The sequence below is a fragment of the Mytilus californianus genome, unplaced genomic scaffold, assembly GCF_021869535.1.
Source record: "Mytilus californianus isolate M0D057914Y unplaced genomic scaffold, xbMytCali1.0.p SCAF_6, whole genome shotgun sequence".
NCBI lineage: Eukaryota > Metazoa > Mollusca > Bivalvia > Mytilida > Mytilidae > Mytilus > Mytilus californianus.
The window spans coordinates 55185556-55321845 of NW_026262712.1; the positions used below are offsets into that span (position 1 = coordinate 55185556).

Below are 136290 nucleotides of genomic sequence, written 5' to 3' on the forward strand. Positions count from 1 at the left end.
GTTTATTTATTTGTTAATTTAAAGTTCATAGTAAAAGTTTAAGATTTGTATGTAACATACATAATGTTATTGTTAAGAGTGAACTTAGTTTAAAAATGTTTTTTTGTGTTTCATACGGGAAGAGGGTGGGTTTTTCCCCCTTTTTCTCGGTTTCCTGTACACTTTGTACATCTAAAATATGGATATGTTTTTATCATGTTTATATAAACTTTAAACATACTTTTGTACAAGAAAATATAGTAACGATACTGGTGCCAAGTCATTAAAGATGGATTTTTCATAATTAGTATTGATTCATCCTTAGGGTTTTTTCATTGAACATATATTCTAAAACCTGGTATTGGCATGAAACGGGCTATGTTCTTCTCGTATATTCATGATGGCATGATACTAAACCCCCGACGGGGGTAATAACGGTTGATTTTTATATGCTGAAAACATAATATTTTGATCATTTTGATAGGGGTTCGATCTGGCATGTCAGTTACTCCTAGCAGTCATTCATAATTGATGTTGATCATGGTCATTAGGCTTAGTTTCTTCTGCTACTGTTTCTAACACCATACTCGGACTTTCTTTTAAGCGTTACTGTGCGTATTGGTGTGTGTTTGCTTATTATTCTTAATATAATGAAAATAAAACTGTCAATATCGTGCGTCTAACACACTTTACTGGATTTACCTCCAGCAGGAAAATTACAAGTGAATCCTTTAAGTTCAACTTCAGATATGTTGGGATCAGTGAATAGACGGTTTTCTATAAAGATTTGTAACACTGCGGTCAATGAACGTTACATAAACCATGTAAACGACGAAAAGAAAATGTGTTGTACATGTTTGAATTTTTGTACTGCATGCAAAAACAATCAATTGCTACATGTTAGCCCCCATTTTTAAAACCTATCAGTGAAATATGACATGTAATATCAACAAAATTTAAAGACATCCAATAACCCATTTATTATATGTTATTTTATTTTAAAAATCATTAAATGCAAAATACTTGCTTTATAGAATACACACTCTCTTATAGTTCGATTTAAAGGGCTTGACAGTTCAATGACATTATCCGAACTCTCTTAACGCGTTAGTCGTAGATCACATCATCATGCATGTCTTGATTACTTGCTTTTACATGTTCAATAAGCAGATAATTCAATGTTGCCAAAAGCCATTTGGAAATACGTCTATAAATGAAGGTTTAAACATTGTTAAAAGAGGAAACCGTTATCAGCACCCATATCCTGTTATTTGAGTTATAATGATAATGCTAGAAGAAACAACACTTTGTAAACATCTAAAAAGTATGAGTAGTTTTGAAAGATAGTGTTGATGAGTTCTGTAGATGGGAATAAATACGAAAGAGATAAAATAGATAAGCCATCGTTTTAATTTTAGGTATCAATTCTTGCCCCCACAATATGTGAAGTGTGTTTTCAAAGTTTTTAAAGTGGTTTTTTTTTTTTTTTTACTTTTTGGTCGGGTTGTTGTCTCTTTGACACATTCTCCATTTCCATTCTCAATTTTATTTAAAAAATGACGTATTTAAATTTAACAATTTAAAATGAAATAATGGTCTCTCTTAGTTACCTGTTTTAGAGCTGATAATTGCAGTAGTTTTTCTATTAATTCATTTTTAAATCAATTAAATGTAAAACAGGCGTTTTCTATGTTGCGTCTTGTGTACTATTATTTGTCTCTTTGTCTTTTACTTTAATAGCCATTGCGTTGTCAGTTTATATTCGATCTATGAGTTTGAATGTCCCTCTGGTATTTTTCGCCCCTCTTTTAATCAGCCAAACAAAAAATGTAATATGTTCCCAAAAAGTCCGTCTGTACTGTCTGACTTAGAGCATTACGATTCTGTGAATAATACGTCAACCCTTAGAAAAATGTAAATGTTAAATGATCGGTTAGAGGTAGTGCCCCGAAAGATAATTGATCCTAAATAGCTTACTGATCACTTACTCAGCAGGCATATATAAATAAATTATCCTGGCCGGGATGAAATTAATGTTAGTTTGAATTACTTAACAAAGTTAAATGCCAAATTGTAGCATTAAAGAAACTATATTAGGAAAGGCTGTTTTAATACAATATGCAAAACTGCATATTTACAAGCAACATTTTTTAACTTTAACTCAATGGGACAACTCGGGAGGAAATAATCTAGAACATTTATGACATATATGTTTTAGTTAAATTTAGAATTAAAGGGAGAAATAATATATTAATTATCAATTTCCTTTCTCCATCTCGTATATAAAAAGCTCATCAAAGCAAATCGGTTTATAATTTGGTTTGGTGATACACGTTTTGTATTGATGAAACTCATTAGTGGCGTTCAAACCAAACCATGCAATGCCATTTCCTACTCGATTTTTATTAGCACTTAAGCTAAATACTTGCCAAATGCAATCTTTTGTGCCGATAAAATTTAAGTGATTTTAATAATTCAACCTTTAATAAACAATAAATTTGTCAAAATTAACATATCAATAATACTTAATGTCGAAACAAATATGCTGACTACTGAACAGGTGAAACATCATAGTCATGTCATTTAATTGTAGTTAGAGTATTGGTGTTTATATACATATTAACCATGTTACGCCCATATTGGTCAACTTGAAATTCTACATCCTGGAAGAAATATATAAACTTTAGTATATGAGTTCAAAATTCGAGACTCGGTTTCAATATCTGAATCAGACTTTCCGATGAGAGTTTTTCGTTATTAAACTATCAAAGCCGTTTGATGTATTTTAAAAATAGAGAAATACGACAGTGGAATTACCAAGGGGATAATCGAGATAGAATAGCTAACTAATTTCGAGCATATCATATTAAAAAAATACAATTGATGCATTTTTAGCGCTTTTCTATTTAGATTTATACTGAAAGGCTTATAGCTAAAAGTGTGAAAGCTGAAGAATTAAAGGAACATGTACACTAGGTTAATTGGCAGACGATGATTGATATAATAAAAAAAAAACATCGTAGTTTATCATACTCGATAAATGATGTTATATACATTGCCGTCTTAGCAATATATGTAATCTTGCATTCCTGGATTCCTAAAGTGTACATGTATGTTGTGCATAAACTTTATGCCAATTTGTCATCAACTTGTATTTTACTTGTGTATAGGTTCATTGGGCATTGATTCTTTTAACGATCCTTTTTGTGTAACATTTTTCTGTATTTAAAGTCTGACTTTTTCTGAACTGATAGACGAGCAATTGCGGAACTGCGCTCTTTTTCTGCTTTTGTTTGTAAATACGTGCATGGATTTGTTTCCCGAATTTACACAACAAGTTTGTTTTCCTTATATGTTTAATGGTTGTAAACGTTTAATTGCAATAACAAAAATTGTAGGAATTAGCATCTGCATTGTTAGTTCAAATTTCAGGACAAAGCAATTTGTTCTTCATTACTGTTCTGGTTTATAATAATTTCTTGTTTGATACCATATTTGAAAATGCATTTCCCTTCAACTTTCACATAAGCTGTTCCATCGATGTCTTCTACAAATATTTCTCCTTTTGCATCCGTGAACTTATCTTTCTTTTCAACTAAAATTGTTCTTATTCGTGCTCTGTATTGCATCAGATATCTGTTGTTTTTTCTTTCATAGAACTTTACTATAAGTTCTCCTTTTACTGCAACCTTAGTTGTAAAAGTATAAGAACTTTGCTTTTCTGTTATTTGAAGTTTTGCAGTAAGCATAGATTGCTTTTCAACTAACAACACACCTTCTGCTGACCAAGTCCTTGTTCTTTGATCTTTATTAACCAACGTATTTTTAACTGAGAAACCTTTAGAAAACCCACATGTCGTCCCTGCTATATCGGCAGGAACAGATAGTGTCAGGCCAACATTGAAGCCAGTCATATAACCTTTTGTTACTGAGCTCGTGCAAGTTCCTGTAGTCTGTTGTTCAGTTTTCAAGGAATGGTGTTGCTCTTTGTTGCTATTATTTTCGAATACTGATTCAAATAAAATATTTGATTCATATTGAACTGTTCTGGGATCTGAATATTTAAGTTTCGTTGGAATGAACTTTACACCTGTCCAATCAAAATCTAATCGAACCTTGTTTATTGCCGTTGGAAAATCCTTTTGTCTACGATCGCTGTACCATTTCCAAGCCGACTCTTTAACAACGTATTGTATTAAATTAAAGATTACTTATAGTGTGGGAATTTTGAAGTTAACAGTTTATCTCGATAAATAGACACATTTCACATGTCAACACTTTGTAAATGGGGTTTTCCTACCACAAAGATCTCAATGTAGAATTTCTAGCGTAATCTGAAGTGTTACCCAGTTGAACAACTTATAGAATTATGAGATAGAATAAATTAATGAAGTTTGATTAACCGTCCAAGATGGATTTGGTTGTACATGTACTCTTATATAAAATGTATTTATTACGGAGTGTCTATTCGTGCGGCATTCCTCCTTGGTTCCTGTTAACTGTCATGGCCTCGTGTTCTAGTCATATATGTACTTAGGACATGGCACAGTGTGTCTTTTTTTTCTACATGTCTTTTGATATTTATAAATGATCAAGTCACTTTGTCCTTTTCAAATTAGTACATATATTCCTCTTAAACTACACTTTTTTTCTGAATGATTTTTCTTGTTCTAATCTTTTCTGGTTCAAAAGTGTCATTTAGATATTTTTTACAGAGTATATAATTAAAAACATTTGCTATACTCCATAGGATCCAAACTTGATGATTTACACTTTTTATCTATTAATAGTATTATATTATTAATATAATACTTATTTTTATAATGCACTTGAATGATAACTTTAAACTCACTGCATGATGACAAATGCTCAGTATATAAGATAACTTGTTTAACCAGTGGAACATATTTCACCAGGTGAGGAACAAATCTCACAAACTCAGAACTTATTTCACCAGGTAAGGAACAAATCTCATAAACCCGGATCTTATTTCACTAGGTAAGGAACAAATTTCACCAACCCGGTACTTATTTCACCAGGTAAAGTGTGGAACTTATTTTATAGAGATGGAACAAATTATATAGAAATTACCTGTGAAAAAAGTTCTCTCAGAAAATATTTCCTGTAATATAAGTTCCACTGGAACTTTGTTCACAGGAACAAATTTTGGCTCACATATACAAGTAGGCAAAACACATAAAAATTGTTCCTCGGGAAAAAACCAAACCAAAGGTAATTAAAAGGCTTTTTTAAAGAATGGTTTAATGGTTTTAAATTCCTACTTATAATTTAAACCAAGATATCATGTTATCGGATTAAAAAACAAGCCTGAATATAGTTCGAATGTCTGAAATGACCAGACATAATATTTTCCCCGATATAAATGTACGGAACAGTACTTGTTTGCATCCGTAGATGATCGAAGATTTTAAGAAACTAACGATATCCGCCAGCAAAATGATGTTATTTAGATATTTTATATATATTATTTTAATCTGTACATAATTAAATGTTTCCTTATGTTTTAAGGTGTATATAGTTGCTACAATTATACCCTATGGGTAGTGCTCCACAATTAATGGAGGAATATACAAGAAACTGAACTAAACTGATTATTCTGAGAAATGCAGAGGCGTATTTAGGAGGTGACCCAGGAGACGAGCCCCTTTATGGAGCTATATCTTATCTTATCTTGTGTGAAGATCCTGCCTTTCAAAGGCACACCTCTGGTTACAGAGTAGAATATGGTGTATGTAACACCCACTAAATGTTTAATTTATATCAATGGTTATGCATGGACTTTTAACATGTCCCATACCAAACGAAAGGGGGGGGGGGGGAGGGGGGGTCCCCAACTGGAAAACGTTTGGTATCTGACATTTTAATATGAGAATTAAATGCATATTCATCATTTGAGAAGATAATTATAAAAATATTGATAAGTATAGATATCCTGAAAATACGGGTCTGTGTGTGGCAGTTCCTGGCGTAACTATATATAGATACCTGATGTTAACCCTGTACAGTTGTTGCAAACATCACATAATTTTATTTGTTTTTGTTCCTGTAAATACACAATAGTTTTTGTTTATTTTTAACTTGACGTGTACTGGTTGACACACACGCACAGTATATCTGCGTTATGAAAATTTCGACTGCAGATTAACCACATAGAAATACTTAAAAGTAGAATATTGTAAAACACATCTTTAAACTTTGTCCTAGTCATGAACAATGATGGTTAAAATGCTATAACAGTTTGGGATATAAGAAAAACTTCTAGGCAAGCCTTTACCTCCTGTACAAAATGCTAGTCCTAATTTCTATGACGTCTTGAAAGGCTATTTTACTTTACTGCGAAGGCGTGAAACCAAAAAAAAAATTGCCTTTCTAGATATCATTATTATAAGGACTAGGAAAATGCAACATACAGCTTTTTTTTTTTTTTTTTGAAACCGATTATTTAAACATTAAGGTTCTATACATAAAGGCAGACATCTTTGATTCGAAAAGGGGGATATGCAATGTTCATGCATTAAATTCTTAAAAAGTCTATAGTTATAAATGTATGTACTTCATTATATACATGTACATCGGTATGTAAAAAAATACATCCAGGTAAGGAATTACAAATATGAATGTGCATGTTTCTGTGCAAAAACTTTGCACAGTGTTGCTGGGCTTCTCATCTGCATGTTTATTTGTTTAATTTCAAATTAGTATTTTCCAAGATCAGATCCTTAAACCTTTACCGCTTATCATTTCAGGACATTTAGGCAGCATTGCCAATCTAGTATCAGTTTCCTGTTGTCATGTGATTGACACTACCTGGAGTTGAAGTCTATTAACAATGAACATAATCATGACACTTTTGAGGTAAATGTTATAAATGTTTACGGTCTAATGTTAATCCACTTCATTTGAACTTACAATGTACATGCCAATCTTAATTGACTAGGTTTATATTAAAGAGAAGATGTGGTTTGATTGCCAATGAGACAACTCTCCACAAGAGACCAAATGACACAGAAATGAACCACTATTGGTCACTGTACGTCCTTCAACAATGAACAAAGCTCATACCGCATAGTCAATAATAAAAGACCCTGAACTCGCAGTTACTGACAGTTTCTTTTCATTCTGAAGGTCTGTGGTTCTCTCTGCACTCCTTCTTTCTCCACCATTTAAAACTGACGACATAAAATATCACTATAGTGTTGAGAGTGGCCTTAAACACCAATCAATCAATATAATGCACATGGAAAGTTGTCTCATTAGCCATCATACCCCATCTCCTCATTTTATTCATAAATGCCACGCTAAGATATATCCAGTCAACAGGTTTAGTTTGAAGAGAAGAAATATATTTTAGTTCACTAAAATAGTTCAACAAAGGATTGTATTTGGTTTCCCACATTTACTCATGTCATGCGATATATGATGCAGCAATAGCTTGAAAATGTGGTGGTAAAAATATATGGTGTAATTTTATTTATTTCTGGCTCTGTTTAAACAACTGCCTCGAGAAAGACGACTTTCAAAGGAAATGACTGAGGAGGCAGAGTCCTTGATTTCTCTCAAAGTAAACAAGAAGCTGTTGAGAGACCATCTTGAACAGAAGACTGGGAAAAAAAGTATCACTCAAAGATATTACCAATTTGCAAACAGTTATCAAAAACAGGTCAAAATGTCATGATGTTGCTTGCTTGTTAAAGAAACTCCTCATTGACCATGGTAACTATTTAAAAGTGACATTCATTGAATTATCATGATCCATTTTATTGTTCAAAATCAAAATTTCATACCATCCAAAATTAAATCATAAAATGTAGATCATTAGAGGACTCAACCATAAATGAATGCTTTGTTAATTTAATATAGGTGAAGAATTGAAATTACATGTACATTGTATGAATAAAAGTATCTCTGACAGTTGTATTTGACATCAGCCTAATTGTCATAGTTAGCTGATTGATTAGGTCTGTTACCTATTTGCTTATCAAGGAAGACAACATGAAAAAGTAAACATGTATGATGACTGTGCAAACTTTTCAGTTTTATTAACTTAGTCAATTTTACAGTTACCAGCATAATATAACTTCTTGACTGTTTTATATCTGGTTTTTTTTATTTCAGGAACAATAGTTGAATTGTTTGCATCAGAGGATAATGTTTTGCAAGGTTTCTTTTACCAGGACAAGGAAATGCTGCAAAACTTTGAAAATTACCAAGAAATTATTTTCATTGATTCTACATTTAAGGTGAATAATCTGAGAATGCCTTTATATGTTTTCCTTGTTGAAGACAGTATGGGTCAGTCAGAAGTTGCTGGACTTTGTTTCTAAGCAGTCGAAGAACAACAGCTTGTTGGTCACATGGGGAACCTATTAAAAAAATTTAATCCATCATATCAGAAAATGAAAATGATAATGGCCGATAAAGACTTTATTGAAAGAGAGACATTCAGATCAGTTTTTCCTCATAGTTCTCATAGGAGGTGTACAAGGAAATAGAAGAGATGTGTCCTTCAGCAGTCATTGGATATATTAAAAGCAACTGGCATGGAATTAGAAAAGAATGGGTGTCAGGTATGGAATTGGATGAAGGAACATTTTAAAATGCTACCAATAACAGACTAGAAAGCTTTAACCAGAAGTTAAAATCTGTTGTTTGTACCAATGCGATCCTACAGTACTACCTGTAACATTATCTTATTAATTGTGGCCATAAAAAAGGGTCACTATGATGGCCCTAAATGTCCATCATTATACCTCCTGTTGATTAATTAATACACAATGTATTAATCAAAAACTGGTCAACGATGAAGGGAAATAATGACTGCATTGAAGTGTTATAATTATATAAAAGAGGGACGAAAGATACCAGAGGGACAGTCAAACTCATAGATCGAAAACAAACTGACAACTTCATGGCCAAAAATAAAAAGACAAACAGACAAATAATAGTACAGATGACACAACATAGAAAACTAAAGACTAAGCAACACGAACCCCGCCAAAAACTGGGGGTGATCTCAGGTGCTCCGGAAGGGTAAGCAGATCCTGCTCCACATGTGGCACCCGTCGTGTTGCTTATGTTATTACAAATCCGGTAAATAGTCTAATTCGGTAAGTCACATTCGTGAAAAGGGAAGGGTATTGTAGTTACGACATAAGGAACATATCCGATATCATCTGTGAAACGGTTATTCCGTAACGGTCAACCAATCGTGATGGCGTCCGTAAAATTTACGAAGGGATGATTATAACTTGCAGGTAAAGTGTCTCAGGTAAAATATATGTGTTTGTCAAATTTTATAACTGTGATTATGACAAGAAATTCTAAAATAAAATGAAATAATAAAACTAGTTGAACATATAGCTTCCTAACTTTTTTTTTGTAAAAATTTTCTGATGACTATTTGTTTTGATGTTACACCTTTTAAATTATTCTTTCAATGTTAAGTTATTTTTTACATGTATTTTTTGGCAAGTGAATAATAGATGAATATCATCTTCTAATATAATGCAAACTTTCACAACGCCTGCCTTTTTCAATTGAAAAGGTATTTCTCAAATTAATTTTCTAAAATCAAAATTGTTTATACTTAGGGGCACTACTTCATTAAGTAACAATTAAAATTACCTATACAAGTAATGTTGAAAACGAGGCTATTTTGAATATTACTTATATAAGTAACTTTTCTGAATATTATTTTTATAGGTGTCCAATAATACAGATTTTACTAGCTTTAACAACTTTCACAGTCATCTGGTTATTTTTCTCATGAAATATAAAATCTAATTCATCCGAAACACTAATTAACTTTCTGACGCACTTATCTTTCATACCGAAGCCTCTGGGTCAAAGATTGGTCTCTTAGGACTATTTAATTATCATTTTCCTCCAAAATCTTGAAGGTAGACTGATATAAATAGATGGATACTTGTGTATTAATTAAGACTTGAAGTTATTTATAATTTGCAACCCAAATCAATTACATGTGTTCCTTAAAAAAGTTTAATTACTATTTTTTTTTTTCACAACTGTATAAAATAACTTTTTCAAGTAATATTTTTGCCATAAATATTTAAGTAACCCTTTATCTCTATACTCCTCTCAGATCAAATGAATTCTTTATTTTATGAATTAAAATGATGTACAAATTCACGAAAACTACATTTAGTCTATGTTTCTATTGAAAATTGAAATAACTCTATAAGGTAATTTTATTATTTTTAAAAACAAAAATTATTTATATAAGTAACTTAAAAAAAATAACTTGTTTAAGTAACGCCCCTGCATTTAACATTTTTTGAGATTTGAAAAATTTAAAAGATAAACAAAAATAAGTTTAACAGATAAAAGTACACCAATTTCTGCGGATGTTTTGCATAAACAAGGTTTTTACTTTTTTAAACTGTTTTTGGTATATGTCAATAATCATAAAGGAGTGTTTACTACATTTTTTATTGCTAACAAATGTAATCAGATCAGTTTCTACTGCAGAATAGTTTTTATACATTGTATTTCATACGTCTATACTTCTATAATTGGTACAAATTTCTCATCCTGAATGTTCATAATTGCCACTGAACATTAAGCAAGCAACAATAAATATACATGGTCTAAAATAGCAACAATCAACATTCAGTCTATCTTGGCATGGATCAATTTGAAAATTAAATTCATATATTTATATATATGAATATATATGCATATATGCATGCTATTATTTTCAAATAATCACGAGGCAGATCCAATTTATAGCAGGAAAGATGGACAATATGTAGGTAAAGTACAAACTCTACAACAGTTATACTACAAGGACAAACAGATCCAATATGTCAGCCTTCAACAAGTAGGATTAATAATGAAAGGGATTCAGATGCACCTGATGCAACCGTCATTCAAGGTAATGATATGAATAATGAAAATTAATTCATGTTAAATATGATACATATTTACTTAATTATTTGCCTCTGATGATTAAGATATTATTGTAAATACGCTTTCACTGGATATACTGTTCCTTTTAGTCATTAAAAATGATTCTTGATAATTACTGTAATTCAAAACAAATAAAAAACAATCAAAAATAAAAATCCAATGAAATATTACTTTCATGTTGATCTTAATGTCTTAATTCTTCTTTGTTTTTTTTTAAATAAATGCATTCTTCATATCTTTATTGTTTGTGTATAAATGAACGATTTTGATATTTTCAGAGTTTTTATTCAAAATAGCAGACAACGCTGCAGTTATAAGAGCAGAAAGAGGTTCATCAAAGATTGATGAAGATGAGGTTCAAGTTATATGGCAAGACCTAATACCATATGCAGAATTAATTTTAAACCTGACTACTCAAGCCGATGCTTAACAATATTTCACATATGAGGGTTGGTTAACAGTTGAAAGCACCATAAGAATCTTTGAAGGTAGGAAACATACATGTATATGAATAGATTTTGTTAAAAGTAAACAAATTATAGACCAGTTTAACTTTTATTTTATTTTTTACAATAGTGTGCACTATTTTTTTCTGAGCCTTTCCTAATATTGTTTCTTCTTTTACCATCTATGGATGAGTCGTTTGAAATTTACCATCAATTAGTTAGTACAACTACTTATATTGGTTATTTTGATTTATCGATTGGTGGTCTTTATCTTCACTTTGAACACCCTTCAGTCTTGGCTATATCATATATCATAGCAGTGACTTTTTATCTAGTAACAGAATGCTTCTTTGTTATAAAATGAGATTATTTTTCTGTGTAGATCAGCAATTAAAGCGTATAAAAGGTTTGTTTTATAGTTGCATTTTCAGATTTTAAACATTTCACTATTACTGTATCAGTGCATTTATACCTAATTTTTTCATGAAAAGATTTGTTCCAGAAACAATGTGTTTACAAATAAATTGTATCATTTGAAGATTTTTCATGGGGTTCTAATATTAATTAATGATAACTTATAAAATTAATTGCAAGGGACATATAAATGTGAAAAACCTACAAAGTAAACAATTTGTTAGTTCAAGCTTCCATAATTTAATGACTTTAACTTTTTAGGCAAAACATCAAAGAACAATCAAGACATTTCAAATTTGAAGAGAAAGAATAGTGATACCTCAAATCCTAACAGTGTGAAAAATAAACAAACAAAGAAACCTAGAATAGATGTAATTTCCAATCATGGCACAAATCTTATTGAAAAAAATTGTGAAGATTTGTTGAAGTTTACAGAAGAAGAATTTGAGAAAATATTAATCAATACACAAAATATGGATAAAGAAATTAAAGACTTCATTATCAGAGGTGGACATACAAAATCTTTACCAAAAATTGGAAACCCAGTTTCAGCTGTGGAAGATTATAGAGATAAAACAAGAAAGTTGACTGAAGAACAACGTACAATATTGGCTACATTTACATATGCAACTCGTACAAAGAAATAAGTTATAGAACACCTGATGTAGCTAGCTTTATACACAATATAATAACATTTGTTCTGGAATTCAATGAAACTGATATTGCAGAAGGTTTGTACTTAAGCTCTTTTTCATATTTTTGGAGAGTCTATTACAAGCAAATGCTTAAAAAAAAGAATAAACTTATTTTTGATATACATAAAGTTCTTATGTATGCAGTTAAAACATTGATGTTGCCAAATACAGATTACGACAATGAACTCTTTTTAATTTAAAAATCAATGTGTGGGGAAAATTCAGCTCAGTTTTTATCTATTTCAAATTATTTTAAACATGCCTTTATTTAAAAGAAAGAGACATTCATATAATATACTGTATTATTTTTTTTTTAGAGAGAATACATCTTGAAGTAGATACAGAGAACATAATAAAAACATGTTCATCTGATGATGGTACAGAAAACTTAGAACCTATTGGTAAGTACTGTAAGAATGCAGAAATAAGTATGTGTCTTGTAAGTAATAATTTTAAGGCGTAAGAATTTTGCAAGAGCCAACAAAAATTAATGTTTAGCTTTTCCTTCTCTAACTAGATATTAATTTATTTTTCTTCTCATTAATAAATCATAGACTGTAGCTACAGCGTATTAGGTTAAGATGTTTCTAAATACTGTTTTATATACATAACAAATCTGAAACTGTTGATGAAGATTTTAACCAAGATGAGAAAATACAATTAAGTTTTTAATGTGCTACAATATTTTATAAATATAAAAAAATCTGCCCCCATATTCAATATACCAAACTAATTCTGAAGTGGCCTTTTGACTGAAAATAAGATAATTGGTTGATACATTTATTGGTGACATTTAATTTATAGATAGTTGTCTCATTGGCATCATACCGCACTCCTTATTATGGCTAAGCATTTGTAAGTCAAATTGTCACACATAATAGTATTTGTTGCACAATATTTCAGTACCCAGTGACATAAAGTATCCACCAAAGTTATCCAGGAAAGGACGACCAAAAGGCAGTGAGAAAACTGTTATTGGTATAACAAAGAAATCAAAAGACATCAACTTCAGCCTGTCTTCAAGAAAAGTAGTGTGGCAAAAGAATTAGGTAATCACAATTGTTTTTTAAATGTTTGCTCTACTTCAAATTTAGAAAGGGTAATTTCAAAATAAAATATTTGGACTTATTTTTTGAAATGTACTTATATGTCTATCCAATATGAGATTAGAGTTTGGTTTAAGGTAGTTTGACAGGTTATAGTTCTGGTTAAAGCTAGCCTCATAAAATAGATGTGTGCTCACATCAACAAGTAAATAAAAAAAAAAACATTTTCATTATGATGTAAGCTTTTTAAAATATATTCCTAATAAGGGTTTTTTATCTAAAGTTTTGGAGTTCACTGACAAATGAAAATGTGAGCTGGTCACAGTTTTCTATGGAAGCATTTCTTGTTGGTGTGGAAAAGCAATATTTTGTTTTAGATAAAAGTAAAGAGTATGTCTTATGTATAAGGAATATTGGCTTTGATATTTTATGACATTTAAAAAAAAATGTTACATGGTTTTTATTCTCCTACAGCAATATTACAGTGGATTCTTGGAGATGAAAAAGGAAGAACAGTTTTTGATGATAAAGAAAAAGTATTTCAAAATGAAGTCCAGGACTTTGCTTTTTCAAGTGCTCTTGATGACCGTGTAGACCTTTTAATTGTTGAAATTTTTTTTACAAAAGAAGCAATGATTGATGTGATGAGTGTAGTTATGAGAAATAAAAAAAAACTCATTTCACAAATGTAGTTCATGCACTATGGATTTGAATTTGAAAACTAATGTTGTTAAGTGCTCGTCCTGTCTAGGATGGAACCACTTGCTATGTGTTTTTTTGAAAACTGTTCCTAAAGCTAAACATTGGTATTGTAAAAGATGTAAGCAAATCAATAAGTAAAGAGTTTGTCATCAAAGTTTGAAAGATGATACCTCCTACAACATTCCCTTCCAACATTATGTCCAATAGTATTTATCATATTGTTCCTCATTATTTTTGCCATTTTTTGCTTAAAGGTTATCAGTTCTGTTAAGACAAAAGTATTTGTATTTGATAAAGCAAAGAACAAGGAATACTACTTGAAAATGTCATTTGTAATTCAGGGTTAGTAAAGCCTGTCTTATATATTATGATGCATATTTTGTCTTTTTAAAACCAAATATTTTTGCTGACACTTGTCATGAAAATGGATCTTTGTATTTTTTCCCAATTAAGTATGTATCGCCATAATTGTATAGCTTCTTTTTCAATAAAATTGATAAGTTTTTTCTCAATGATTTAAAACATTGTGGCCCCTTAGAGCTTTCCAGTTGTTTATGTATTTGTATTTAGATCAATTCTTATTATTATGTGTTCTTATATACATGTATATACTATATATATTGCTATTTATAAAATATGATTGTTTAATATGATATTTGATGTTAATGTTGTTGATAGTATTTTGATTTTCTTTGAATTTAACTACTATATATAACATAAATTTACATGTCTTGAAATAAATTGTTATGATTGCTCCCTACAAGTAAAGCTTGTGGATGGTATTATAGGAATCACTCTGTCCATCTATATAAAAATAAGGAGATATGGTATAATTGTCAATGAGACAACATCCATCTGTCTGTCCATGATCCTCATTTTTTGCTAGTTTGCACATTATCAACACCAAAAACAAAGCTTTATATGGTCAGTGACTGTATAAAGCACAATTAATAGGTATTGTGCATTGTGAATGTACACTGAGCCAATCTGGACCAAACTGTCAAAATCCTTCTTTTGGATGTTTGTATTGCCTTGCATGTGAAGAGTCACATAATGTGAGACAAATTGATGCCCATCTAGTGGCAACAGCTTAAACTGTTTGTTTTAAGCTGTATATTTCAGAAGGTATAAGACTTTAATACCTCATTTCATATCCTGCATACAGATGCCTTATGTTGGTAAATTTCTGTCCATTGTCCTTGACCTCATTTTAAAATTTTCAGACACCCACCTCCTGTTGGCCATTTAATAGATTTTCATATATACATGTATGTTTAATATAATATGTTGAAAACTTGTTATTACACTTTTCTAAGAAAAAATACTGAACAGAATGACTCCATATTTGGTTAGCAATTTGACCCTTGTCAGATGAATTGGTAGGCATTTTAGACCTGCTTCCATTTTTCTGATACTGTGTACGAAAATATGGGGTTTACTAACAATTTGTTATATTAGGGGTGAACATGACCCTAATACACAAACCCAAAGTTGCATAAAAAAGTTTGTCTAGCAAGAATATGGTTTCGGAGTAGACATAAAGTCAATTATTTAAACTTGAAGGTCAAGTTCAGAGGTAATCTTAAATGCTATGGAACACATTGTGTTGAGTTGTAGCACCCATGTGACAAATATCAAAAGCCTACACCAAGAATCTGTAACGTCTGAATATACAAATCCTTACCTACACAAATCAAATATTTTGAGCTTGCGGTCTTTGGTCGAGATAAGTATGATATGTCATACATGGTTACTGGTATACATCATCTTGTCAAATATAATAAGTCTGTCTAAAGATAAAACACAAATTTGGCCCAGGCACTGAAGGTTTCATGAGAACAACTATGAGAAGAATTGATTAAAAATGTCTAGAAACGTAACCATATAAAAGTAAAAAGATGGCATTGCTGAAAAAGCACCAACCAGAAATCTTTGTTTATGAGGAAAAGTTTCGAAAATAAAGCAGTAAATGGTTATGAACAGGAAGGGGTTACACTGCCAAAAAATTCATGACTTGTTTATATTCTCTATAGCCTATAGTCAGACAGTGTCCCATGTTGTCATGTTCCACTTGCTTTCAATTCTTTTCAAGCTTTATAGAAAAATAAGGAGATGTGGTATGATTGCCAATTGGACAACTATCCACCAAAGTTCTGAAGTAAATGTCAGCAATTATTGGCAACCGTTCAGCCTTCAATAGAGAAAACAAACGAGACATTATGGTTGGCTATATGAGGCATCGACTTGAAAAATATGAAGCAGACCTGAACTAACAACAACCACTGAACAACAGGCTCCTGACTTAGGACAGGCACATGAAGAATGTGGCGAAGTTAAACATGTTCGTGAGCGCTCAATGTTTATCCATATCTTCATTTGCATAAAATACACAAGCGGATATAATGGGAGAGGTATTTGATGTCCCCATTCCCCTAAAAGACATAGATTTTATAACAATTAAGCTGTATACTTTGAAGAAAATGCATTTTCTATGGTCGGGTTGTTGTCTCTTTGACACATTCCCCATTTCCATTCTAAATATTATTTGCACTCAATGGTTTGTATCTTGTAATTGCGACAATAATGCATATGCATGCATAACCCATATTTTGTGAGATAAACGAATAAACGAGCAACCGAGATTTAGATATATACAAAACGTTATTCTCTTTTCCTGCCATACTGACACATTTTTAGATTCCGTTGATCTGTGTAATTTTATTTTGACACTAAGCTACCGCTATTGCAAAGACCAGTTTTTGACAGTAAGGCCGTCCAATTTCGATAGAGTATGTCATGTTTAATTCCATTGTTAACTTTTACATGCATATTTAGAAGTTTAGCATGATATGTTATGAGCATGAACTAAAACTTCGAGCTAAATATCAATATAAAAGTCCGATCGGTGATCAAATCAATCACCTAGGTTTTTCAATGAAATCTTTTTCATAAAACAATGTTGGACAATATTTCTCAGAACTACTCAGCCTTTACTTTTCTCCTTAAAAACACGATGTTATATCTTCATCTTTATATATTTTGGCCGGACAAATAGCAAAATACCGTAAAAATGCTAGACATGTTTGCCTATTTGTCCGGCTAGCCGGACGAATCTAGCCGGACGAATTGACATTTTTGACTATTTGTCCGGCTAGAGCCAAACGAATAGCCACTATTACTATCACTTTTGTTAGTGGATCACCATTGAAATTAATGTTGATTATACTAGTAACTTTAACTGAGTAAAGCAATCGTTCGAGGTGGAAAAAAAACACACATGTATACGAAACTGATCTTCAATATGAATAAAAGGAAATGTGAGGTATATGTCATCGAAACAGCAATCAAACGACAAAAAAACAGCTAAGAGACCATACTGTCTTCAGTAATTGATATAAGTCCTCTATCTATAAAGTTGTGAATAAATATTAAACGGAAACAATCAAAACTTTATAGTAAACCAAAAGAGGTTCCGAAGTTGAGACATAAACAATATTTGTGGCGAGGTTAAACTAATTTTTGGTATACTTATATCTAAAGCTAGATTCACACTGCCGATCAGATCGACTCGATAATCCCGATTGACCAAATTCCCACGACCAAGCGCAACCAAATTCGTGATCGGGCCTGTTAACGACTTCTACCCGACAGCTATTCGACAGTACGACATCTACAAGATCTTTACTCGACTAGCCTGCCCAGATCGACTATGCTCAATCTCAGCCCGATCTCAACCAGACAGGATCGACCTCATCGTAGTGATAGTTGGGAATTGATCGGGTATGTACAATTTCAATACAAAAACGTGTGAATGTTTTAAACCTCGCCGCAGCGAAGGGGACATAAAGTATTACCCATGTCCGTCCGTACGTACGTACACCGGAACAATTATTTTCCGTTCTCTCTCTTTAGTTTGCCTCAACCGAATATTATGAAACTTGTACACAATGCTTATCTAAACCTATATCATGTTCTAATTTGGTTAGGACTTCCAGGAAGACAGGTCAATATCTTGAAGAGAGCGTAGAAGACGAACAAGAAGGCGTAGATATCAACGGACGACCATAAATCTAAAGAAGGCAGCGGCTGATTTACCTTGTGACCACTAGATAAGCAGGCATGAACGACTGTTGCAAGATCTCAACAGAGATGACCACGATGGCTATAAATTCTTCCTTAGAGATATGTAGACCACCCCTAACATTCTTGTCGAATGAGTCAGACAAGTCTCCCGATAGCTTAATATGTCTTGATCGGGCTTGTTCGAGTTGATCTGATCGGCAGTGTGAACATAGCTTAAGTGTCTATCAGTAGATTAAAACGCATACAATAAAAGAACAGACAATACATGCACATACAGGAAAATACCTTAGATATACTTTATAAGAATCACAATCATGTATGTTGTTACTGCAATCGAGAAAAAAAGGTTTATTGAAACATGACGAAAATGAATACTAGTATATAGAATGGTGAAATTGGATAACCAACTGATAAATTGGCACAATTACAAATAGAAAGAAAGAATAATAATAGACAGAAAAGTAATGATTCTAGAGGAAGCGGGATAATTACCTATACCGTTGGTCACTAAATAAGCCTACAGTAACTTATACATGTTATAGAAAAGATCTGAAAAAATGCATTTTAGTCCACTCATACAGTTTTTTTGTGTTTCTTTTAATGCTTTTAGTCTCTATCGCATGTACATGAGGGTACAGCATAGAACATGCGGTATGTGGTTTAAAAGAGATACAAAAAAATGAATTAATTTATCTAAATGTTATAATTTGTGTGTGTATATGTGTGGTGGGCTACATGTCTTTATTTCTCTATATTTTTGTGTTGTCCATATTCTCTCTTCTGAATACCAATATATATATATATAAGCACATCTGTATTCTCTTTTCTTTTGAAATATTAAGCTCTACCCTTTATTTTTGTACGCCCTTTATCCACTATTTGCCCTATATTCTCTTTTTTGCCAATATTATTCTGAATTCTGTAAACCCCATCAAGGCTCTTTTCTGTGTAGTCACATACACATATATTTTTCTGTGTAGTCACATACACATATATTTTATAGACTTGAACAAATGTAATGAAGAAAAATGCACTTTTCAATTTGTTTGGTCGTAACAAAAATGAAACAACGTTAAATAGTACCTCAACTACATTATATAACGAAACTAGATTTATATAAAAAAAAAAATGAAAGATATGAAAGATTTTGAAAGAGCTTCCATGAATATCAAAATTTGAAATATGCTACAATTTCATTACAGTTGCATATATTAACGCCTATAAGGTTGTAGAAGTGAATGACTTGAAATGACTATATATATGTCTCTCATTGAAAACCGTTTACTTTAGATGGTTTTTGGCTTGTGTGTTGTTGTTTTTTTTTCTTTGCCTTTTGATTATTGGGCTGTTTTAATATTACATATAATCCATCTTCTTCAAATCTTATTTCTGTCATACTCTGAAATCTACAGATTTTAGACACCAAAGATCACTTTTGCAACTCTGTGATTGATTGATAGATTGTTGGTGATTAACGCCACATTCATCACTATTGGCTATTTATATTGGTGCAGGAGGCAGGTGTGCCCGGAGAGAACAACCGACCTTCGGCAAGACAACTGACAATTCTAGTCAATTAAGATAAGAGTCAAACGCAAATGCCTCGTGGGGGGTTTGAACTCACAATCTCAAATTGACAGGACAGCCGAGTCCAACCAAAGACTTGACATTGTTATTTGATGCGTCTTAATTGAGCACGTGTCATTTAGGAGTAGGAGCAAACACTATAGTCGGATCGGAGTCAGAATAATGTGTTAATGTTTGCTGTCTTCAAATCGATTTATTTGTGTCCATATTTGTAATGAACTACTCTGTTATAGCTGGAAAATGTTCTTACAAAAGTAGAGTTCCGTTTAAGAGTGTGTATAAGGGGATACATAATCTCATCATAAATACCAGTATTATAAAAATGTCACCAGCCGCTCGTTTTGTCTTCATAAGACTGATTAGTGACTTTCGAATTAAAAAAGTTAAATTTTACACCTGTGTTGAAAATGCATACACCCTTCGGCTGCGCCTCAGAGTGTATGAATGTCGGCTGCGCCTCAGGGTGTATGAATTTTCCACACCAGTGTTAAATTCTGTACACCCCTGATTACACCAAGATAACTAATAGTATCGTACGTTGGGCTCGTGTTTGTGATGCCTTTTATACATTAGATTGTATACAATTCAGATAAATATATTTTAGAACTGACTAGTAGTATATACGTTCTCGTTAATTAATGTTATTTCACACAAAATATCATTAATCTATCACAAGTAGTTCTTAGTAAACTAGCATAAGCAGAAAACTTAAGATGGAAAATTGCTAATCAATTCAAAGTCACTGGACCATGACCTAGGGGGGAAAGGCTTTGAAATAGCCACCAAACTGATATGTGCTGATAGTAATGCAACTGTGTATTAAATATCAATTAATTATTTGAAATTAATGTTATTTCACACAAAATATCATTAATCTATCACAAGTAGTTCTTAGTAAACTAGCATAAGCAGAAAACTTAAGATGGAAAATTGCTAATCAATTCAAAGTCACTGGACCATGACCTAGGGGGGAAAGGCTTTGAAATAGCCACCAAACTGATATGTGCTGATAGTAATGCAACTGTGTATTAAATATCAATTAATTATTTGAAATTAATGTTATTTCACACAAAATATCATTAATCTATCAGAAGTAGTTCTTAGTAAACTAGCATAAGCAGAAAACTTAAGATGGAAAATTGATAATCAATTCAAAGTCACTGGACCATGACCTAGGGGGGGAAAGGCTTTGAAATAGCCACCAAACTGATATGTGCTGATAGTAATGCAACTGTGTATTAAATATCAATAAATATTTGAAATTAATGTTATTTCACACAAAATGTCATTAATCTATCACAAGTAGTTCTTAGTAAACTAGCATAAGCAGAAAACTTAAGATGGAAAATTGCTAATCAATTCAAAGTCACTTGACCATGACCTTGGGGGGAAAGGCTTTGAAATAGCCACCAAACTGATATGTGCTGATAGTAATGCAACTGTGTATTAAATATCAATTAATATTTGAAATTAATGTTATTTCACACAAAATATCATTAATCTATCACAAGTAGTTCTTAGTAAACTAGCATAAGCAGAAAACTTAAGATGGAAAATTTCTTATCAATTCAAAGTCACTGGACCATGACATTGGGGGGAAAGGCTTTGAAATAGCCACCAAACTGATATGTGCTGATAGTAATGCAACTGTGTATTAAATATCAATAAGCTATTACAAATACTTCTATCAAACTATCTGAAGCAGAAAACTTAACAATTATTCCGCAGCTGGAAAAGCAATCCCTGTACGTTGCTTTACGCAACTTTTGTTGCAAGCGAGATAAAAAAAACAAACACATTTGATAGTCTGCAAGTGATCCGATGATTGGGATATCTTTCAATCTGAAAGTCGTCGTTTCCTGAAAATCAGAAAGCAGTCGTTTTACAGAACGAAGCTGATATTGAAAGGGAAGTCATTAAGTGACTAGAAAACTGGCCTAATTTAAAATGTTTTTACAGTTTCATTCAAAAGAAAAGCATTCTTGTTATCAATCGTTTGCAACGTTACGTTTGGGGTACGGTTTCCGACCTGGTTCAACTCTTTTGTAATGACCCGCATTACATGTTTATCAAGTCTATATCTCGAGTATTTCGTGTGATACATGTGAGAACACTAAATACTATACTAAATTTAGTTACCGGCGACTGCATCGGAAAGCAAGCTTTCTTAATATACACTTTGTCTTGGTAAAACATATTTCATTTTTTCTGTCTACAAACATTTGGTATTTTTTATCTTTGAAATGAAACGATTATAAAATTAGTGTTACACATATTTTGGGGAAGGAAATTGTATAAGATATTAACTGAAAAACACAGGTGTTCCATAATAGACACCAAGAGGTCTCTTAACTGTATTCAACAATGCGCATTTGGCAGGCCAGATATTCCGACATCTTTATACTGTGAAATCCATTTGGTCCAACACCAAAACGGTCGAACACTGAAATATTCCGTCTCTCCATTCGTCTGATACCCTAATAGTCTAACGTCGTCATTAGTCCGACACCTAGACTTTCAATTGCATATGATTGGATGCTTTTCTGATTTTTATTTATCGTTGGGTTGCTCTCTCATTGGCGCGTACACCACATCACGTTTGATTCATGTCGATATCTTGTTATATTAGAAATTTGCATAATTCTTATGCCGAGAGGAAGCATGTTGAAAACAGGAGGCCCTTTAATCAGAACATATGTACAACTTTATAGCGGGATAATATTTAAATGTCGACATATAAAGAGTTAATGCATGACCTGAATCGAAAGGAAATGTCATGAATCCTCCAAACCAAGACCCTGGAATGGTGTAATTCATAATCAACACCATTGTCCTATATTAATTACTGAATTCTTTGATTCGTCATATTTACATCATATGACGGCTTACAAATTGGACTTCGTTATTTTAGTATTATAGATTTCGCGGCAGTACGTGGACTGAGCATGCGCGAAAGCATGTAAAACACGGATCGATAACGAATTTGGATATTTTCTCCAAAAATGGAGCTTTCTGATTCTTTTCTGTGGAAAAAAATATTGTTTCAAAGACAAATTTAGCAAGTACAAAACACTACATTTAAATATGTTATATCAAAAGTATTCCCAACTTTGTATGGTTTCAGAGGAGTTGCGGCTCAATGCAATCGGTCTCTTCCTTTAGTAGTATAGATATCTATATACACAAGTCTAATTTGAAAACAACGTTCAAACCTATGATTACGTTGGATAAAAACCGCAATTTCTATACGCGTGCATGCAAAACAAATTTCTTGGTAGAGGGGTATAAATACAGCACAAACAACCTTTTTCCAAAAAAACAAATGAGTGAAAAAGTATATTTTAACAAAATGCATTTGACTAGCAGGTCGAACAACTGATGTTCTTAAACCCTGCTGACTGCCATTGGCGATTGCCAAATAAACGGATCACAAGATGTAACAAAATAGATCTTATTATTAATTTATTAGATATCTATATACATACATATATAAACAAAGAAAAACTGGATGTTATTGTTTGTTTTCTTTGTTTACAAATACAATAATTATTATAATTATTTTGAAGCCACAATCATAGGGTTGAGATCTCACAAAACTTGTTTAACCCCGCCTCATTTTTGCACCTGTCACAAATCAGGAGCCTCTGGCCTTTGTTAGTCTTGTATTTTTTTTTTCAATTTTAGTTCATTTATATGTTTTTGAGTTGAGTGTGACGTCCATTTTCACTGAACTAGTACACAATTTTATTTAGGGGTCAGCTGAGGACCACCTCCGGTTGCGGGATTTTCTCGCTGCGTTGAAGACCCATTGGTGGCCTTTGTCTGCTCTTTGGTAGGGTTGTTGTCTCTTTGACATATTCCCCATGTCCATTCTCAATTTTATCAAAAAAGTATTTGAAAATCATAAACGTTAAATCCATGCAGATTAAATTTGTCTTTTTTTATCGAAAAGATAAAACAAAATTAATGTAATAAATGTACATGTAAGAGGAAAAAAAAGATTTATAATAATTGATTATTCATTTATTCAATAATAGATTGTGTTGGTCTTGATTATTTCTTATCAACTATTGGTCTAATCGATTTATTTGCTATAACCGTGCGTTCACAGATAATTTTGTTTTAAATTAGAAACATTTACTGAAATAAAAAATGGAAATTATTGTTGCATATCATATTTTGAGCTACCCCGGCTTAGCTTCTTACTCTACTGGAGATTTATTTTTGTGTGTTCATATGAGATATACAACCTATACAAAAATAGTTGCAGTTGGTATGTTAAGTGTTAATCCTCACTGCAATATTATAATATCTAAAATTTGATTAAGCTTAGTTTCCCCTTATGTTAGAATAGCAAAGAATGATCATGATGATTGGCTCGTTGTCATAATCATGTGTCCGATTGATACTGATATTTTGTAGCACGAAAACAAGTCAGCTTACATTTACTTAGTCGAATATGTACATGTATGGTCCTACCCACATGCTTTTATCGTCGTATCACTTTAACATGTTCTCATCGTAAGTACGCATGTAATAGTAGTCACTGGCATCCACCTATCAAATAAACTATTATATGTTTATAATTATAAAGAATATTTGAAGGAATGCAACTTTTATAGATTGGAATAAATAAACCTTTTTTACACGAATATGATCATAAATACATTTAGATTGGTAAACATGGTCACTGTATTGCAGCTATCTTTATTACATCAATTGTCAAATTATGGTTTTTTTTGTTGTGAATATGCCTTATAATGTAAAGCAAAAATTAATACAACCTTTGGTTCAACGTAAATGAAATATCAAATTTATCTCTGTAATGGGTACTGCCCCGGAATTTTGTATTCTTTAATTTTTAGACTATTTCAATTCAAAACAATATATTAGTAGTTGAAAATCTATGATGTGATGGATTAATATCATACCAAACGACGCAATTCCAAGATCATTGAGTTATAATATCTCTTTTCCATTCTGTGTTTTAGGTACATGAAATTGACCATTTGTGATATTTCTGAATATGCTTTTTAAGCAATAGCAATAGGGTAAAAGGTCCGACAAAAAAAATATGTTTATTTTCGTGACAGCTCATACATGTTCATTTGTTACATATGTTTTTTTCCTAAATTTATGACATAAGAATGCTCTAACAAATCCTTTGAACATATTATAATGAACCTTTATTTAACTTTTGACGATTTAAAGTTAGGCAAATAGACACGTGTTTTTTAAGACTTATTTTTTGCCTGGGCCCTGTATAGCCTCCAAATGGTATGGGTTTAGCTAAATGTTGAAGGCCGGACGATGGACAATGGCATGTACATGTGATTTCTTACATCTTCGTCCTATGGGTTCTGTTGGATAGTTGATTCAGTTTTTATACTTGTGTTGTATTTTGTTCAACATCTTTAAAAACTCTTAAATATTTACTCTTTGATTTCTCTTTGAATCTTTTTAAAATATCGTTAAGGTGTGAACTTTTGCATTTAACAACATGTTATACTACTTTATTTGTCTTTTTTGGCTGCTGTCTAATTACTGTTTCCTCTGTATACATTTCAATTTATTCAAATACCAATGTATTTACTTACCCAAAGGTATGTTTTACTCTTACCAATTCATAAAATTATGACCAGGTATAAACTTTTCGTGTGAAGGTGTGGTGATACATATATATTTTTGTTTGCATGTAAAAGATTGCCATTTTTTTTTCTGAAATCATTTCATATTTTTTGCGATTCTAATCCAAATTACTTGACAAATCACTCACAATTTATCTCAGAGCAGTTTATAGAAATTATTAAATAATAGGGATTAGCGTTTCACTTGATCTCATTAGGTGACTTCTGAAAAATTCAACAACACACACAGATGTGTTTCTACAAGGGTTATTGAGTAAACTTGATTACAAGATGTATCTACATTTTACGTAACCACGGTAACACATATTCAACTTAAATCAAAAAGTTATTTTTAACCGGATTTTCGAAGGAAATATCGGTTATTAAAATGGTGATGCACGGCGGGCGGCTGGGCGGATCTGCGGACATGAAAACGCTTTAACAATTTTTTTTTCAAATTTGAATATGTTGTTTCCTGGGACTTAATTAAGGTCTAGTTCAATTTTCAAGATTTTAGTATATCTCCTTTGTGAGTTATCGCCATTTTTAATATCCAAAAGTGGAATTTTTAAATATTTTACTCTTGTTATCTTTCTTATGACTAAGAATAATGTCTTATCTCACAATAAAAATTGAAGTGACAGATTTATTTGAAAATTATCTATTTCCTAAGCGGTAATGATTATAAGCTATATTATTAGACATTTTGAAGTTAATTACATTATTAATTATTAATTAGATCTGGGTTATATCTTAGCATATAATATCATTGGAGTGACAGATTTATTTGAAAATTTTCTGTATCCTGATAAGATCTGTAGGACTGTATATATGAAGTTTGAAATTTACTAGAAGGACTGTATAAATGAAATTTGAAATTTACTGTTCATTATTAGACATTTTGTAGATAATTAAGTCTCCCTAAACCATATATATTCTTAAGCCCACCCCCTTTAATTTGAGAATGTGCTTTTATCTTGCAAATGGTTGAGATCCCCACCCCTAAACCATATATATTCTTGTATGGGACAAAACAAAAACAAATCAAATGAAATATTTGGGGAGTCCCCGGGTTCACCCCAACCCCCTTCTTTTTGAAAACTTGTAAACGGTCAAAATCCCCACCCCGAAACCATATATATTGTTGTATGGGACAATAAAACAACTCAAATGAAATGAAAGGCGAGTCCCCTGGGGTCACCCCACCCCATCCTGTTTAAGAACTTGTAAACGGTCGAGATCCCCACCCCTAAACCATATATATTCTTGAATAAGACAATAAAACAAATCAAATGAAATATAGGGGAAGTCCATGGGGGTCACCCCCACGCCCCTTCTTTTTGAAAACTTGTAAACAGTCGAGATCCCCACCCCTAAACCATATATATTCTTGAATAGGACAATAAAACAAATCAAATGAAATTGAGGGGGAGTCCCCTGGGGTCACCCCAATCCCCCCTTTTTTTTAAACTTGTAAACGGTCAAGATCCCCATCCCGAAACCATATATATTCTTGTATGGACAATAAAACAAATCAAATGAAATATAAGGCGAGTCCCCTGGGGTCACCCCACCCCCTCCTGTTTAAGAACTTGTAAACGGTCCAGATCCCCACCCCTAAACCATATATATTCTTGTATGGGACAATAACACAAATCAAATGAAATATAGGGGAAGTCCATAGGGGTCACCCAACCCCCCTTCTTTTTGAAAACTTGTAAACGGTCAAGATCCCCACCCTGAAACCATATATATTGTTGTATGGGACAACAAAACAAATCAAATGAAATAAAAGGCGAGTCCCCTGGGGTCACCCCCACTCCCTCCTGTTTAAGAACTTGTGAACGGTCGAGATCCCCACCCCTAAACCATATATATTCTTGTACGGGACAATAACACAAATCAAATGAAATATAGGGGAAGTCCACGGGGGTCACCTGCACCCCCCTTCTTTTTGAAAACTTTTAAACGGTCAAAATCCCCACCCCGAAACCATATATATTGTTGTATTGGACAATAAAACAAATCAAATGAAATAAAAGGCGGGTCCCCTGGGGTCACCCCATCCCATCCTGTTTAAGAACTTGTAAACGGTTGAGATCACCACCCCTAAACCATATATATTCTTGAATGGGACAATAAAACAAATCAAATGAAATATAGGGGAAGTCCATGTAAATTCCTGTTCGTAATTTCAAGACGATTTGAATGACATATAGGGTCAATCCATAGGCGTTACTAATGCATATCATAAACCAATTTGTACTGGACATTGCCCAATGTCAAGCGACAATGGGAATGACAAATCATTGGAGCTTTGTTTGGGAGACTTCGTAACAGCATTCTGTTACAATTATTTCTTGTTACTGATAAGTTTTATAGATTTTGAAATGACATTGTATTAATGATAAATAAAATTTTGGATTTTTTTCTTCTTTTCTTTGGTAAATTGTTTGTAGAATTTTGTGGCAAGTTCGTTTGTTATTCTGTAAAAACTAATTTTCTGAATGCTATATATATTTTTTTTTTATGTAGTAAACTCCTTTAAAAACTAAGCTTATATTGTCTATTAATAAACATATATTTAGATTTCTGATTTTGGGCCCAGTTTTCAAGTTGGGCCAAATTGGGGTCCAAAATAAACTGTGTTTGATTTCAACATAAATTGAATATATATAGGGTTCTTTGAAATGCTTAATCTAAACCGGTATTTCTTTTCATTATTAATAAAATAATACCACATTGAGGTCCAAAGGGTCCTAAATTACACTTTTGATTAATTTCATCAAAAATTGAATTCTTTGGTTCTTTGATATGCTGATTCTAACAATGTTTGAGTGTTAAATCATATCTAATTTTAGAGAACTTAGTCATCACTGGTTGTTGTTATTATAATTATTATTGATTATAATTTGAAAAATTGCATCATATCTTATTTTAGAGAACTATTTATCCAGTTTGAGTTTTTTCCCTTTGCACAGAAAATATTATGGATAAAATTAACCTGTGTTTCATTTCAACATAAATTAAATATACATAGGGTTCTTTCAAATGCTGAATCTAAAACTGTATTTAAATATTAGATTTTTGGGCCCAGTTTTCAAGTTGGCCCAAATCAGGGTCCAAAATTAAACTTTGTTTGATTTAACAAAAAAATAATTTATGGGGTTCTTTGAAATGCTGAATCCAACCATGTATTGAGAGATTTTGGATTGTGGGCTCCTTTATCAAATTGGTCCACATTGAGGTCCAAAGGGTCTTAAATTAAACTTTTGTCTCATTTCATCAAAATTTGAATTCTTGGGGTTCCTTGATATGCTGATTCTAATATGTACTTTGATTTTGGATATTGGACCATAATAGGTATTTAAATGTCCAATTTCAAGTATTTCAGTTCTTAAACCACATTCATTTTGTGTCACAAACCTATGCTGTGTCAAATATTCAATCACAATCCAAATTCAGAGCTGTTTTAAGCTTAAATGTAGTGTCCATACTTGCTCAACTATTCAGGGTTCGACCTCTGCAGAAAAATCCGGTTTGCTGTCACTCTGACAGCCTCTTGTTAGAATTACATTCAAATGTAAATTGTATATATTGTGTTGGCCAACAACGAAAATATATACTCTTCTGTCTGTCGACTTGCATCGTTAACATCCGTCTTCTTGGGAAACCTTTTAGTTTTTTCTTATAGTAAATAAAGAAGCGATGCATTGTATAAAATGTCTTAGAGTGATGAAATATATATATATCCGCAAATTAAAACGTATAATGGAGATCACAAGTAAACAGAACAATATTATCATTATTCATTATTCGCTGTCCATCCACTTGTCAACGTCATCTGTTTTGTAAGAGATTAGCAAACGGCTTTTGAGTGTATTTAAAATATTGTGTGTGTCATCTTCTGTACACTTTTTGGCCTATTGTTTGTTTTCATAGAATATGATTTTTAATTAAAGCTTTATACAAACCAGAATTGACCGTGGTGTAGACTGATGAAATATTACTGAGAGAAAATAAGGTGAAATAGCAAAGAATGTTTACCAAAAAAACATTAAAAACAACCAATATTTAGAAAAAAAAGGGGGCCATCCCCCAAGTGGCTATGGGTTTTCACATATATATACAAACTATGTTCGTTGTCGGAACGTATAAAATGTATTTAATCAAAATTTAGAATCAAGGAAAAAACAGAGTAAGCCGATCTATTTTTTTTTTTCCTAACAAGTACAAATAAATTTGGTATCTTCCAACAATGAACATATAATGGCTTTAATTTAGCAATTTAACCTTGACGCTTTACATTTAGATTTGGATATAATCAACCGTTGTCTTAGATGTTTGAGAATCTACATGGATTAACCTTACACACGGACTGCAAAGAAGACCACACATTAACGCTTATTTAAGAATTTAAGAATGACCGTTCGCATCCTAGGAGGATGACAACAATACAATTTATTTTGTACAAGTACAAATAATTATAAAAAGTATATGTGAACCTGTTTTTCGTTAAATAGTTGGTTTGTTTTTGCCATAAATGTCTTGCAAAGGTTAAATGAGCATTGTTACCGAACAGATGCGGATCCAATATTTTCAATTAAAAGGAGTTGACCGAGCCCCAAAGTAGGCCCAGTTTGAAGTTTATTCATTAACCAAATGTTTAGCTCCATAAGGGTGCCGGGCATCCTGCCCCCATGATCCGCCTCTGCCAAAGAAATATCACACAAAGGATTAACTCGACTAAATATTGGAATAAACGAACTGTCAGGTTTGTATAAACTGGAATATTCAAATGCATTGTAGCTATTCCATTTTAAATCCCACATGATGTTTGATTAACGCGCAGTGAACAATATAATGAGTTAAATTCGAATGTATTCCACTTTTTCATTATTTTCTTTCGGGGAAAGCGGGGGGGGGGGGGGGGGGGGGGGCATCTTACAAACATGGGATTGCAATATCTACACATTAATATCTCTTTAGAGTTACTAATACTCTATGCAATGGAGACTATTTATTTTTATTTGTTTATTTTTTTGTCGAAAAGTTATATAATGTTAATGATTTAATTTCAAATTAATAAATCAAGTGAATATCTGTCATTGTCATTTCAGTTTGAATCCTGACAGTTGTTTTTCAAACATTCACATTCACAAGAAATTACTTTATATGTGTAGAATATGTGGTTCTCATGATCTACAACATGATACAAAAGATAAAGGTGCTTTTCGAATGGAAATATTTGAATTATTCAAAATCAATGTTGATTTAGACGACACAAGTATCCACCCGAAATCATTATGCAGGAATCATGAAATACTCCTACTTCGATATGCTCAATCAAAGACTGATAAGAAAGATTTTTATACAAGCGTAGAACCGGTTGTATTTTCTCCACATGATCGATATGCTCAATCAAAGACTGATAAGAAAGATTTTTATACAAGCGTAGAACCGGTTGTATTTTCTCCACATGATGACTCTGACACGTGTTCAGTCTGCAATCCTATTTCTAGGCGAAAACGTAAATATAAAGGAACCCCGAAAGCTTCTATTCGTAAATATACACACGCTGATACAACAGACACAGTCGTTTTTCCGGTAGCAGAAAAGCAACACGAGCCCACAGAACAAGATGATATAAACTTAAATTCTGTCTCTGTAAGCCAAAAGAAGTATGATGATGGTATGTCTGCATTTGATATTCTAAAGCTATATTCCAACGCTATATATGAACGCAACAGAGAAAGATTCGTTTATGAAATTGTACATTAAAAAAGTTTCAGAAGAAGAACAGGCACAAATTACTTATCTAATTGCAAAACAACAAAAAGACATTTTACAAACAGACAGCGAAGAAATATCAAGACAGTATGCATCTAGAGAAACTTTGCTTAGCCTAGATCCCAATGTTTGGTTGAACGAACAAAACATAACTATAGTCTCTTTTTTTGCTGGAATAGCTGGGGAAGACTTTGTACAAGTTAAAAGTCTTGATACACAACTCGCCCTGATGTATTGTCGTGTAGTCGAATACATGTACAGTTTAAGATACAAAAATATTGTCACTCCGTTTGCTTTTCTTGTTTCACTAGACATTTATACGCAAACTAGTAGCCGAGTAGCGATTGACTCGCTTGGTAAGAGCTGTCCAAGTGGAACATATACTACTTTGAAAAAATGGCTCTCCTCAACTGAATATACTGCACCACGTTGTCCTTCTGGTTCAGTGATAACTGCATTTGACAATGAACAAGTCATTGGATATAAACGAAATATAGGTACTTGCTCAAAGAAAGTCTGTGTCTTCAGTCATAACTACAATCGTCAATGCAAGCATGCATTCCGATAATTAAAGGGCAATTCAACACGATGAGTCTCTCAAACCTAAAAACTGGTTTTCAGTAAAGCACTTTGACGAAAAGTTAAAACATATCGAAATGTCTGGTACTATTAATGAGGAAGCTGTCAAAGTCCGTGAGGAAAAAGAGTACTTTATCAATGAAGTGCATAAAATTAGAGACAGTAAGCTTCCTGAGTACGATCAATTAGAGAAAACTCATTATGAACAGCTATATTTCTTCCTGTCAAAAGCAATTAAAGACGTTGTCGAAGAACAAGAACTAAACCAAAACTGTATTATAGATTTTATTGACAAAGAAATTGACAAAAAGACAAGAAAAAAGGAAATTCTGGTATGCACAATCTGCGGACAAGAAAATGCCCGACGAAAACTTATTTGTGACAACTGTAAGCAGAAGTAGGGCATAAAGCAAGCAAGAGCAAAGAAACAACAAATTGATGAAGTTAAAAGACATCCAGGATCTCAAGAGATTTTTGCATTGGGAAAAGAGAAGTGGGACAAAAGTGAACATATCCGGTTCGAACATGTCAAAACAAACCATAAAGAGAAAACTGACTTAGTAATGGGGTAAACCGGTCTTTGTAAATCCTAACAGCAATGATTCGGTAGCACTTGTACTTCGTCAAATTGGTATAAATAGTGTAATTATGAAATAGAACGGCCAAGACCGTCACTGGAGCATGTGCAAATTACTCGACTTCACAACCGATAATGCAAAGACATTTGCAAAAGCATGTAAAGATCATCACGTGGCGTGGCAACTTGTACTAGTTTTCCACACAACGGCAATAAAAGAAATGGTTCTTCCATTCGTTAGAAAAATGATTCTTTCTAAGGAAAGCCCAACACCAGAAACGTATCTTACATTTTACAAAGAAGTTTTATCCAACAATCCTAGGTGGGAAAACCTCCATCTCCAAGTATTTAGATTTTCACAGGCTATCATTAACCTCAGAATGGGTGTCAGGAGAAACAACAGCGACCTTGTACACAGTGCAATATTCCACCTGAAGGAACTGTTTTATTGTAGATCTCATCCCCATTATCAAAACATCGAACTGTTTGACACACTTCAATATCATTTTATGCCAGATGACGTGCGGAATATACGTGGGACACTAATATATCATTTAACGTCAGTGGTCATCCATCAAAAGGTCAAGACATGGATTTTCTTTTGGAAGAAAAAAATAGAGCCATGAAGCAATTTATTCCCAGTGGAAGTATTCCTTCTGATGATACATGGTACTCCGTCTGCTGTTACCTTGATTACATAGAGAGTCTTCAGGCAAAATTTTCCTCATGGCTTTGTCCAAGAAAGAGTAATGAGCATTCTTCAAAACAGTTATGCATAGAAAACGCTGTAAACGGATTTCGACAGTCTCTACGAACATACCTCGATCTCTCAAAAGATGATTTTGTTTCAATGAGCGGCGAAAAATTACATTCAGATTTAAATATTTTTTTAGAAACGTCAACGTCTAAGCGCTCGAATTGGATTAATACCACTGTTTTAGAACATGAACCAAGTCCCCAAATTAATCAGTGTGAGCCAGTTTGTATTACAGAAGAAGAACAAGCTGGTCACCTTATTAAAATTCCAAAGTCAGAGATTGTCAAAAAAATTAAGAAAAAAATCATTAATGAAATTTCAGATGAAGCTCTGCAAACTCATTATACAAGAGTACTTGATAGTCTTGATGAGGACAAAATGAAGAAAGACATTTTTTTTACCCTGTTACTTGAAATCCAAGATGTCGTGCTGTGCACTGATACAGTTGTCTCTGACGATGATTTATAGACCAATTATAGTTGTATGGAAGACAGTTTTACACTATATGATAGCATATTTATTTTTACATTTTTATTTTTGTCTTTTAAAACCTTTTTAAGTTTAACGTATATTGGTATTTTGATAATTTATTGGAAATGAACAAATGTCATAAATAAGTTACACTTGCACAACATATTTTCCGATGAACCATTCCTTTTCTCCTAAAATTACTTTAAATTCTAAAACGAGATGTCGAACGCAGTCTTGATATGTTTGGCTGGGAGTACTTTTTTAAATTGAACTATCTGAACTAATTTTAACTCTGTATTGTGATCAATCTACCGATACAAATGTCAACAATGCAGGGGTGGTAGAGTAATTGATTAAGCAGATTTATGGTGAAAATAAAATTCACAGTAAAACTAATAATAAAAAAAATAATTTATTAGATGCACATGTATTATACACCCTAGTTAAAACGTTTCATATTAAATTATAAAATAGGAAAATGTTGCCACAATACAACGACCCTTTTTCTGACAAGTCTAAAGTACCAATTTCGTCTGCTGAAACAACACAAAACAAAACAAACAAACAAAGGCTACTAACAAAGATTATGCTTTTGAAGAACAATCAAACAGATATTGTTTACTTCAATTCGGGGGAAATTCACCAAACGAAAATTTAAGTCAAACTCATGATGATGCACCTTTGGAATCAGAAGATAATTCTGACACAAATGAACTCCTAAGTAAAATGGATAGCCCTTGTTGCAATTACTGGGACTTTTCAAAACCAAGATCTAGCGACCGGTATAAAAATCTCCCAATAAACTTCATATCCAATCAACTACTAGTACCAACTACATGTACACAAAAACCACAAGATAACAAACATGTAGACAATCAAGCTGAAGATATGGTAATAAATCTAACTAAAAACTAAAAAAAACAAAACAAACATAAACAGACCATGAAAGATTCAGAGATGTGAAAGACGCTGAATTAGAATTATTCATAAAGGAACAAGAAAACAAAAACACCTCAATAAAAACCAAATCTGATCTAAATATCTTCAAATCATATATGAAAACAAAACACAATGAAACAAGAAATATTGATGAAATCCCTCCTCAGCAGCTAGACCGTAATTCATGTTTCTTTTTCATAAATGTTACAATGGAGTATGAACCAAGATCACTTAAATCTATATAACAAAGTATCAGTCGGTACCTGAAATATAACAATTACCAATTCAACATCATGTCTGATCATGAATTTTACAAAAGCTGGCAAACATTGAGTGCAAAATTAAAAAATCTAAAGTCTCTTAGATTAGGAAACAAACCAAATGCTGCTGCCTCATTAACAGATGATGATATAAAATGGTTCTACACTAAAAATGTAATGGATTCAACTAGTCCGCGCTCTCTAATCAATACTATATATATAAATAACAATTACCATTTTGGTCTACGAGGAGTTACAGAACATTACAATTCATTTTGGGGGATATCACATTGCAAGTGGACACAAATGGAGATGAATATCTCCAGTATTGCCGTGAATGACAAACAAAAACAAGGCAGGGTGACAATCTCTCCAATTTACAGAGAGCATGACCTATTGATATGGAGAACTAGAACGATCATACGCGTTGTCCAGTACTTGCGTACACACTTTTTAGACTTAAAAGACCAGAAATAATGAAAAAAGACGATTCCCCTTTTTACATATAAGCATTAACATTTCAAGATGACAAATATGGATCAAAGTTATTGTGGTACAAAGGTCAAAGACTTCATGGACACAATCTATAATTATATCTATATCTAAAAAAATTAAAAGTATTGCAACTGAAGCACTGCCTAATAACGACAAGAGGCTCAAAGGTCACAGTGCACGGAAAGGGTCAATAAAAAAACAGAAAGATGCAGGAGTTCAGGACACTAAAATTGTTCAACGAACCGGACATAAAAATGTGAACAGTCTCTTATCATATTCAAAAACTAGCTTAGAGCAGCAGAAAAAAAGACTTCATTAATGCTATCAACAACAAGTTACCCATTAAATCATCCTACAATATCAAACTGTAAAATGATACTAAACATGTAGAAACAATAACTTCAACACAGTCTCAATCAACATACACTATTCGTAACAATAACAGTAATCAGTCTATTTATCATTTGAATTTTAATTTTCCTAACTTGCATCCTGCAATGAGTGGTCTTTTTACGAATGCAACCTTCCATGGTGAAAATTTTAACTTTACTTTCAACAATGGAACATCATCTGATCAGCAACCCTCCGATAACAACAACTTAAGTGAACCAACGAAAACGTCCTTGCATTATTGACAGTATTAGTGATAACTAAAACCTGAACTTTCCATGACCATCGGATTTTCCTATATTTTTCATTTCATTTGTGCATCAATACATAAAATAAAATTAAAATGCTATGTTTATACCAACTTCAATTGAACTGATATCAAGACAGATATTTAATGTTTACTTGACTTGGTTTCTCTGATTTTCAATTTGCATGTATAAATCATCGTGCTTTCTACACACTGATATCATAACATATCAGCTGTGAGCCACAATGTGAACATTTTTTGGCGAGTGAGCGCTGCAAACGAGCAAAAATGGTTCACATTGTGTAGGGCGGCTAATATTTTAAGATATCTATACGTCGTCTAGATATATTCCCCAACAGTGACAATTTTAAGTTATTGTGGTGAAAAATGGTAGAAATGACAGATATTGGCTACGTGTGCAATGATAATTAACATGGGGTAGACAGATGTGGGCCAAATATTGAAATATTAAATGATTACAAATGCACGTCACAAGTTCATTTATTGTATTTAACTTTGCAGTGTTACTAGGTTAGGATTTGAACCTGCTCTGACCCTTGAGTTACTTAGTTGAATACACTGAAAGCATATATATATCACTAGTGTTAAATTATTTGATCCTGACTTACATGTACCAAGTCTTCTCCAGTTGCTTGTAAAATAAAGAAAAACAATTGTTTAATAAAAAAGAGAACACATACGACAATTTAGTAATCATCTTCACTACATATTGACTTCGTGTCATGAGATATTCCCCAAAGAGTCGCTATATAAAGTTTTTGTGGTGAAAATTGGTAGAAATCATAAATGCTGGCTATATATGCACATTGATAATTCACATGAGGTAGACAGATGTGGGCAAAATATTGAAATATTAAATGATTACATGTAAAACATGTCACAAGTTCATTTATTGTATTTATTTTTTTCAGTGTAACTAGGTTAGGATTTGAACCTAATAAAGAGCTGCTCTGACCCCTGCATGAGCTACCTATACATAGCTAGTTGAATACGCTGAAAGCATATACATTTTTTTACAAGAATCACATAGGACTAATGTATACATGTACCTTGCCATTGTAACTCCAGTCATAAAAAGTAAGATATATCAATGTACATGAAACACCAGTATGCAGCGAAGCAATGACTCTTGTATTATATTTTAAAAGTTATGGTGAGCTGTTTCTGTTTATTGTTCATGCAATTATTATTCATTAGAGTTTGAACCAAATATTGTTTCCTCAACGGGTCTCTTAATTTAGTAACTTACCTACTGAAAATAGTATTACCTAGTTGAAATAGGATAAGACAACCATTCTGAGATTTTACATCCCAAATGAGATATAAACTTAGCAAAACAATTAAAATTGTTGATTTTTAGGAAAATATTTAAAATACATGTTTATACAAGATATGGCGAAGGTAACACACGAATAAAGGAAATGATACTAAGTACCATCCATGGATATATTTCCCCATACATCATAGTGGGGTAATCGTTACAAATATGTAGTTTTATGTACACCTACCTTCAATGTATTCCCACGTAATAATGACGGGTAAAACGTGCGAGATGTCGAGGTATGTACATACAAATAGAACAATTTACTAATCTATGTATTTCTTATATGAACTTCTCCTTTATGATTTATGACTACTAACGTATATGTATATATATTTGGTCTTGAAAACAAACCGAATACAAAGAAATGACGCCAAAACCAAACCCCTCATACGAGGAATCCAACAAACTATGTTCTGGATAAATAAATAAATAATTAAATTAACAAATTATGCACAACACAAACCTGGAGCTTTCGACGATATGTCTACTAGGCAGCTTTATAGAGTTACATCACCTTGGTTTCGGAAACCAGATATAATCATCTATACAGACGCAAGCGATCATGCAGTTGCCGGAGTCGTCATAAATTCACGTAACCAGATATTTCATTGTATTTGGGACGAGGTAACCATTACTCAAAGTTCAACATTCACAGAACTCAAAGCTGTAGATTTATTTCTGAAAACGTTTGGAGATAAATTAGAGAATAAGCTTGTTAATAACATAAACAGTACCATTTTTTCTGCACCAGATGCGCATTTCGAGAAACAATGACTTTTCAGTGATGCTCGAGGCCAAAATATTTGAAAATCCGAACCTTATTAAAAAGTTGAAGAGCTATAAACCAAAAAGGACAATTAAATTATACTCAGATAACTCAGTTCTTATATCACAAATTGGAAGTATGAAACCAAATTTACAATCACTTGCATTTTCTTTTTTAAGACAAGTTTAAAACTTAACATAGATATATCTGTATCTAGGGTATTAAGAGAACTATACGAGGAAGCCGACTTTTTCAGCAAAATCTTTGATTTTTTTATGACTGGAGTGTCAGGTATAACATTTTAAAATTCTTTAATGAAATCTGGGGACCTATTACGTGTGATGTTTTTGCAAGTAGTATTAACTACAAGGTCAACATATATTATTCGCCTTTCTGGACCCCTTGTACAGCAGTCGTCGTCGCTTTTGCATTTGCTTGGTCATTTGAATAAGTTTTTACCACCAGTACATCTTATTAACAAAATTATTAACCATATTATTCATTGCAAAGCGAAATGTACGTAGTAAGTACCGAAGTGGAAGTTTGCTTCCTCTTGGCCTATTTTAGTAGATATACATGGTAATTATTTACTATTTATTGTCAATCATATCGAATACAAGAACACTACAAACTTGTTTACTACTGGATCTCATAAAAATAGCATCTTTGTTTTATGGACATTTCAGATTAATGTAATAGTTTTCAGAATAGACGCTACAATATATTGATTTATTTTACGAAGCTGTTAGGTACTGATATCGACATTTTAAGGAGAACTGCACTCTTTAAGAGAGGACTGTACTCTCTAGTTAATGGATAGTGTATATGAAGGTGTAAAGTTACATATACATATTTTGTACGGATGAGATTGTGTATATAAGTTATATCTCGAATATTGAGTATGGCAACCAAAGTTAGTTTTGATTTTTATGGATATCTGATCGTATTAGGATTATATAAGTATATTTAATATAGATACAGACTTAATCATACTCTCTTCCTTTATTCGAACCCTATAATTTATTATTTTGATATATTTGAAAGATACTACAACAGATCGATGCTTCTAGAACGATTTGGAAAATTCAAGAATCACAGTGACTTTTCGAGGATTGTTCAGTTCTTACCAGATATCATGAATATAGTAAAAAATTCGAAAGCTGCTGCTACAAACAAGAAATATGACAATTAATTTTTTGAATTTGAGCACTGGTGTTTAAAATATATTTGTTGTCATTCAGTCTCCACAGTTACCCTTTTCCCGGGTAGTCATATTCAACAAAAAGTATAATCAGTTCTTGAAGCCTATTTATACAGTATAAATTGGCATCACAAACTTTCTCTGAAACTTAACCCATGTGACTCTTATGTTAGGAGGAAAACGTATATTATCTCGTCATTTCAATAAAAAAAAAAAACATCACTAAAACAATACTGTTGAAGCTGGTTAATTTTTATACTAACGATGCGAATAACCTTTAACACCTACGAACTTGCGTTCTATGTTTTCTGGGCTTTTCAGGCTTCCTTATGTTTAGCAATTTGTCGCACATACGTTTGCCCGACCTTAATAGGCACGATACATATCTGTAAGTAAAACTCCTCCAGAGTAAAACAAAATATTTATCGCAGAGGTAATTCCGTAATCATCGGAAAACTGGAAATGAATTATGTCATTTGTGCTGGCTCCATAAGTACATTTCCCTTGCCGGGTTGACGTCAGGTTCAGATGAGATTTTGTTCACAGCAATTAACTTCTATAAAAAGAATAGATATATTTCTACCGACACATTGAAACCCTTGTCGTATGCTAGAGCAAGAGAAATTCTTTTGTCTGCTCTCAACAAAATTGGTCTGGATAGTTCTAAGTATGCATTGTATAGTTTAAGGAGCCGGCCGCTAATATGAAGGGACCGGATAGACTTCTAAAAGAACACGGAAGATGGGCTACTGATAAAGCCAAAGATGGTTATATTGAGGCCAGTATTGAACAAAAAAATTCTCGTCTCTTTAGATTTAGGACTTTGAATTAGTATTAAGATATTTACATAACCCCTTTGTCATGCGATGTTGTAGCCAACGCACAACCCTATACTGTGTTTTTTCTACGATATCTAGTTAAGGCCCTTTAAATTCAATGAATGAAGTTTGAGCTTGTTTCACTACTCTTGTATATATTCAGGTAAACAATTGATAGATGTTACTATTAATATGGTTTCAATCTTAAATTCTGTAATGATAGATAGATAGGCTAACGAGTTGTCAATTTTATCATAAAACCTTAATGTTGAGAAACGATAGCATCTACAATTCTTTTCAATAATGTGTGTTAATAAACCTTTTAACTGATAATGTGTCGAAAGGCATAACAAATAAATTCTATGCACATTTTTTTTACATTTGTTGATACATTTAGCAAGTTTAGGCAAAGATAATAACAAATTAACTTAATACATAAATTGACAAAAATAATTATGTCGATGAAAAAGCTATAAATCTGTTTTAAGTACAACAATGAAGCTTTTATGAGAAGCTATTATTTGCATCTTAGTTGATTTAAATAAAACTATTGTACCCAATATTTATTTGCCTTTGAAACATAAGTATTACCAAGGTTGACAACATGTCTACGCAATATAATGTTGTGTTCTTTAACGTCATTTATTTAACATTTGTTTCATATAGTTCATTTGTCGTAAGTGAACAAAGTAAAATGTTTAAAATTATTTGAAAAATGCATATCGACATCCTATGAAACGTATGTGAAAATGATGTATTTCAAACAAATTATTACAATGTTTTAAATTACAATTGGCATTTACATTTTTTTAACATGTACAAAATGTAGTAAGTTAATCCTTAAGGTTCATGTGGACCCTTTGGCTAAAATGGCTGCGTTTTCACCTTAAAATTTACTTTGAGTACAGAAAAACCTGTGCATCTGGAAAAGTTTTAAGGCATAGCATGCCTTAGATTAATAAAATTCAAATGAATTGTATGTTTTAGAAAATTTAAAACTTAACTGGATTTTGCAGTGCACTTTTTTTCGTCCCTGCAGAAGATGATAAAATTAACAAACAGTTGAGTTTCATTTGATATGGTCCACTCAGGTACACAGTTTAAATCACCAGTTATTGTCAGGTATTTATTGTCCATCTATTGTCCATGTCGATCAATACAGTTCACTCCAATTATTACCTATGGGAAAGTTCTCAAACCTCTTTCCCAACTTAGTTTATTTTGGCACCTTCTGGAAGAATGAAAAAAGTGCACTGTAAAATCCTGTTAAGTTTTTAATTTTCTAAAACCTAAAATATATTTGAAATTTATTTATCTAGGGCATGCTATGCCTTAAAACTTTTCCAGATACACAGGTTTGTCTCTACTCAGAGTAAATTTTGAGGTGAAAATGCAGCCATTTTAGCCAAAGGGTCCATATGAACCTTAATCGATATTGCAAGCGTTTGGAATCTTTGTGATAGATATGGTCAACATTATTTTTCTTTTATTCAACCAAACAGTTTTTTTTAGTTATATAATCATATAAGCGGGTGTTTTCCGGTTTTAGTATACCGTTACTTTTTACTTTTAAAATTGACAAGACCGAACAATAACAGACCAAAGACAGTAAACAGGCAACGAAATGACATGTACAGAAGTGTGACATGTACAGAAGTGTGTCATGTGTGTAGAAGTTACTGTCCAACAGGAAAATAGTTCACCATGCAATAGAATAATAAAAAATGAAAAAGATCGTATATTAAAAGAATTCATTAATAAACTGTCATTCTAGGACTTATAAATACACATAGTAAGTCCAAATTTTACTTTTGACCATAAAAGGTAATAATTTTACATTTTGTTATGAAATAAACCCCAAATGGTAGCTTGGGTACACAAGTATGGTCACAGGGATCGGTAGTAAAACCTTTGCCAATTTGGAGTGTCCGTTTAGCTGTGCGGATGTATCATTTCCTCATGTTTATGACTAAAGATGAACTTATGGTGTTTCATCACTACACTTTCAACAATAATATTGTTATGAACTAAACCCAAAGGGATAACGTGGTTATCGAAGTATTGTCACCGTGGTCTTCTTCCGACCGATAGTAAAACTCTGGAAATTGGGGCGTTCGTTCGGGATGTATAAATGTACAGCGACTTTCGATCGAGCGACCGAAACGAAGAAGTCTTAAATCCTATGCTGCAGTGTAGAAAGAGTGCCACGCTCTTGGTACGTAGAAACCCCTTGCGACAACTCTTTGATGGGTTCGAAGGGGGCCTATTGAAAGGCTTAAGTTGTGTCTCTTTCAAATTAATCTACATTTTCCAGTGGCATTCCAAATTTCTTGTCTAATGTTAAAGTTGATCCCAAATACAGGACCTACTTACTGAAGTTATTGTTTTCTTTTTCTCGTCTTAAACATGCATGAAATAGTTGACTTTAAACGTTAAGTAATCAACAATCAATAATGTTATAAACGACAGGATCAATTTGAAATCAAGTAAGTTTCACGAAATGTACATAACCCTATAAATCGAAAGTTGGTCTATTACAAGGCTGATACTGCCCTCCACTATAGGGAAATTGCAAAGAAAGCAGATATTTATAAGCCCTTGTATCAGCTCTCTGGCCTGTGAAGTGTTGTTCCAATCAAGCCATATCAGCAATGCAAACGATAAAGGTTTAACTTTATAACAAGAACAACATATCAACTGAAAGCGTTAAATTAGGTTGACGAATAACTTTTGTATACATTTTTAAAACTTTTTGCTGACCTCCGTACAAATAGAAATGTATGTGCTTAGTGTTTTATTGTTGTTGTTGATGTTATCCCGTTCACATATACATGGCATCTGGGTTTTTTCATACATGTAGTTGTAGAGGAGAGTTAAATTGTGAGAAGTGATTTTTATTAGAAATGTAAAGAGGAATTGACTTTTTTGTGAATTATATCAAATTTATATAGAAGAATCACATATCCGCTTATTACATGAAATATGCAGTACAACGCAATTCGTAGATATCACTTTGATAACTTTTATGTTATTCAATAATTATGAAGGTTGATATTGTGAATCGGAGTTCAAACAACCTCGTATAATATAGAACAATTAATACATGCCTCTACATCAAATCAGAAACCAACGATTTTAACATGAGTGAACGGTAGTCTTGCATACGGATTAAAAACTGCTTAGGTTTTTGGGTTGTTTGTTGCGTTTCTATCTGTTTGATGGCGTTTTAATTTCGGTCATGCCTTTCCTTCACTGCTTAGAAGTTGACACCAGATTATTCTCATGCCACTTTGTTTTGTTTTTAGTCTATTCTCAGAATATATAGAGATGTGACGGAGAACGAAATCAATATCAATAAATAATAATTCCTTTTTATTAATACATGTTTTAATCAATAGAGAGAAAATTAATAATTTAATAAAAATCATCAAAACGTGGTCTTAAATAGAATTTTACATATGTAGTGTTGCATCTGTGCAGCCTCAATCTTCTTCCATTTGCAGCTATTTTTTTACTAAAGTGATGTTAACGTAGGGTTTTTTGCCGAAGGCTGGTTCCTTAAATATAAAAATTCAAAAAAATAAAATCGACAATTCATATCCGAACATAGTATTTTTGTAAGTAGATTGATCCTGATACTTTGAATTCACACTGGATATCGTCTGGACACTAGCAAATATGTATTAATTATCCGTTTTTCTACAAATTGGTTTCGTAAAATATCAGCCTATGTGAACATTTTTAGCAAGAGAGCAACGAACGAGCTTAATGCTTCACATTGTATCGAGCGGTCAATATTTTACGACATGTACTCCAAAAAAAAAAAAAACCCGCTATCTGATAATCGTGCTATTTATGGTTGTTTGTTCCCTTTCTTAAACAGTTTACGCCAGGCACAAGTAAAGCTTGATAACATTTCCCCGGACTTGTGACATCGCTGATAACTTAACCTCCCACAATATTACGCGAGTGATAAGTTTTGCCAACGTCTCAAATCCATAATGGAGGTTTCGAAATTTGCTACGTAACTTAACTGTAATTGTTGTTTTGAAGGTATCATTTAAAACAGGAGATCATTTTATTAATCATGATAAAATTAAAAAAAAAACGAATTGCATATCAGCAAGTATAGCTTAATTTTATTATTTGAATGTGATTTCACCGTTTCTTGAACACTCTGTTTGAAATTTTATATAAGATTATATAGTTAGTGCACAAGTGTATGAATCAAACATACCTTACAACGAACTGAGTTTAGACGGCCTTTTCGTTCTAAATTTAAATGTGCGTTTATGTTTGTTTAATGCAGTGTTTTTGTTTTGTTTATATATAATACAGAATATAATTATTACAAATTAGTGTAAAACTATTCATACGGGAAAACCAATTTAAGTTGGTCATGGTTTAGTTAGGTTACTTCCGAGAACGATTGCCTCAGTTTTTTTCAAATGAGCAAATAAAAAGCAAAAAAGATGTTTGAGTATATATTGTAAGTCAACGATCTACATAGGAATTGTAATTTTTAAGAAATTAACGCAGGGTAACCAAAATATCGAAATTGATATGGTTTGGTTAAGCGATTGACATGGTTCAGTTAAGTTTCTAGAAATTCGTCATGGTTTTGATCAAATTTGTCATGGTTTAGATCCAATTAAAACATATGTGTTTCAGCTTTATATTGTTAGTTTATTTGAAGCCGCTTGTGAAAAAACAAATATACACAATTTATTAATAGACTAAAAAGAAAAAAAAAAAGCTTTTTTAACCAAATTTGGTGGGCGTAATGTGCAAACCGTACATTAGACATTTTTACTTTTCTTGGTTTTTATAAGATTGAATTTATATATGTACAGCTCTTTTGAATTGGCATTCGGTAAAATAAATTACAAAAACAGAAAGTGTCCCTGCTTCACCTAGAACCTTTCTACGTATGTCAATGATGACTCTGTCGGGGAGTTGCAGATATCGTGAGCGGCATCACTAGTCAAATGGTTAAAGACTTTTATTTAAAGCTGCAAAACTTAGCAGCTAATAAATTGCTTTAATATTTTGATTCTATTGAAATTATACATCTGTTGTTTTTATTTTGAGGGCCTCAATGAAAATTAGACTAGTTCTAATTGAGTTACCCTCTTTAAATAACGAATTTATTATTGTTATTATTATAACCAGATTATCTCTATGATGAATAAAAAGAGATGTTGGGGTAATACGCCAATGATACGGTAACTCAACAACAACTAACCAAACGATATCGAGATGGCACCATACAGTCTTCAACAAAAGACAGTTGTCTACCCAACATGTCAATCTCTTAATCGCCCCAAGTCTAGAATAAATCAAACACATACAATCAAAATGAACGACATACATTTGCGCGAATTTGGATATGACAAACATTACGTTTGCGCAAAAAAATGGTATTACGTTTGCTGATTAGTTTTGTAATTCACCTGAGTTTTTACCTGTAAATTTTAATTCTGAGAATAACCTGATTTGCAAGTGTTTTTTTTATTAGGAAAATGAGTTATCTCGTTGGTTGATGTCTATCATATTTGTTTTTCGTTTATTGTTTTAACCGTAAATTGACAATCTTAACACACATTCTTATGCCTTATTGTTAATTATATATTAGAGGCGAAGTCTTTATTCGTTTATATATACTAAATAATGTAAAAAAAAAAAAATTTGAATAAAATACAGTGAATTGGAAAGGAACATTCAAAGTATACAAAATATACCTTGCCTGGTACTTGTACCCTAGCGATTTCAGATAACATTGGCAGGGAATTTCCCTAGTTTGAAATTTCAAAAAAATGTTAAAGGTTAAACTGAATTTTCTCATTGTCTGTGCGCTTTACACATTTACAAGAGCTTGTTGATCACTACCGCGAATTTTAATGTTTACTAAGTAGTCGCCTGAACTTGCAGTATAATTTCAATGAAAATGGTTTAGGACAAAGATAAGACTAAGGTGAAGTATCCCTGAAAATACTTATTCCGTGAATACCTAGACTAAAATTGAAGTATTTTTGTGACTCGTCTGTGGTGCCGGCATCCAAACATTTGGAAGTCTAAAGAAGGATAAAGATGAGAGCAATGAAAACCAAATATTCAATAAAGTTGTGCATGGGGGCAGAACATTTCTTTTAACGATAAATGTACAGAACATGAATGATATTTAATGTCAGTGCAGGAGTGTTGACTACTAGGTTAGTACTACCGCGTGACGAAATTCCAAGATACACGTTTTATAAAGATAGCCTGTAATGTTTGAGTGGCTATCATTTGTTACTGTATATTATGTTTGTTTTTCGTGTTTTGTTTTGTTCATAAATCAGGTATTTGGTTTTCGCATTTGAATGGGTTTACACTTAATTTTGTTAAACCCTTTTATAGCTTGCTTTGGGGTATTGGTTTTCCTCATTCTTGAAAGCCATACTACTACATATAGTTGCTTACATCTGCGTCATTTCGTCTCGGCTGGATAGTTGTCTCATTGGAAATCATACTGTATCTACCGGAGCATAAAAGTTCTCTTACAGTTCTGTTGAGGTTCGTGTTGCTCGATTCTTATTGCCTATGTGCGTCTTTTTTCCTTTTCTCATTGTGAAGTGGTAGAATCTAGCTTTTGATTCTATTTTTTAATTTGTTTTTCCCAAAGCACATGCCATATTTGTCACCACCATGAACATGGCATAGACTAGTATATATGTCTTTAAAGCCTTAAAAACGAAGATTATACTGTTTTTCTGTCGTTCTTAACTCGATTTAAGCTCTTAAAAAACCATAAATATAATAAAATTATTTGATTATTCATAATAAATTTGAAATCCTTTAACATGACACAAACCTTCATTGTATAATCAGTATCTTTAAATTCAGCGTTGTCATATTTGTAAAATTTTCCATTTCCTCCTTTAAAAAGTGCCATATGAAGTCTGAAACAATTATCAAAATGGTACTAGTAATTAACGATTATTTATGTTTCATTAATCTCTTTTAAGCATTAGTGTCGCCAATAATTCTTCGCTTGCACAGATACACTTTTTAAGCTACTTAAACAATACACAACTGATCAGAATAGAGTTTATTTTGTCTATTGCTTTTTTTGTCTTTTCATTGACGGCTGTAGATCAAATACTAGCTTAAAGGCATACGATACAGTTTTGATCCCACTGTGATTTTTCACGTAAATTTGCATACAAGCTATTCTTCACATGGGCATTTCAAATATGTAATAGAAATATAACTTCATGTGCTAAATTTAGAGATCAATGGGACCGAAATTTCGGTTTCTTCGCTATTTGGAAAGGCATACTTAAGTTTTTTCAAAAGATACACGCAAGCGGATTTGTGTAAAAGCATCTTGAATATATTCTCAATAGATAGACACATTTTTAAATCCAAAGGAAAGTAACACATGTAGGGTTTATAAATAAAACATTGTTAATAACAAACAGTAAAAGGAGAAAACAGATATCCGACAAATAAATGTAAAAATTCAAATATAAATTACTCTAACAATGAAGAATATAAAATTTCGTCAAGTCAATCCCCTGGTTCATTAGACGATTAACACACAGGGATAAACCTACATGTGTATATAATTGTAATATATAGAGCAGTTGTAAACAACTAGATACTAGTGCAATAAAGAATTTGTTCATGTTTCATGTTAAAAAAAAGAATATCTTCTCTACATACATGTACGTGTCTTTTAAATTTGTGTAACAATTCTTTGGAAATTATTCATTTATTATCAAATTTTCATGATTTTAGTCAAAGAACGGCATTGTTTGCTGTATATTTATATATTCATAAAAAAATCTTCGGTGATTTCTTCGTAAAAATTTGCACAAATAATCTTCATACATGATCAAGCCAAATTTCATTTAGAGGGTCCATGTACTCGTTTTTAAGTTAAATCAGTCTGAATGATAAAAATCAGTCGAAAATGCATCTTTTCCCGTTGTGTCACAGTTTGACGTCGTGAAAAATAACATTTTACGTTAACAACGTCATCATCTACCATGTAAATGTATCGTATGCCCTTAAGCTGGTTGAGAATAAAAATATACAAGATATAATTTCAATTTTCCAACTTATCTTTATTTATGTAGCATCATTCAAATAACATCTGCATATGGAATATACATATACATATATCTTCTTTGATACGATGTTCCAGGACTTGCATCACCCATTAGGAATTTCATTTTGCTATTTGAAGGAAGCTTCTGGATCAAAGATTTTGAATGGTAAAGTTGAAATTAACTCTTTCTAAGATCCAATTGTTAACCTTTTAACACTTACGGAATGTGTGTGTCACAGAAGGAAAATTACAGGTTCTAATTGTCGTATTTAACATCGCGTTATCGTATCCGCCTTCATGATTACCTATCAAATACTTCCTCTTAATTGATTGTTGCTTGATCTTTAATTATCTTTGTGCTGTTTTGTGTACTGTTTTTTGTATGATCCCTTTTTTGTTATCTTTGTGTAATATAAAAACAAGGAGATGTGGTATGATTGCCCAATGAGACAAATATACACTAAAGTTCAAATGAAGTGGATGTAAGTCATTATAGGCAACCGTATGGCCTTCAACAACGTGAAAAACCCAAACCGTATGGTTGGCATTAAAGCCCATGACATGAAAAATAAGAAAAAGAAACGGCCTACATGTAATTTATAACAAAACAATTTACGAAAAACATAAATGACAGAAATGAACCAACGTCAACCACTGATTACAGGCTCCTGACTTGGGAAAGGCACATACAGAATGTGGCGGGGTTAAACATGTGTCTAAGCGCTCAACCCTCTCTAACCCGGGACAGTGGTGTAACTGCACACCATAAGAACAAACTATCAAAATCAATTGAAAAAGACTTAACTCATCAGCTCGATACAAAGAAAAACATCAAGCAACAACACAGACAGAACGTACATGTAGCAGGTTATATATCCATCCCTCATCCCTAAGAACAAAAAAGACAATAAGAATAGATCTGAGACTATTCGCTTTTACTGAAAGCTAGTTCAAAGCCAATAATAACTAATAAAAACTGTTTCTAAAACTAAAATGTCCATTTCTTTCCAATTATTCCTTACCAAAATCTGTGAGATCATAAATAATACTTAATTTACATATTAGGCCAGGATACAGTAAATGAGTCGTATTACAGGTTTTTGTCACATTTTGCATATAGCTATAATATGTTTAACTTGAACAGAAAATCGAAGAATTAAAGAATGCGTTTTATTCTCTCAAATATTTTTTTCTCTCAAAATTGTGATCATTTGCATAGAAAGCATATCAAATCGACGAAAAACATTCCTTAATATGTTTTAGAAACATAAATTTTACAAATATTAGTGCAAAGATTTTCCTTAATAGATATGTTGTTGATTCATAAACTTTCGTTTGATTGATATCATTTCAATCTTGATGTATTAACAGACCTGTTTCCTTGTTTGGTAGTGAGAATCATCAAACATCGACGTTTACGTCTTTCAAAGCGATTATGTTACGATTATTTCGACATTTTTGGATTTTTTTAACCTATAACATCTTTTACTCATATGTACCGAAAACAAAGTCGGTGACCCAGTTATCATGTAACATCATTAAAACGGAAATTTATATATCAACAACATAACACTGTTTGAGAAAAAAAAAAATCCATTTGTTATTGCATCTTCGCTAGCAAAGGTTACGGCTCAATTCCCTCCCCAGCTACCTATGAAAATCATAAAATCGTGGATGCGAAATTCTATCTAAATCCGCCAAGGAGAGGAAGGGACTGGATCTTAATCCTGTGCAAGCGAATATGTTGTTATTGACCATTTTATGATACTAAAAAAAATTAAGAATGCTGTTCGCCAATTTAATGTTCTTTCTATACAAATGTACATCTAATTTGAAAGAAATTCTTTTCAGTAATATTTGATAAAACAGATGAGATTAATACATTATTTTTTCCCGATTTTTAGTTATAGTTCAACTTGCCAAAGTTGTAAATAAAATCTACATAGCCCATTAACTGTAACTTGACCTTACATAAAAAGAAAACACAATTGGTAGATGTTCACACCACACAGCATATTAAAAACAAATTCTAAAATATATATATATATATGATAGTCTTTTTGTCTTTGTTTTATTTTAAATACATGTGTGCTAAAAGACAAGCTTCATGCTGAGACTTCTTTCGATGCCCCTAAACCAGAAAATATTTAGCACATTTTGAAAATGAAACTTAATAACAGAACAATAACAACATAGAAAGTCTGTCTCGTTAACACGGTATGACCACCATGTTATTGCGTGGTAGTGAACTAGCCTCGAATTATAATGGTTTCAGGTTCGGTCTTCTACCAAACGCATTTAAAAAAGATAAATAAGCCCCTAAACACTAAACACTTAAGGTAGCATAACAAATGACACTCATATTTTTTAACCACCCTCTTTCCACTAGCTTTCTAAAAAAGAAAACTTAATTTTTGTTTTATGTATGGAAACAAAACCTTCCTTAGATTTATTTTCCAATAGTTGATATGGTGAAGTATAATCTCTTTTTGGTGTAACCATGGCAACAATCTGAATTGATACGAACTATTGCAAATAGAGTGGTGAAAATTTCACAAAAGTCACCAAAATTCGGTCCAAAGTAGAATTTCAATTCATTAGAGTGAAACCTTTTCTGAAACCATTGACACTTATTTATCAGGAGGTCAAATAAACAGCTTATGCATTTTACCTCATTTTTCCAAGAAACTGAATTGAAAAGTTCGAGCGTCAAATATTTGTTGGAAAACACTACAATAATGTATGGATGTATGGGCGATAGGGATGTGAAAATACGGACTGTCAAACAGAAAATGGCCTATAAAACAAGCAAACAATAATCTTGGTGTTCATATTAATCCACTTTGAAGGCAACACTATTCTTCAGCTATCTTCAAATCAATTTTATTTTATTGCACAATAACTTTCATGTTTGAAAAATTCACCGGATCCAAAATGCAAAACCAATCTCCTAACTATGTATTGCTACCTAAAGTCGACAAAAGAGAAACAACACCATTGCGAAAAAAAAACAAGAACAATTGAGCAACACGAACCATATAAAAAATGGAATTCAACAAGGATATACCGACCAGGAATCATTTATTTATCCTCCAACGTTTCAAATTATAATGCGATTAAGTTGTCGACATTATGCTCCCATAATATAGAATCTCTAGAGTACCTGATACATTTTTTTTGTTATATGTTTTCATCAGGTGGCAATATACTAAATAGTTCCAAGCAATTAAGGTCATGAATATTTGAATACTTCATTATCCTCTTGCATTTTCTTTTGTTTTGTCTTGCTTTTAAATAAACAGTAGTCCTTTTTCGTTCTAATGGTATTACTGAATACCCTGAAGTATTCATTTTGCTTATTGAAAAAAAGAAGAAAAGTATCTTTATAAACTAATAGAGACATATTAAAAAAGTTTACCCTTGTGCGTCTATAGTCACAACAGGATTCGCCCCGTTCCATGCCGTATCGCCAATTTTTAAAGACATTACACCTTTTACCAAACCGGTTTCTAAAATTATAAAACGCATTATGTTATCATTTGTATTCTATTTCTACTGTTTAAACTGCTATTTGCATGTGTTCCGTATACGATTAGATGGAGAACATTTACAACAGCAAGCAAATAAAGGGCTGTGTTTATAGTCATTACTAGAGAACAGATATTGCTATCTGCGAATCTCCTTTCCGGTCGAATTTAGAATATGTTACTATCCCTGAAGATCTTTTGTAGTTGTACATGTAACTTTGATAACAAAAGAGAATGGTGAGATATATAACACTAATGACACAACAGTTCAACATATGCAACCAACTTTAAAAAATAAATAAACGATTTAAAGTAATAGAGAGTATCTATATACAATGTGTAAAACGACCAAATTCGAGACATTTTGTTAATATATTTTACACAATAAATAAGGCATTATTGCAAGCCGATTACTATTTATTCCAACATCAATATATCTAATAAACTTTATAAGATATCTCATATAGTTTATAAGATATCTTATATAGTTTATAAGATATCTCTTATAATTTTCTTTGTAAGACATCTTATAAATTATATGAGATATCTTATTAACTAAATGAGATATCTTATAAACTATATGAGATATCTTATAAAATATATGAGATATCTTATGAAATATATAAGATATGTTATATACAAATTATTTATAAGATATCTTACGTACTTTATAAGTATATATACTTTTTAAGATATCTTATAAACTTTAGAAGATAGTTTATAAACTGTAAGATATGTAAAATAATTTTTTTTTATACGATATCTTATATACTATATATCAGATATATATCTATACTACTAAAGGAAGAGACCGGTTTCATTGAGCCTCAACTCCTCTGAAACCATACAAAGTCGGAAATATTTGGGATATGACGTATAAGTGTAGTGTTTTGTACTTCCTAAATTTGTCTTTGAAACAATCAATTTTCCACAGAAAACGCCAATTCTTAAGAAAATATCCAAATTCGGAGACCGTTATCGATCCGTGTCTTATACGCTTTCGCGCATGCTTAGTCGACGTACTGCCCGCGAAATTTAAAAACTCTTTGTTTCAACACTTGCACAATTGTACTGCGATTTCACGGGAATCTTCTAGTATATACAATTTATAAGATATCTTAAGATATCTTATAAGGTTTATAAGATATCTTATAAAAACTAGATTATATAAGATATCGAATATATTATATAATTATAAATACAACAACCAAGAGTGCCTGTCCTGGGTTCTTTAATTCAAAATGGCATTTTCTTTAATATAAAGTTTTTTTTTTTTAAAACGTGTATAGATGAGGTACATGATATTGTGAAAAACTTCTTACCTTCAAATTAATCTATGACCAGAAGCCTTCCTATGAAGTTCTTTTGCCGCTTGTGAATAAGAGCTAACATGTAGCAAATCTTACTTAGTCTACATTACGGCATACGACTGTCTTAATTAGTTCATTTTAATCCTTACATCAATAATGTCGTAAGTAAAAAAATAATTACTAAAGGTTTTAAATATGTATCGGTCGGAAAACAGTTCGTACAGGAGTTTTAGAAACAATAAGATATGTTTAGTAGTACTCGTTTTCAAAGTCTGCTAAAAAGGTCATGGCTATACCTTTTTTACATAAAGTTATCCATCCATTCATTTCGTTCATTATTTTGTTGGTTGTAGAACGTTTTAGGAAAATTTACAAAATTACATTACATATGAAAAATTGCAATAACAAGTCATTGAGTAAATAATTTAGTTGAAAGTTATATTTTTTTTCTATTTTAGAATATTCTCCATTCAAAAGAGTGATGCATATTTAACTTGTGATGCAATGCCACAAATGAATTAAATTTATAAGACATTTGAAAGATAAAAAGCAATATCAAAAACATCGACAAAATTGAGAAATATTTGTTCTTGTAATTACAACTCTCATTCAAAACGCCTTTTTGAGGTAATATTCTCAAGATTTATAATAAATTTTAATTTTATTATAAAAAAAAAAAAAAAAGAAAAATGGAAGACAAATATCTCTTCCGTTTTCTAATCGTTTATAATTTCATTTTTTGAATTGTTGTTTGCCCCAAAATTAAAGGCGCTTTAGAACTGGAATAATTTACTAAACAGTACATACAATATACGTACCCGTAGGCCTCAGTGGATGATCTTCACTCATTTTAATAAAAACGTACTTTCGTTTAGACGCTTATTAAGAATAATTTGTATAAGGAAAACATTTAGTAACTATATATTGGTATCAGAAAGAGACCGCCTACAAATTATCTTATTTCATTGGACCAATAAAAAATTTATGTCACAAAATTATCATCCAATGAAAAAATTAGACGCTTAAAATTCAAGTTAAGAATTTTAAATAACAACAGTATACTGTTTGTCGTTTGACGAGCACTTGAAATTTTGGAAACTAAAAACTATGGAATTTTTGTGGAAGAGTATTTAATATTGTTTTTCTTCAAGAACTCTTCAAGTGTTGATATGAACAGTGTTACCTATGTTTATTGATAATATGAACTTGTAGTATAAAAGAACAAGTGGAGATAATAATATCAATGTTTACAGATGTTAGCGGTAAGTTACTTTCTGTTCTTTCATGAGATATTCTATAAAATTAAACACGTTATGGTATAAGTCGTGGGTAAGCGAAAACGGTATCGCAGACTTCGAAGCAGAATAGTAAGGTTTTAATCAGAATGGTGGATATAGTTAGCAAAAAATAAAAAAGCACGTCTTTTGTGAAAAATACCAATATTTTTTAATACATATGTACAAGCGTTTGACTTCAAAATGACAAAATGATACAATCGCTGACTATTGTTAGTCCTTAAAATTTCACGAAAACAGACAACATGTATAATAGACGCTGATTATTTTCTTTTCAAGTTAGTTCATTGAAAAGAGCGATGGAAAAACAGTATTTTCTATGATACATATGAACATTTGTTTAGGGAAATAAGGAAAATATGTGTCATAATTATGTGCTAAACAATCTGATGAACGTTGAGTGTTCTTTCATAGAATGTTATAACAAAATTGCAAAATTTATTTCCTTCTATAATGGTTCAGATTTCCTTTTAGTTTAGCTTTACATTTGTACTTTAGTCCCTTATCAGTTTTTCAGATGTTTGACTACTTTCGCATTGCTCATCATTCAAGAGACATTAAATGTCAAAACGGCGCATCGATAAATAATAAACCAAAGGTTGAATTCAGAGAAAAAAACTGTTTGGCTGTATCGAAGAATGTTTGAAGAGTCATAACTTAGAATATGTCTTGAACATGGCAGTTTACTGGTGTGTTTGAAGCTAGATATTTCTAACATGTGAATTGATACTAACGTAATGAAACGAGTTTATGGTGCACGACACGTAATCTTGGAACTTTTCTAAACAAATTCTTTGGAAAACCAAATGACCCCCTCCCCCCCAAAAAAAAAAATGAAAACTTCAGAAGTATGACAATCAAATATGCCCAACTGAACAGTGTATTGATAATTACTATATATAATTCGTCTCCAATTGAGCCAAGCCTATTTAGATCTGCAAAAATGCATAAGCAATGTTTTGTTCTTCCCTTAGTCGGATTCGAACCCCTGCTTCTGTGACATCGTGACAGTACCGCCTGCACTGTGCCAATCGCCCTAGACCACTCAAACAACTATGCCATATAAAATATAGCTTTCGTTAGTCGACTAAACGAAACCATAGCTGATCTATTTTGAGGAGGGGATAAGGCGTCTACGCAATGCTAGGCGGTGTTGTCGAACAACGAGAAGTGAAAAGTACAGGTTCCAGCCCCGCTCTTGGACGAAGTAGAAATTCATATCTACTCTAACATTGTTAGGTTGATTTTCTAGGCACTTTATAAACATATATTTATTTATAAGATGATATTATCTAAACACATTTCTGAGTACACACATACAATAAACACATGTCTTGAATATAAACACTTTTAAATGTGTTTTAGAATTAAAAGTTTTTAGGACTTTAACACTAATGTCTAAGTTAAACATGATACTAAACGCTTTCTTTAATCTAAACATGTTACAAAATTAACCATGTTAAAAAATTGTGCAAACAATATACATGTATTTAGAATTGTGTTTCGGATTTAAACACGATTTATACAGTTTACGTGTAGTAAAGATTCGGAATGCATTTTTGGACGTATTCATATAGAAATTTAATAGATATTATGTCGATGCCACCAATTGGAACGAACGTTCGATTCGGTATATACAACATAACTTGATTTTATCCTTCACATATAAAAAAGTATAACAAAAAATACCAAACTACATGGCGAATTAAAAAAGGGAAGTCCTTAAAAACTAGCAAAAAAATATCGAAAGATGTCTCAAAAGTTCATTTTGACATTAAGCGGTGGGCTAAGACTGCTACCTCACATAACATGAAACGTACAGTTTCAATACAAACATATCGCATCTACAATTAAATAAATAACATTTAATTAATTATTCATTTACAAAAAAAAACAAAAAAAACGTAGCAGCATAAATTTTACAAGGACATACACGTTTTCTTTTATTTTGATATTGAGAATATTTCAAGACTTAATTTTCGTTTATTTTTAAATGATAAGTTAACAGTTTATACGTCCATTCAATCTTTTTACTCGTTTAACTGGTCCATTTGCCTGTTTTCCTTTAAAATTACATACATTATTAAAAAGTTTAACATAACTCTTACAAAATTCTTTAAGAACCCCCTGTTTGCATGCAAGGTATTCCAAAACTCAATCGCATTGCTATTTTTTAATGTGTTTATTTTCTTTTTGATTTCTTTTCTATATAAGTTCGTTCTGATTTGTTCATGTGTTCATGCTAGTATATTACATTTCACATGTTCGAGATGGTTTTACCAAAAAAGTAGATATCGGCGTGTCTGTGATAAGTTTGTGTAATACTAGTATATACTAAAATATATAAAAAAAAAACCTGCATGTTGGTAACATTTTTGTGAAGCGAATTAGTGAATTGAACGAATTTAAACCAGATTGCAAATATGTCATACATGTGTCGGAATCCGAACTACAAATGCTCAGACAATCGTTAAGATAACGTTTTCAGATTTTGACGATTTAAGGCTAAAATATTATATATTTTCAGACAAATGTGATAGTGTACGCCCTCTTCGCCCCCTCTCTCTGAATCTGCCACTGACCTGGCAATTACGACATAATTGATCATTTTACAACTCTTTACTAACTTCCTAAGATCTGTTCAACTATTTCTCTATGCAAAGTCCACGAAGTCTGCAACTGTTTTAAAATTGAGCTGATGTAAGAACCCTACTAAGACTACTAAACAGACCAAAAATTATCATTTATTTCGTATTTGAATGTTCTAAAATCAATCAAAGTCTTATACATGTACATGTAGTTGTTCACTTACATCAGGTTGATTTCTGTCTGACGCAGCTCATATTTTGTGTACAATATATATTTCAAATCAGTCTTTCAAAGTTAATAAGATAATCAATTTGGGATACTTTCTTAAAGTATTTAAAAAATATCCAAATAGTTGAAATCTGATCTGGATTAGTTTTGTGCTCAATGGATTTTTTTAGACTTTTGAAATGTTCATTCCTTCTAAGTAACTATTCTGGGATCAATTGAATGAGGTTTGAAATTGGTGAAATTGAGAATGGAAACGGAGAATGTGTCAAAGAGACAACAACCCGACCAAAGAGCATAAAATAGTCCAAGACCACCAATGGGTCGTCAACACATCGAGAACATGATTGGGAGTATCATACAATTTACAGATTAGGCAATAACATGAGACTCAGTATTCTGCTGTCTCAGGATGTGAGTCCTCGTGTAAAATGTATCTTGTAAAAATACCAATTGGTGGAAATCATTACCTTGCGATTCAAAAGTATACCTCTTTAGCAATACAAGGTTCGGTAAATTGTTAAATGATGCAACATTTGACAACCCTTTGACATGCAACACTCTAAAATAATATGATTTCCAGCATGCTATCTAAAATATCTGTTGATGTTATCCTGATTATTGTTCCCGTAAAGTTTGTCACCTTAAATAAATTATTTGACCGGGCATGTCTAAGTTAACATTGGGCAGAACAGTCGTTGTTTAACTGATTATGAATTCTCTCCAATTTTTAAGTGGAAGGATCTTATGATTGTGATTATTTTAGTTTTTTCGTCGCGCAATGTTAGATTTTTTATTTCATAACTTTGGGGCATATAACAAAATGTATTCATTGACATTATACATGTAGATCTAACTTGCGAATTTCAACGTTCATCCGAAAACCACTGATTTGCAAAAATAAGGAGACGAATTATGATTGTCAATGAGACAACTGTCTATAAGAGTCAAAAGGACAAACAACTGCATTACATTGTGTGGACTTATGAAGTCGACATTCTAGTGTATGTTGCTTGTAATTTCCTTTAAAAAATTCAAATAGTGACTTCTTAACCCTTAAACGCAAATTGTATTTTAAGTTAAACTTTTTATTAGACATGTTACGAAATGGTAAATACTCGACGCTGAGGTTGACAAATAAGACTTTAAATGCGGGTATCGTATCAAAACACAAAATCTATCTAGAGATTTAAATTACCGGTGAATCAATTGAATCTTGTATTTAAACTGTCCCACGAATATTTGTTCCCTATAACAAATGTCCCTTTAAGAACTTGATCATAGGCAATTTCATTATAAATATTCCTAATGTAACAAATATTCAATAATAATTATTCCGTGAAAAAAAAAAATGATAAATCCAATAAAGTTTCTTCCTTTTTATATTTTGGAACACTGACAAGAGACGAGGGTATAGCAGATAGGATATAAATTCCAGAAGGAAAGACAAGAAAAAAGAGTAATGGATCAGAGAAAAAATCCTTCGCAAACCCTTATAAATTTAAGCAACTTGCTTATAATTTTTGTGTTTTCGAAATCAATAGTGACGGACATTTAATTAAAGGTGTGTTTACCCGTGGCCATAACTTTTGGACGGGTTGTACACAATGCAGAACCGAATTATCATATGATATTATGAAATCCAGCGGGCGGTTGGGTAGACGTGCAGGCGATCCGGGGAAGAGGGTACCCGTTTTGAGAAATAAACTCCTAACCTAGGCGCTTTTTAATTTTGCACAATGTATGTTTATGGATTCATTTTGGAAATTTTGCTGTTTGTTTTTTTTTTCGGAGGTTGAAACTTCGTGATTTTTTGGCAATTGTACATATGATCAACATGACACCTCTATGACCTCACTAGCCCTTATTTGACGTTGGGTATGATTTTATGTATAATAATCTGTTAATACGTACTCAGGAAAAGATAAATTTCCCTTTTCATGTAAAATGTGACTGTTTCGACCCAACGAAGAGGATCTTTGGAAAAATACATGACAGCAATTTTCGGGCATTGCATATCTACGCAGGTTTTTGTGGAAATTAGGAATCATATAAGGTTCACACGCAGTATTTTCCTAGGACCACAGGTTGATGCTCAACAGTTTATTTTACTGCTTGCAATCGGCCAGGTTTGAAATTAGATTTCCCAGAATTTTGTCATTTTAGGTAAAATAAAAATAACGCATGTCATTCTCCGTTTGTTACCCTCTATAGGCGTCATAAACGTAGAGATACATGTACAAGAATATCAGCAAACGCACTATGAACTATATCATGTATATATACAACTTTAGACAGGATTTACTCCATGCAAACTTTCAAAACATAAACTGTACGACTTTTAACTTTTTAATTATCATGCAAAATGTATTAGTAAGTTTTGATCGATGAAAATCAAGACTTCCGGTGATTATATGCGATGATGAAGTGATCATTTAACTCCTCATAATTAGCACACAAAAAAAACCCAACATAATAATAAGCTACTATTGGGCTTGCTTTTTCATTTCATAAGAATTAATTCTACAATTCAAAGTACATCTGTAGCATTTTTAATGTAACCGTTTTCTTTAAGTGACATGTTTCTGGCTCAGTTAACACCTGTAATTATTTTTAATATCTTGATCATTCGATCTCGGCTTCTGATTAAAATGTTTACTTTGCAAATTTCTTCATTTGAAACATTTGTAACTATACATGAATCAGCTAATTTCGGAAAACAATCGTTTTATCAAAAATTGGATGAATGTTGTCAGTAATGAAAGACGCAATAGTAGTTAAAAAAAGGAACACCTATTTTGCTATGTTCCACAAATCAATATAAAACAACATATGATTATTTTTAAGAATCTTCGTTTTTGGATAGCTTCAAATTCTTCATTTAATTTTGTTCAGAAATCTAAAATCAGCAAATTAAAGAAACCACGAACATGTATCATGATACGGGTTATGTTTATCATATATATTTTATGATGGTATGATACTTAACCCCTAACGGGAGGGATTGTGCTTGATTTTCATATGATGAAGACAAAATCTTTCAATCAGTTTAACTGAGGTCTAGAGCTAGCATATCAGTATCTGCTAGTAGTCCTTTGTTAATTTATGTATCATTGTCATTTCTTTTGTTACCTATTCTGACATCGGACTCGGACTTCTTTTAAACTGAGTTTTACTGTACGTATTGCTGCATTGGCTAGATGTATAAGGGGAGGGTTGAGATCTCACACACCTGTCCCAAGTCAGGAGCCTCTGGCCTTTGAATGAGCAGTTTATTAAATACGAAATAATACTATGAAGTTGTCAAGTTTTTACCAAAAAAAAATTTCTTTCTTTATTAATTATACCAAAGCCTGTTATTTTAACATCTCATTTCGAAATAAACCAAATTCTTTAAATAAATGATTTTTTTTTTGTATGACATGATCTACAATGGAGGTATTAGAACATAGTTAAAGTCATGTGAAATGGCTACTCACATATATTGTCTCTTTTTAATGTATCAAACTTAACTGTAAATAGATATAAGAAGATGTGGTATGCGTGCCAATGAGACAACTCTCCATCCAAGTCAAAATTTATAAAAGTAAACCATTATAGGTCAAAGTACGGTCTTCAACACGGAGCCTTGGCTCACACCGAACAGCAAGCTATAAAGGGCCCCCAAAAAAATTACTAGTGTGAAACCATTCAAACGGGAAAACCAACGGTCTAATCTATATAAAAAACGAGAAACGAGAAACACTTATGAACCACATCAATAAACGACAACTACTGAACATCAGATTCCTGTAAACTCCACATTTGCGAGTTAGATAAAAATAGTACCGGTACATAATCATGGCCTTGTTACATTTAGTCGTATACAGCATTGATTTAGCACTTATTATTTATTTGCTAAATACTTCGTTAATTTTAAGAGTTGGTTGACCGTTATGGCATATCCATTTCACAGATAAAAATGTATATGTTCCAATTGTCGTAACTATAATCTTATCCTCTTTAAGACTTATCATCGGATTTGCACTAACATGCGCAACATGTGGAGCAGGATCTGCTTACCCGTCCGGAGCACATGAGATCACCCCCAGTTTTTAATGGGGTTCGTGTTGCTCAGTCTTTAGTTTTCTATGATGTGTTTGGTGTACTGTTGTTTGTCTTTTCATTTTTAGCCATCGCATAGGCGGTTTCTTTTCCACTTATGAGTCTGAATGTCCCTTTGGTATATTTCGCATCTCTTTTACTAGACTATAACTTTATTGTCTTTTTTAGTTATATTTATAGCAGTGGGAGATACATTTTTAGAGGGAAAGGAAGGACATTTTGGTTATTGGGTTAAACATAGCATAAAACAATATAACTAAATACCTTAAATGGTAATGTTAAGTTGTATTACTGGAGTTATTCTAGAACCGGAGGACTGGGGGATAGTCAGCTTATATTGGTCATGTGAATTGCCTTGTTCATAAGGAGAACATTCTTGTCTAACAGTAGATTTTATGTTTGATTATAAAAACATTCACTGAGTGTTCTCCATAGATCTTTTTTTTCTCAAATTGTCGCTTATATACTGAGGATTCAGTATTATTCGTAGGATATCATTTTTCGTGGATTTTATGAGTACAGGTGAACCAAGAAATTAAATGATCAAAAAATGAAAAATTTCCTCTAGGCCTGTATCAGATTTCGGCAAAACTACGAAATTAAATATCCACGAACATGCAAGTTTTCCTTAATCCACGAAAATTTGCAACCACAAACATAAATGCATCCACAGTATGCAGTTGCATGCTGCGTCACTCGAGTTATGAAAACCATGTTAAGGAACACAAAATGTAAGTGCGCCTATTGCATCCAGCAACCAAAACAAATTTCAGAGTACCCTCTTCATCCATTCGAGTTATCAACACACCAAATGGATAGTATTATTGTTTTAAATCTTTATAGTGTTACACATTTACCGTCAAAACGGTTATACGTTTAGATATTGTCGATGTAATAGTTTTAATAAACCAAACAAAATCCTCTTTACACTGCCATCATGTTTAAATACTGTTACAAACTATTAGTCAAACCTTGAACATATCTGTGTGTTATAATAATGTACAAAAATGTAAAAGGAGTGTCAAGATAATGCTAACTTGTTGTCCCCTCTCATATATATTAATAATCATAATATTAAAGTTTATCTTAAATAATTGCATTGTGACTTCAGACTTTTTGAAACTAGTGCAAAACTGCAAAATCTGCTGAAATAGAATCATTTTCAAATTTGGTAATTAGAATTTTGATATGAGCAATGACATTTCCTACAACATCAACTTTATAAAGATGTTAATGTGTGGAAGATATCTTTTTTGGTTAAGCCTTGGTTTTTTTTTTTATCAATATTGCCCTCAAACTATATGTAAATGACAATTTGTTGTCACAAATGTAAACGTCAACATGTTTATGACGTCATAGTGACATCAAACGCTACATTTCTGCACTAAAGTGTACATATTATTTAAAACTAGCCATTCATCAATAAAATTAAAATATATTACTACTTTTCTATCTCTTCAATCTCAGGGGCTAAATAATGGCTCTTATCATACCACATTTGCCCTATTGGAGTCAATTTGTCTCCCTGAACAATTATTTTTATTTGCTCTTCATACAGTACCTCATGTCGATAACCTGTATATAAAGCAGTAACTGAAACATGGAATATATATTCTTATCCAGCATTAATTTGCTTTTAATTGAGATTTGATTAACATTGAAATCCTTCATGTGCACATTGCTTGTTTCAAATTGTTTATAATGAAATTAATATGTTGAGAATAATTTTTATTAAGAGCCACACGAACACCGTTTGATAGATATTCGAAGACCATGCATAATCTTTCTATAACAAAACAACAACGATTTCTCATTGCTATCTTTTAAAGATATTAAATTGAAGAATCATATTAAATTTTAAAGTTTTATCATTTAATCCTTAAATGTCGTTTTTCCTCTTATTTTGAAAATTTTATTCAACATTTTTGGACTGTAGACACATAATTGTATTTTTTTCAAATGATCTGAACAATTAGACGTTTTTGTTATGTGGCGTCATTGGGCATTGTACTTGACCAATGAAGCACTGAGATCAAACGAACAACACGTTGATTACAAAAATAACCAAATAACTGGTCAGGGTGATGCATAAATCGCCTAAAAATTAGGGCAAATGTTTAATTTCATTTATTTTGCTATAATCATGAATTCTTTACATGAATTAAAGAACATTCAATAGATCTAGATTTTCTGGTAATATTTTTGTCGTTGCTGCATCTTATATACTGGCTAAGTACAACGGCTGCTATAAGGTTGAAGAATGCCGGCGTTTTACACTAGTAAACCGATTTTGAACTGAAATAGTCATTTTGATCTTACAGCTCTTAAAAGACTCAAACATAAATGCTTATGTAATGTTCATCTCTTTAGTTATTTTTTAGACCAATCTACTGCTATAAATTCAGTACTGTTTATAACATTGTGTTTACGAAGTATTCAGGTAAACAAAAGAACAAACGAACAAATGTATAAAGAATCTACAAAAGTTGTAAAGAATCATAATAAACAGCATAATAAGACCTACAAAAAGACTCATTTGACTGAAACCATAAAAAAATATCTTAAAATCTATCAAAGATAGACAGAAACTATGACCATCTTTGGAAGTTAAAGTCATTTTTACTTTTCAACTTTTAACTAATTGTTTTTTGTTTTTTTTTTAATCTTTAAATCTACTGTAGATAGGCGGAAACTAAATCACAATAAAGGCCAATGATACAAAATCTATAACAGCTGTCGCATTTTATTGAAAGTTTTACTATTATGGGCAATTATGTTTTCAAATATCTTCCCTTCTGAAACTTTCTTAGTCGACATATCTTAAATAAGAACATGAGAATAATATATACAGAGCTGTCTAAATATTGTGAAAAAATTATAAATATAGAAGTTTTGATACAGACAAAGGTGATTAAAGGTGTTTGTTTTTTTTTTAAACGCCTAAAGTTTTACAATTGGATATGGTCTGAAACAAATAGTCAGTGACATAAACAAATAAATCCAATGGTGCAAACTATTCATACACTTTGACCTAGGTTTGAGTGATTTGTTGCAATACCAAAATAATGTTCACATTTTCACTACACATATATCCTGTTCCAGTATTAGTTGAAAACTGGTAATTTTTGGTTATCGAATCAAAATAAACTGTAGAAAAAACTGTGTAACTCAGTTGAATGATAAGGACTGGAAAATGTTCTATTAAATAACTCTTTTCAGTATTTCTTTACAAAGTCATCGCATTGTAAGTTTTCCATTAATGATGCAAAATTGAAATTCATTTCCAAGTTGTATTGAAAATGTAATGCCGATTCTGTAATTTGAAATACATTCAATACACTGATACAGGGTAAACACAATTTCAAATCGAGTTCTTTTCAAAATATTAGGTTTTGGTTGTTTATTGTTCTCTGTTAACCCCACTTTGCGAAAAAGCCAGATAATAACTATTAAAAAAAACCGTTTGGTTAGAATAGATAGGAAAAAAAGAAAAAGTGGTTTTGAACGACTTGTTTTGTTACAGGAGATGCTATTTGAAAGCAAATTTTATGGAAACTACTGTGTATTTACCATAAGTTTTAAGATCAATGACGTTTAGTGAATTTATTATTTAAATTCTCCGAAATTTATTCATCTAGCAAGTTACATGGAAAACTGTATTGGTTGTCATGCGCCAGTTGGACCATGCAAAGTTTTGAATATCAATTATTTGAAGGAATAGGACATTATGTTATCATTTACAATTGGTAGTACAAATGTTTTTGACTATTTATTCATAAAGTTTTTCAAAATAATAATTCAAATATCTTCTCTGTCAATTGCAAAGATATACGTATACTTTTATTATAAGTAATTTACTACCTAACAAATTAGATGTAAACGAAACGCTTTCCAATATATTCAGTTATATTGCTAAATCCTTTTACTAGAGAATGGGTTTATTTATATGACTACTTTCAGCAACACGACATGTGTCACATGTAAAGAAGGATATGCGGACCCTTTCGAAATACCTAATATGAACCCGGTTTTTTAGATGGGGCTCAGTCTTTAGTATTCTATGCTGTGCTTTGTATACTGTTGTTTTTTGTTTTTTGCAATGGCCTTGTCAGTTTGTTTTCGATTTTCGAGGTTGAATATCTCTTTTTTGGTATCTTTCGCTTCTCTCCTTTTTAACTTTACAAAAAGAATGAGAAACAGAAAATATAATTCACCTATTATGATTTGCTTCCGACGTATTAAAAACCTTATTTCTGATAATATGTGACGGAACTTCTGCTTACATTGGCACTGCTATTTGAAACACCGACCGCACTGGTTTATATCAAGAAAACAGTATGTTTCTCCACTGTTACGTATTTTTACATATTGCAAAACTGTATTCACATTTTTAGTGGTATACAGTTATCTTTCAAGGGACAATATAGCGAATACTTTGATCGTCCGACATGCTTTTTTTCCCTCAAAATATCCCTCTTTAAAAAATATTTTTAAAACTTGGCGGTGGAGATAGATATTTTTGTCTGGGATAAAGTAATCCAAAATTTGTATAAAGACTAAAGAAATTTAATACCTTTGTTTATGATTATCAAATAATCGCAAGAAAGTAAACGAATGCGTAAATGATTTGTTTGTTTAACTGTATTTTCATGAATGATACTGATTTACTGACTTTAACCACCACTTTCATTTTCTTTGGTTTCCCAAACTTACAATTTCGATCAAACATATAATAAAATTGTTCGATAACACACTTAAGCAATAAGTTCTATATAAAAAATGAAAACAACACTTTATAAATGTCAAGCGTAAGAAGCTTTTTTTTCTGGATTTATCTTCATCACAAACGCTCAAAGTCGATTATTTGAAAGCAAAAGATGAATAAGAACCGAAACAGTTGAACAGCTGTATAAATAAAAAGTATCTCATATAGTAGCCAAATTCATCAAAGGTGGATTGCCTTTAAGGAATTGAAACCTTAGTTTTTTTGTTATAATTCATAAAATTTTTAACCGAAAACTAAGCAATTTATTGTTATAAATCATGTCAGTACCAACGTACTGACTACTGAGCTAATGGAGCTACTGATGGATTATCAAAATGCAGTGTTTGAATAAGTCAAAGTTTAAATAGTACGTTATATAAAATGCAAACTGAAACAAGTTTTAATGTTTCATGTGCAATACTACTTGGTCAATGCGGTCGTTGGATTTATCTACATCTGCATGCTAGATGGTCTGTCCCCGAAAGTACAATATTAACAGATATTGTCGGTGCTCCTATTCTGGTGTTGTCAGTGACACATTTTGATCTTAACTTTTCTCACAAGATTTTGTCTGTTCTAGTTAGTTCCTTAGGCTTGGAAGCTCCTTGTTCTTTCATTTTGGCTTCGAAAAGTTATATAAGTTTCAGTGGATATAGTAAAGAAATGTGTGACTCTTTTGTCGTCTTCACTTGAACTGGTGTTATGGTAGCTTTATATAACCCTTAAATTTACGCATACAAAATCGTTGTGATGCATGTAGATAATACAAACCGAAATTTTGAAGATCAACTTGACTGACAACGCTAATTTCAGCACATTTACATATTCCTTTAATTGAAATTTACAAACAAGTATCATGCATACAAAAATAGCACTTTATAAAGGTCGTGCTTTTTTATATACTTACACAGGGACACTTAAAAACTGGGTATGTATAAATACATATACACTTTATGAATAAGATGAATAAAGGAACAAAAAAAAAAGCCAAATTTATATAAGAGTCCGTTGGAGCTTTGGGCTCCAAGTAATAAATCATGATAATACCGAAGTATATATTGCAAATGCTAATTTGAAAGCACTGTGATTTAGTTTATACACAGGCTAATCCATTTAAATGTATTGAACGTTTTTTTGTTAGATAGTATTTCGTCCAAAGAGAAGGAACAGTTTTATTACCACGTCGACAATGAATCCTTCTTTGTCGCAGATTTTTAAAAACCATGTTGATGAATCGTTGCCGAACCAGTAATCTTATAGGACTACTTATGTGTATACAGAAACTACTACTCAGTTTACAAAAACATTTAAGTACAAACTCCATCTGCATCAAATGTTATACTGTTGGTATACAAGTAGGTTAATTTGTATTGTTAATTAAAATAATATTATGAACATTAACGGTACCAATTTTACTGCACTAAATGCGCGTATCGACCATTATAGCCTCTTCAGTGATAGTCAAGGCCAAAACATACAAACACGTTGAAGAGGTGCTTAAACCAAACGAGCAAAAAGTACAGTCAAATCCGCACAAGAAATTAAAGCTATGCTTCAAGGAGATACATTCCGTTATTTCTAAATACATATATAACATGGGGATTATGTCAAAGAGACAACAACCCGACAAAAGAGCAGATAACAGCCGAAAGCCACTAATGAGTCTTCAACGCAGCGAGAAAATCCCGCACCCGGAGGTGGTCCTCAGCTGGCCCCTAAATAAAAATTTGTACTAGTTCAGTGAAAATGGACGTCATACTAAACTCCAAAACATATAGATGAACTAAAATAAAAAAAAAACAAGAGGCTCTCAAGAGCCTGAATCGCTTACCTGTAATTTTTTGCTTAAATCTTTCATCAATGATTATTTTTGCTTTTCAATATATATTAATGAATGGCCTAAAACTTCCATTAAATTGTTCTTTGTATCTGTCATATTTTTTTCAAAATCAAAGAAATGCATTTTACCCCTATGTTTCATTTTAGCCATAGTGGCTATGTTTCTTGACGTACAAGAAAATAAAATACAAAATTTATACTAGATGCTCTGAAACTCATTCAGCCCAAGTTTGGCTGAAATTGATTCAGCAGTTTCAAAGGAGAAGATTTTTCAAAGTAAGCAAACTAAATGAACAAATTGTGAAAAATTGATTTTAAAGGGCAATTACTCCTTAAGGGGACAATTGACAATTTTGGTCGTCCGAACTTTTTTGTAGATCTTACTTTGCTGAACATTTTTGCTGTTTACAGTTTATCTTTATCATTAATAATATTCAAGATAATAACCAAAATCAGCAAAATTTCCGTAAAAATTACCAATTAAGTGGCAGCAATCCAACAATGGGTTGTTAGATTCATCTGAAAATGTCATGGCTGACAGAGCTTGGCCTAAAAAAACATTTTCACCTATCATCAGATTAGCTCTAAATGCTTTGGTTTTTGAGATATAAGCCAAAAATTGCATTTTACCCCTACGTTCTATTTTTAGCCATGGCGGCCATGTTTTTTACGAAACAGAAAATAAAACCCAAACTTTGTTCTAGATACCCTTAGAATCATTCAGATTAAGTTTGGTTGGAATTGGTTTAGTAGTTTCAGAGAAGAAGATTTTTTAAAAGTTAGAAAACATGATAAATAAATTGTGTAAAATTGTCCTGAAAGGGCAATAACTCCTTAAGGGGTCAATTGACAATTTTGATCATATGAACTTATTTGTAGATCTTACCTTGCTGAACATGTTTGCTGTTCACAGTTTATCTTTATCATTAATAATATTCAAGATAATAACCAAAAACTGCAAAATTTCCTTAAAATTACCAATTTAGTAGCAGCAACCCAACAATTGGTTATCAGATTCAACTGAAAATTTCAGGGCTGATAGAGCTTTACCTAATGAACACTTTAAACCCCATGTCAGATTTTCTCTAAATGCTTTGGTTTTTGAGATATAAGCCAAAAACTGCATTTTACCCCTATGTTTTATTTTTAGCCATGGCGGCCATGTTATTTCACAAAACAGTATATAAAACACAAACAATATTTTAGATACCCTAAGCATCATTCAGCTAAACTTTGGTAGGAATTGGTTCAGTAGTTTCAGAGGAGAAGATGTTTGAAATAGTTTACACCAGACGGACGACGACAGACGACGACGGGCGACGACAGACGACGGACGACGACAGACGACGACGGACGACGACGGACGACGGACGTCAACAGACGACGACGGACGCTTAGTGATGGCAAAAGCTCACATTTCCTTCGGAACGGTGAGCTAAAAACATACAAGACTAACAAAGGCCAGAGGCTCCTGACTTTGGACAGGCACAAAAATGCGGCGGGGTTAAACATGTTTTGTGAGATCTCAACCCTCCCCCTATACCTCTAGCCAATGTAGAATAAAGAAACTCACAGCAATACGCACATTAAAACCCAGTTTAAAAGAAGTCCGAGTCCGATGTCAGAATAGGTAATAAAAGAAACTAAGCAAAATCACAATGATACATAAATTAACAAAGGACTACTAGCAGTTACTGACATGCCAGCTCCAGACCTCAATTAAACTGATTGAAAGATTATATCTTCAACATATGAAAATCAAGCACAGACCCTCCCGTTAGGGGTTTAGTATTATACCATCATAAAATATATGAGAAGAACATAATCCGCATCATGCCAACAACTGGTTTTAGAATAAATGTGTTTATTTCCGATGCAAAGACCCTATGAGTGAATCATTATTAATACCAAAATATGCAATCCTTAATGACTTGACAACAGTATCGATTTATGTTCATATTGACTGAATAATTCTGTTTTAAAATTTTGTTAGCTTTTGAGGTGAGTACCTACATTTTTGTGCTTTGTAAAGAATATTACTATAAAAGATTGGATGTGAATTACCTGAACGTATAAGATGTCTGCATGTTGATTTATATTTACGAATGATGTCCTTGTACCGATGATAAAATTTAGTAATTGTTTTGACTAGTTTGTGATATCGAAAACCCTGGTGTAATAATTTTTCAGTAATACAGTTCTTTCGTTAAAATCAAAATAACATCAAATCTAAAAAAAACAAACAAAAAAAACAATACCATATTTTCATTTATCCTGGCCTAATGATATCATCAGGACTTACAGTTCATCTGCAGAATATTCGACCCAGTGGTAGTGATAACATTCACGATACAAATGTTACTGCACCAGATGCTCATTTTGATAATGAAGGTTTGTAATGAAGAGAAATGACGAACATATATTTTGTCAATTTGTTTTCGGTAATTTTGACTGCAGTGTCACTTCTCTATATAAACATGACATTCACTGTTTACTAAAACCTCTAGCTAAGATAATTTTTCGTAAAGCTTGATTTGGAAAGCTGAAAGGCACGAATATTGTTAACCAAAGCCTAAGAGTTATATTAAGCTAATAGTCAGACAACATTAATAAAAAAATAATGTGAAGTTTAAAGGCTTTTCATTAATATAATTTACTTGATCGATGATAGGATATAGACTCTAATATCAACGCTTCACACGATGTCATGATACCAGGAATATAATATTTATTGTGTATGTTATTGAGGATTTACGAGTCGGTTAACTTCTAAAGCTTTTATGCTATTTAATATACCTATTATTATTTTTGCATGTTAGTTTTGTTTCTTTTAATACACGTACTATCATATAAACCTTAGCTATCAGTTATTACTTCTTCTAAATTTGTTATATTCATAGTTCTGTTCATATTCTTCTCTTTTCAACCTTTGTTTTAGATAGAGATAAATCGATATTTTGCGTTGTATCTCATTCATTTATTATCATTCAACTCATTTGTCAAGACCTTCAGACATTGTTGTTTGAAATAAAACGATTGGTCATCATATTGTTACTTATTATTTGAAACAGTATACATTATTTATGATAAAAAATTAAAACATTCCAATGCTATGCTGTAAAATAGTTTTCAGCTAATTAATTTGAGTGTGCTAGTGGCTATTCAAGACCTAGGTGATTATAAATTGCATACTTGTTAAGGATGTATATATATGTAGCGTTATCAATATTCAACAAAGCCCAGTTATTTTTTCAATTTGAAATTTGCTGTGATATTGTTTTAGAGAGTACAACCTGCATATATTCTGTGGTTCAAAGTTTTAAGACTTGATTTGTTTGTTTTTACCATTCTGGTTTATAATAATTTCTTGTTTTATACCATATTTGAAAACACATTTCCCTTCAAGTTTAACATATGCTGTCCCTTCTCTGTCTTCTACCAGAATTTCGCCCTTTTCGCTTTTAATTTTATCTTGTTTTTCAACCAAAATTGTCCTCATGTCTGCTTTATAAGGCATTAGATATTCGTTGTTTTTTCTTTTATAGAACTCAACTAGTACCGCTCCTTTTACTGCAACGCGTGTAGTAAAGGAATAAGTGCTTTTCTTTTCTGTAATTTGAAGTTTGGCAGTTACTTCGGATTCCTTCTCAACTAACAAAACACCTTCTGCAGCCCACGTCATCGTTTTTTGATCTTCAGTTTCAAACGCATTTTCAACAGAGAAACCTTTAGAAAAACCAGCGGTTGTTCCAACTATTGCGGCGGGAGAGGCCAATGACAAGCCAACATTGAAGCCGGTTGTATAACCTTTAGTTAATGAGCTCTTGCAAGTTGCTGTTGTCTGTTGTTCAGTCTTCAATGAATGTTGTTGCTCTTTATTGCTGTTATTGCAAAATACTGATTCAAATAAAATATTTGATTCACATTGAATTGTTTCTTCTTTCGAATATTCAGGTTCCTCTGGTATGAATTTAACACCCCTCCAATCAAAAACTAATCGAACATTTTTCATTGCCTTAGGAAAATCTTTTTGTCTGCAATCGCTATACATTTGCCAAGCAGAGTCAGAAACAATCTTTTGTAGATCGACTATATTTTCTGATACTACTCCAGTTGAAGTCTAAAAGTAGAGAATGTTATATTTGGAAAGTGCAATTATAAAATGATTATTGGATATATGCAACTTAAACAGTTAAAAGAAAGCGATCAGCAAAAATGGGGATTGAACCATGTAAAAACATTATTTCCATACAAACGTATGAACAAAAATATCGACCTTAAAGATAAATTAAAAAAAAGAAAACAATACAATCTGAAAAAAAAAACAAAAAAACAACTCTCTACTCTATCATCCAACAGAACTAATAGGAAATAATTGTCATATTCCTGACTTGGTAAAGAATGTAAAAATAAAGAGATGTGCTATAAGTAACAAAGGGGCAACTAGAGTAAGTATGTCTATGGTGTAAGTTTACACAGTTTGGGCTCATATTTATTTGTACATATAAATATCAAATTTATGATTCGCAAAGAACCACTTGCACACCAAATGATAGTCAACATACGGAACTCTTGTGATGGGTTAACTGCAGGATAGAATGTTTTAACTGGTCGAAGATGACTTTGATACAGCTTTTGAAATCTACGGCAAATCAGAATGGAATCTGCTTTATAAATTTTAACTTATAGTTACATTATAGAAAAGTCTCGCAATCTGATTAACACATGACATTCTTCTATTATATTGTTACATACTTCACACACGAAACTAAATTTACCGTTTTGTTTTGCAAGACGTGTATGTACAATTATAAGTGATGAGCCAATGAAGGAAATCCAACTGAGAAGCTTTTTGAAGGAACAAAATTGTCCAAGCCCATGTATAGACCATGAAATAGTAAAGATAAAAATAATGCTCATGACAGAACTCAGATCGACAGCACAAAGAAAGAGAAAAACGAAACTCATTCCACTTAGTAGCTCTCATCCTGGCTCTGTTTACCAAAAAAAAAAAAAAAAAATCCTGAAAAGTAAACGTCAGTGTCGAAATCTGGACAGGGACTTAATTTCATGAAACAACTAGAATAAAATACATCTTTTTATAATGCAATGATCCAAGAGGGTCTATGTGAATATTTGGAAACCGGATCCCAAATAACATTATAAATGCTAAAATCACTGTGTCAAATACAGATAGAAGTGGTAAAACAAAATATTTAATTTACTGTATTGTATTAAGCACTTGCAAGGAATGGTATAAGGGGTAGACCAGTAATTCCTCCTGGATAATAGTCCGTATCCAAAGACAGGATAATAGAGATTTGACCATAATAATGCTGTAAACGAACATTTAGAAACATGCAATCAGTAGAGGAAAATGTAACGTTTTGCCCGGCTTTGGCTATACTTTTTTGTCCTTTTTGGTTTAAAGCTCTTCATTCTTTCAAAAAGCTTTGGGTTTTCAAATATTTTGGCCTCGAGCATCACTGAAGTGATATTGATTGTCGAAATGCGCATCTGGTGCAGAAAAATTGGTACCGTTTATGTTTTACGTTTTATAAAATAAATGACTCTTACATGTCTTGCGTACTGCTGTACTCCAATTGTTGACGTTTTAACCACTTATGTCTGTTTGTTTTGCTCACACATTGTTGTCAATATAAAGGAATTCAATGCGACTGTCATACAGATGAAAGGTTTAGCTAGCTATAAACAAGGTTTAATCGACTATTTTGTACATAAGGAAATGTCTGTACCCATTCAGAAATATGACAGTTGTTTTGCATTCGTTAAATGTGTTTGAGTTCTTGAGTTCTTGATTTTGCCATTTTCCGTTTGGAAAATGTTGTTTGTGCTGTATTTATACCCCTCTAGCAAGAAATTTGATTTGCATGCACACGTATGAAAATTGCGGTTTTTATCCAACGCTATCATAGGTTTGAACGTTGTTTTCAATTTAGACTTGTATATATACTATAAGATCAATATATAATTGGGATAGCTGTAGTGTTATATATATATATATATATATATATATATATTGATCTTATAGAATGCCAGTTTTGTGGTAGTTTGGTTAATTGCTGTTAAATTTAAGGATTTAAATAATAGCTAAAAAAAAGCACAATGAACAATAACATGAATAAAGTTAGGTTTGTGACCTCCGATATGTTAATTTGTCACAGCAGACTTTCCACAAACGCCTCAATGGACAATGGATTGATGTCTTTAAGAAGTCACTCCTCTCAGTTAGTCAGCATTTCAGACAATCGGGTCACAAACTTGATGATTTTAACCGCATGAAAATAATATTGATTGAACAGACCATTCCCTGGAGTGATGCCCAGCGACAGTATAGGGAAAGCTTTTGTATAAAAGAAGTAAATTTTCTTTATTCAAACGGCATCAATAAGAAATACTAGCAGTTTCATACAGTGACTTTTTTTTTAAATTGGTGTCACGCCATTCTATTGTTGTACCTGTTCTTTATTTCAGCGATTGGACTTTCATGTACCTGTAAGAAACCATTTTGTTACCTTTAACTGTTCAATACTTTGAAGAACAACTCTCTTCTTCTTAAAAATATTGGACAGCTCCAGGTAGCATAATTGATTGTTACAGGTAAAGGATAGTCCAAGGACTAAAAAAAAATCTGTCAATTCACATAATTTGCTTCTTTATTGATAAATAAAATTTGAAACGAAAGAACAAATTACAATTACACCATTTTTTATTATTAAGGTCATCTGTCAATACAATAATATCGTTACATCTAGACGGTCTCATAAAAAAACCTTTTAAATTGATTTCAACACTGCCAGTATCAATATTTATTTAACATCCATTTTGTTCATGTTTCGTGTTCGTTCCGTTAGCACATATTTTGTTGACAATGCTCGTTGTTCACAATGTTGTTAGTTTGTTTTTTGGTACTTTTATGTATTTCTTTTTGCATAAGATTTGTTATATCCTCGTACGTCTTTGGATATTGAAATCGATATCTGAGTTGCTCTCATTCTTCTAAACATCATGTTCAACTACAATGAAAAAAATAACATAATGCTTCTTACGTTTGAAAGATCCTGCCGAAATACGAGGACCACAAAGAAATATTCGTTTATCTGAAGTAGATGTTTTACCAAGTGTTGATGTGCAGGCAACAGATTGTTCCTATGACAAAATAACTAATTAAGAATTTTATCAACAACCTTAATCTCAGCCTGTGTACAGAGTGCAAATCGATAATTTGTTTCATGAACTATACAGTCCGCCAAAAGTTAAGCACCACCTAAATATAACTGGCAATATTTTTTTAACTATTGCGAAAAAAATATTTATGTTTGGTGTTATGAATTGCCTATAACATACACTAAGAAAATTCATTACGGCCCAAAAAATAAACTCCGATAAACACGCCAAGCAATTTTTAATTAAAGGTCATCTGCACTTTTTCGAATACACTGTTTCGATGCCTTAAAAATCATCTTCCTACTGTCCCGCATACAGGTGAAATTTGACCTTCACCAAGTCACTGTGAAAATATGGCAATGTGACTGAACCTTGACAAGCAATTGACATGTAAAATGCCGGTAGGAGCACTAGTTGCATAGGTAACCATTTCAATGTTAAACACACCGTCATTGTCAGATGTTTACAACGTCATGTTGACACAGGAACTGTAAATGATAGGTTCGGAAGACCCCGTTTAACTACCGATCATGATGACAGACTCATTATTGGTTGTGTTAAAGCCAACCCGTTTACAACTGCCCCATCAATAAGACACCACTGGCGTCAAGGTGGTCATGTTAGTGTTCGAACATTGGTCCGTCGACTTCATAGAGGCTACCTAAGAGCATGTCTTGTTGTCAAGAGACCTGCCCTAACAGCCAGGCACCGTATAATCAGGTTTCAAAGGGCTAATGACCATTGACGCTAGAACATGAGAAGCTGGCAAAATGTTCATTGGTCAAATGAGAGTCAGTTTCTGTTACGACCAATAGACGGCAGAATACGAGTTTGTCGTGGAAATAAAACTGCTAATGACCAAAACAACATTTGCCTAACGACTGCATACGTTGCTGGTGGTGTTACAGTATGAGGTTTCTTCTCATACTGTTGTAAGGTGGGTATGAATATTCTGCAGGGTAACATGAACGGACAGACATACAGAGAGTTTATGTTTAGAAACATTGTAGTCCGTCATTTTGATAATCCTCCACTTGCTTCAAGACCCTTGTGCATGTACGACAATGCTAGACCACACAGGGCAAGGATTGTAACCGAGTACAAAGAGCAAGAAGCCATTGACACTATCTTTTGGCCTTCCATGTCTCCAGACATGAACCCTATCGAACATGTCTGGGATGCCATTGGCAGAAATCACAATCGCAGAGATCCACCATTGCAAAATCTAAGCGATTTAAGAACCGCAATTGTTGTTGAATGGAATAAATTTGCTCAACTAAAGTTCAGAAGGCTTGTACAGAGTATGAGACTCCGTGTTATGAAACTGTACCGGAAGAGAGGGTGTTACATATCCTATTGACTCAAATATTGACATTAAATTTGCCGAACATTCCAAAGATTATTTGTAGAGACTTTTAATGATGTTGGGTGATTAATTGTTGTAAAAAAAAAAAAAAAATCACAGTGAAACTTAAATTCCGTTTCTGATTTGTGTAATTTTCACTATTTCTATGAACGCACATTTAAAATGCACAGAACCTGCATATGTGAACAAACTTAAGTCTACGGTTTGTTCATGGTATATGTTAGCAAAATTGCTACATGAATATTTTCTCTTTTTCGAGGAGTAACGATTTTTTTTTAAATGAAAAAAATTTCGATGCAATAAAAATAGGTGGTGCTTAACTTTTGGCGGACTGTATAGAAGGCTACAACAGTTTTTATAATTTTCAGGTTTAGGCGTTGATTTTGGAAGTTTTTTATAGTGTTGTATTTGAAATAAAATCCACTTCGATGCATGGTATGGTTGAACTTTTTTTCTGCAACGCGAACCTGTCTACTTACTTCTTTTTTTCTTTCGCTTAATGAGAAATAAAACCCCAGAAATATACGAAAATAATAGGAGAGGACTTCATTTAATAATATATAAAAAAACTTGCCATTATCAAAGCTGTTATAAATAATTCCTCCTCGTTGTCCTCACTGCAATCGGATATATCTGAACACATTTAATCCAAAGTTGGAAACAACACATTCACTATATTCGACATCGGTATCTTCTTGTCGAAAAGAATTTTGCATAAAGAATATACTGCCGTGAAGTTAATCTTTATTAATTTTTGGACACCAAATGCATGCGAAGGAGTTCACGTAAAATATATTGTGTAGTCCTAGCACGTGCAAAAAACAAGATACACATGCACTGTGTCTTTATGTTCCTTTTGCTATATATGTTGTTTACCTTCAACTCTATATATTTTCTATTATTTAAGTTGAGCTACTATAAAAAGGGGCCAATTTGTAGGATAAAATAAATAAATTTTATTCACAACAACTTACGCACTCAATGAAAATAAATCTCAACAAAAGTTTGTATTAATTTTGTTTGCTTTTTCTGATCTTACCTTCTTTTACTAGTTAAACAATGTTTTAAGTATGATGTAAGCCTCTAACAGACTAGGTTCATTCTGTAAATATTGAATAGGTCCAATATTTTACAGAATGGACTGTTTGTTATCGGCTTATATCCTTTACGTAAAATCTGTGCTCGACCTTACTGGTTTTTAGTGATAACTTTAGAGATTGTTACGGTTAAATCAGGATAGATTGATTTGATTTATTTTACATTTTCATAATCATACTGATGAATGATATTTGTTATCCGTCCGAAATATGTTGAGATACTTATATTTAATGTTTCCTGTTTTCAATATTGGTGATTTTTGTTTTCTATTTTTTCTTTTTTTAAGATATATTAATATGAAAAGATTTCTTCAAAATTAAATCATAGAGATATTATATATATTAAGAAACTTACATATGTATCTATGTCTGAGCCACTGAAGCACTGTCCCATTATTGGTGCTAGTTATGAACAGATCAAATCTGAAATTGCAATACACTTAAACTGAAAAAATTACAAGTTAATGATTATAAAAACGATACAAATAACAGGTTGTAAAGTAATATGTATTTCCCTTTATAGCAGTATAAAATCATTGTAGTTGCAGCAGTGACTTGGTGATCATGGCAGCTACTTAATTGTCTCTGTTTAATTAATTTACAACCTTTGTGTAATCACTCAGATTTAGTGTATGGCTCATTATAGGACACTTGTTTATTGTATAAGATCGTATTTGTTTTTGTTTTCAAATGTTTCGTCGATACCTCTATTATTATTATCTCATTACACAGATTGTCAGATTTGTCGTTAGGGATACGTAATTCACACATCATGCAGTCACATCAATTCTAATTTTACAAAATGGAGGATAATCAAAATTGAAACACATCAGGAAGAAAAAAAGAGGCGAAAGAACCAGAGGGACACCCAAACTCAGAAGTCGAAAATAAACTGACAACGCCAAGGCTGAAAAAGAAAAGGCAAACAGACAGTTAGTATTACACAAAACACAACATATAAAACTAAAGACTTAGCAACACGAACCTCACCAAAAACTGGGTGTGGTCTCAGGTGCTCCAGAAGGGTAAGCAGATCCTGCTCCACATGTGGCACCCGTTGTTTACTCATGTTAGTATAATCGCAATAATAAGTCTAAGTCGGTAGGTCGCATTCGGGAAAAGGTGACGGGATTGTAGTTACGACATTAGGAACATATTCGTTATCATCTGTGAAACGAATTTTTTATTACGGTCAACTAACTCGTGATGGCGTCCATAAAACGTACGAAGGAATTATTTCAACTTCACCACTTGGAACTCTTCGTTTAATAGGTTACTTGTGAGCAGCAACCCTCTATCAAGGAAGTCATGATAGAAAATACAAGTCCTGGGATATCGGGGACAACTGGGAGATAAATACTCCGTATGCAGGGGCTGCTAGAATGTTGCTACATAGAAATGGAAAGTGCACAATTTGAAATCTGAAATCATTTCTTTTGTCGTTAAGTTTTCTTTTCAACCGACCATCATTGTCAATTTATAGATGTACGTCAAGATATGGTGCATACTTCACTGTATCTGTTTTATCCTTTATCTCATGTTCAATAGTATAAGTGCGTTCAACATAGTCACCAAATTTACAATTATTTAGTGAGAGAACATCATCTACATAGCGGAAAGTAAAGTTAAGACGGATACTGCTGACTTTTTTTCTTTCTTTCGAAGAAGTTCCTGTAAAAAGCCCGCCTCATATAAGTAAAGGAAGTCGGCAAGAAGAGAGACACAGTTTATGTGAATGCCGATTGTTTGTTGAAAAACACGTCCCCCAAACGTAATGAATATGTTGTCAATCAGGAAATAAAGCATCTTGATAATGTCAGTTTCAGAAAATGTGTTGTTTGAATCAGAGTGTTTTTTTTACAAAGTAGGATTTATTCCTCTCCAAGACAAGATACATGCATCTACGTTGGCCATATATTTTAATGAAACAAATCAGGACCAACTCTTTTAATTTGTCTTCTAGTTAGAAATTGGGAATACTTGTGAAAAGTGTAGACAAGTCAAATGTTTTAATACTATTGCAAGACACAAATCGTATTGGTAGAACTATTCGGATGAGGCATATTCAATCGATGTGTCAATTAAATGTGTTTCTTTTCATATTCTAAAATCTACTGCAAAATATCCAAGCACGATCATTAGAAGTTTGCAGTATTATCAACATGTACGCTTGACACTGCTATATGCATGTATTACACATACTCAATTGAAAGATCGAAAACAGCGCCTTCAAACAAAAATAAATAAAGTTTGTAGATACACATGTGTTGTTCTAGTCGTATTCTTGCATACGATATATCACAGTGAACTTGAAAGTAAAGATACTACCGAAACTAACTGCTTCATATTTTGATCTCTTTCTAAATATTGACACACGTAGTTTGCGACAATTTCAAATCAAGTTCTAATTTCTCTGCATTAACATACCCCTTGACCCATCGTTTGGGTTTTCATAACTCAATTAATACCTCATGCTGGCTCATGCTCATACTATACGGACTTCATTACATGGAGCATTGGTGTGTTCTTTACACAAAATGGACCCAACACAGTTACGAAGAAGACCGACCTAAATCAACTCTACACATCTGAGACTGCAAAGATATGCTTCTATAAAGAATAATTATGTGTGATATGAACTGGTACACACTGTCACCATCCTGAGTTTCATGACCGATACGATATGCCTGTGAATCAACTAGTTGGAGAATGTTTTCGATGTCTAAGATCTTTATGAAAATGATTGGTCGTCTCATTTGTAATCTAACCGATTGTGCCTATTTATGATCGCGAAACAATTACCGTTGTAAAACAGCACATGAATAATAACCATTGCACGTCTGGCTAGAGACCTGATCTACAAATCGGGAGATATATTTTTACAACCGCTTCCAGTTCAAAGTTAAAAAAAATTCAGGCAATCTTCATGATACTATGACAATAGCATGTACTGACGAGATCGATATAACTATAATAGGGTAAAAGTAAGTTCAAATGCTGGAAGAAGTCAAATATTTTTCTCATGCGTTGTTCAAGTAATTTTGAAACAAAAATCAAAATGGTACATGACATGATCAAAACATGGAAATCATATAATCTGTATTCAGACAACACATTTTGAAAATATCATTTCATTATTGCATGGATATTGGGAAATGTTATCATGAGTAGAATTTTTTTTATCGAACTAGTTTATTCCATTTGCAAACATATTTTAAGCACATTGTTTGTCAAAGGTGACGTCACTTACTTTAAATATTATTTACAGAAGGCCATACGATTATATTATTCTATCCTTAATGTTGATTACTTAATGTTTGAATTTTTAAGTATACGACTGATGTTAACAATTTGTGTTCCTTTATCATCGGTACGTTTGTATTTCGTATTTCAATTCAACATTCCTTTTTTAAATCTGTATTCAAAAAATCATTAATGTGTTTATTAAATGTAATGATAGACGTATTATCGTATTTTATGTCGATTTCACAGAGAAATATCAAAACATCATAACATTAATTTCTGTCACATACTAATCTAGAATCTACAACGCGGAACAGTGCCTTGGTATGCAAACATGGTTTTGGTTTTGGTAGACATTCAACGGCATGTCAATGTTGTTATGTCGATTATTATTTAAGATAAATAAATAAGAAAAAAATCAAATATTTGATACTACAATTCACTAATGGGGGACGTATGATTGAAACCACTATTTAGCACTGGAAATTGCAAAATTATATTGCCTTTTAAGCTCCCAGGTATCAGCAGCCCAGTATTCCGTAATTTTATGTTTACAAGAATTATTGTTGATATAGTCATAAGCCAAACATTAACTGTTTACAAAACTTTTAATTATTTTAAATACTAAGGGTGTCTTGCACCAGGAATAAATAACCCCAGCTGTATTTGACAAAACCTTTCGGAATTATGGGTCATCAATGCTCTTCAACTTCGTAATTTATTTGACATTTCAAACTGTTTGGTTCGTTTTGAGTTTGTAGACGAAAAGGGCGTCTGGCGTTCACAATTTAAATCCTGATGATTTTATTATTATCACTCTAATGTGTGACCTAAGATGGCAACTTTACGCAAAGTGTTTGGACACTATAGATATTTGCCAAGGGTTACCAAAATACACATTCAATTGGATTCTTTGTTAACTATATCTTTAAGGGCATCATGTTTTATATTCAGGACTCAGTCCTTTGATATACTTTTGTATGAAGTTACATAGGAGATGAGTCTACTCATGTAGTATGTTGTGCGCGCGACCGTGAGACTAATTTTAAAAAATATGCTATACATTTTGTAGAATTGATTTACTTTATTGAATCATATTGTATCTGCAAATAGTGTTGAGTAATTAGAAAAATTGCTCAACATTACAAAAAGAAACCATTTTGAATCCAAAAGTCAAATAAGTGAAATTTCTTGTTTAAACGGAATGGCAAGCAGAAACTCCTTCAAATTTGAAACACTGTCTGTTATAGATAATGCATATTTCAAGGTTTTTCTTGTCGTAGCACACACTGAGGGGTGTCATGATTGATCAAATGAAAGATCGACCGTAGGGAGGTCTTTCTTTGGGCAATCCTGACACCCCGAGGTGTGTTCTACGACAAGAAAAACCTTAAAATATGCATTATCTGACTTATATACCGTCAAAAAAATATTGTTTTTTATAAAGATTTGCAAAATTTAGCATTCTATTTTACCAACCACACTAAAGTGGGATATTCCTTTCTTATGCGTTCAGGTTTTAACACGCCCTACGGCTCATTCAGAATGTGAAATAAAACTCACAAATTAATCTAGATATAAACCTTAGAAATTATTATCCATACACAATAAAAAATATTACTGTAACTGCATGAAGTAAGACACAAATGAATTGTTACCATCTGATAACGGTGTATGAAAAATACAAGACACTTTGTAAGTAATTTATTGTACCAACTTAGTTTATGGAAAGGGGGAGGTGCTATGTTTTTTTTTTCTATTTGTAATGACATTTTATTGCGGAAAAGTGATTATTTTTTTCAACAATTTTAATTGAATCGAATGAAATGTTCAGAATTATTTTCTTTTGAATAGCAATACATTTTTTTAACAGATAATCAGGATATAATTATAAACCCTCCCCCACCCGACCTCATTTTGAGGTACGTGAATGTCATTCAATAGAATATAAGAATATTTTATTAGTTAATCATTTGATAGAGTAAAAGGTATACACAAATGTAAAAAAGTTAAGAACTGACACGAAGGGGGCACGAAATCGTGATACATGTACCTGTTACACGAAAACGAATATCAATACATGTAGGTCACAGTATGATTTCCTATTCAGTGTGTATCGTCCTGAACATGCATGAAATATTTGCCACTGGACGTTAAGTAACCATGAATCAATCAACCTATTCAGTGTGAATCAATAAGATTTTCAAAATCTTACACACGAATATGTTAAATGTGGCTTTATTTTAAAGTGTAATGAAAATTTTAAAGTGTAATGAAAGTTTTACATTAAAATTTATCTCGCATATATGATAATGTCTCTGTATCTTAGCGACAAGTTAACAAAACTTCACATTATTTGTTTCTAAAATTAAATTCGGGCAATGACGATTTTTTTTTACACCTATCAAAGATTGAACTTTAAAAAAAAAATTCCCAAATCGGCAACAGAAACTATCAGACGAATATAATTTTGAAGTAAATTATAGTTTGCATTTTTATCAAGGAAAATAATAACCTCAAACAGGTCATTATTTTATGCCTTGGAGAATATTTCAATGAAACATGGTATCGTCCGGGTTGATTGTTCGAAAGAATGACCTATCGTTCTGAATGAAAATAACTCCATATAGGTATATAATCAATAAGAATACATGATACAAAGGAGGTGGTATGACGTATGATAAAAGCCATTTTTTTACCCCTTCAAAACAGCAAAAGGTACCAAATTCGCCTTCTTTTGAAATCTTTTCATTTTATGTAGAATGATATATGCAACAATTTGCCCGACATAATTATATTATGCTAAACATGTATTTTACTAACACATTTATTTGTGTTAACTATAGTTTATGGTACAAATGTTGCACACATATGTATATATATTTTCAGTCTGTTGATGATTTCGCAAAAAAATGTCGTAAGTTTAATTAGCTAAATTCTTTTTCTTCTCGTTTTAATCGAGGCAGTTTTGCACAAAATTTGAGAATTGTGGAGACCTGGAGTAAATTTGTTAAACATTATCCAAAATTATAAATACTGATGTCTGAAATGTAAATGTCTTATGAACATAATTATATTAAGTAGATTTATCATATGTTTTGATTTTCGAATTTGTGGATTCAAAATAGGTCTTATACCTTTTCTTTGAAAAATACATTTATTTAGTTTAAAACTTTTAATCAGTTTCTAATTTATTGACCAGTATCAAATGCATAATACAAACAATGTATTACAAGAAGACAAAAAACAATGAAACTTAGAGGTTTAAATATAGTTTTCCAACAATTGACAGGTGCATATTTATCCTTAATCGTCCTTGACAAATGATAACATGATTTATTGCATAATCCCAAGAATTAAGCAATATCGAACACATTATGTAACAAAGGACATATTTTGTATAGGTAAATAAACTTGAATAACTATGGAACTAAATTTACTGATATGTGTCAACAAATAAGCCAAGTCTATTTAAATAAAGTTTTATAAACATAAATGCTGTACTTAAACTTGACTGTTATATGATACATCTTGCTAAATGAAGAAGTACAAACGTACGTATCATGTGAACGAAACAATAGTATGCGGAACATTTAAATAAACAGATTATTTTCTTTAAATACCTCATATATCTATTTCTAATACAATGATTATGAACTTTGGTTTCATATCTTTTAGTCAAAATAAAGAAGCATTATATTTATATCAAACTTTAAACAATTATCTAATCATTATGAACAAATTAAGTTTAAAATTATAATTCAAGATCAATACAAGTCAAATTGCCCCTTCTGTTGTTCCGAGAACTAACTAGTGCACTAAAAAAAATATTCGAATAATAAACGGACATATTTTTTTCGAAAACAGTTCTTTGATATTTTATAGTGTGTTTTTCTATGTTGTGATGTTATACTATTGTTTCAGAAAAGGGAGAAGGTTTGGTACCATTAAAACGTTTAATCCCGCAGCAAATGTTTGCACCTGTCCTAAGTCAGGAATCTGATTACAGTAGTTGTCGTCTGTTTATGTAGTTCATACGTGTTTCTCGTTTCTCGTTTTTATATAGATTAGACCGTTGGTTTTTCCGTTTGAATGGTTTTACACTAGTAATTTTTTGGGGCCCTTTATAGCTTGCTGTTCGGTGTGAGCCAATGCTCCGTGTTGAAGGCCGTACCTTGACCTATAATGGTTTACTTTTATAAATTGTAACTTGGATGGAGAGTTGTCTCATTGGCACTCATACCACATCTTCCTATATCTCTTTACATAGGAAAAGATTGATCTTACATTAAATATCAGATAAGTAGGAGAATTTATAAGAATGGTAACGTTTAAGATTGCTCTTTACATCAAGAACCTGAAATTATTCTGTTGATAGACATCTGCTATAATATGTCATTGTATAATTCGTCCTTCCTAAATCGTCGAGCCACTCAAGCAGCATTTTTAGAACGTTCACGTTTGTTTGCTTCTCGCATTTCCTTAATAATTTGTTAGCTGAAATATTTGTACTTAATAATCATGATAATGATATATATTTTTTTCTAATATAACGTTAAACAGTTCAAATAAAACAAAACCACAGACATCTATTTCTTGAACGAAATGATCACTTAGCGAATTCCTGTATTTATAAATATGTACAAGGCTTTTGTATATCATAACTTCTATTAAATATTTCGCTTAAGGATACTGTTTCATTGCTTTTGTAAAAATAGATGTATGTAAATGTCGAAGACTATGCACATACATATGTTAAATACTGCCTTTAAAAATAAGCATCAACCTATACCATATTTTTAACACACTTCCAAAATATGTGAACAGCTTGATCGTACTGATGGTCCAATTCATCTTTTACTTCAATGCTAATGGTAGCCTGCAGGTTAAAAAAAAAACACACATACAATTCACTAGTTTCTGAACGTTAAGCTCACACGATGCAGAGATAAAGTGCTAATATGTATAAATGTAAAGTCGTATAATATATTAAAGTACTACAACACGAATGACATTTTAAGAATCAGTAATACATGTCTTTAACAATAATGAAAAAAAAAAAGATTTAGCGATTTTTCACTTGTAATTCTATACAAGTTAGTCCGACAATTATTCTTACAAAAACTAAACTTACAAAAATGGGGGGGGGGGGGGGATCAATTAACTATCAAACATAACAATTCTCATTATATAAGAATGTATAAAATATTTAAACAAATTGAATAAGGAAGTATGATATAAAGTATAAAATTAGTGACATACCCTCCTACTGTCCCATCGAAAGGCGTGTAATTATCACCACCAGTATTGGTGGGGCTCGTGTTGCTCAGTCGTTTAGTTTCCTTAGTTCTCTATGTTGTGTTTTGTGTGCTGTTGTTTTTCTGCTGGTCTTTTTCCTTTTTTTAGCCATGTCGTTGTCAGTTTAGTTTTTATTAGTGAGTGTGAATGTCCCTTTTGTTATCTTACGCCTCTCTTTTACACAAAAACCTCTCTAGCAAATTTGTAAGGAGTAACGACTGAATTCAACACTTCATATGTTTGGCAGTCATTGTCACAAATTGGTTGACCGATAAACAATGCATCTATGATATTTTTTGACTGTCTTAAATCTTTGTGTACCAGAATAGTCGTTTAATCTGTAATTTTACCGATTATGAACGATTCCCGATTAGGATATTTTAACTGGGTGTGGATTCGAATGTGAATATTGCACGCAGAGCAGGAAACGCTTGACCTGGTCTGAGATCATTCCTTTCGGAGTTCATGCGATTTCCTTTGTTCAACCTTGATATGTATTTTGGTAATCGATTAACGAGGTCTGATTATCGGTAAAATATATTGGCTTAAAAAGATGAACAACAATAACTCGTGTTATTTTGAGATAACATTTTAGATAGTTATAAATTTGTAAAAACGTATGGTTATTTCCTTGTATTATTGGAAACTTTTGTATGTGTATTAGTAAATTATTCCTTTTTAATCTACATGGGAAAACCATTAAATATATATGTTTCTATAATGTGACTGATATTTTTTTTTTATGTTTTCATATTTGGTTGGAACAGAACGAACACAGGATACTGACAAAGAGTGCATTCAAACCTTTTGAGTGCCCATACCTTGCTATGATCCACAATCTATTTCATTGGTATGTACTTTTGTTCGTGATAAAAACTTGAAATGCATTTTAATATCATATTCAGAAAAAAATTATGGCAATTATTTGCTTAAATTGGAAAAATTTTACGACAGAAGAAGGAGAACATGCAAACAAAACGATGTTTTTTTTAAATATTCACTCAAAGACAGGTTTTCGATCATCGTTTTTTATATTAGGTGTCAGACAATCAGCAATCAATATGATTAACGTTGCATAAAGAATGCACTATGCGGAATTTTTAAATGATTCAAATAAAGAGTGCAATTTGCTCTTATAAACATGATAGCGGTTTTCAGCCCGCAGACATGGTTAATCCCGCCACATTCCATATGTGCCTTTCCAAGTCAGCAACGTGCAAATCAGTTGTTATCGTTTGTGGCAGTTGATTTATTTTCATAAATAAAGCCATTAGTTTTCTAATTGGAATTGTTTGTCGGTGCCTTTTATATGGCAGTTGTTACATGTATCAAATAGTCCGGTTCTATGCATGTTGGCGTTTATCTGTTTGTTTTTCGTTTTTTTTTTCTTCAGTTCAGTGTTTCTGTTGTGTTGTTGTTTTCCTCTTATAGTTGATGTGTTTCCCTCGTATTTAGTTTTTAACCTGCATTTGTTTTCGCTTAATCGATTTACGGCTTTTGAACAGAGGTATACTACTGTTGCCTCTATTCATAGCTAGCTATGTGGTACACAGGCACACGGTGTTTAAGGGCGTTCGTAGATCTATAGTTGCTTACATTTAATCTCAGATTAAACATTTTCTCATTGGCAATGTTTTCACATCTTCTTAGTTTTTATAGCGTTGCTTTGTCAGCAATATACAAATCGTCTCATGTGAAGTAAAATCACAAAAATAGTGAACTCCGAGGAACATTCAACACGGAAAGTCACTAATCAAATGGCAAAATCAAAAGCTCAAACACATCAATCGAATGGATAACAACTGTCATATTTTTGACTTGTTACAGGCATTTTCTTATGTAGCAATGATGGATTAAACCTGGAATCACCGTTATACCTTGTCAAAAAACTCTTACATTATGCAATGAAATCACGGTTATTTATTCTTATATTTTTATGATTTTAAGATTGTTCTAGTTTTCATTATTTATAATTGTGCATACAGTGATTTATGTTCAAATGGATTTATTTTGCTGTAGGGAAGTTGAGCCTATATTATAAATCAATTTTGCTAGGACGAAATTATGAACACACGTGAAATATTTCTGGGACAAACAGGAACCAGTGAAGAATTAAAAACCATAAGCCATAAGCCATAGAAAGACTGGCAACACAATTGAATTGGAATGCTCTTATAACATAGGTAAGAAAAGTCGATAACACTACAAACAAATTACACATAAGGTATTATACGGTTTGATATTATATTATATCAATTGCATTTAAAACAAACTCTTATTCAAGTTAAGTGAAATATGTCTCAGATAAATGAGAAAACCGAAAAATGAAAATTATCACTACATATTAGATGTTGCTGTTGATTTAATGATTGCAGTGCAGAAAACTCTTTTGAAACTGTAAGAAGAATAGAATAGCATTATTCAAGTGATACTTATTAATGTGTTTTTGAATACATCTGTAAACAAATTCTTAAATTTTGTATTTCCCCGAGATACAAGATTTGAAAAAAACACAGGAAGTAGTAAAATGGGCGAAACCATTTTCAACATAAAATATAGCGCGAGTTAATAATAATAACATAAACGGTACCAATTTTTCTGCACCAGATGCGCATTTCGACAATCAATGTCTCTTCAGTGATGCTCGAGCCCAAAATAATTGAAAATTCAAAGCTTATTAAAAAGATGAAGAGCTAAAAAAAAAAAGGACAAAAAAGTATAGCCAAAGCCGTGCAAGGAATCAGAGCTTTGCATGCGGGAGATACATGACTTAATTTCTAAATTTTTGTAACAGCAAATTTTAATAACACAAAATCAATATTTTCATAACAGTACAGAACTACTGGCTACTGGGCTGGTGATACCCTCGGACAAAGCACATCGACTATAGGTACGTGATCTCTCCATATAATATACCTATATGAAGTTATTTTCTGCCAGAACGATAGGTCTTTCTTTTTGGAGAATCAACCCGGACGATACGAAGTAGCAATAATGCGTCAAGGAACACATGTCATTATTTTCCTGATGAAAATGTATACTTAAATTCGCTCAAACATTTGATTCGTTTGATAGTTATCGTGTGCTGCTATCAAATGGGGTTTTACTTTTTAATTTTCCATTTTTGATAGGCTTCAGATTTAACACATTCGTGTGTAGGATGTTGAACATTTTATTGCAAACAGTATTGCCTTTGTGTGTTATACGACAAGAAAAAACCTTAAAATATGCATTATCTAAAACCTTACATAATAAACGTACCTGATTTTTCAGCAATCATACAAGTGAGAGGTTTATCTAACTATAAAACACCAGGTTTAATCCACCATTTTCTATATAAGGCAGACGTTATCCATTTGTTTGATGTGTTTGAGCTCTTGATTTTGCCATTTGATTAGGGACTTTCCGTTTCGAATTTTCTACGGTGTGCAGTATTTTTGTGATTTTACTTTTTATATGACACACATGTACACACAGTTTGTTATGTTGTAGGAACAATAAACCAGATTGTAAGAATTGTTCCTCTGTGCCAATAGCAGATATAAAGATATTGCTAAAATATTGCATCCTAATGATCTGTATAACTTAAGTCAACTATTGACGATGGTTTATTGCTGTCCGACTTAGTGCATCCTTAATGAACTTTTAGCATTCAATAATGCACTAATGAAGTATTTTTCAAATAATGAATTAGAACTATTTGTGTATACAACTCAGTGGTAAGAGTAATTATCATAAATTGAAAATAAATGTCCATACAAAAAATTGAAAATGTAATTTATATTTCATAATTAAATAGACCTACAGTTTTTGTTTGTATTATATATTAGTACAACATAATCGAGAAATTGATAGATATATATACATACCAATCGATTACTAAAAAATGAATATAGTTTCAAAGCATTCTTACATGTTTTCTTTTTTGCATTTGCTGTAGAAATTAGTATCCAAAGTGTATTGCGTCCATGGTGTTAACTGCAAATACTTAATAAGATCCAAAGCTTTCTATAATAAACACGAGTTAAATCTAAATATATTTTTATTGGTTGCTTGAAATCACGTGTTATAAACGTAAACTTTGTTAATGTACCAATATATATATATTATATATGAAAGTTTTGAACTATTAAATTCATGACAAATTACATTTTCAACTACGTATGTATATGCCGATACTAAATGTATGCGGATGACACGTGAGTGAACTCAATCCTCATGTGCGCTCGATCCTTACCCAAAAACTATTGGACAGGATAATGGATTTATATAAATAAAGGTAACAGAAGTATGCCGTTGTTCAATAGTCATAAATCGATTAAAGGAAAACAAATCTGGGTCACAAACTAAAACCGAGGGAAACACATCAACAAGAGCAATACAACGGAACAACAGAAACTCTGAACTGCTACGAAAACAAACGCCAACATACATAGAAACGGACTATTTGATAACAACTGCAATATTCCTGACTTGGTACAGGACATTCATTCGATCTGTGTAATGACAATTTCCTTAAAAAAACACAAATAAGTTCGGAAACCTATTAACTTTTTGTTTTTGTACAATTGGCAACAAAACACGTGCACAAGTAAAACAAAATGCTGAATCATACTGTGACAAAGATGTATTGTAGCAATTGAAAGCAGGACAACAATTTTAAACCTGCTGCAAAATTGAACTGTCCATACATGTAGCTCCAATATTAGTTGTCTCTCTCCATCTTAGACTTTGAAATAGCAGATAACAATCGGTCTAGATTTTCAATGAAATGTGTGAATTTCGAGAGTAGTATGTAATTCATGTGTAAGATTTTACATGTTTGTATAGAAAAATCTGTATTTCATCATGTTGATGGCTGTATTTTTTTACCAAAACAAAAACCAGTATTTTTATTTTTGGTTCGTATTTTTGCCGCATAAGGTTAGATAACTCAAATATAAGGGGAGATAACTCAGATAAAGTAACTTTCTAATATAATGTGTCGTGAACTTACCTATTTTATTATGTAGCAAGAAAACGAGTCTGGTTAACCCATTATCTCTTTTTCTTATCTGAAAGCATATTATTAGAGCTATCTTTTTCTATTTGATCTTAAAATTCTATAATGTAGTTTTCTTTTTATCAACAAAAATTGGGGTTTCAATGCATAATCTATACAATAATCTGACAATTTTGCACAACCTGTAGCATGAAAAAAGCCTGGTGACCCATACTTTTTATTACATTTTGAAAAAAAACATGATATAAACTACATTTTCACAAATTATTAAAAAAAAACTGGATTTTAATTCAGACCCCCTATCTTCCTTAAAACAATATCATGAACAGTGGTTCACCGGTATGTGCTATATTCTTCGTAAAGGAGTTGGTTAAAAAATATTTATGGCCTAACAATCTAAGATCTAATTTTACTGCTATAATGTTGCAAACATTTTGTGAAAAGATTAGTTTAAATGTCCAATTGTGTAAAAAAAATCACCAAATGCGTCATTCGTGACGTATTTGTGACGTCATCAATATAGTTGAATTTCGTAATAGAAAACTTATCAATTGCATCATATGGCAAGATCTATGACATTTTTTTGAATTAATTGTGGCGCTCCCACTTGCCATCAACTGTTTTGCCTTAAATATCCTTTATATATCATATGCTTTAATTTAACAAAATTTTCAATGGACGACGGGCGGTGTCAGATATAAAATCATGAAAATAGGTAAATAAAGGTGACACATATATTTACTTTCACTTTCGTTTTAAGTACCTACGTTGTACTGTATTATGACGTTCAGGATTAAATAATGATGTCGCGTGCGAGGGAAGGAAAAAATCGAACACGTTTGTGGAAAAAGACACATTTTTGGGATTGGACACGTTTGGAGGGATTTTCACGTTTGACAGTGTTAAATATATATGTATAAGTCTATAAAAAGGACCAACCAGTAAATTTAATATGTACCGGACTATCTCGAATAGAAGATACTGCACTGATAAGGAAAACAATATATAAGTCTAAAGATTTGCACAACGGTACTAATATGAGATGGTAATATACGAAGATGATGTCATACAATCGTGTTGACAAATATATCGGCTTGACACATAGCCTTCGTCAGTGTCAAGTACGAAGCTGATGAGCACATATGACCCACAATTGAGAACAGTTTTCCCAAATTCAACAAAGGTAATCTTTTGCTGGGGTAGAAAATCTTAGGTATTGCGAACAATTCAAAGTAGTGTAAACAGTTAATTCATACATATGACCATGTCAATGAAAGTGATACAACTGGAAGAACGCTTTACTATAATTGATATATGTATCCATGTTCGACGTAAGTTATTTGGCTATAAAATGCCCAAACATGAAAAATATGAAACAATGCAATTGAGAAAACCAATGGTCTAATTTGAAACAAACCAATTTACGAAAAACAAATACAACAGATATGAACCATGGACAACCACTGAACTACAGGCACCTGACTTAGGACAGACACATACATAATGTGGCGGAGTTAAATATGCTTGAAGGCACCAACCCTTAAAAAGCAGTTAAAAGACCAATACGATCAGAAAATCAGCTAACAAAAACACAAAAGGACGTGACAGGGAATATTTATACATTACTAAAAACAAAAACAAAAAAGAAATACAAAGTACAGATCTGGAAGTACTTGTAGCTACTGGCAGCTATTTCAACGGTATCTTGTTTTCGACTTTCCTCTTCTCGACTTTCGAAAAGAGGGGCGAAAGATACCAGTGAGACATTCAAACTCATAAATCGAAAATAAACTGACAACGCCATGGCTAAAAAAAGAAAAAGACAAACAGACAAACAATAGTACACAAAACACAACATAGAAAACTAAAGACTAAGCAACACGAACCCCATAAAAACAGGGGGTGATCTCAGGTGCTCCGGAAGGGTAAGCAGATCCTGCTACACGTACACATGTGGCACCCGTCGTGTTGCATATGTTAGTACAAACTCGGTAACAAGTCTAACTCGGTAGTTCACAAATAGGATTTAAAACTTGTACTCATGAATTTTCTTACTTCAAAAAAATATTTTCCAATTAAATCAACCCTGGAGCCTTTTTCAAGTTTGCACTTTGTCAAAATTCAGTTATTAAGTCATTAAAACTTGGAAAATAAACGCCTTTACATTGACCAAAACACATTTGGAAAACAAGACTCAGCTATAGAAATTTAAAACGAAGCAGCATCATAATAAGTTAATATGATGTTATGCTATAGGATATTGTGTATGGCAATCATCGTCATTAATGAGAATATATCAAAATAAGTTAGTTTATTTCTATGTGTACAGACATTTAACAGTTTTATTTACTATAGAATGTAGAATACATATAAATAAAGATTAATGACAACATATTTGTTGAATTTGGAGGTAGACTTTTTCAACAAATTGTCGGCATTCCTATGGGAACGAACTGTGCACCTCTCCTTGTCGATCTCTTCTAATTTTCATATGAATCGGAGTTTCTTCAGACACTTGTCAAAAACAAGAAGATCAAATGAGCCAGGTTATTTAATTTCACATTCAGATATATTGATGATGTTCTTTCCATTAACAATCCGAACTTTTCTGATGGGTTCCGTTAATATATCCCCCGGAACTAGAAATTAAAGAAACAACAGATACGGCTTCCTCGGCCTTATTTTTTAGACTTATACCTCGAATTTGACATACACAGTCATCTCAGTACCAGAATCTATGACAAACGAGACGATTTTAATTTTAAAATTATCAATTTCCCCCAACTTAGTCATTATTAGTAGCAATATACCAACTTCACCTGCATATGGAATATACATTTCCCAACTTATTCGGTATTCAAGAGCTTGCAGCTCCTACCAAGACTTTGTAAAACGTCACCAGTGTCTGAGCAGAAAGTTGATAAACCAGGGGTATGTCAAAGAACTTCTTGTCCTTTTTCTAAAAAAAAATTCATCGGAAGGTACCTAGACCTTGTTGATTAATATTCCGTATCAACTACACAAATAATACACGATGGTCTTAAAGTATAGATTCTGGGTACTGACGTTGTTTATCATCTTCATAACGTGTTATAGTATTCTTTTATTTGTCTTTATGAATATTACTTTTACTGTTTAGTCTGTTTTTGGTGATATCCATTTGACGTGACTCTGTACTTATACATCCCGTCATTGTGTTATTGTTCTATGACAATTTTTGTATTCTTGTCTTTCATTTTTGCTAATGTACTTTGTATATATGCCTTTTTGTGTTTCTTTGATACATATGACGTGGCTCTGTACTTATACATCCCGTTATTGTGCTATTGTAATTTTTTGTATTCTTGTCTTCTATTTTTGCTAATGGGCTTTTTCTATAGCCCTTTGTGTGCTTCTTTGTTACATATTTGTTAGTTTTTATAGTGATTAAAATTATAACACAATATTGACAGCTGTACCCCTATTTTTGACATTTTTACTTATTATATCTGTTTGTATTGTTCACACATCGTTGTCAAAATAATGGAATTTGATGCGACTGTCATACAAGTGAGAGGTTTAGCTAGCTATAAAACAAAGTTTAATCCACCATTTTTTACATAGGAAATGCCTGTACCAAGTCAGTAATATGACAGTTGTTATCCATTCGTTTGATGTGTTTGAGCTTTTGATTTGGTCATTTGATTAGGGACTTTCCGCTTTGAATTTTCCTCGGAGTTCAGTATTTTTGTGATTTTTCTTTTTACAGATAAAAATATTCGTAAAATTAAAATAATTCTTGATTAATATAAAACAATCAATCAATCTGTTTGTAAAATAACACTTATTTAATGAAAATATACGTAATGTTCACTATTTCAAATTTTATTTTCGAAAGTTTAAGGACATCTTTTTAATTGAACTTAATTCTTAAATTCTCACGACTGAGTTTACAAGAATGTTAACAATAAATGTTTGTCCCTCTCATAAATATTGAAGGTTTCTAACAATATCCAAAAATAGATCTAGTTTTCAGAATACATTTTAACACAATATCAAAACTGTATTAGGCATGTCAGAAAAATATACACTGTACCATGTTTTTTAAAAAGGTAATCAAGAAAATATTAATAGATGAAAAATGTCGTTCAACTAAATAGTACACGTATCTCAATTTAACATTACAATAAATTCCTCCTTTAGAATATTTAATATATTCATGTACTTCCAACTCATTATATATTTTAGTTCAAACTATTTCCAACACGGAAGATTTTCCCAGAAAAACAACCAAACACAAGAAAGAATTTACGTAAACGTGATATGAAACGACACTACTTAACAAATACATATTTTCAAAAGTCTGAAGAAAGAACGTTGTTTAATGAAATACAATTTGAAGACAGCTTATTGGTGGAGATCTGGCAAAGTATTTTTATTATTTCTACAATAAAATGTTGATAGACTGTTCTTTAACCTTTCAGTATTTTTCATATTTTTGCCATGGTGTTAACCTTTGGCTTCTGAGCTTTTGTTGGTCCTTTCATATATTCCATCTCCTTTTACAATGTGGAAAAAGCAGCATCATAAGTTTATAAAACGTTATCCTTGTGGATGATGTGCAAAGGAAAAAAGTAATGATGAGAAATTTTAAAGATTAGTTTATTATATATGTGTGTAACATACATTTACCATTATCACTTACTTTAGTATGTATATACCATCAAAAAAATTACAGATAAAAGTGCAAAGTATTCGACCTTAAGAAATATTTCAAATAATGAATGATTTATTAAACTTTCTGCGTAATAACACTTTTCAAATAAAAATATACGTATGTTTCTAATCAAATATTATATTCGGAAGTCTAATGACATCTTTAATTAAACACAATTAGTAAATTCTTACATATTTCACTTTTTATGACTGAGCTAACACGAATGTAACAATAAATGCCCTTGGACTTGTGAGGTTTTATTGTCCCTTTCAATTATGTAAATGAGAAAAGCGTAATGCAAACATTGTTATTGATGAGACATTTAAAAAATCACTTTATTTATTTACGTTTTTAACATACATTCAACACTTTTACTTATTAAAGATTACAGATAACAGAACAAAGTATTCATTATTGAAAAATATTCATTATTTAATATTAATTAAATAATTAAACTTTCTGTAAAATCATTAAATATTATTTCTCATAATTTAAGGACTTCTTAATGAAAATATAATCCTTAAATTCTTACAATTCTCCCTTTTAATGTATTATTGTGTTGACAGCAGTGTTTCAAATTCATGTCCTTCCCATTGATGAAAATTGTAGGTTTTCAAGTATATTTAATATTGTTCTAGTTCTTAGAAAACATTTTGACACAGTTACTAGACGTGCATTTGAATCGATTCTGTAGTTACTTGATCTAAGTTGATATGACATGACATTCTTCTATACAAATAAAAAACTATACATCGTCTCGAAATATGCAGACAATCCATCAACACTTGTAGAGATTCTTTAGTTATATAAACGAATAATACCAATACAAGTATGCACAAATCATTTCTGGTATATTAGAAAACAACAACTTAAAGTTACGTATAGAGATGTTAAGAAAACCCCAAAGGGCCTAAAACATCTGATAAATCTGAAGTGATCTATTTAGTGTACAATATAATACAATATTGTATAATAGTCTGGTATTTACTCGATTTACTAATTTTTGTACTTTACAGTACTATATTGTACTTGAACCGTATATGCATATAAATTACTTCAGTTAGAAACTACGGTAAATTTAGTTTAATCAAAGATACTGTAATTTGTTTTTGTCTAATACCCTATTTCTGATTTGTCTAAATACACTTAAGATTTAATCCGCTTAATAGGTGTCTCATTGACAGCATTGTTACATCTTCTAATCGTCAAATAGTTATTATTTGATCGTGTTCTGCATAATCTAGGTCTAGTACAGTTCAGTATCGTCTACAAATTGCTCTAAATATATGCTTCTGACTGGTTCGAATACATTTCTGATGGACCAGTTGATTGATACTTTTACTGATGGACTGTTTTTTCCCGGTTGTATATCCAGCCAAAAAGCTAGTACTATCATGAGAAAATGCCTTTTTTTAAATGAAATGTGTAGGTATAACTTCAAATCAAGAATAGCTTCTACCTTATGCATATCTTTTAGCTCTGATACCTTGTTAGGTTTTGTTAACAGTAAACACATCCGGTGCATTAAACTTGATACCATTTGTTGTTCAGAAAACTATGTGTAAATATATCTACGCAATAACCCATTTAACCAAGGGCAGTAGGTCTAGTTTCGATACCAGTTAACAATACGTTCATAAAAGAAAAATATAAAAACTTGTCTTTTCAAATTATCCTTGATATAATATACACAATTTCTGAAATACTATTCAAATAAAATTATCTACAAATTATTACGTAAGTAGTAAACTTTGGCCTTCTTATCTGCAAACAACTCGCGATTATATTTCTATTCATAACTTATGAGGGGTAATATATCTTCTTTTCAATTTAAAAGAGAAGTCTATACAAAATGTAAGAAGAAGATATGTCGTCGAAAAGACTTTTAAAAATCAATACAATTGCAAATATGTTATCCATTAGTATGAGAATTGAAATGTCAATTGGTTTATTCACGTCTGAAATGTATTTAAAGTTGTATTCATTAGAACAATACAAACCTTCCTGCCTTTCAATTAGCAGAGTGAAGTATATTATGTTCATGCGTGTCATAAAACTCATGTACATATAATTATTGGTTTCGCGTTTGATTCTAAAGTCTCCTTTTTCATCTGAGAATATTACATACTTTACCGCCAGTTAAAATATGTTGTCAACATGTACCGATTTGTTTTTACCAAAGCAAGAACATTCAGCTTGTATTCTAAAAAGTTTTCACATGTGCATTTCCGTCTCGTTTCAATTGAATCTATTTGAAATTTATGTTTCAATTAATAATGATATTCAAAAGGACAAATACGTAGGACAGTCATCATAATTGCCAAATCAAACCGAGAATAAAACACATACACAAACATTGAGTAATACGAGCCATACATTGTTAGTACTGACTTTTTTAAAAATTTTAACCTATTATGAATAGATATATTTTATAAAGTTGTAAGTACGTTTCATTAAATGATCATCGTCAATTTAATCCTCATTATTGCAAATATCATTTCGCTATAATATTGGCCTTTTAAGTTTGAATGATATGTATACAATGTGTGTCTTTTCTTTTTTTAGCAACACACCTCCGATGACACTCAAACATATGATTTGTCACATTTTCTAAATTACCAAATATATTATCGTTTCGGAACATTACTAGTTTAAAATATAGTTAACGACCTTTAACCCATTTCTCTGACGTCAGTCTATTGTTCTTACAGTAGATTATTTTTCAAGAATCCACTGACCACTTCGTTAACTTAAGATAACTTATTTTATAACTTTAAACTTTTAACTTACGATTTTTTATCCTCTCAAAAACGAGTGGAATATGAAGGGTTCGAACTCGCGCGTATTTTCTTCATAATCAGTAGAGTCTTCAGTCTATGCATGATACCACTATACCACGAGTGCTGACATAAATCAATATTTAAATAACACTCATAAAGCGCACAACTGTCAATACATGTCAATAAACTGTATGTCTGTCTCAGAGATAATTCGCTTTTGTTATCTAATAAAATATATATACTATGTCTGGATTTGTTCATGTTCTTTTCAAATTTATTTAAATTGTTTTATTTTAGACGTTATTTTTTAAGGAAGATTATGTTCTACATTTGAACGTTCTTGATTATAGTTATATAGCAGTATGGAAATATCTTAAAACAGAGTTTATTCACGATGTCAGGTTTGAACATTGGTCGATTTTCAACATCGTTATAATGAACCGATGGGTCTTTATACGATCGTGGCTATTACACACTAGTTCTAAACACTAGAGAATCAAGGAATTGTATATATTAGTGCAATTCCTTGATAAAATAAACATTCATATGCCCATTACACTTGTCACTTTTAACGTACAAGGACTTTTCCTTTTTATCATAGCAAATACTTACTTATGGTTTTAGTCTTATAATAATATCGTACTATCAATATTTTTTTCTTTGTTTGATTATAAATGGTCCAAATATACATCACGTCAACATTGAATGGACTCTAACTTGAATGAAGTGTGATATATAAGCTACAACCGTAAAACTACTTCTTTGATTGTAAAACCAGAAACAAAATCATCGCCTTTAAATGAAAATGAAGTATATAATACCTCTATGATTAAAACAATATTTGTGTTGAGAAAAAAATTACAATGAAAAAATTTCAATTCGGGTACAAGGTTTGAACTTGGCACTGTTAATGTCACAGTTATGTTTTTCGGTACCAACGACTAGACGATCACGGCTATGAACAGCTTGAATGTAAAAGTTAAAAGTTTACATAATTATACATTGTACATCTGTAGCAAGAGCAATTCTGCTGGAGATTCAGAATGCGTACCACAGATAATACTAGTTTATTGACTGGTTTACGATGGATGCCAAATGTAATAACGTAAAAAATATTCTAAACTTAATGAAAGGGAAACAGTTTAAACAAAATTCATGTATAATTGTTCAAAAAAGACGTTAAGCAATTATTTTATTTATTTCGGAAAGCATCATTAACTGGAGCATCATGAAATTGTAGTATTATGGCAACTACGCTAAATATATGTATTTGACTTAGTACGGTTAAAATGGTAGACAATCCGTAATCAGATGTCAACAATAGCAGATTGCTAAATACTATATATGTAAATTTCAAAGGTTTCTAAATTTTGGTAATTACAATTTTTTAACTATTCAAAAAAAGATAAATAAATTCTGTATATTTATATATGTCTTTTTGAATAAACCATAAATACCAAAATCTATGTAATTTAAATACTTTGTAATGATAAAGCATTAAATGAAATATAAATATACAAGTATGAAATCTGGTAATAAAAAGGGGAGCTAACAACCCATTTAAGTTATATTAAACGTATGTTAACTTAAATATAGACGTTAACCGTGTGGATATAATCATTTCCAGCTATTATAAAATAAAAAAGACAAAATACGAAATTATTTTTATGAAATTCCGTTGATTCATTGTCAAAACATAAAACAGACAGTCGTTTTACTAGAAATGGGTTAAGCTAGAGAATTGATAAGAAGTAGGGGATTCGGAAACGATAATCAACTTGCGACTAAAGTCGCTCGTTGATTATCGTTTACGAATCCACTACTTCTTATCAATTCTCTACTACATAAACTTGTCAATTTACAAAAAACAAAAAACATTTAAAGTTGAAAATGGATGCTACGGGTATCATTAGATAAACAGATTATTTAAAGATACCAGTGCAATATTTAATGTCTGTATAAACATAACATGTACAAAATATACTATGTTACCTTTTTCTAAAGAAACGTATGCATATATAAATCGTGTAATCGGAAATAAAATGCATTTATGATTAAAAACAACTACAGCATCGTATTACACCATACATCTGTTAAGGTTAGTAAATTAAAATAGATTAAAACAAATGGAAAGAATAAAAAACATCGGTGTTTTATTCCTTGTGGAATTACAATTAGGAAAATGCATCTGTGAGCAAAAATAAAATAATATGTCATACGACACGCCTTTCATATGTTTCCCTTGTTACAATGTCCTTTATTTAACAAAGGTCCCAAAGTAAGTTGATATGGTTTTATATATCAAAAATATCCTTTTGAGAGTGCATGATGTGCTGCATTAGTGGCTTGTCCATTACCAAGTTATTTCATATAGTTTTTAATAAAGGGATTTAGGTGTAGATGTTTTAACTGTCCAACTAAACTAATTGGCTATGTACGCACGTGTCTAACAATATAAAATTACGTAAATTGTAAAATAAATCAAAGTTCGAATTAAACGTGTCTCATTAGGGATGTTTTCTAGTATGCAATTGTTTATATCCCTTGAAAATAGTATTTGAGACATTAAGGGATAGAGGGAGATTTGCTTATCTCTTCCATAAAATGTGAATAACACTGTTGTCCTAACCGCTAAGTCAACGTTTTATTAAACAACTTTGAAAATTCACGATATGTATACATACAGTACTTGCAACCTTAGGCGTTACTGTTTGACGTGAACTTGACTGATCGGTGAATGATCGGTGACGGATGTTTGACTGATCGATGACTGATCGGTGATCGATGACCCATAGAATCCGTGAGATACGTCAAATTAGCTATGTGAGAGTTACCGTGACAACGGTCAGCGATCGATCAGTAAAGTAATTATATGCACGGATCGGACGGATACGTATATAATTAAAATTCTTATGTAAAACGAACTCCACAGTATGTACATTCGATATACGCGGACCTCTACGAAGACACCTTTACTCGTTGATTTGTAACCAACTTAGTCGCAATAACACATAAAAAAAATACATAAATTAATGTTCACGAATTATATGTATTACTTCATATTCTTTTATTTTGATAAAGAATGCAATCATTTCTTTATTGTTATGGAAGTTATTGACCGCCATTGGATTTTTTGTACTTTTTGTAGTTCAGGATTGGTTGTTTTTTCATAAAATTAAAAGAATATCAGAGAAAATATACTAAAATGTTGTTTGCAATGTATAAAATTACTAATTTTTTTTCTTTTGATAAAAAATATCAAATATTGCAATTTTATTTGTAACTAGTTATTTCAAAGGCCTCAAGATAAGTTTTTTTATAAGAATTTTAATAATGTAAGTAGAATAATACTTAAACTTTTGTTTGTGTTGAATTAATATACAATAATTTCTTTATTTTGATAGAGATTATGATTTCAGTACTTTTTGTACATGAGATTGGTTGTTTTTCAAAAATTATGCTGAATTTCAGGGAAAAGATACTTAATTTTTGTTTGTGTTGCTTAAAAATGTAAATATTTCTTCTTTTTTATCAGAAATAATTGAAAATCAATTACAATCAGTCATTATAAATGCCTTTAGATAAGTAATTTTGTATAAAATGTGAATAATTGAAGGATAAATATGCATAAACTTTTGTTTTTGTTAAATAAGAATGCAATCATTTCTTTATTTTAATGGAAATTATTGACCGCCATTGGATTTTGTACTTTTTGTAGTTTAGGATTGGTTGTTTTTCATCAAAAAATAAAAGAATATCATAGAAAATATACTAAAATGTTGTTTGCATTGTTTAAAATTATCAATTTTTCTTTTTATGCTAACAAAAAATGCAATGTTATTTGTAAATAGTTATTTCAAAGGCTCGAGATAAGTTTTTTTATAAGAATTTTAATAATGTAAGTGTAATAATACTTAAACATTTGTTTGTGTTGAATACATATACAATAGTTTCAGTCTTTATTTTGATAGAGATTATGATTGCAGTACTTTTTGTACATCAGGATTTGTTTGTTTTTCATAAATTATGCTGAATTTCAGGGAAAAGATACTAAATTTTGTTAGTGTTGCTTAAAAATGCAAATATTTCTTCCTTTATATCAGAAATAATGCAACGTCAATTGCAATCTGTCATTATAAATGCCTTTTGATAAGTACTTTTGTATAAAATGTGAATAATTGAAGGATAGATATGCATAAACTATTGTTTTTGTTGAATAAGAATGCAATCATTTCTTTATTTGAATGGAAATTATTGACCGCCATTGGATTTTGTACTTTTTGTAGTTCAGGATTGGTTGTTTTTCATAAAATTAAAAGAATATCAGAGAAAATATACTTAAATATTGTTCGCATTGGTTAAAATTATCAATTTTTCTTTTTATGATAATAAAAAATTCAATGTTATTTGTAACTAGTTATTTCAAAAGCCTCAAGATAAGTTTTTTTGTAAGAATTTTAATAATGTAAGTAGAATAATACTTAAACTTTTATCTGTGTTGAATACATATACAATAATTTCTTTATTATGATGGAAATCATGAAACACCATTTGATTTCAGTACTTTTTGTACACAGGATTGGTTGTTTTTCATAAATTATGCTAAATTTCAGGGAAAAGATACAAAATTTTTGTTCACATTGCTTAAAAATTCAAATATTTCTTCCTTTATATCATAAATAATGCATCGTCAATTGCAATCAGTCATTATAAATGCCTTTAGATAAGTAATTTTGTATAAAATGTGAATAATTGAAGGATAGATATGCATAAAATTTTGTTTTTGTTGAATAGAATGCAATCATTTCTTTATTTGAATGGAAATTATTGACCGCCATTGGATTTTGTACTTTTTGTAGTTCAGGATTGGTTGTTTTTCATAAAATTAAAAGAATATCAGAGAAAATATACTAAAATATTGTTCGCATTGGTTAAACTTATCAATTTTTCTTTTTATGATAATAAAAAATTCAATTTTATTTGTAACTAGTTAATACAAAGGCCTCTAGATAAGTTTTTTTGTAAGAATTTTAATAAATTAAATGTAAGTAGATAAATACTTAAACGTTTACCTGTGTTGAATACATATACAATAATTTCTTTATTTTGATAGAGATTATGAACCGCCATTTGATTTCAGTACTTTTTGTACATCAGAATTGGTTGTTTATCATAAATTATGCTGAATATCAGGGAAAAGATACTAAATTTTTGTTCGTGTTGCTTAAAAATTCAAATATTTTTTCCTTTATATCAGAAATAATGCAACCTCAATTGCGATCAGTCATTATAAATGCCTTTAGATAAGTAATTTTGTATAAAATGTGAATAATTGAAGGATAGATATGCATAAAATTTTGTTTTTGTTGAATAAGAATGCAATCATTTCTTTATTTGAATGGAAATTATTGACCGCCATTGGATTTTGTACTTTTTGTAGTTCAGGATTGGTTGTTTTTCATAAAATTAAAAGAATATCAGAGAAAATATAATAAAGTATTGTTCGCATTGGTTAAACTTATCAATTTTTCTTTTTATGATAATAAAAAATTTAATGTTATTTGTAACTAGTTATTTCAAAGGCCTCTAGATAAGTTTTTTTGTAAGAATTTTAATAATGTAAGTAGAATAATACTTAAACTTTTATCTGTGTTGAATACATATACAACAATTTCTTTATTATGATGGAAATCATGAAACACCATTTGATTTCAGTACTTTTTGTACACAGGATTGGTTGTTTTTCATAAATTATGCTAAATTTCAGGGAAAACATACTAAATTTTTGTTCACATTGCTTAAAAATTCAAATATTTCTTCCTTTATATCAGAAATAATGCATCGTCAATTGCAATCAGTCATTATAAATGCCTTTAGATAAGTAATTTTGTATAAAATGTGAATATTCGAAGGATAAATATGCATAAAATTTTGTTTTTGTTGAATAAGAATGCAATCATTTCTTTATTTGAATGGAAATTATTGACCGCCATTGGATTTTGTACTTTTTGTAGTTCAGGATTGGTTGTATTTCATAGAATTAAAAGAATATCAGAGAAAAATATACTAAAATATTGTTCACATTGTTTAAAATTACCAATTTTTCTTTTTATGATAAAAAAAATGCAATGTTATTTGTAACTAGTTATTTCAATGGCCTCGAGATAAGTTTTTTTATAAGAATTTTAATAATGAAAGTAGAATAATACTTTAACTTTGGTTTTTGTTGAAAACATAATACAAAAATTTCTTTATTTTGATAGAAATAATGAACTGCCATTTGATTTCAGTACTATATGTACATCAGAATTGGTTGTTTTTCAAAAATTATGCTGAATTTCAGGGAAAAGATACTAAAGTTTTGTTCGCATTGCTTAGAAATGCAAATATTTCTTCTTTTTTTTATCAGAAATAATGGAACGTCAATTGCAATCAGTCATTATAAATACCTTTAGATAAGTAATTTTGTAAACAATGTGAATAATTGAAGGATAAATATGCATACACTTTTGTTTTTGTTGAATAAGAATGCTATCATTTCTTTATTTTAATGGAAATTATTGACTGCCATTGGATTTTGTACTTTTTGTAGTTCAGGATTGGTTGTTTTTTCATAAAATTAAAAGAGTATCAGAGAAAATATACTAAAATGTTGTTCGCATTGTTTAAAATTACCAATTTTTCTTTTTATGATAACAAAAAAATGCAATGCTATTTGTAATTAGTTATTTCAAAGGCCTCAAGATAAGTTTTTGTATAAGAATTTTAATTATGTAAGTAGAATAATACTTAAACTTTTGTTTGTGTTGAACTTTATTTTGATAGAAATTATGATTTCAGTACTTTTTGTACATTAGGATTGCATGGTTTGTTTTTCATAAATTATGCTGAATTTCAGGGAAAAGATACTAAATTTTTGTTTGCCTTGCTTAAAATGCAAATATTTCTTCCTTTATATCAGAAATAATGCTACCTCAATTGCAATCAGTCATTATAAATGCCTTTAGATAAGTTATTTTGTATAAAATGTTAATAATTGAAGGATAAATATGCATAAACTTTTGTTTTTGTTGAATAAGAATGCAATCATTTCTTTATTTTAACGGAAACTATTGACCGCCATTGGATTTTGTACTTTTTGTAGTTCAGGATCGGTTGTTTTTCATAAAACCAAAAGAATATCAGAGAAAATATACTAAAATGTTGTTCTCATTGTTTAAAATTACCAATTTTTGTTTTTATGATAACAAAAAATTCAATGTTATTTGTAACTAGTTATTTCAAAAGCCTCAAGATAATTTTTTTTTATAAGAATTTCAATAATGTAAAGAGAATAATACTTAAACTTTTATTTATGGTGAATGGATATACAATAATTTCTTTATTTTGATAGAAATCATGAACCACCATTTGAGTTCAGTACTTTTTGTACATCAGGATTGGTTGTTTATCATAAATTATGCTGAATTTCAGGGAAAAGATACTAAATTTTTGTTCGTGTTGCTTAAAAATTCAAATATTTCTCCCTTTATATCAGAAATAATGCAACGTCAATTGCAATCAGTCATTATAAATGCCTTTAGATAAGTAATTTTGTATAAAATGTGAATAATTGAAGGAAAAATATGCATAAACTTTTGTTTTTTGTTGAATAAGAATGCAATCATTTCTTTATTTGAATGGAAATTATTGACCGCCATTGGATTTTGTACTTTTTGTAGTTCAGGATCGGTTGTTTTTCATAAAACCAAAAGAATATCAGAGAAAATATACTAAAATGTTGTTCTCATTGTTTAAAAATACCCAATTTTTGTTTTTATGATAACAAAAAATTCAATGTTATTTGTAACTAGTTATTTCAAAAGCCTCGAGATAATTTTTTTTTATAAGAATTTCAATAATGTAAAGAGAATAATACTTAAACTTTTATTTATAGTGAATGGATATACAATAATTTCTTTATTTTGATAGAAATCATGAACCACCATTTGATTTCAGTACTTTTTGTACATCAGGATTGGTTGTTTATCATAAATTATGCTGAATTTCAGGGAAAAGATACTAAATTTTTGTTCGTGTTGCTTAAAAATTCAAATATTTCTCCCTTTATATCAGAAATAATGCAACGTCAATTGCAATCAGTCATTATAAATGCCTTTAGATAAGTAATTTTGTATAAAATGTGAATAATTGAAGGAAAAATATGCATAAACTTTTGTTTTTTGTTGAATAAGAATGCAATCATATCTTTATTTGAATGGAAATTATTGACCGCCATTGGATTTTGTACTTTTTGTAGTTCAGGATTGGTTGTCTTTCATAGAATTAAAAGAATATCAGAGAAAAATATACTAAAATGTTGTTCTCATTGTTTAAAATTACCAATTTTTGTTTTTATGATAACAAAAAATTCAATGTTATTTGTAACTAGTTATTTCAAAAGCCTCAAGATAATTTTTTTTTATAAGAATTTCAATAATGTAAAGAGAATAATACTTAAACTTTTATTTATGGTGAATGGATATACAATAATTTCTTTATTTTGATAGAAATCATGAACCACCATTTGAGTTCAGTACTTTTTGTACATCAGGATTGGTTGTTTATCATAAATTATGCTGAATTTCAGGGAAAAGATACTAAATTTTTGTTCGTGTTGCTTAAAAATTCAAATATTTCTCCCTTTATATCAGAAATAATGCAACGTCAATTGCAATCAGTCATTATAAATGCCTTTAGATAAGTAATTTTGTATAAAATGTGAATAATTGAAGGAAAAATATGCATAAACTTTTGTTTTTTGTTGAATAAGAATGCAATCATTTCTTTATTTGAATGGAAATTATTGACCGCCATTGGATTTTGTACTTTTTGTAGTTCAGGATCGGTTGTTTTTCATAAAACCAAAAGAATATCAGAGAAAATATACTAAAATGTTGTTCTCATTGTTTAAAAATACCCAATTTTTGTTTTTATGATAACAAAAAATTCAATGTTATTTGTAACTAAATACTAAATAATTTCTTTATTTTGATAGAGATTATGAACCGCCATTTGATTTCAGTACTTTTTGTACATCAGAATTGGTTGTTTATCATAAATTATGCTGAATATCAGAGAAAATATACTAAAATGTTGTTCTCATTGTTTAAAAATACCCAATTTTTGTTTTTATGATAACAAAAAATTCAATGTTATTTGTAACTAAATACTAAATAATTTCTTTATTTTGATAGAGATTATGAACCGCCATTTGATTTCAGTACTTTTTGTACATCAGAATTGGTTGTTTATCATAAATTATGCTGAATATCAGGGAAAAGATACTAAATTTTTGTTCGTGTTGCTTAAAAATTCAAATATTTTTTCCTTTATATCAGAAATAATGCAACGTCAATTGCAATCAGTCTTTATAAATGCCTTAAGATAAGTAATTTTGTATAAAATGTGAATAATTGAAGGATAAATATGCATAAAATTTTGTTTTTGTTGAATAAGAATGCAATCATTTCTTTATTTGAATGGAAATTATTGACCGCCATTGGATTTTGTACTTTTTGTAGTTCAGGATTGGTTGTATTTCATAGAATTAAAAGAATATCAGAGAAAATATACTAAAATATTGTTCACATTGTTTAAAATTACCAATTTTTCTTTTTATGATAAAAAAAATGCAATGTTATTTGTAACTAGTTATTTCAATGGCCTCGAGATAAGTTTTTTTATAAGAATTTTAATAATGAAAGTAGAATAAATCTTTAACTTTGGTTTTTGTTGAAAACATAATACAAAAATTTCTTTATTTTGATAGAAATAATGAACCGCCATTTGATTTCAATACTATATGTACATCAGAATTGGTTGTTTTTCAAAAATTATGCTGAATTTCAGGGAAAAGATACTAAATTTTTGTTCGCATTGCTTAAAAATGCAAATATTTCTTCTTTTTTTATCAGAAATAATGGAACGTCGATTGCAATCAGTCATTATAAATACCTTTAGATAAGTAATTTTGTAAACAATGTGAATAATTGAAGGATAAATATGCATACACTTTTGTTTTTGTTGAATAAGAATGCTATCATTTCTTTATTTTAATGGAGCATTTTCGGGGAAAAATTCCCAATCGCGATCAAAATCATTTGAGCACTCTTCGGGTATGAAAATATATAACCTAAATAATAACGAAAATCACCATTCTTTTATAATAATATTTAAAATCAGTTTTATTTGTATATTTCTTTTATTTTTAAATTCTTAAAACTTTGCCGAATAATTATTAATAAAAATGTTGATCTATTGTACTTGAACGTTTCGTATTTTCCGTGGCGCCATTTTAATTAAATGAAACGAAACTAAGATTCCGTAATTTGTATTAGTTAATCATGTGACGTAGTAGAGTTCAATCCGTCAGAAAGGTCTATCGGTCCGATCCGTCAGATCCGTCCGATCAGTCAAATATTTTTACTATAAGTCTGACGGATTGCTGACGTGAGTTTGACGCGAACTTGACTGATCGGTGACTGATCGATGACCGCTGACTGATCGCTAAAACAGTTACGCCTAAGGTTGCAAGTACTGTATATAGCCTCCTTCCCCTCGTTGCCCAACACACACTAAAACTATGATTCACAGCAATTCGTCATATGAAAATGGTAATTTATCTCTTGCGATAATATAGTTTTTAGAATACTTTTCTCCGTTTATACCAATTTTGAATATTACTTTATTCATTTTTGTCAGTTCTTTGTTTATTTCAGTTATTTCTAAAGACTGTTAATGTGTATTCACTGTCTTTTTGTGGCTTACGATATACAGATTCATTATCTGTAAATGAATAAAAGAGAGGAGAAAGATACCAAAGGGACATTGAAACTCATAAGTTGAAAATAAACTGACAACGCCGTGGTTTTATAAGAAAAAGAATAACTGCCAAACAACAGTACACAAAACACAACATAGAAAATTAAAGACTTTGCAATTGCAATCGAATTTAACTTATGCTATTGGAGATGTTTTCTAACATGAAATTATCTATATCCCTTTAAAGTGGAATTTTGGACACATGGGGACGGAAGGAGATTGGTTTATCTCTTCCTCGCATGGGGAAAACACTGTTTTCTTAACCGCTGACAAGTCAATGTTATTAAAAACATTCCAAAAATTTATGCTATATAGATATATAACCACCCCCCTTTTTCTCGGTTGCCCATCACACTCTTGAAATATTATTCACTACATTTTATTATATGTTGAAAATGTAATTTACTCCAGACCAAAGTATAGTTATTGTAATACTTGTCTAGGTTTTCACCCATTTTGAATATTTCTACTTCTTTCTTATCCCTGCTTTGTTTATTTTCTTTATTCCCATGGATTATAATTGAATATTCTCTATATTTTTGTAATTTAGGAATAAGGTTGGGTAAATGTGACATCAGATGGTTTTGGCTGGTATATATCAGTTTAACTTTAAATGTTTAAACATGATTTGGCTATTTAGATCCCAAACGATGTTAACCACGTTGAATCCAAGGAACTTGTATTTGTACTAAAATCGATATAAGACGTTTATTTCTAGTTATCACAATTATAAAAGATAGTATTTTGTAACATTTAGACTGTTGTGTTGGTAGGAAGCAACTGCCAAATTACACTTGTAAGATAGGACTATTTGCCTTTGCAATTTGTTTTAATCGCAGTATCAATAATATATTTTTTGTACGACGTAGGGGTACTTCGTTTTTCGCCGTTAGATATACACGTAAAGTACCAGTTGTTTTTAATGATGGCTATGTGTATACATTTGACTGCTGATCATATATTCATAAATAACATAGCATAATATAATGAATATCTTGTAACTAGGAAGAAATACACTTGAAAATATTTTGATGTCGTTGTGCACTGTGTTTGAAAAAACCAATTATAATCATTTACTCTGTATAGATATGACAAAAAGAACGATCAACGATTTAACAAAGCATTTCTTCAATCAAACAGACATATCTCAACCATATAATACCGTATTATTTATAGCAGTGCTTAATCGATATATATGTCTGGATTTAATGGGTTCTCATTCTTTTAAAATCATATGCGTTGTCTGAAACAATATATTTATAAAACTATGTTACGTAATCTACACTGTATGTTAGAATTCCAATTGATTTCAAATAACTTTCCTGCTTCAAGTCATGTCCTGCAGAAACATAACATTGCTCACAACTCCACTTTAATTTATGCAAATAAACCATACACATGCGTAAACTATTATGTCGACAGACGACCTTAAACATGTACAATCCAAGCTTAAACTGTAAGTAAAATAGTGCAACTTGTAGTATTCGATCAATTCTATGACTCATCAAGTAATATTTATTGATTGTTATGGTAATTTGTATGAAATAAAGAAGGCAGAATTAATCGTTATAGTAAAATTCAATATGATTAATTGTATCTGTTGGTTATGTGCATTGTTTTTTTTTTCATTTTTTATATTTAAACATTTCATATAAACCTAAATTGTTCGGCTATCTGAAACCCATATAAATTAAATAACAATAAAACATTATTTTAAAAATTGTAATATGATAGGTGATCTCAATATCAATGAAATCTGATCGAAGTAAAACAAAAGGGATTTCATATATATAAAACTGGGTGACGAGGTGCATCTATATATCAAGAAAACCATAAACACTACACGAAATCCCGGATTTGAAGAGGTATGCAAATGTTATGTAAATGTATTCAGAGACCGACATTTACATATATTTACAAACAGCTGCATTTAGTTTATCTTGTCTTTACATGTAGTAAATATCAACATTTCTTGTGCTATACCCTCCTATGGGCGGTTATGAGAGACCGCGGTTTATAAAATATATTAACACCTAATCAAACCATTTTAAAGTTTAGAATTTGCATATATTTATGACTATCTCAAAACTTTCGCAAACTTATGTATTTGTATACCTCTGCTAATGTGAATCTTTGTCATGTATTTTTCTATCCCAAATGTGTTTCTTTGTCTAGGTAGCAAAGCATCATCATTCAAATAATTTTATAGGGGTTATAAAGTGTAAGGTGCATCTACATTTGCCTGGTATGTAAACCAATGCATAACGAGAACTTTATAGAGGGGTGTAAAGCATCATTTCCTTTAATCTGCAGAGACCTGTCAAATGTATTGTAAAGGAATATTTTTGTTAGTCTTTATAGTCGGCTGAAATGTATGTCAAATCAGAACATATCAAAAGCCTTTGAACATATTCCTAAATGTATGGTAAATACATAGATTTGCAGACAATTTGTTTAATTAAGAAATGTGGTCAAATGATAATATCAGTGACATGTGTAAATATATTGGGCATATGTAACTTTGAATACATATGCAAAGAAATGATAAAGATATTTCAGACAGCTAGAAATGTATGTGTAAATATATTGGGCATATGTAACTTTGAGTATGTTTGCACAGACATTATAAAGAAAGATATTTAAGACAGCTAGAAATGTATGGTAAATAGTTATATTTGCTTTTAATTTGCTGATATATTTGAAAGGTGCAGATTATATGGACAAATATTGCCATAGCTTTTCCGGTCAAGCTATGATATGACAAATATAGCTGCTTTGGGATTTGTTTTGGCATATTGGTAATATCATTTATTAAACATGTATTTTAAAAATTTCGTTTTAATAAAAAAAAAATCGGGTCTACAAAATCGGTTCTTGATCTCTTCTCTGTTTGATGTACTGCGTGAATTTCTGTATCCATCAAAATCTTCTATTCTCGGGAAGTTATGATGGTTCATTCGCATAGCATAAAACGATCGTTTCCTTCGAGTATCTCGCATCATGCTTATCGTGACGATTTGTTGAATCTGTTAATATCAATTCCTTTGGTCCCTGGCGGATAAAAGTATTCGTCCCATTGGCTATCATACGACATCTTTTATTTTACATACAATTCCTCCGTTCACGATGTTGTAATACCTATGCAGGTTGAACTTTAATTTAAAGGTTTATCTATTGAAGTTTTAGTTCTTTGGGTAGCAAACGTGACCTTAATAATTTAATTAATTTGTAATTAGTTAATTATGCAAGTTGCAAATCTGCAAGAATCTATCAATGCAAATGCCTATATATTCAAACGACTATTCAAAATGTGAGGTTAGTTCATAAATTTATAGTCATTGTAAAAAATGCTTCAAAAATAAAAAAATCACAGGTGGCTCAACTGTAAAAAGAAATATTAAAGTGAATTGCTTTTGGCAAGAGACGCACATTCATTTCATGATTGTATCTACTAATCAATGCATATACGTTATGGACTAGTACTGCACCCGTATTAACTAGCATTGGGTGTCGCAAGTCATAGTCCAGGTACTAGCAACAGTGATTTATTTTTATTGTATTTTTTTGTGTTTGTTTTTTGTTGTTGTTGCTGTTTTTTTTTGTTTTTTTGTTTTTTTTTGTTTTTTTGGGGGGGGGGGGGGGGTGAACTTAGGTTCTAGTTTGTTATGACACAGTTATGCGCTGGAAAAAACTGCAGTTGCTATTTTCATTAACTAAGATAAAGATTGGGGTACCCCTGACCACTCTTACAATTTTCTGTAAAGTTTTCAGTAAAAAAAGAATGTTGACACATATCATATGCTATGAGAATTCAAAGACGATTCAAGTTGATGAAATAAAAATTAACCGAGCATTCCGAGAAGGGTAAAGATTACTCTAAGGGTTGCAAGCGCAACATGGGTTTAAAGGCTGTCAATCCTTCTACATTTTCTACTAGATACACTCTTAGCAGATGAGATTAATCTTTAGCACTAAGATTGTGCCAACACTAATTTATGAAAGACTGAGTGCTTCGTTTTTATCAACCAAGTTTCATTAACCATTTACACAAAAATTAAATGTGAACGTTTACAACACAGACAAAAGTACAGAAATGAAAAATGCTACCCAAGACGTCAGAGTAGAGAGGAGACATGCAACAAAGCCAGCGGATGAATACCATGAACGAAATGGATTACAAAAGTAAAAAGTAACCTAAGACTTGAACTATGTTAAATGAAAGTCATAAAATGAACTACCCAAATATATATCTTGTTCATTGTAAATAATGATAATCAAACTTAATATGTACGTAACTTTTATTATAAATCGTGACTTTTTTGTCATGTAATTTCCTGTCCGTTATTTTTTGTCCCTTATTCTAAAAATGCACTAGTAAACTTAGCTGTGATTCATGAAATAACGAATAGATATCAATTTCAATTTTAATAATAAGTATTACTAGTTGACAATGTTTCCAACTATACAAAAGACCTTATGAGAGAAAATAATATATTTCAAATCTATTTGTTCCTATGAATTACGGCGCTTCTTTCTTTTAACAGTCATAGGATAAAAGAGGGTCTGGAAAAGGAGGGAGGTGGGTGTTCTTCAATTCTTAATGTTATTTACGCCACCTTTTATCTATTCTATATACATTTTGCCCATTATTCTCTATTCTTTATATTATGGATGCCCACTATTCTCTATTCTTAAATTCTTGGCCTTTTTTCTTTTCCAATTTTTATTTTTTAGCCCATCATTCTCTATTCTGTAAACTCCATCCACACCCTCATAGAAGATGTCATTCTATTTATCTACGTCTTTTTTATTTGCACTAAATTATTATGATTTTATCTCTTAATGTTAATTTTTTATATTTCTTTTTTAAAAGTAGTGTCTTTTTCTAACCTAGGTTTGTATGTTTAATTTTGCTCCAGATTTTTTTCATTTTCAATGCAGTGTCGTGTTCCCCTGCAAGTGGGCAATTTGTCTTCATAATCCAAAACTGTGTACTTATATATCAAGATAACACGATACCGAATGGCATATCTCCCGATTTCTAAAATTGTTGGCACACTTGTACTTTGAATCGAGTTACATCGGAATATGCAATAAAAATAATGGAGGTCACCATTTTTTTTTTTTTTTTTGTAAATTTGATTAGAAAACGTCAATTTTGACGAATAATTTACATTGGGAAAATGCCTTGTTTTAACTTTTTTTTTTATTTTTCAATAGATGGCTTTGTTGTTATATACGGAGAAAGACTAAAAACTAACATAATATCCAGGATTGTATACTGAATCCATGCATCTAAGATGCATGCTTTTTGTGTTAGTTGTTATAAGCTTTCAACTAGCTGTCAGTAACTGCGAGTAATCTAAGATCTGTACTTAAAGTCTTTTGGTTGTTGGGATGTATAAGTACCCTTCCACGTCCACTCTGTTTTTGTTATATGTATTCAATTTGTATCCATCTGATGAGTTAAGCCTTTTTTAACTGATTTCTACAGTTTATTCTTATGTTGTACTGCTACACCACTGTCCCAGGTTAAACTGGTCCGCCATTCCATCTTAAGCTTTGCACCGTTAGTGTAGCGATAAGTGAACCCAACAGGGGTCCAGTTTATGTCCCAGGTTAGGGGGAGGGTTTGCGCCTTTCTACGAGTTTAACCTCGCCACATTCTGTATGTTCCTTTCCCGAGTCAAGTAGCCTGTATTTCTTTACGTACATGAATACATCCGACAAATGTTTGCAAAAATAAGCAAATATTTGTCAGCATTTACTTTGATTGTAAATGTTTTATAAACCGCGGTCTCTCAAAACTTTGCATACCTGTGTAAAGATATGTTGCAAATATCAATATTTAGCAAAATAACTATAATACTGGAAAGTATTAGTAAATTAAGTTCATTTCTTTACAAACATGAACGATATCGACAAACGTTTGCAAATGTAACACAAACATTTGACAGCATTTACATTGGTTGTAAATGTTTTATAAACCGTGGTCTCTCAAAACTTTGCATACGTCTGTAAAGATATGTTGCAAACATCGATATTTATTAAAATATTTATGATAATGGAAAGTATTAGTAAATGAAATACACTTCTTTACACACATAAACGATATCGACAAACGTTTGCAAATATAACACATACATTTGACAGCATTTACTTCGGCTGTAAATGTTTTATAAACCGTGGTCTCTCAAAACTTTGCATACGTCTGTAAAGATATGTTGCAAATATCAATATTTATCAAAATAACTATAATACTGGAAAGTATAAGTAAATAAAATACATTTCTTTACATGCATGAACGATATCGAGAAACGTTTGCAAATATAACACAAAGATTTGAAAGCATTTACATTGGTTGTAAATGTTTCATAAACCGCGGTCTCTCAAAACTGCCCACACCTCTGTAAAACAGTTATGCAAATTTTAAAAGAAAGTGATATATTGACCTTGATATTTGAAAAGGGAAGTAAACAAAACCACATTTAAAACAACTCAAGACAGACATATTAGCATATTGTTGAAACCTATTCAGATTTGTGTGAATCCTTATGCTTATTTGTTTAAGTAATACGTGAAAAATACACGAAACAATAATAAAACAAAAACCAAAAAAAACTATGTATACAATGCATCCTTCTTAATATGCCCTTTGGACCTTGACATTGATCTGTATAATAGATTCATGAGATACCCCCCCCCAACAACAACAACAACAGCACCCCCCCCCCCCCCCCCCCACCACCACTTTCCCGCCCCACCCCCGCGGCAAAAAAGGAAAACTAAAAGACAAAATCTAAGGAAAAGTATGGATTATCTTGCTGACAGTCACTTTCCTTAACAAAATATTTTTTTATAAATTAATTCATTCTTTAAAAAAGGGACGAAAGATACCAGAGGGACAGTCAAACTCATAGATCGAAAACAAACTGACAACGCCATGGCCAAAAAAAAAAACAGACAAATAATAGTACAGATGACTCAACATAGAAAACTAAAGACTAAACAACACGAACCCCACCAAAAACTGGGGGTGATCTCAGGTGCTCCGGAAGGGTAAGCAGATCCTGCTCCACATGTGGCACCCGTCGTGTTGCTTATGTTATTACAAATCCGGTAAATATTCTAATTCGGTAAGTCACATTCGTGAAAAGGGAAGGGTATTTTAGTTACGACATAAGGAACATATCCGATATCATCTGTGAAACGGTTATTCCATAACGGTCACCCAACTCGTTATGGCGTCCGTAAAATTTACGAAGGGATGATTTCAACTTCACCATTTGGAACTCTTGGCTTAATAGCTTCCTTGTGAGCAGCAATCCTCTATCAAGGAAATCATGATAGGGAACACAAGCCCGGGAATATCGTATCAATTGGGAGATATATACTCCGTATGCAGGCGCTGCCGGAATGTTGCTACATAGAAATGGAAAGTTCACAATTGGGAAGCTGAAGTCATCTCTTTTGTCGAAGAAACATTAACTTTACCATAACGAGCTGTGCTTAAATGTCGATAAATACTACACATCAAACATATTTGGTTTGTTGCAATTGATTGTTGTCATACTACCTTCATGACCTTAGCATGAAGAGAGCGCCAATGTTTCCAAACCTGCAAAAACATATGTGGTGTACACTGCGATCTGTTTCATACTTAGCTCTGAATTGTATTGTTGCACATGTTCATAAAAAATTGAAAACAACACGTTTAATAATTTCATGCGTCCGAAGCGCTTTTCTGGATTTACCAGAATAAGGTAAGGTGACCTTACCCATAAAAAGGGGTGAAACTATGTGGGAAACATCCAAAATGTTTGTTAGTAAATGAAATGTTTTGAAAAGGTGGTAACTCGTCAGCAGCAAAAATGTTATTCGGACCTAGAACAGGTCTAAATTCATGAAATAAACAAGTTCTACAAAGACATCGACCAGGATAAGGCGGGATGGTTACTGAAAAAGATAGTCTGTTGAGTTTAGACAGCCACGTTGCCTTGCAAAAGACGACTCATGGAAACTTTACAGTTTGTTACAAGAAATCTTAACATGCAAAGAGCGTGACATTTTCCTATAACAAGGCCTTGGTTTATCAGCCCAGAGAGCTACACGCATGTGTCTGCGTATTCAAACATCCCGCAGAAGCTAACGAACGCAAGGAGTCCAGGTGATCATTTTACCTTTGCAGTTGTATTACTCGACATAACCTGTTAGGTTAAAGTTTTAATTTGAATCTTGTTCTAATTGTTTATCGACACTATGTACTAAATAACTAAAAAAATACCAATTCACAAATTTGATAAAAATCGGTAATGAGGTTTTTACTAACATAATCGACACAGTTGATAACGAAAATTACTAATTTTTAAAGCTAACATTGTGAAAAATATTGTGTTAAAGGGCTTGTATATCATAAAAGTTTTAGTAATGAGAAGAAGGAACCAAACTATCAGCCTAAACATGAAAGTCTAGTTTAGTGCCATAGACAACTCAACCAAATGAGCTACATATACTTGAAGCTTTCTATAGCAGTGCTGTATTTCATTGTTTAATAAAGGTTTATTACACAGCGCTCAATTTATAATGCCAGATAATGTCTTGTTCGTCAACATTATGATCAATTTGTTACCAGAGACGTTGTCATTTTAGTTTTTGTTTTATCCATAATTTTTGATATTCACAACTCTACGATATATGTTTCCCTCTTTCACTCTCTCTCTCGATGTTCGTTTATATTATGAACTATTGTGTTTTTAATTTGGTAAACAGTGTTTGCACGGCAAGTTGTTTAAATGTAAATGTATAAGTGTATCAAATCTTTCTATCTACAGATACTGCCTGATGTGCTTAATAATTGTAATATATATTCCACCACATACCTTAAAAACCATAAAAAGTTTGAATGATACATATACTGTATAATATACGTTACAAGTCTCGAAGAATGTTATTTTCACGCTTTGGAATTTCAACAAAAAAAATGAACTATATATATTTTATTGGGATATAATAAAGTTATCTTGTTAGCCTATACTAAATAAAATGGTTTACTTTCAGAAATCAAATAGATCAAAGTGATGTCAACATATGACGAATGTTTGCAATATGTGAAATGTGATTACAATTTACATTGTAACATGATTCAAATGCTTTCGTAAAACATATTCAAATATCAATAGTTTGCTGTAACACATTCCCCACCTTTTTACCGTTTATTGTATTGTAGATCCACTGTTAGATGTAGAGTAAAGCGTCCACGCATTACTTTGACCCCACCATGTTATGCATGTGCCTGTCCAAAGCAGGCAGCCTTTTATCGAGTGGTCTTCGTCAGTTGGTGTCACAAAATTGTTCTCGTTTCTTGTTTTACGAATAATCTAGGCCGTTGGTTTATTTTTTGTAATGGTTTGAAATGTTGTCATTCCTGGGATTTCTATTACTTACTACTCGGCATTTATTTTGTTTCATGATGAAAGTGTGCTATGACCTGCACATGTAGCATCCTATGTTATTGAAAATTATATTACGTCTCCTGGTTTTGATTTTTTTTTAATTTGTAATTCAGGGTCTAGGAGCGTGGCAAAACAAACAACTTGTTTATTTAACAGTCGGATACTATGATGTTTGTCCACTTATCCGACATAATTCATGCCAGGGGACTCTTACCTCTCTTGTGTTTGAAATGGGACCTTAATCTTCATTCATGGGTAACATAAGTGTACAGATACCAAAACTCGTTGAGCATCTGCCTCTTAAATACATATGAACTTCGTTCTGAAAGGTTTTCAACCAACTGACTGATACTACTCTTATCTTGACGATGCATGCTACATGTAAACATAATAATGTAGTATTTATTTATAGTTATTACTTAGTTAAAATGGAATTGAAGAGTCCAGGACAAATCAATTTATAGACTATAGGTGATTATCTTCAAAAATATACTAAAATAAGCATATATGAATACATGCAGTTTTAACTGAAAACAAGCTGATTTTATCAAAAACAATTTAAAAAAGCTAATTTATATGATATTTTCCATTTCCAGTTCTCCGAGAATACAATTCCTTCCCTGCAAGTAATTCTTCTTAAAACATCTTGAACTTCAAGGAACGTTTTCAAGAGTTAATACATATTAATTCTATTGTATCATTATTTAACAGTAACTTCATTTGTTTCTAGATTTAATTTGAGACTAAACGAATCTGTTTTTTTTCTTTGCAAGTCTATAGCTAGTTAAGTGGTAAATTCTTGTCCAAGGTCCGTAAGGTGTTAATAATCATGTAAACTGAATTGCATAACAATATCTTAATTGATTTATCTCTGTAATAAAATCTCTTTTTTAAGGAAACAATGTATCGTGTTCTTTTATGTTGAATAACACTGAATACGTTATATGAACCAATCAGATCGACAATAGTTTAATCTGTTCGATTTTATGCGGTGCATTTAATGACACGCCGGACTTTCTAAACATTTAAGGGAATTTACAAAGGCCGAACTGTAATTAGCTTTCCAGCCAAAAAACAGATTGTTTAATCTATTATTAAATTTAGACGTTACAAGTGGTAAAAAAGTTATCAAATCTGTTGTTTGAGATAAAAGTATATTCCCTTTACCTCAAGTAAACTGTTTTTTCGGTTGTATGCAGAGGGGGACATTTGATTCAGAATGTTTATTCTCTGTTTTTTGCCGAACTCGTAGGGTTTCAAATGTTCAAATGTTCTAAACAATTAACCCATAGATTTTCCGTTACTTTCTTTTTCCTTAGTCAGCAGTTTTTCATATATCAACGATGTGTTTGGTGGCCTTTCCGATGTTTGATACATATTTGAGCCGTTGACCTCGTTTCCTTTCCTTTTGTGTTAATAGTAAGAAAGTCTTTTTGAAGACACATCAAAAAATGTTTTAATAACTTTAAACATAGTTTCAAAGAAATTGACACGATTACGGTACCCTTTAATTGATTGCAAAAGCTTTCTTTTTTTGCGAACTTGTTTGATCTTTGTTTATAATAAGATTTGATTAAACATGTTAAATGCTTGATATTTTTCTAAATAAGAAAATATCTGTACTAAGTCAGGAATATGACAGTTGTTCATGGTTTCTATTCATTTGATGTGTTTGGGTTTTTGATTTCGCAATTTTATAAAGGACTTTCCGTTTTGAATTTTCCATGAAGCTCGGTATTTTTGATATTTTTTTATTTTTAATATCTTAAAGGTAAAAGTTCTTTTAAACCCATATTACACTTGCTGACATTTTCATCTAACTTGAATTTAATTTTTCGGTGGGTTTCAATATATATTAATATATTGATATGTACGGAAAGCGTTTTAACGAACTCTAACGTATATTCAAAGAGTGGAAGTTCATAAAACCTGAAAAAAATAAAAGTTCGACCATATCAAGTGCAACCACGGAAACACACATTCGTATAAACCTCTACTGACTTTGGCTAACATAGATTCTCCTCAATTCACGAAAATTAGTAAAATGGAAAATAGATGCAATCCTCTGTAATTTTGAAGGAGTATATATACATTTTCCTAAGAAATTATGAAGCTAATAAAACCAGAAATAAGTCCAAGATTGGTAATAACATCTAATGTTTAACAGAAAAAAAATATTTATCAAATCAAAAATGATCTTACTCTTCATGTCAGTTTCCCTACTGCATTTAGTATGAATATCATACAAGAACAAGTAAAAAGTTATACACTTTCAAAATGGTCGTCTTTTTTTTTTTTTTTTGGCGAAAATGAATAAATGATACCCAGTTGAATCACATCTGACAAATTTAGAACTTAGTGCTCTCTACATGCCTAGACCAGTAAAAGACACATATGACAACATTTTTAGTATATGCTTAGTTTATATGATATACATAGCAATATGTGTAAAAATTAATAATACATCCTCTTTTCGTAGTAGGCGTTCAGGTTTCCTGTCCTCTATCCAAGACGACAACCTATATAATGCAGGCCTACTTGTCGTCATGGATAAGGCCCCCCCCCCCCCCCCAAAAAAAAAAAACAGACACCAGGACGCAATGCAATAAATTACACAAAACCAACATTGTTGGCATCTAGCATTTACACTTTACCGAAATACATGTAGGTACTAATTATTAAGGTAAAAAAAAAAGATTCTTCAAAATAAAAACAAGATAAAATTTCTGGTGTTATTACATCATCGATTTAGACATAATAATATATTTGTTGAATATCATATGTTTGTCTAATGAAAAAAAACTCTTTAGAGACAAAAAATAAGTTAAGTTATTTTTTTATTTTTTTTTATTTAGCGTCATCAAGAAAGCTCAAAATTAAACATTTGAAATCCCTGTATATATAAAAACATAAAAGTAGGTAAGAGCTGTATGACCAAAAGAGACCGAAATAGTTAAGTCAAAATTTAGTATTAACTTTTAAAACTATTAACGGTAAACCTTAAAATGTACATGTATGTTTTAAATCATTTCCGTACATAAGCACAGCCTACTGAACCCATGAAACCACCAAGTACCAACAGTTAATTTGCAGAGGTATCGAACAGGTGGAAGTACATGAAAATAACTCGATTACAATCCTAGCGTGTATGAAACGCTTGTCGAGCTTAATTTCATCAGTAACGTTAACTTAATATTACTTTTAAATTATTTTCTGCACTTGATCATTTACTCATTTTTAGAAGCTGAAATACCGTTCAATGAGGAATAACTATAAATATAGTTATAAGATTTTTTTTCAATGTATTGTTGGTTTTAAATTGATATACACGAATACTGACTTTCACGACACTCTTGGATAAAGAATAGTCTGTAATATTAATACCATATTATAGTTAGATTATGATGTTACCGTGTATTACATTTTGATCTTCTTATATACAAGCATACAACTTTCCAACATTTTAGCCGAAGGCCCAGTTTGTGATTTGTTATGTTACTTATGTTAAGAATTCACAAACCTTGATGTGTACAATTTATCGACAGTGCTTGCATAGTCATTATTAAAAAGACAAAACAATTTCCAATCATTGCTACATGTATAAATAGCAACAGTTCAAAAATAAATACACTCAATACATACAACTGCAGTAATACAAGATTTTGTGAAAACGACCCACTGATTAGATATGGGAATTTTTGACAGTCAATTTGCATAATTAGCGTACATATTCATATTTACGTAGACAATCATTAACACAGGGATATTTCAAAATCTTGTTATTTGGGAATGTTGAAGTTTCGAATTGCGAATCACGGATTGTCACTGAAACATGTGAAAAAAGCATGAAAAAAAAAGAATTTTAAATACAAAGAAATATAATTGCAAACCTAAGGCAGTATTAGTAGATAAACTTTCGGTTAAGATAATTGAAAACCGTTTCGAGAAAAAAGAAAAAGAACGAGCTGGCCAGAAACATGAACAGCCAGAGTCATAAGAAAATTCAATTTTAAAGAAATCTCAACAGGATTAGAAAACGAGAAGAATGCATGCGTCATAAGAATAATTAAGTTGATAATAACTCAATTAGCAGCAACTCGTAAAAGAACTAAGAACATGTATTATCTATAAATTTGTTTTTACATCAAAATGTTTGACACTGATTTTCGTGTCATCATGATTCGTTTTTTAAAGTCATGTCTTAAGAACATTTACATGATATAATTTAGGTAAGAGAGTAAAACTGTTACACATTATACTTACAAGAAGTTTGTCCACGTTGTGTTGGAGAGGAAGACTATCTCATTATATTATTATAAAGATACAAATCAAAAGTTAAAAACAAAAACGGAGAGATTTGCATAATATTCAAAAAGTGCGAGAATCAATCTATGGTGATTACATTTTTGAAATATTGACAGGGATATTTAGAAGAAATGAGCGACCAACCAGAAATTAGCATCATAGTTAAACAGGCTGCAATTTAAACACAGCTTTCTCTTGTTTTATTGTAGTTTCGTTTATTTGTTATATATTATGTTAACCTATACTGGAAAACCCATAAGTATGAAGTCACAATAATGTATATATGTTTAATCTTTGTTAACAATGTACCGAATAACTTTAAGATTATTTAACAAAGTCAATAAATACCGACCATGAGGTATTTAGTTACATTACCGACCCAGTTGACAATGCAAAATATGAAACTAAAAAGCTAACATTGTGCAATATCGTGTTAAAGGGCTTGCAGGACAAAAATAGTATTTATGAAAACAAACTATCAACCTGAATATTTAAATTTAACAAAAGAAAAACTTTAAGTTAATAATGTACTGCCTTATAGTAACATACATGTAGTATGAACAAAATAAAGACATATTATTTAAACTATTATATAAACATTTTGACTGTGACCCAACAACGTTTACATGTGTTTAGCGCCATAGAAAACTCGAATAGCTGATCTATACATACGCATAATTTTTTGATAGCAGTGATGCAAACAAATACATTGTTTAATCTAGATTTATTAAACAGTTCGAAATTGAAAAAGATACTAGTTGGTGTATCCGGCCGTAATGCAACAGTTTTGCAAGTCTATCTTTCTCTCTCCCTCCTTCCTTGTTTTATGTTTTGCTCTCATGACTTATCAACTTTGATTGTCAATTTTTTCTAACAAATGAGATTTCTGCTTTTTATATTATGATGTACATATCATATTTAGCTACCAGTTATGCATTTAAATACATTCTTTTTTCTCTCCCTCTCTCTCTGCAAATATTATTATAGACCCCCTTTTTCCCGTGTTTTTAATGGGACACCGATCATTGAAATGCTCATTTACTGCTTTTCGTTGAACAGTCAAAGCGTTTAAAATAATTTATGCATGTTCTTATATATTTTCTTTGTATTCCTGTATATGCAAGACATTATGCTTTTTAAATTACAATGTACATATCATATTTAGCTACCCATTATGCATTGGGTATATTATAACTGCATGGTTAGCTCAAAACAGGGCAGAACAGTACCATTACTGACATGTAATTTGTAAGTCTGAAGAGTAAGATTTGGCTAACAATATCAAGACAAGATATTATTTTAGTCCACGTGCATCTCTCTCTCTCTCTCTCTCTCTCTCTCTCTCTCTCTCTCTCTCTCTCTCTCTCTCTCTCGTTGTATGTTTATGAACTGTATCATATTGAATCTAACCAATATCGTTCGAACTGCATTTTGTTCAATTGTAAATTATCTACAATATAAAAAATATAAAAAATAAAACTGTGTAAGATACATACTCAGTATAGAGTCTCCCTACGTGGCAAGTCTAAAAGAAAAAAAAACATGTTTATCAATCGGGATTAAAACAGAAACATGAACAATATAGTGTCTTTCTTTCTAGAGTATATTACATAACCTCTCTAAATTCTGTAAGTGCTTGCCAAAAGCAAGAAGCCTATCATATGGGCATCGTTGCCTGCTGTTCGCATAATTGTTTTTCGGTTCTTGATTTTAGTATTTATCATGTGTTTGATCTTCCGTTTCTGATAAAGGTGAAACTTATTATCCCTTGATTTTTATAACAAAATATCCGGTATTATATTCTTCAATGTAAGGAGCTATGAAAGGAAATTTCCTTCAGTTTTAGTTTAATAAGCTTCATATATTTATAGATAGCATTGTATAAAACAGTGCATGTTTCAAAACTTAAAAAACTAAAAAAACGCGGGTGCATTCAGACGGACAATTTGAAAATGGTATGACCTGGAAAAAAGTTTGCTGCAGAAAGATGTATAAGAAAGAATGCACATAACATACACATTAAATCAATAAATTTGATTTTCTTGATCAGCATAATTCATTAACAGTAACCATATCACCTGAAATATGCTTAGTTTGGTAAACACCTGCTAAAATGTATTTATTAAAGGGGATTTGTTGGTACAAGACGGGTACAAATACGAAAACTAAATGTTCCTCTTGTTATAACTCTTACATTCAACGAACTACAGACAGCTCAAACTAAAAAACAACGTTCGGGGAATATTATAGTCAACACATGTTTTTCTATAAATAATAATCATATTTTTCCTATTATGATATTTTTCAATTAAAGAGTTCTCTTTTTTTGTTTAAATGGGATCAAAAATTCCAAAAACAAATTGCTTCCCAGACTTAATGATCATTTTCAATATTCTAATTTGAAAAAAGGATGTATCGTGTAGATGCATTTTACACTATAAAAAGGCTTTAAAAAAAAAAAAAAAAAAAAAAAAAGATTTAAACAACAGCCAAATACTTCATTAGTTTCAATAAACGGAGATCTATAGTTGAAGTGAATATACATATAAAAACAAAAACAAAAGATATCATCATCAAGTATTTATACAATAAAAGATTACGTCTTCTGCTCGCATGTTTAACGTACAGAACGTTCATTCTATTGAAATGCATAGTATTGTTATTTCACAGTAAGAAGCTTTTTAATAAAGTTAATTTGAGAAACTTATCGTATATCTATTGTTGGTGTAAGTTTAACTGAATGGTTTATTTCGGGTCAGGGTTACTTATTGTGTGCACCTTATTTCATAACAACGACCTTGTCGATTTCATACAGAATATAATGCACTTTTGTCAATCATACAATGCATCGATTGGTTTTAATGTGAATAGCAATGCAAACATTATGTGAACCAATCAAATTGGTTGCTACAGTAGCTTATTCTGTTTGGTTTTCTGCTGTGCTTTACACGAAACTGCCGAAATTCCGATTGATTTTGGGATAATTTGCCAATGCCGAACTGGTATCAACGTTCACGCCCAAAATCAAACTATTCAATAAAGCGCTGAAGTTAGACATTTTATATAGTAATTTAGATACTCAAGTCCGCATTCAGAAAAACACGTATATTCGCATCATAAGGAGACAACGATGTGTTGGTTTTATGTAGTGGTAAAACAGTATGTAAATCAGGAAGTAAAATATCATTTATTTTTTTTTGCCGAGCTCAAGGTGTTATATTTTAGTTTTTCCCAAAATGTTTTAAATAGTCAACCTATAAAACGTAAGTTAATTTCTTATGCATAGGTCAGTAGTTTTGCAGGTTGACTGTCACATGTTATTTTCTATGTTTGCTACACATGTACGCATTGATCTCGTTCCTTGGCCTTAGTGCTGACAAAGAAAAAATTCTTCTTTAAAAACACATTAGTTTTTTTTTCGGATAGACTTACACATTATTTGAAAAAAGAATGACACGATGACGGTATCAATTGATTGTTTAAGAACAGCATCTATCCAGAGGAGTTGTGTTGATTTTCTCTTTAATGAAAAATAATTTAATCAAATGCTTTATTTGTTGAATTCAGCCAAAATCGCACTTGTCGCCTTCTTCATCTACTTCTTATTAATAATAATTCGATAAATATACGTTTTATAGGCATGTATGCTGAGATTGAAAGAAGAGGGGCGAAATATACCAGAGTGACATTCAAACTCATATGTCGAAAAAATACAGACAACGCCATGGCTAAAAAAGAAAAAGACCAATAGACAAACAATAGTACATAAAACTCAACATGGAAGACTAAGACAGAGCAACACGAACCCCACCAAACAATGGAGGTGATCTCGAGTGCTCCGGAAGGGTAAGCAGATCCTGCTCCAGATGTGGCACCCGTCGTGTTGCTCATGTTATTACAAATCCGGTAATAAGTCTAATTCGATAGGTCACATTCGGGAAAAGGGTACGGGGTTGTAGTTGTAATAATCATGACATTATGAACATATCCGTTATCATCTGTGAAACGGATATTCCATAACGGTCAACCAACTCGTGATGGCGTCCGTAAAACTTTCGAAGGGATGATTTCAACTTCACCACTTGGACCCCTTGGTTTAAATGCTTCATTGTGAGCAGCAACCCTCTATCAATGAAATCATGATAGGAAATACAAGCCCTCGAATATCGTATCAACTGGGAGATATATACTCCGGATACAGGCGCTGCTAAAATGTTGCTACATAGAAATGACTTACTAAAAACCCCTCCCCCTAATGAAAATAAGAATTATTTGAAATAAATGAATCCGCAATACCTTTAAAGGCATACATTTATAATAACGTTTCCCAAAAAAACAAAAATACGAAACTATGAGGTATTGACAGCAAAGCAAGCGCATATAAATAGTCAAGAGCTTGTCTCCATTTAGATATTTGTTCAAGCGTTTGTTTATGTATCTAAATTTTCTGTCATAAGACATTAAACAGTTAATAACACAAAGAATTAATCTAGTCATTTTGGTATAGTTAAAGGTATGTTTAACAAATAACAAATACAAGGATTATAATTCCTCTTCTTTTTATCAACTACGTTGAAATAATTAGATTGAACATCATGCCAGAACAAGGTAAAATTTTGACATTTGCAATGGCAAATGCCCGTAATCTTGCCTTAAATGAATGTTTTAAAAAACGCTTGAAATTCGGTATCTAACATGTATGATACCTTATTTTGGTCTTATTAAAAAATTGTCGTCTTCAATATGCAAGGAAAAATGCATACACAATCAATAACTATATCAAATCCGAAACATTGTGCATCTAACATTTACAATTTATCAACATAGGAACTAAATAGAAGGCAGGCAAGAGTAACTATTTGTTTTCAAAACGAAAAATATTAGAGATCACAAACTTGAAATAAGGAATTTGAAATGCTACTAGAAATTATAAAGTATTGAAGTATCAACGGAACCCTCAAAGAGTTGTTGCTAGAATTCTTAGCGTGCAGATAGCGCGACACTATCTCTACTTGAGACCTCTACATAAACGTTTCTAGTCTTACCGAACGTGGCTGCAAATTTGTGCATCTCGCGCGATCCAAACGGACGCTTTATTTTGGCAGGCGTTTTAATGGTGGTCGGACAAAAACAATGGAATGGCCATATTTATATACCACAGTCAACTTTTGCGGTTCTGTCATCAATGAAGCTGGTACCTCAACATATGAAACCGGGATGTATAAAAAAGTAGAAATTTGGTGAAAAAGAAGCATATATAAATGAGCTCAATGTATATTAGGTAACATTTTACTGCGGCTGATGCGCATTTGGACACACAATGTTTCTTCAGTGATGACAAGACAAAAATATTGGAAATCATATACCTTTTACGACAAGTGAAGGGAAGATTGAATTAAAAAATAAATAAAAATAAAACCTACCTCGATCAAGGAATCAAGCTTGAAAATAGGATTTTTAATACTTTTTTAGATAAACAATGAGGTATTTAAAAAAAGTATGTGGTAAAGCGATCATATCGAAACATTAGCAATGACTACTGCGCTAATAATACCCTCAGGGACAAACACAGCGTGCATAACGCGCTTTTCTGAAATTACTTCACAAAGAACGCTCATACCTAACCATTTGAAACCCAGTGCCAAAAACGTAGAAACGATAGGATATTCATAACCAAACGAAAATTTAACGGAATGGCCAAATTCATTTAAGTTCAACTTTGTCTGCTGGGGTTTATTCTTAGCTTCATACAACATAAACGAAATTTGAGCCAAAAATATGTTATATATGATTATGTTCATTTCAAGCCAGGATATATCCTAAGCTCTATTGACAAATACCTCTAAATCAATGACAAAAAAGAATATAAACATCGTAATATATTCTGGTATAATACAATATGCACATCATGGATGCTGTATCAATAGCAGAATCATTAAACTTGTAACGCACATGATATTGCTCTATTTTGAGTTATCTCAGTTCTAATTAACTGTGTGTGTGTATTAAAAATAGATAACAGTTTTCCAAGATTTTAGATGCTATCAATATTTGCAAGAAAAATATGTCGTTGTTCCAGCAGATAAAGCCTTCAATAATATTGTCTTCGTATGTAAAAGCCAATATTTGCAATGTCTCACAAAAGAGTTTGAAATAAACAGCATAACTGGTAATACTACATATTCTTTAACATCATTTACCAAGGATGAAATTTTATAACATCACAAATCTGTCCTTCTTTCCCTTGGTATTAACATCAAAGAAAACGAATAAAGTCTACCGTCATGATATTGGATACTAAAACTTCAAAAAACTCCGTATAAAGAACGATATATAGCTGGATCATCAAGATGTTCGACTTAACATTTTTCTAAAGTGATGACTACTATATTCTTTCTATAGTAAAAGATGGCCTTCAAAACTATTGTGATGAGATATATTCAACCAATGGTGTCAATCAGATGTGGATTCTCAAAAATTCTAAAGGTCTTCTGCTTAATCTTAGGTCACAATCTCTGCAAATTTGCAGCAACATTTATTTTTACGCTTTACACTACTATTTCCCATGCTCAGTTGAATGATCGACTTAACTCATTAGACAGAGCTTTTTCTTTTAAAATGGGAATCGTAGATATAAATTTCTTGTTGTTTGGGTTATAATAATTCTTATTTTGTGAAGAACAACACTGATTCTATCAGAAAATACACTGAAGATCATATTATCAAAATGCTGCACTTTTTAATCGACAATATATTTGTTGAGTTTGGAGGATTGATATTTCAAAAGACAGACGGTATTCCAATGGGAACTAATTGTGCACCCCTTATGGCCGATTTGTTTTTGTACTCGTATAAAGCAGAATTCATTCAGAACCTTCTAAAAGACAAAAGGAACAAGCACCTTGCGAAATTCTTTAATTTTAATTTCAGATATATTCATGATGTTTTATCACTGAATAACCCATATTTCAGTCAGTACTTGCATCTAATATATCCCAGTGAACTTGAAATTAAAGATACTTTTAATTCTAGAAGGACTGCTTCATATCTTGATCTTTTCCTCAATATTGACACAGATGGACAATTTCACACTAAAATCTGTGACAAACGGGATGATTTCAACTTCCCAATTATCAATTTCCCTTTTTCAGCAGTAACATTTCCTATGCTTCCTTCGTCTTATTGTGTTAAAATATCTCAGTTGAGCTAACGTTAAGCTCGTGCTTGTTCACACTATACGGACTTCGAATACAGGAGTGTGCTCCTTACGCAGAAACTGTTCTAACAGATTTATTAGGAGGAAAGATTAAAAATGAAACTCCGTAAATTTTATGGACACCATCACGAATTGGTTCATCTATACGATGTGTCTGTGTCTAAATTAGCTAACGACATGTTAACCACGTCTTAGATTGTGGTTTAACATCTATGTCGTCTGTCTGCTAAGTACCGAAAGTGACCTATTCCTGAATATGACTGTTTTGTCGTGTATGAATTTGCTTTGCTAAACGACGTGTCTCGATATTTATACATCCAACATTCATGTATTTAGTTATAATGTTTCTATTGTGAGTTTGATATTGTGTTATTTCTAATTGTTTGTGGTTTGAATTCTGTATTTTCAGTACATTTCACATATGTCTTATTTGTCAGCATAGTCGAGTTAATCTCCAATTTCCATGGATAAAGTATTGTGTTAGTCCAAATAATTATAATGTCGTCGCAGCATTAATTTAAAATAGCTTTCAATACCGTCATACTCATGATGATTATTTGGACTAATATTTTGAAAATAATTGTTAATTTTTCAATCTCGTTCAATTTAATTGTATGAATTTCAAGATTATATATACGTCACCAAAATACGTCACTGTTTTCTTTCTGAAAATACATGAAACTGCTGTGACAACTGTAATGTGTTGAAAATCATGCATGACTTGTTGAAAGATATGTAATATTTTTTTCATTATCAAAGTTCCTCATAGTCTCTTAATAACTGTTCATTCATGTATGAAATTTTATTACTCTAACTTATGTTTGAAATTAATGAAAGTTAATTAATTTACACAAATACATATATGCATTGCAATACTGACGAAATTATATGACACAAAATTATAATAAAACATATATTCTTTTATATAATATTTTATTTTTCAGGCTAATGTATCTGCAGGCCTATCACCTGGGGTCCACACAAAAAAACTATCCACATTACGGGACTTGCAGGCAAAGAAAAGAAAGGCAATAGCAGTGACAAAGAAAGCAAAACTGCATAGAATCCAGTTGAAGTCAAAGCGGTATAATATTTATTTTATAATTCATTAAAAATGCAGGAGTCAGAATTTCACATTAAACTTGACAGACATGATGCTGAATCAACCAAACCGCTAAATAACCAGTCACTAAGTGCTCCGAGTGATTTAATTTTTAGAAAAACTAATTGCCCCTGTCCCAAAAATTGGTTTCCGTTCTCCAACTTTAGTTTGCCTCAACCAAATGTGTAATGAAACTTATACACAATGCTTATTACCTTAAAGTTCGAAATTAGGTGGCATCACTTTTACCGTTCATGAGTTATGCCCCTTTATAAACATAAAAATTGCTGAATTTTTCAACTGTTTTCCAACTTTAGTTTTCCTCATCCAAATGTTAAAGACTTATACACAATGCTTATTACCACAAAACACAGATCAAGTTAGAAATTGGGTGGTGTCTCGTTTACCTTTCTTGAGCTATGCTTAGTTATAAATAGAAACTTTGATAAATATGTCGTTCCCGTTCTCTAACTTTAGTTTTCCTCAACAAAATGTAGAAATATATTTCATTAACTTTTAAAAGAAGTAAAATGTCAATAATTAGTACATTAACTCATGCATATTTACAAGCGGTGGCATCTGTTGCCCATAAGACACATTCTCCATTTATTTAGAAATATAGTTTTAATAATAATTAAGGGTTCTGCAAATAAAAATTAACACCCAATTTCTGTTTGCTGTAGATTTAATATTTGAATGATCAATCTATTATTATCCTACTACCATGACTTAAGATTATATACTTTTATAAATCTATTTATCTCTTTCACAGTCACCAAAATACTTCAAGTTGTGAAGTAAGAGAAGGGGTGTGTTATGAAGAGGGCACAGCACTAGGAGTTGAACCGGATATAACAGAAATACCTGCACCAGTTCAAACAGTGACCAATCAGTCCATGCCTCTAAATTTGTCTAGAATATATTTTGACATAGAAGCTACTGGGCTTAGTAAGTATTATATGTTTATCTTGCAGTAAAACATTAAATGTGATTTAGGTCTAAGACAGGGAATATAATGTTGCATTTCCAGCAAAGGGCTATATTCCTTGATCCGAATTGAAAGGGATCTGTTATAAATCATGAATCTAATTCTATCAAAATGTATAATAAACAGATCAATACATGTCAAAATCCGTATCGCATGCTGTATCACCATTGGCCCTCGGTATTGATATTGGTTTCTCGTGGTGATACAGCATGTGATAAGGATTTTGCCATATATTATTCTATATGTATTGAAATTAAGAATACATCCCTAATCATTATGAAGACAGCTTATTATAGAATGCCCTAGGTTTTTTTTATCAAGGTCAGCTAGTGAGTCAACTTCAAAGATCAAGTTTTCTGTAGAGTTGACTCTATTCGAAAGTCTGTTTGTTGATGGCACTCAATAACAATAGTCACTTGCCGCATTTCAACAACTTGTGAAAGATAAAACAAGAGGCTGTCAGAGAGACAGCAAACCGGATTTTCCTACAGAGGTCGAACCCTGAACAGTTGAGCAAGTACGGACACAACATTTAAGCTTAAAACAGCTCTGAATTTGGATTGTGATTGAATATTTGATACAGCATAGGTTTGTGACACAAAATAAATGTGGTCAAAGAACTGAAAAATTTGAAATTGGACATTTGCCTATTATGGTCCAATATCCAAAATATATGTAAATTGCTAGAAACAGCATATCAAGGAACCCCAAGAATTTTTGATGAAATACTTCTTAGTTAAACCATTTCTGTTCAAAGGGAAATAACTTTATTTCCATGAACCAATAATGTAAATCTAAAATTAGTTATGATTTAACTATAATTCTCTTAAATTAGATATGATTTAACTATAATTCACTAAAATTAGATATGATTTAATCATAATTCTCTAAAATTAGATATGATGTTATATTTATTTTCAAATTATAATCTAATATAATTAATAGTTTTCAAATAAATCTGTCACTACAATTATAATTGGGTGATTAACAATTAACAGATGGTGTGTTATCTTGATAAAAGGTGAAAATCATTTAAAAACACTTAATGTAATCAATTAAAGTTTATATATATCATGTATATAGTTAATAGTTCCCAATAATTTTTCTTTCATTTGTATCAAACTGATATAGATCTGCAACATATCTATGAAATTCTACAACTTTATCTACACAATGTAATGTAATGAAATATATCCTTCAATAAAAATAGATTATTATCTAATGAATTTGCAAATCTGGAACCCCAAACAGGATCAAGTAAAAATTGAAATTAACACACACAACAAATATAGCATTCAGAAAATTACTTTATACAGAATAACAAACAAACCTACCACAAAATTCTTCAAACAATTTACCAAAGAAAAGAAAAAAAAATCCAAAATGTCTTTTATCATTAATACAATGTCTTTTAAAAAATGAGTTATTTCCCTTCGTACAGAAATGGCTTAATTCATCAAAAATAGAATTCTTGGAAAAAGGCTATAACTGACTAACGAGAAAAGCTAAAATCGTGAAAATTAAACTTGACCTTCATTTAATCACAGGAAACAACATATCTAAATTTGAAAAAATTTCTTTAAAGCGTTTTCATGTAATTGAACAGACACTGTTTGGCAGCCGCCCGCCAAACATCGCCAAATCAATAATCGATTTTTACTTCAAAAAACCGGTTAAAAAAATAATTAGGTATGCTATAACAGTCAACAATGTCTCACAATTGTTCTAAGTAATTTATACGAGTTTTGATATATAATCACATGCCATTCATTTATGGCTTTAAAACAATTATTATTATTATGCAACACATATTTTTCTATGTTTATGATAAAAAAAAATCTTTGCAGGTAGAACATCACACATATTACAATTATCTGCCAAAAGGGATGAGGAAATGTATACTTCATTTGTATTACCATCATGCCAAGTAACACAGAAGGCTGCTGAAATCACAGGAATTACGTTTGAGAATGGTCAGCTCTTGTTTAAAGGAAATGTTATGCCAGCTGTTGGTATCAAAAAGTGTTTGAACGATTTTATTTCTTTTCTTGATAAATCACAAAATAATGTTATTATAGGCCACAATATATGTAATTATGATTGCATGGTATTATATACAGCTTTAGAAAAATGTAGCTTACTTGATAAATTTATGACCAGTATTTCAGGTTTTGTAGATACATTATTATTATTTAAATCTTCTCATCCAGGCCTTAGTTCCTATTCTCAACCTAATTTATTTCAAACATTATTGGGTCAAACTTATGATGCTCACAGAGCTGATGAAGATGTAGATGCACTGTATACACTTGTACATAAAACTGTTGTAAATAATTGTCATTTTGAAAAAGTATACTTGTCAAATAATTTTATATTAGAAAAATACTTATCATTGAAAGAGCTTCAGAAAAATCTGCCTTCATTGAAATTGTTAGTTGACAATAAAATACTGTCTATAAGTATGGCACGAATTATTGCCAAGAGTGGTCTTTCCTTGCAGCATTTGAAGCTAGCCTTTTCAAGGAATGGTGCAAAAGGGATAAGAGATATTTTTACAGAGAGCTGTGGGTCAGGTGTACGTGCTACAAAATCTCAGAAGATAATAAACAAAGTTTCAGAGTTTTTACAAACACTCTGAAATCTCAAAATTTTGCAGATTGTTTAATATTTATGTATGTAATATAAAAGTATGCACATTATATATTTTCAGAATGTAATGAATTCTTTACAAAATTACAAGTTCCTGATATAAATAGGAATGATCAACATAAAAAATTGGTAACATATGGTGCCTGGCTAACTGCTCTTATTATACCCTGTGCAGTTTTTAATGTTTTTTGACCCATCAGTCTGTCTGTCAGTCCGTCAGTCTTGTCATCAAAACTCCTCTCAAACCACACAACAGAATTTCATGAATCTTTATAGATAATAAGGACATACTATGTAGATGTGCATATCGACAGGAAATTATGATTTAATTTTTGTTCTAGGAGTTATGCCCCTTTGCACCTATTGGCCTAGTTATACTACTGCAACAGTTTGTCATCCCACCTCCTCTGAAACCACACAACAGAACTTCATGAAACTTTGTAGATAATAAGGATATACTATGTAAACGTGCATATTGACAGGAAATTATGATTCAATTTTTCAATGTATAAATTAGTTTTATGTATACGCCAACCCTAACAGTGGGGGGCTTTATTGCATTCACCCTGTCCGTCTGATTGTCCAACAAAAATTTCTGTCAAGCTTTTCTGAGAAACCGTTTAATGAAAGGACTATATTAGTTCAGCAGCTTACAATGATGAGTTCTAATGCATTTTTCAAATTTGTTGATTATATACCTTCTGAATTTCAAAATATTTTGAATGAACGTGAAACTTTACGTTCTATACTTTTTCAAGTACTGATGAATAGCCTTACAGAAAAAACTGATTGTTGAACTCTGCTTTTATGAACTTTCATGGTTTTGTCCAACTCCTTATACAGTTAGGTTAGTCTGTTTCAAATTCGAAACTTTATGCAACCTATAGCTAGGGTGTTTGTACCAATGTCAAATAAATGATGTGTGCAAACATGTATTATTAAATCAGGGTCCAGATTTTATTTATACTGTTACCTATGCTGGGACTTAATTATGGGTATAAGTTATAAATAATTGTTATTGCTTGTTCATAATTACATAAAACTTGACAAAGAGTTATCTTACTTGATATATGTTAAATCATTATTTTTGAACAAACCCTGATGATTTGCATTTCTGACAATGGTCATTGAA

General features: G+C 31.4%; 1 protein-coding gene and 2 long non-coding RNA genes across 9 annotated transcripts; 2 read left to right on the forward strand and 1 right to left on the reverse strand.

Moving 5' to 3' along the window:
• The first annotated feature begins 12032 nt into the window (after positions 1-12032).
• LOC127705742 (uncharacterized) lies at positions 12033-13481 on the forward strand. The gene is made up of 3 exons (XR_007983973.1): positions 12033-12520; positions 12802-12885; positions 13388-13481. It is a non-coding gene; the product is annotated as an uncharacterized LOC127705742 (long non-coding RNA).
• A 40647-nt stretch (positions 13482-54128) lies between these two features.
• LOC127705723 (uncharacterized) lies at positions 54129-95556 on the forward strand. 3 transcript variants are annotated; one of them, XR_007983950.1, is made up of 5 exons: positions 54129-54358; positions 86873-86955; positions 88125-88288; positions 88938-88995; positions 89598-90013. It is a non-coding gene; the product is annotated as an uncharacterized LOC127705723 (long non-coding RNA). The 3 variants fall into 3 exon arrangements; XR_007983949.1 differs by lacking the exons at positions 88938-88995; positions 89598-90013 and adding an exon at positions 95335-95556; XR_007983948.1 differs by lacking the exon at positions 88938-88995.
• On the reverse strand, positions 70954-90136 carry LOC127705701 (uncharacterized). Of its 5 annotated transcripts, none has more exons than XM_052210076.1 (4): positions 90019-90134; positions 85616-85686; positions 77920-77987; positions 70954-72033 (listed from the first exon to the last, which is right to left on the reverse strand). In XM_052210076.1, exons 3-4 carry the CDS (start codon positions 77956-77958, stop codon positions 71233-71235), a joined length of 840 nt encoding a protein of 279 aa, XP_052066036.1. In that variant the 5' UTR covers positions 77959-77987; positions 85616-85686; positions 90019-90134; the 3' UTR covers positions 70954-71232. The 5 variants fall into 5 exon arrangements, 4 of the variants coding, with proteins under 4 accessions (XP_052066036.1, XP_052066033.1, XP_052066035.1 ...); XM_052210073.1 differs by having other exon boundaries at positions 85600-85686; XM_052210075.1 differs by having other exon boundaries at positions 85594-85686.
• Positions 95557-136290: the final 40734 nt, after the last annotated feature.

Coding starts and splice junctions, on each gene's coding strand:
- LOC127705701 (XM_052210076.1), bottom strand. CDS start 77,958: ATGGGACAGTGCTTCAGTGGCTCAGACATAGATACATAT. Junction 72,034..77,919: donor GCTCAGACATAGATACATAT/GTAAGTTTCTTA, acceptor CTCTACTTTTAG/ACTTCAACTGGAGTAGTATC.